The sequence below is a fragment of the Diplotaxodon limnothrissa genome, linkage group LG20 (genome assembly GCF_057381915.1).
Source record: "Diplotaxodon limnothrissa isolate DT_005_m linkage group LG20, D_limnothrissa_male_GT1.1, whole genome shotgun sequence".
Lineage (NCBI taxonomy): Eukaryota > Metazoa > Chordata > Actinopteri > Cichliformes > Cichlidae > Diplotaxodon > Diplotaxodon limnothrissa.
Window position 1 is genome coordinate 17,212,527 of NC_140615.1, and position 142,947 is coordinate 17,355,473.

Consider the following 142,947-nt stretch of genomic DNA (forward strand, 5'->3'; position numbering starts at 1 on the left):
AGCTGGAAACATTAAAGCCGGATAATGACTTTTTCGAACGGATAAAAACTATTGAACAAACAGCAATGTTGAGCCTGTTCCAAAATTTGAATGTACATGTGCGGGTCTTGTTGAATTATTAAACATACTTTCTTTAATTTTTCGAGCCACAAAAACAACAACCTTTAATTTTCTTCTGCTTGAGTATTGACCTAGGCACAGGTGTCGAACTCCAGGCCTCGAGGGCCGGTGTCCTGCAGGTTTTAGATGTGTCCTTGATCCAACACAGCTGATTTAAATGGATAAATTACCTCCTCAACATGTCTTGAAGTTCTCCAGAGGCCTGGTAATGAACTGATCACTTGATTCAGGTGTGTTGACCCAGGGTGAGATCTAAAACCTGCAGGACACCGGCCCTCGAGGCCTGGAGTTTGACACCCCTGACCTAGGGTATCTCTACTTATCATTGCTGAGTCAGTTGTCTGTGCTACTTTTTTCAAGGAGCAGTGGATTACTGGTAAGGGTGACTTTATGTGTTTAGTTACTTAAGTGGAAGTACTGTGGAAAGTTTTACCTTACATACATAGGTCTGACGGTACAGCTTCTGAGGTAACTGTTTACAAAATGTTATATTCTATCCACAAGTTCTTTGCAATTTTACATTGATAAACATTATCCTTAACATATTTGACCCTCATAAAGTACCATGGCCATCACACTGTCATTTAGAATTGTTTAAATAACTCGTGTCTTAAGTCCTTCCATCAAACAGAAAATAAAAAAAAGTTGCATGGTTCACTTTTATATCACAAAATGTTAGAAATATAAGTTGTTCACAACAACCTAAAAGTTTGGGAGTTTAAAATGCAAACCAATGGAAGCAGAAGTAGAAGACTATAATGTCACAGAGCCCACGGTGTCTATTATTGTGTAGACATTTATAAATAAGAGCTTAATAAAGATGCTTAATTTCTTAAGAAATATGCAGGTGAAGTGGTCTTTATCAAAAGTAGAAGTTACATCTGTGGCTAAACCACTGTACCCAAAAACTTTAAAAATCTACTGTGTGTGATGCTGTGTAAGTAAAGCTTGCCCTTCACACCCGCGTGTAACAAACCATCTGTTGGGGGTTGTGAATTTGACACCTCAGCATTGTGAAAGTGGGGAAACATGCTTCTGGCTGAGCATAAGTTTTCTGCTTACAACTTAGAATCTCAGTTCTAAATGAAATTCAGATGTTTTTTTTAAGTATGGCTAATGTATTATTTGACTTCTAAGGCACACACACACACACACACACACACACACACACACACACACACACACACACACACACACACACACACACACACACACACACACACACAAGAACAACAACAGCACAGAGAAGAAGAGGGGGTAATTTTACTATGCATCATAGAAACGCAATCATTCATCTTCCAACTGTATCTTTCTGTTCTGGCTTTAGAATCATAGGTTGTTTACTGAGCCGTACTTTGGGAGTCATACTGTTGTGATACTGGGGAGAAAAGGGTTTGATAGACTAAACCCTTACACACAAAACTTCAAAAACCTAAAGAGTGTGTGAGACTGCTAGCTGTGTTGTTCAGCAATAAACCTGTCTACAAATTTTGTTAGTAAAGAGTGACTTGTACTTCTGTCCCATTAAGCAACGGTTTAACAAATTTCACTGCAAACTATAAAACGAATCTGGATTTAAATAGAACATAGTAGTGATGGAATAAGTGCAGGAAACACTAGTATAAGGTGTCTATGGAACAAATCTCCTTCAGCGTTCAAAATGACCAAAGTGAGGACTACAAGCGTTTCTCTCAGTTGGTTGTGTTTAGGGAAAACGCAGCTAAATACACTGAGACTGCTCCACATTGTTAGTGAGTTAACTCTGGATATCTGTCGGTTTTGTCAAACTTTGAGTGAACAAAAGCAGAAAAACAGTAAAAGATGCAGACGGTGAAAGTCTGGTTTATTTCATGAACACAATGAAACATTTTACAGTCCACAGAGCAAAGTAGCATACATGATAAATAGATACACATAACACAGACAGTGAGAAGTAAAACTCATCGTCTTACCACATGTTATATTCTGTAAACTTAAGAGAAATTAGAGTTTAGTGTTTTAAAGTCATCTATTAAAAAACATGAGTCAAGATTGCTGAACGATACTTTAACGATGCTTCATATCACAGTCTTTATGATGATAAAACATGTTCTCTCATTAGTAGATGTCTGCGCTGTCACTTGTCATGAAAATGTCCAGAGCCAGGGTTCAAGCTTCCTCTTCAATTACCATTGATCATTAATAGGGTCACAAAAGATTTGTCACATTATCCCCATAAACAACACGCTTTTATAGAAATCATTGTGACACAAATATTTAGATTCTTGTTTCACAATGTGCACGAACTCAAAATCTTTAGAGTTTCATATTTATAAAGTATCGCAAATAATACATTTATACCATTGTATGAGCTACACTTCTTGCAAAAAAAACTGATTGGAAATGCGTTTCAAAAAAGCCCCTGTCGTGACCTTCCTTCTGTGAGGGCGCACACACACACACACACACACACACACACACACACACACACACACACACACACACACACACACACACACACACACACACACAGAGAGAGAGAGAGAGAGAGAGAGCTGTATTGTTGCTTTTCTCTATTGTATAAGCAACGCCAGTAGGTCAGAAACGCTCTGTGCGGGTAGCAAAGTCGGCTCAACGCACATCCAGGCAACCGTGTGAAAGAAGGTGTCGCTGCAGCTAGGCTCTCAGGATAGTCAGGCTTTTGTTTATATTTGCATTCTGGTGCGTTAAAACTAGCAGCCTCTGTGTCCCGCTTGGATCATCATTCCGAAAATTCAGATATTTAAATAAAATGGTGAATTGGCTAGTGATGAGGAGCCACTTAGATCCGTAAAATGAGGTTTGATTAAATTAAACTCTTATGAACAGCGATGAATTCTACCTCTCTGCTGATGTGTTCCAAACAAACGATGTTTTCTTCATGTCCAAACTGAGTGCTAACTACCTCACACCACTGTGTCTGGGATCGGAAAAAATAAAAAGTTAAAACGCTATACCTTGCGGCAGTTGTGAAGTGCTGAGGAAAATACTGTGTGTCTGATGGGGTGTTTTTATATAGGTGGATTTGGTTTCAGTTGGCCTCTGAGATGCAGATATAAAGAGCAGGTTGTAATGAAAAAGGTGGAAAAACTATGGAGGTTCGGTTAGTCAGTAGGAGGTGTAATTGCCAGATAAAGGAACTGTTTGTAATGAAAAAGATGGAAACTATGGAACTACCGTTGGGACGTGCGTGCTGGGATGCTCTTGTTAAGGAGGCTGCTTTTATTGTTTTATGACTTGTTTTGCTGACTGTTGGGCGGAGGCCCTACCTGTAAGCCCCTCTGTCTAATCATCAAGTCTTACTGTTGCAGTGTGTGGCTATGTGTGAATGTGTGGTTTTAGAAGTATCACAAGAAAAGTTTATTTCTAAATGAATACATGTTGTTTGTGGTGCTCTATTTAAAACCATTAGCCTCTGTGTCTTTCAGAGCGCTAAAGAATGTGAAATGCTCCTTAAGCAGTTAAATTAAATGCTGTGTGGGAATACTCGGTTTTTAGAAGTATCACACGCAAAGTTTATTTCTAAAAGAATACATGTTGTTTGTGGCACTCTGTTTAAAAACTATTAGCCTCTGTGACTTTTCGGAGCGCTAAAGAAAAGTAAAATGCTCCTAACTAGTTAAATTAAAAGTAAAATGCTCCTAAACTGGTTAAATTAAATCATCTATGTCTAAATAACAGAGCTCTGAGACCTATACAATCCTTAAAAAGAGTTTAATTTAAACACATAATGGTTTCATTAAATAAAATGCTATTAAACACATGTGAACTCATATGAGCCCTGAACTCACATGCACGTGCTAAGCCAGTACATGCGTACATGCACTCACATGGACGTGCTGGGGGAAAGGGGAGGGGTGAGGGGTGGGGGGCAAAAAAAGTGCCATTATATTACTACTCACAGAGATGAGTCCACTGTCAGAGGCCATAAGAAGATCATTTGTAACCTTCACTAAAGCTGTTTCTGTGCTGTGCTGAGCTCTGAAACCTGACGGAAACTCTTCAAATAAGCTATTCCTCTGCAGATGATCTGTTAGCTGTTTGACAACTACTCTTTCAAGGATTTCTGATATGAAAGGAAGGTTGGAGATTGGCCTATAATTAGCTAAGACTGCTGGGTCTAGAGATGGCTTTTTAAGTAAAGGTTTAACTACAGCCACCTTGAAGGCCTGTGGTACATAGCCGATTATTAGAGATAGGTTGATCATATTTAAGATTGAAGCATTAATTAATGGCAGAGGAAATAACATCACCCTGTTGAGCTCTAATTGTAGTCATTAAGGATTCAAGGATTGAATGAAGCTTTTAAGTTAAAGCAATTGCTAGAATCTGCCCATGGTTTTCTTTATCTGACCATGTAGATAAGTTCTGTTTTTCTTTCTTAACGAAGACCAAAAAAACCCACCAAAAACAGCCAATCTGTAAACTCCTTGACATCACACTTAGATTATCCTTCCATGTTCAAAGTGCCCAGCCTGAAGGCACCACAACTTTGTTTGTTCCAGAAGTATCAAGTATCGGGTGTCTGACTAAAGACTTCTTTTTTCCTTTCACTGAGGTCTTCATCTGTTTTACCTCCTTCACAATATAATATGTACTTTTTTTGTACAACATACAAATGCATATAAGTTCTTAGCCTCATCTTCCATTGAATTTTCTATCTTGATTACTTAGAGACGAATGTTTGAAGGAGAGAAAAAAATTTAAATCACAGCTCTGTAAGTGTGTTATTAACCCAAAACATGGTTAACCATTGTTAATGAGGAACAGAAATAGAGATGAAACTAAAAGACAAGTGTGAGATTTGATTCCTGAGTGACATTTTTTCATAATAATACTTTTTCCCAAAGTTTGACATTTTTTCAGCACTCACTGTGTATTAGACCAGGGGTGGGCAATCTCAGTCCACGAGGGCCGGTGTCCCTGCAGGTTTTAGGCTACGTTCACACTGCAGGCGAAAGCGCATCAAATCCGATTTTTTTGACCCTATGCGACCCATATCCGATCATGGTATGACAGTGTGAATGGCACAAATCCGATATTTTCAAATCCGATCTGGGTCACTTTCGTATGTGGTACTGAATCCGATACATATCCGATGTTTTAGAAAGCGACTGCTGTTTGAATGGTCAAGTCGCATTAAATCCGTCTTTTACATCACTGACACAAGACAGACGCCAATTATCAGCGCCGGAGAAGACATCGCGAACACTTCCTGGCCATCCCGTGTAGATGTCAGTGAAACTGTTGGGAAGACAACGTTGGAGAAACGTGAACATTTTATTTGTACTGTATAATCTGCAGATTCTGACAGAAATCTGCAACTATCCTTTGAAGCACCGCTCCTCTAAAACAGCAATAAGGATCATCATTAGGTTATCTACATTATTATGTAAATAACTTAAAGCAAAAATTGGGAAATGTAAAGTTCGAAGTCTTTATATTAACGGCCATCAGTCAAACAATATTGTTTGCTCTGTGTCTAAACAGAGCGCGTTGTGTGTGACGTCTTCTTTTGCGCATGCGGGCCGCTTTGAGCGTTCACACTAGAGCGCGTTTGCTGTCGCATTTTATTTGTAGTGTGAATGAGCAGACACAAAAAATCGGATTTGATCAAAAAATCGGAATTGAGCATCAAGACCTGCAGTGTGGACGTAGCCTTAGATCTCACCTTGGGTCAACACACCTGAATCACATGATTAGTTCGTTACCAGGCCTCTGGAGAACTTCAGGACATGTTGTGGAGCTAATTTAGCCATTTAAATAATCTGTGTTGGTTCGAGGACACATCTAAAACCTGCAGGGACACCGGCCCTCGTGGACTGAGATTGCCCACCCCTGTACACTGGATGGTCTCAGTCATGATGCTATTTTAGTGCTATTACAGATATATTATCAAGTGCATCATTGGATGCTACAGAGTTAGAACCATGTGTAGGTCACATCGAAGTGTGCATGTGGAGGGAGAACTGAAGAACAGCTTCATCAGAATCAAAATCAGAAATGGTTTTATTGCCAAATGTTAAGCAGATTTACAACATTAGGAAATTGCTGCGGTACTTTGCGTGAGACATACTATAAGACAAACACTTAAATAAAAATTAAAAGTACTAAACAGATTGAATGCAAGTGATGATCAGTGCAAAGAAAATTGAACAGGTGCAGAGAACACAATACAGGAGTAATGCAGGCGTATGAAAGTTTGTCAGAAAAAACTGACAAAGGAAAACTGAAATAACCTCAGTGTACTGAACAGTCAGCAGGGTACAAAATGTCTGATGTGAAGTGTGTATTAAATAATAAAAATTTCCGAGCCATGAGAGGAATAAGGCACGCATTTGCAGCAGTCTGTGACTGAAGTCAGTTACAAAGCAGATACAAACAGACGTTCTCCACACTTTCTGTACAAAACTCCAACTCCTTCTCCACTGCCACTCCTCTCGTAGTCCGTAATCAGGTTCCAGATGAAATTTACACACAAAAAGCTCCAGTTAACAGGATAGACACAACACTCACAGATACACAGGTTCAGATTTGCAGGTTTGACTGATGCTGGTCGCTCAACGATCCAGCAAAGACTAGTGCAGATCAGCGACCAGTGTGGAGATGAGAGCAGGTGTGTGGGCCAGCAGCGGGAGCCTGTAATGAGCATCGCTGCGGCGAAAGAGAGAGAGCGAGAGGGGGAGAGGAAGGAGGGAGAGAGCGAAAAACAAAAACAACTATGTTGCCTAATAGAGAGTCGACCAGCGAGGCACAGGGACCATGACAAGGCCCAAATAATGATCCGAGCTCTTACATCCAAAATGAGGTAGTGAAAGCATGTGGCAGAAGAGTTTTGAAAACAGTTGTCAAGGAGACTGAGGATGCTACTTATTGTGCAGCCATCTGGAGGAGTCCAGAAGTGAATCGAGCAGTAAAGAGCAGCCATGCAAGTGAGCCGTGGTATGTATAGTTTTCTTCGCTGGCAGGTGACCAGCTCAAGTTTAGAAGCGAGTCTTGTGAGGAAGAAATCAAAGACATTACTTCAGCCAACAATCACAGGAAATTCAACACTACACTATAATAATCTGGAAAGGCGTGGAAGCATTAGCCGATCTTAAATACTGCAAGACTGGTGAAGTGAATTGAAAGCACGAGGGTGAAGCCCAGCCCACTACTCCATGTGAGATGAAAAGAGAAAGAGAAAGAAACGAGTAAAAAAGATTTCAGGCCATCAGGGTCCATCGGGGCATATAGTTAATATCAAGGACTATCTTTGCAGCTATTACATTTATTTATGTCTTATCAGCTAAAAAAGTTTAAAAAAAACTTTACTAAAGGATCCACAGAATAGAGAACAAATCCAGTATAGATATAGGTAGAATATAGTTACATGCAAAGGCAGAATGCATAAATTATGATAAAAGGAACAAATACAAATACATCAAATGTTGCTGAGCTTTGGAACAATTACTGTCTTGCAGTCTTTCACACAGTGTTGTGAATCGTGGTCTGAAACCCGCCATAGAAATTGTCCTCCCTCAGATCAAATCCAGCAGAGAGAAGTACACCTTTTAAACTCCTTAATTATAGGTACACCTTTTAAATGACTCGATAATGCAAATATCTAATCAGCCAATCATATTGCAGCAGTGCATTTAGACATGTAGATGTCTAAATGCTCTTGAAAAAAACAAGAGTAAACAAGTAATCCGTGACTTGTTATGACATTAAAACAAGATTATTTTTTAACTGCATTATCATTACAGTAAAGGGTCATATATAAATCCACATAACAAAAAAAAATCTGCCGACATATTGGGTTTTTAAATCACAAAATAATGGTATTGGTACTGGTTTTAAAAATCAGTTTGTCTCTAGTCTTAATAAACATGTGTACCAAACTGACATAGACTAAAACTAAACTGTATTTTTATTTTATTGGTGGTCATATTTCTAAGTACACCATATCCTTTCAGTTTTTCTTTCTTTTTTAGAGTCTAGTTTTTATTTGAGTATTATATGAGAATTATAACCCTTCTACAGATTTTACAATAAACAGCAGATTCTAAGTATTTACACTGTAATTATGACAGATATCCATTGTTTATACACAAGTTTCCCACCCCCTTACTTCCTGTAAAAACAGCCCAAGGCTCAGTGATATTACATAAATATAAAAAATACACCTGTAAAACTAAAACGTTCACTTATTTTTAAGGCAGAGCAAAATGCATTAGTCTACTTGATGCCTCCCATCATGTGGATCCAGAAGTTGGCCTGCACAGTCCAGCCCAGCTTCTCACACTCAGAGATTTGTTGGAGAAAGTGCTCCCTGGCATCTGCCTCATTCTGCTCCTCCTGGAGTGCCACCCGCAAGTAGCGCATATCCTCTGCAGCGCTCAGCTCTGGGATGCCCGTGAGCAGCATGAGGGAGAAAAGAGTCACCAACAGACGAGAGTGGGAGCGCAGGGAGAGGTATGCTTCTGTGCAGGTGTCCTAATGTGGGTGTTGGAGGCAAGAAAAGATAGAATAACAAAGAAAAGCAAAGATAAAACAATAAGGACAGCTGAAGTTTAGATTTTTTCTATAATTCTAAAAGTGGTATCGAAAATAAGAATCAGGCTTCTTTTAATTAGTGTGTGTGTGTACTTCTGGAATAAACTCAATTGGCATAAATCAAAAGTCTTAATAATGGCAGGTCAGCAAGGAGAAAAGCCTCTGCTTTTAAATCAGAACACTGCAGCCTGCCTGCAGTTTCATAAAGACTGCATGGACAAGCCAGAAGTCAGAATTATATTTTTGGACTGAGATGAGATCAAAACAGAGCTTCTTGGGTTCAATGAAAAGCATTTTGTTAAGAGAGAAGAACACACATATTTTGTTGGAGTTGGGCCACGACTGCATGCTTTCATCATTGAACAAAATTGAATGAAGTTTGAATTATACTAGGAAATTAGAATTTCTTGGTCTTGTCTTGGTATTAGGACACCTCCGGTTCTGGTTGCCGCCCAGCTCACTATGCACCTGACCCCTACGGCGCCTCCTGCGGTTGGTGGGCCTGCAGGAAGATGGGCCCATGGCCCTCTTTCGGAGTGAGCCCGGCCGGGCCCCATGGACTAAGGCCCGACCAGGCACTCCCCCTCGGGCAGCCTCCCTGGGCATGGCTCCAGGCCGGTCCCGGTAACCCTATCCCGGGCAGGGTGAATTGTTCCCTTGATGGTCTTCTCATAGAGGTCTTCTGAATCGCTCTTTGTCTGGTCCCTCACCCAGGACCAATTTGCCTAAATGCCCCCAGACAACATAGCCCTTGGGATCCCTGGGATACACAAACTCCTCCACCACGGTAAGGTAGCAATTCGGGGAGGGGGGCCCGCATGGCCGGCAATAAGACGGACTCGTTCCTAGGTGGTGATGGGCTCCGCCAGGGCTGCTCTTTGTCACAGATTCTGTTTGTAATTTTTATGCATAGGATTTCTAGGTGGTCACCTCACCTTTCACCTAGGTGGTGTCAGAATCTCATCTCTGCTTTTTGCGGATGATGTGGTTCTGTGGGATTCATCAGGTGATGGCCTCCAGCTCGCTTTGGAATGGTTCATAAACTAAGTGTGAAGATGTCATGGTCCTGGGCCATGTTGGCCCAGTATTCTTAGTTTTCTTGTATGTTTGGATTTTGTTCCCTATTTAGGCCATGTTTCCTGAGTTGCCCTGTTGTGTTGTTCCCTAAGTGTTTTCCCTTCGTGGCTTTTACCCCCTGTGTGCCCCTCTGTGTATCTGTGAGCCCTCGTCTCTCCTTATGTTTTATTCCATGTTTCCCCTGCCCGTTATGTCTAAGTTCTCCCCGTGCTCTCTCTCTCCCCCCTGTGTGCCCTCTGTGTATTTATGAGCCCTCGTCTCCCTTTGTGGTTGTTCCATGTTTCCCCTGCCCGTTATGTCTGTGTTTTCCCCGTGCTCTCTCTCCTCCTGTCTGAACCTCTGTACTTCCTGTTTGACTCTGCCCGTCTCCCGTCAGTGTTATGTTCACCCCGCCCTGTCTCGTTATGGTTATCTGTGTCAGCTGTGTTCCCCGTGTGGTCCCACTTTCCTCGTTAACCCTCTGTGTATTTCTGTCTGCATCTCCCTCTGTTCGGCGTCGCGTTCTCCCTCATGCTGCGTGGATTTCCCTGTGTCTCTCTCCGAGTATTAGTTTATTGTTCCCAGTTTAAGTTTTGTATTTTCCTGTCATCTTGTCAGCAATAAAGCTGCCTTTTGATTTCATCCCTTGAGTCCGTGAGTTTTGCGATTGGGTCCTCATCCTGCCTGCCACGCAGCGAGCCATGACAGAAGAACGCGACCACGACATGGACCCAGCAGCTCACAACCCCTCTGCCGAGCTCCGTGAGGACCTGATTTACACGGTGGAATACCACTGTCAGGAGTGGGGAGCGCTGCCAAGAGGAGGATACCGGGCCCTCCGCCTACAGAGGATGGTGTCCGGACTCCCCTGGTTATTCGGCGTGCTACACCCCCACATCCGGGACTTCCTCGTGTCCACCGTAGGCATCTGCCCGGAACTGCCTCTCCGGTGGGAAGAGTCGGAGGACGTTCAGCCCGGTCCGCTGGAGGATTCGCGGCCCGGCTCAGCTCCTCCCCCTTCCCGGAGAAAACGGCGTTCACGCCGCCGACACCCACCGCCACAGCCAGACCCCGAGACTTCTGAGTTGCCAGCTGTGGTGAGTGGAAGGGACAAACAGGAGTTTCCTGACTGTGGGACTGTTTATTCCGGGGCTGTGTTTTTTCACTTAGCTGCCCAGCCAGAAGCGCTAGCTCCGTCTCCTGTATCCTCGCTAGCACAGTCGTTAACTCCACCACAAGCTCCGTTTTCACCCCTACCACCACTTCAGTCTCCTTCGGTTCAGTCTGCCACTCAGCTACCTCCTCAGTTAACCTTAGCTCAGTTTTCCCCAGCGCAGCCTCCCTTAGCACAGTTTCTAGTATCACCTGGTCAGCAGCCGTCTGTAGCACACTTCCCAGTGTCACCTGGTCAGCAGCCGTCTGTAGCTCAGTTTCCTGTGTCACCTGCTCAGCAGCCGTCTGTAGCACAGTTTCCAGTGTCACCTGCTCAGCAGCCACCTGTAGCCCAGTCATCCACTCAATCACCAGTACCACTTTCCCCCCAACTGTCACTGCTACCTCTAGCTCAGTCTCCTGTGCACTCACCTCTGGTTCATTCTCCCGTGAAGTCATCAACTCCACTCCCACCACCTCCGTTACAACAGACACCAGTTCAGTCCCCTGTGCCAGTGCAGACGCCCTCAGTTCAGTCTCCCGTGCAGTTATCTATTTCACCCGCGTGTCCGGTAGCTCAGCTCCCCGCGTCTCCGGTAGCTCAGCTCCCCGCGTCTCCGGTAGCCCAGTCCCCAATAGCAGTACGGTCTGCTCGTCAGCTTAACATTCAGCCAGGGGACCCAAATCTCTCTGGCTCTGCATCAGCTCCTGCTGGGAGCTCGGATGAGCTCATCCAGGACTCCGCGGCTCCCGCGCCGCCATCTACCTCGTCAGCTGGGGGGCCCGAGGAGCCCGTCCGGCTTCCCGTCTCCGCTGGAGGGTCCGAGGGGCCCGTTCAGCCACCCGTCTCCGCTGGAGGGTCCGAGGGGCCCGTTCAGCCACCCGTCTCCGCTGGAGGGTCCGAGGGGCCCGTTCAGCCTCCTGTCCCCGCTGGAGGGTCCGAGGGGCCCGTTCAGCAACCTTCCTCGTCAGCTGGGGGTTCAGGAGAACCACACCAGCCTCATGCCACGTCTGCTGGGGGGCCCGAGCCGCCCATCCAGCACCATGCCACATCAGCTGGAGGGCCCGAGGAGCCCATCCAGCCACCTTCTGCTTCTGCTACGCCTGGTCCAGCTTCTGCTTCTGCTACGCCTGGTCCAGCTCCGGCCTCCGCCTCTGCCTCGCCCGGTCCAGCTCCATTCGAGTCTTCATCCACGCCTGGTCCAGCCTCCGCCTCTGCCACGCCTGCTGCAGCTCCGGCCTGTGCTTCGCCTGCTGCAGCCTCCTCTTCGCCTGGTCCGGCTCCGGCTTCAGCCTCATCTTCGCCTGGCCCAGCCTCAGAGTCTTCGTCCTCGTCTGGTCCAGCTTCATCCGAGACTTCATCCTCGTCTGGTCCAGCCTCCACCTCGCCTGCTGCAGCTCCAGCCTGTGCTTCGCCTGCTGCAGCTCCAGCCTGTGCTTCGCCTGCTGCAGCTCCATCTCCGCCTGGTCCGGCCCCCGCATCGCCTCCGCCTGGTCCGGCCCCCACATCACCCACACCCGGTCCGGCCTCTGCATCGCTTTCAACGTCGCCCGGTCCAGCTTCGGCCTGTGCTTCGCCCAGTCCGGCCTCAGCCTCAGCTCCTGCTTCGCCGTCGTCTGGTCCTGCGCCCACCGGGCCATGGCCAGCACGCCTAACATTGGAGAGCCGCCGCTGCCTTCCGCACGGCCGGCCCCCTGAACTGCTCCGTCGTCTCCTTCGCCGCCGCCGCTGCCTTCCGCGTGGCCGGCCTCCTGAACTGCTCCGTCGTCTCCTTCGCCGCCGCCGCTGCCTTCCGCGCGGCCGGCTTCCGGACCAGCTCTGTCACCTGTGCCACCTGCCTGGTCGGCCCCCCGACCGTGTGACCCGTGAACTTTTGTGCCGGTGGGCTCTGGGTCGGCCCCCTGAACTTTATTTGAACTATGGTCTTGTGCTCCTGTGTTTTCTGTTGTTCGTTTTTATTTCCTGTTCTGGTCCCTCCGTCCTGGTCCCCCGCCTCCCGCCCTGGGTGGGTTGTTTTCTGTTTTTGTCTTGGTTCTCGGGTTTTGGCTGTCGGGAGCCAGCCCTTGTGGGGGGGGGGGGGGGGGTACTGTCATGGTCCTGGGCCATGTTGGCCCAGTATTCTTAGTTTTCTTGTATGTTTGGATTTTGTTCCCTATTTAGGCCATGTTTCCTGAGTTGCCCTGTTGTGTTGTTCCCTAAGTGTTTTCCCTTCGTGGCTTTTACCCCCTGTGTGCCCCTCTGTGTATCTGTGAGCCCTCGTCTCTCCTTATGTTTTATTTCATGTTTCCCCTGCCCGTTATGTCTAAGTTCTCCCCGTGCTCTCTCTCCCCCCTGTGTGCCCTCTGTGTATTTATGAGCCCTCGTCTCCCTTTGTGGTTGTTCCATGTTTCCCCTGCCCGTTATGTCTGTGTTTCCCCGTGCTCTCTCTCCTCCTGTCTGAACCTCTGTACTTCCTGTTTGACTCTGCCCGTCTCCCGTCAGTGTTATGTTCACCCCGCCCTGTCTCGTTATGGTTATCTGTGTCAGCTGTGTTCCCCGTGTGGTCCCACTTTCCTCGTTAACCCTCTGTGTATTTCTGTCTGCGTCTCCCTCTGTTCGGCGTCGCGTTCTCCCTCATGCTGCGTGAAGAGTCGGAGGACGTTCAGCCCGGTCTGCTGGAGGATTCGCGGCCCGGCTCAGCTCCTCCCCCTTCCCGGAGAAAACGGCGTTCACGCCGCCGACACCCACCGCCACAGCCAGACCCCGAGACTTCTGAGTTGCCAGCTGTGGTGAGTGGAAGGGACAAACAGGAGTTTCCTGACTGTGGGACTGTTTATTCCGGGGCTGTGTTTTTTCACTTAGCTGCCCAGCCAGAAGCGCTAGCTCCGTCTCCTGTATCCTCGCTAGCACAGTCGTTAACTCCACCACAAGCTCCGAGTATTAGTTTATTGTTCCCAGTTTAAGTTTTGTATTTTCCTGTCATCTTGTCAGCAATAAAGCTGCCTTTTGAGTTCATCCCTTGAGTCCGTGAGTTTTGCGATTGGGTCCTCATCCTGCGAGCCATGACAGAAGAGGTGGGAATGAGAATCAGCACCTCCAAATCTGAGGCCATGGTCCTAGCCGGAAAAGAGTGGAGTGCCCACTTCGGGTCGGGGATTAGTTCTTGCTCCAAGTAGAAGAGTGTAAGTATCTTCGGGTGTCGTTCACGAGTGACGGCAGAAGGGAGCGGGCGATCGACAGACAGATATATCACTGCTGCTGCAGTGATGCGGATGCTGCACTGGTCTGTTGTGTTGAAGATAGAGCTGAGTGTAAAAGCGAAGCTGTCAATTTACCGGTCGATCTACGTCCCTACCCTCACCTATGGCCACGAGCTGTGGGTAGTGACCGAAAGAACGAGATTGCGGATACAAGCGGCAGAAATGGGCTTCCTCCGAAGGGTGGCTGGCCTCTCTCTGAGAGACAGGGTGAGTACTTCAGCCATCCGGGAGGGGCTCAGAGTAGAGCCGCTGCTCCTCCACATCGAAAGGAGCCAGTTGAGGTGGTTTGGGCATCTGACAAGGATGCCTCCTGGGCGCCTCCTGGGTGAGGTGTTCAGGGCATGTCCCACCAGGAGGAGGGCAGACCGAGGACCCTGGGAACGCCTTGGTGATCCCTTGGACAAGCTGGAGAAGGTGGCTGGGGAGAGGGAGGTCTGGGCTTCTCTGCTTGGGCTGTTGCCCCGTGACTCGGCCCCGGAAGCAGAAGATGGATGGATGGATGGATGGATGGATGGAGAATTTCTCTGAACTTTCCCTTCTACGCTTACCTTGGACAGCTGTTTATTGACAAAAGAATTAAGAGAACTAACGTCTTGATCCTGACTGCCACAGCGAATTACTAAGGTAAAAGGTTGAACTCCACCGAGAAGCTAACTATTTATGGGACCTGTTAAAACGTTTTCATGCAAAGCTGGACAAATAATAAAGCCCTCTTACCCTAAAACGCTGAAAGTAGAGGCTGTTGCGACCATCGACCCTGCCCATGACATACAGGAAGTCAGGTGTGAGGACGAAAGGTGCTCGCTCCCTTTTCACGCCAAGAAAGTGCTTCCTGTTACCCAGGATGTGTCCGAAGTCAATGTGAAACAAGTTCCCTGAGAGGCAAGATTACTTCAGTTTTTTCTAATTATCAGTTAATTTGTTCATTTATGAATTCATTTTATCATGCAGCTTGTTTCAGAGGACAAAAAGCATCTGTCATTTCATAAGAGGATAATAACAAATCAGTAAATAACATGTGATAACAGTAGCCAATAAGGTGTTTTCAGTGATTTGTGCTGCTTACCGTCTTCTCTGATCATGATGTTGTCATTGTGTCGATCGCCTATACCCAGTACATATGTGGCCACACAGTAACCAGCACAGGAATTCACAAATCTCTCCACGTTCTTGAAGTGCTGCAGTCAAATAAAATCACAACAGTTTCACATTTTAGTTATTTTTTTTTCCTATTACTGAGGGAAACAACAGAAAGGACCTGCGATTGCTTTTGATTTACTCACAATTTCCTGTAGTGGACATTTGGACTTGAGCCACTCAAACAGAGCATTATTTTTGAAGGCTCCAGTTGCTCCTCCTTGGCTCCTCTGGACCGCAGCGATCGTTGTTGCATTCCTCACAATCTCAATCATACCTGATGACAAGGACATTTTCATTTTGTGCTTCATCTTTAAACATGTGTTTTAAACTTCAAACACAGAAACCTAATTCCAGGGGGTAAAAAAACCCTCTCACAAAACACTGTTACAAAAACATGACACTGTGCAGGTGCAGTGGTTGCATGTTGATCCTCTGCCATGTGGGTGGGTGCTTTTTTCCCTCCCACAGTCCAATAAGCAGGCATGTTACATAATTTATTATAGTAAACTGGTCATAGGTTAAATTGGTAAATTGATAAAATACTATACAGAAAACCCCATAACAACATGTATAAATAAAAATTTGGGGCGATAGCTGTGGTTGTGAAAAGTCTTATAAAAATGTCCTAGGGCCTGCCTTTTGTAAACACTTTACTGATGAATTTATGGGCTCAGTCACTTATTTTAGGTCAAATATAATAAAAGAACGAGTCCAATTTGAACATTTTGGACATTCTAAGGTTTAGATTGTTCTCTGTTCGGTTTACAGATCAGAGATGGATCCACTCCCCTCTCATTTTAAATGGAGAAAAGGTGGAATCTGTCTCCACCTTCAGGTTTCTGGCACCCACATCTCTGCTGATCTCACCTAGACCAACAGCACCAACACCCTGGTAAAGAAGGCTCAGCGGTGACTGCACTTCCTCCGTGTCCTAAAGAAGAATAACCTGGTTGAGAAGCTGCTGCTCACCTTCTACCGCTCCACAGTGGAGAGCGTGCTCTCCTGCTGCCTGGGTGTTTGTTATGCAGGGGACGCTATTGAGAACAGGAAGGCTGTGCAGAGGGTAATTAACACCGCCCAAAAAATCATTACCTGCCTTCTGCCATCCAGGAGACCATCTCCAGATCCTCCCGTCTTAGGAAAACTAGGGGCATCACAGGTGACCCCTTGCACCCCGCCCACCACTAGTTTAACCCGCTGGCCTCAGGTCAATCAGGTCCCACACCTCCAGACTCACCTACAACTGTCCAATCTGTAATTTTCTCTTTTTTTGTAAATATTTCTCTATATGTCTCCCGTTTGCTATTTATTTCAACCTCCTACTGTCGCCAAAGTGCTTGCTCATAGGGGTTAATATGATTGTTGGGTTTTTCTCTGCATGTATTATTGTAGGGTCTACCTTACAATATAAAGCGCCTTGAGGCACCCATTGTTGTGATTTGGTGCTGTATAAATAAAATTGAATTGAATTTGACTATTTATATACACAGTGACAATAAAGGGGTATTCTGTTCTCTTCTGGTTATTTTTATGACCGTTTTTTTACTGCTTACATTTTTAAACAAATGTCTGTACTTTGTGTTATTGAAATGTTGCATGAAAATTCTGGGTAGTTTTGCTCAGGATAAACAGGTTACCTTGTATTAATGTCGTGAATTGATAGCAAAGTACTGTGTTGGACTGAAACAGTGGCTGTGGTGGTCAGCTGCTGTGGAGCTTGGGTTAGATCAAGTGTAGTAGACATTCGTTTACAAATGAACTGACGGTGCTTAGATTCAGTCACTGAATTCAGTCTTTATACAGTGTAAAATCTAATTAGTTCTAAATAGTTCTCAGTTGCCTTAAGTAAAGCTTACGTAAGATGTGGGCAACGTATTCATTATGAGTAACCTCAGAGCTGTGATCTGCATGTCCGCTGATCACAGCTTGTCCACTAAGAAAATCTACTGGAGCTGACATTATGGGCTGTCAGTATTTTCCCCACGCTGAGCCACTACAACAGATCAGCCCCCATTTATTTATTTTCTCTTTCACTGCTTGTGTCCTAAATAACAGATTGAGATGATGATGAAGAAGTAGAATTTAGATTTGAATAACATTTTTATCTTCATGTACTAATATTACTTTTGTATTACAATAATATAGCAGATACATTTCAGAGCCTGTACTCTTTCACTTTTACTTGAGTAAAGGCGTTAAATCAGTAATTCAGCTTTTACTGGAGTGTTTTTAACACCAATATCTGTACTTCTACTTAAGTACAGAATGTGTGTACTTTTGCTGACTCTGTAAACAAGCTATTAATTGATTAGTAAATTATATTAAGTATAACTTCAACAACCACTACTAAAAAGAGCCATCCAGTACCAACTGTGGACACTATTAAAGCACACTAATGCTGATACCTATGTTGTGTCCAGTGGAGATGCAGCCATATGGAACAAGATTGAGGTCCAGGGATTTCTCCTTCCAGATGGAGTCCATCAGCACCAGTGCCTAAACAGAAATATGCAAACATTCATGTGTCTTTTCAACCTGATGTAAAACTACGATAGACTTGAGGTTTTTTTTAGCAAAAAAGTAAAGTTGTGTATTTTGGGCATACCAAACCTGTTAAGTATATAACCTAGGAGCAACACAAAAAATGAAAAACTGAACTGGTCCAAGAATTGAGCCCTGAGGGACAAATAAAGGAGCAGCGCAGAAAAAGATACGTAGTTATTTATATGAATTTTAAATATAAGGGCTGGTCAGATAAGTATGAAGTACCGTATGATGGAAGTATGAAGTACTGTATATTCACCTTTTCCCAAGCATGTAGGAAATATTCACACACAAAAAAATCAGTATTCATATTTGAGGAAGAGAATTCAAGTAATCAAAGTAACAAAAGATCTGTCTGACCTGAATGACCAGCATGTCCTGTCTGAGGTCATCCCCCTCTTTGAAGATTATTCCAACAGGTGTGGCGGAGGTAGGCGATGGCATGGGAGAGAACTCCAGCCACAGAGGCTTCTTCTTTGAGGCCATTACTTTGCATTTATCGAGCTACATCACAAAGAAGTAAAGCAGACCGTTTTGTTTGTGTGGGATATTTTTCTTCACCACAGCCTTTTTGATTTAATCAACAACAACAACAAAAGATTACATATAGCTACTTTACTGTGGTGTACTTATTGTAATCAGGAAAAACAGAATAAGTAACAAATTTATGTTGAAGAAAAGTTCAAGTAAGTAATTATACTTGAATTATATGAAGCAGACAGAAAATGTGATGCAAAAAACAAAAACAGGCCAAGGAGGAATTCACAGTGGTCTACTATAATAATTGTACTGTAGAAATTGATAACATTTCCTCAACTATGTACAAAACTACAAGCCTGACCAAGTAATTGCACATCTATCTGTCTCCAGTTCTTAACCTGAAACATCATCACAAAGAGGTTGCCCTTTTGATGAAAAGGTCAACCTCTTGCATTGTTTATAAATCCTGCATATAGTAAACTTAGAATATAAGACTAAACCACACACAAAATGCTCAAATGCAATATATAAAAATATACCCAACATTTTTTTATTCACCACACTTTCACATAACCCTAAAGCTCAATGTACAAATAGAGACAGAAAGCCAGCAAAGCTTACCAGGATCCTTCCACATTTAATGCGAGGGTCAAAGGGCAGCAAGAATTCATTTGGCAGGTTACTGTCTCTAAGAAGTCCCTGAAGCCGGAAGGGAGCTACAGCAAGATCAACAGATATAATTTAGTGAAGTGGTTTAACAGTGAAACAACAGCTGCTTTTGGGGATTAGAGTCCTTGGTTTCTGAAAAGTTGCTATAAAAACATCTAATGCATTTCAAGGATGTCTTTCCTAGCCTAGGTAGGGATAGAGCTTCTGTTATTCATCAGCTGATGAACACCAGGTGTGCAGCACTACTTCATCTACATACAGGAACCCAGCCATACGTAGCCATACACAGATGGGATTTCTTCATGTATATTAAAATGGAACTCAACACGAGGCCAGCTGGAAGAAGCTTTTCCAAAGTACATTCAAAGTTACATGCAAAGCTTTGCTAACCTTCTACAGCTGGTAGATAAATAATAATGTAGTAACTTGGAAACAATAACATGCAAGAACATAAAAAAAATAACCATAATTAACAAGAAGCACTCAGAGAGTGCCTCGGCCAAGGTAGCTCACTCTCTGGGCTGTGTTTAGTGTGAAGGGATTTACTTTTAATGAATTTCATTTTATTTGTTTTTTGGGTTTTTTTGTTTTTTTAAATGTACCTACATGACATTGGCAGAGCCAGAGAGGAGTTGTATTGTGTTTACAGACAGAATGATGTGGGTGCACCTAAACGCTACCACAAACATAAATTCCTTAGCAGAGGTAAAAATCGAGGGAAGTTTAATAGGTCATCTTAAAAATGGCCTTTCCAAAACGAAATGCTTTTGTCACGCACCATGCAAGAACATAAGAACAAGGAAAGTATTTCAGCTTGCATTCAGATGCAGAGGCTCAAGGACTTTTACTGAGAAGCCAGTGGAGCTTACATTTAAAACCTGAATTATGAGAGTATTATATAACAGAACATAAAGGAAAGTATAATAGGTCCATTTTAAATTTCTATCTTAAAAAATGAATTCTCCAAAGAAACGCTTTGTTGTGTTCCAAAGTAATTCGGATTCAAGGATGAGTGGCTGTTTTTTGATTAAAAAACAACAAACAAACAAACAAACAAACAAACACAAAACAGGTAAATCTGCATCCTTGCTGCCTTTAATTAATCTGAATATTTTTTATGACTCTTTATATGAACTCTATTTTAAGCTCTTTAAAATGCATTTTCACTCTTTTAGGAATTGATCAAGTTTTGTTAATGTTAAAATGTGTTAGGTGAGAGATGGCATGACAAAAATGGCCTGCAGGGTGAAGTTCCTAGATGAAAAGGAACATACAGGCTCATTCAGTTTTGCCAGAAAACATCTTGATGATCCCCAAAACATGTTATGTACCTGTTTTGCTGCCTCGGGACCTGAAAGACTTGCTGTGGTAAATGAAAGTATGAATTCTGCTGTAAACATTCTGAAACAAAAACAAGCTGAAGTGCACTTGGCTCTGCAGCAGGAAAATAGGTCCACCCAGTAGGTCCACCTCTGAATGGCTTAAGAGAAACAAAATGAATACTTTGGAGTGGCCTAGTCAAAGTCCTGACCTGAATCTGATAGAGATGCTGCACCATGATAAAACATTCAGTAAAAAACAGTGAAATAAAATTAAATTATATACTTTTAGCTTTTTAAAAATAAAATTTTGATATATTAATTAAGAAAAAATGATGCTCCCTACTTGTAGAATCAAGGTTGGTCTTGTCAGGGTACAGGTTTTTAATGATGACAGCGACCTCCTGCAGGGCCTCCACCGCCTGGACCTGCTGGGTGAAGCTGTCGAGCATGGCCTGACCACAGCCCAGCAGGTAGGCCTCCAGAATCACAGCCATGCGCTGTCGGTAATACGGGCACCCTGCTACCTCACTGCGAACGTACCAGAAGAAGAAGTGTCCGATTCTTTTGCTCTGCAGTGAAAGATGTGAGTGAGTCAGACAGCGTGAAACAGATCTGGTCGCAGTCGACATCTTACTGGTGTAAAAACATTCATTAATGTTCCAGCAGACTGAAACCTTTATTAAACTCACCTGAAAAAAGAAAAACTTTTAAATGAAAGGTATTATTTTTATTCACACAAAAACCTGATCTTTTGATGACTATTGTGAATGAAAATACAAAAATAGATAAATAAAAAGAAAGAAAGAAAATCAGATCTATGATTAAGCTTGTCACAAACTTTTTATAAGCTGTGAGCCAATCATAATTGGGAGCTACTTTAGTGCTTTTGTATAGTATAAGTATAAAATCGGATTTGAGCACAAAACATCAGGATTCTTGTGCAGATTCTAGAGAGTCAAACACTGTTTGTTATTGTGGACCGGCACACAAACATAGAACCTAACGGGGCTATATATTATCTAAGTGGTACCATAATGCTTCAATTCTCAACAGGCTCAATTCTGCAGTTTGAATAAAGTTCCCCCAAGGAAACATTTCCTTGATTTTCACTGATACGCAGAGACAACCAAAAAGGTGAGATGATGGTGTTGGACAGCAGTGTGGAATTTCCAGAGTTAAAGTCTGCAAAGTCATTTTTGCAGATGCTGACTAAGAAAAAACTTCAGAGCACTGTTTCTGAAACATTGAAATTAACACAAATACATCCCCGTGACATCAGCATAGAATAAGAGGTCATCTGACAGGATCCAACACCATTGATTGATCTGGCCCAGAGAGGTCGATGACGCGAGTTTCTCTTTAAAAAAGGTGCGCCCGACACCTCTCTCTCTCCTTAAATGACTGTAGCACAATTTCTTCCTGTTGCCTGTTGCTCTTCTATAATGACCATTATTTTTGCTGTGAATACCGCCTCGTACTCTGGAGTGCATTCCCACAGAGCTTGAATTGATTTTTCTGGCATCACTTAGCATTGAAAAAATGACATGCTGATGTGTACAGAATAGAGCTGATTCCATTCTGATTCACAAGGTCCTGACTCAATTCAACTTTGACTCAGTCAGAAATATTTAAATTATGATCATTTATCTTGGATATTTACTGTTCAAAGAACCCTTTAAACTTTGTAAATTAAATATATTAATTTCCAAATTAACAACAGATCCTAAAGCAGTTACAATATTGCAACTTTTATTCAACTTTCACAGTATTTCACCTCCATTTTGCACGCCTTGCATATGGCTTTGCTTTTGTCCACTCTTCGCTGTCTTCACAGTTCTTGAATCCAAATACAGCTGCCGAACATCTGTCTTAAGGCTTGTGGCACCAGGTCACTTAACTCTTGCATGGCTTTCTCTTGTCAACCTCTTGCAAGTCTCATACACAGCAAAATACATTTCTATTTGAAAAATGTAATTTAAGGATTTAAGGAATCAATATCAGATTATTTAAAATTCATTTGAATTGGGAAGTTGATTTTGATCCCTAGTACAAAAATATCTAGTAAGAAGGTGTGTGTGTGTGTGTGTGTGTGTGTGTGTAAGAGAGTACATTTTTTAGCCTTAGCTCATTCTTGGTATTTTTTCTATAGTCTTTGTTACTGTTACTATGACAACATGTGGCTGTAACTTGGAACCAGGGATGTGATGCTGCGATTGCTACAGTGCCGTCTATGAATTGTATTTGTTAGCCCACCCACCCATTCTCACCACCAGCCACCACTGCAAGTGATTATTTAGTTTCTTTAAGTAGGTTTTGTTTTGTCTCTCTTCATTAGAAAAAGACAAAAAATAATAATTTTGTCTGGCAAAAATATTCTGCTGACAACCTTGTACATGCCAGTACTCTGCAGTCACAGTGGATGCTTCATGACTTACCCGCAGAGCTCTTTGGATGAGGTACCGAGCGAGGAAACTGTCATGGTAAGGTTCCACTTTTAGGATCTGTAAGAGTTAAAGGTGAAGGAAAAGGTCATTGTCACACTTTAATAGTCATTTTAAGTGATTTTACAAATATCCTTAAATAGTGGGATGGGGGGGATGGTTAAAATGCTTAAATGTGTTCACATTCTACTGGATATATTTACATGACTTAAACAAAAGGTGAATGTTAGGCCTTATGAAAAAGAACAGAACAGAAATGTGGAAAGCATCTTGGAGTAAGGATCAAAGGGAAAATAAAACATGAAGCAAAATGAAAGCTGTCAGAGAAGAGATAAGTGGGTGATGTCTAATGTAACCAGTAAAATCTGATAAATGTCATTGCATTGGTGATGCATTCCACACAGACTCTAAGAGAACATTTTGAAACAAGTCTGTGGCTTCAGGGAAAACATTTGCCAGTTTAGATTAGCAGTAATCATGATTTTTTTATGTATTGTAATTGTAATAAAAAAAGCAACACATACAGTCCTGATGTTCAATAGAATGGGGAGTGGAATAAAGACAGATTCACTTTGCAAACTAAACAGGTAGTTAATAGTAGTTTAATTATTTCAGATGACGTTTTGCGCGTCACGCAATATGAATGAATCTGTTTATCAATTTTCATATAAACACATACCTGCACAAGCTGAAGCAAATACTTCAACACATCATCATTCGACAGACTCTCCAGTCTCTTCACTGCCAGTCTCCTGATAAACTCGTCTGCAAAATCCATGCTTAGTAGCTCCAATGCCACTGTTACATCCAGTTCCTCAGGTTGCCAGTATCCCAGTAGCCAGTGAACATCTTCAACCGAATTGCGGTTCATCCAGTCAACATTACGCAAGTACTGGGGTAGACTGGAGGCATAACGGACACTTTCCTCCCGAAACCTTCTGAGGCATGGCTTTTTGGTGTTGATGGCTGTAGTTGGGGATTTGAGAGTTACACTGTCAGCCAGTGAGTTTGCTGGCAAAGAATAGCTTTTGATAGGCAAGGGTGGGGGGACATGAGATTCGTGATTCTCACGTTCTCTGGAGTTGGAACATTCAGAGTTGGTAACAGTATTTGGGACAACCACAGGAAAGCTGTAGCGGTCTAAAAGGAAGCTGATAGCCATGGAGTCAGCTATGTCTGGGTTAGTAGCAGTTGACAGCTTGTCTGCTTGGTAGGTGATGGCCTCATCATCCAGGCCAGGGTGTGACCACATGTGCAGTGTGTAGGGCCCCTGGCTCAGAACAGACCTGCAGGGATAGGTGGTGTCCCGTGTTGAAACCGTGTAAATAATAGTTAGTTTTACAGTACTGCAAGAAATGTCTCGACGTTCTCTCAAATGAAGAATATAAGAGCACAAACTGAGATGTCAGATGGAGTAATAATAAATACACATATGTAATAAATAAAACATAAATTAATAAATGAATAATAAATAGAGACCTCAAAACCAATGTTGACACTAAGGTTGGCAACACATGCATACACACAAGTATATGCATCTGTTACCCAAATGTTATCAACATTTTGTAGTTGTAAATAAAACCACGCACATGGACACACATGGATTTGTAGCAGTTGCAAAAGACTGGGTCCCTACTTCCAAACAACCTACTTCATGAACTGATTAGACTTGTAACTCTTGTCCAGATACTGTGAAAGGATGAAATTCGGCTAACTCAGAAATTTCACACCTGTTAAAATTCCATACTAACATCCTATTCAGCGCATTCAAATATTAAAGTTTCTTGTGTGCCTGAAATGTATCACGGCAAAACCTGTAATAGACACGCCGGTGCACCATGTCATTTGATGCTCTGCCTCTCAAAAGCAGGAAATGTACACGAATGCAGAAGTTGCAGTAAGCTTCAGTTACAGCAGAGGGTTTTATTTTATTTTAAGCCAACAAAAAATTCATTAATAAAAGCATTTACACAGACATTACTAACACATTTACACGTAATACATATAAGCCACATAGCTTAATCGGTTAATCATAGGTCACTAGCGACTTTATGGCTTTAAATATATTATCTCCCCCTGCTGGTACTGAAAAGCGTGAAATGGACACGGTCGACCGGCGTGCCTATTACATGCTTTGCCGTGATATCGTGGTGTAGTACACCAAATGGAAAATAAGCATGTGCAAGAACTATGGGCACTGAAATGGCATAAACATCCAACAATGCAACTTTTGTGTGTATTATCTTTGTAAAATGTTTGTCATTGTTATTCAGATTTGTGGTGTTACCATGGTATCATATTTTGGATATTATTGGTATACTTAATTAATAACTGGCTAACACTACAAACTAAGCATGACTTAACAGGAGAGCAGAGATTTTTAAATGACAGTTTTATAGCTAACTGCTTATGTATGTTTTTCCCTTATACTGTTAATAAAGATATTTTGGTTAAATAAAAACAAAAATCCGCACCTGTGATCTATGAGGAGTAGGTTGACAAAGTAGAGCACTTTTCCTCTCCCTTTCAGCAAGTCTATTGTTTTGTTGCTTGAAGGCGATGGCACTTTTGTTGCAGCAGACATGTCACTAGGACTTTCGTTAATAGTGAGACCCAGCTTAGCTCCACGTGGCAGATCCCTAAGAAGAACATCAAAGTCCAGCCACTCATTCCACAGCACTTCATCTGAAAGGGGCTTGGGAATGGAGGATACTGAAGAGAGGACCTTGTTACCATGGAGTATGGATGCTTCAACATAAACAGACTGAGGGCATTTGCTTGGAAGTTGTGGGATATCAAATCCAAGCAATTTGACTCTGAAATTTCTGTTGCAGTCCCACAAGGATATCATGAAGATGTCATCCAAATCCTTCCCTTTAAGGCTGAGATCATTGTGGGAACTGAACTGGCCGCTAAAACCATCAACAAGTGGCCAGTCCACAAATTTGACAGCCTCCGAGGGAAGCTGCGACACAGGGACAACAAAGAGGTGAAGCTCTTGGTTGGTTTTCAGGCACTGTCGCACCCAGAGGAAATCGTTCAGGGCGTAGTCTCCAGATAAAAACTCCTCCCTGCCTGCAACTTTCAACACGAGATTGTCAGGCCCATCGTATTTAATCCCTCGGTCATTCATCACCCTTTCAAAAACTTTAAGAAGTAGTTGTGGTGTTGTGCTGAGGTCAGCCTTTATGCTGAAGCTGATCCTGCTCATGTAGTGGAAAGTGACAGGAAAGTCTCTGTTCTGCCATTCTTGTAGTTCTTCTGGTAAGGCGGTATGCGTTATCCAAGGCTCTGTGGCATACAACTTGTCATCCCGTTTCTTCAGCTCTTGTTTCCTAGCAGATGCCAGTTTCCGACGGGTGAAGGTGAGCTCACCAAGTCTATCAGATGCTTCTTTCTCCAGGTCATGTCCGATCAGATAAGTCAGGCACTGCTGTTGTTTCTCGTTCTCCTCTGGATCAACTGCCACAGGCGGTTTTACTATTATGTGTGCTGATAGGCAATGAGGGTCATTACGTGACCATGGAATGTCTAATGTCCTGATAACCTGACAGTCATCGTAGGCTTCATACCAGTCGCCACCCCTGGCATAGAGCAGGCTGTATTTCTCGGGGTCCAATATTGCAAAAGGGTCTGGGTGGCAGTTTTGCTCCTGTGCCTGGAGGCATAGAGTCATATACATGAAAAAATAAATACATACAATTTTTGATAACTGTAGTCTGAATATAGTGTTGTGCAAATGTCTTGATCATTTCATTATATTTTGCTCCAAAGAACAAGAAGATGAGATAACACTTTATTGATCCCACGGCGGGGAAATTTGTGCGTTACCTCAAGCTGGGAGCTGAGTAACAAGCTGCCTACTGTGGCGGCATCTTGGAAAAAAAATGCTTCCTTATAATTGTTTTTTCGCCAGGGTTTCTGAAATTCTTGTAAAACCTTTCTTCGTTTTTAACAGTACTGTAAATGCTTAAGCATGAGGCACACTGACAGCTATACTGTAAATAGCTGATAGTGGGACTATGCAATACCATGTCATATGAGCATGCAATCTTAGTTTAGCATATTAGCTAACATTTGCCTTTTAGCTAAAAATACATAATATTTTAGAAGCCAGCTAAATCAGTTGATAGTTCCCATGTACGGTTTGACGATAAAGCAACGTAGAAACTTCTTTTAGCTGCTTCCTTTTTCACAGAGGGTGACTATGAGCTACAGATATTTCATTTGGCAGATTTTTATATTTAATGTATTTCCTGATTCAACCACAAAGGTAAATGGACTGTTTCTTATATAGCACTTGTCTACCTGCGTGCTTTAGACAACTTGCCTGATTCACTTATAAACTTTTTAAAATGTTTTTTTCCTCCATAAGAGCTTTCTATCTAACATTCACACAAATTCAGTGGGTGCACCAGAGTGCAACTTGGATCCAGTCTCCTTGCCCGAGGATATTTGGCATGGAGACTGAAGCAGCCGAGAATTCAGCCACCAACTTTAGTTGATGACCCACTCTGCAGCCACCCCAAACAAGGGATGGACTTAGTTATGGGCACATGTGTTATTGACTGTAATGAATTTGCTACATCCTTAATCATACTCTGCTTTATTGTTTATTGTACCCTCAGTGAGACCATAATGTTCTTCGTACTGTACTAGCAAACCAAAAGCTCAATGGGAAAATGTTTACTAAGGTGAACCTCACATTTATTGACTTCTCTAAGTTTGAATTTATTTTGCGAACAGACCAGTCTGCACCGCACCCACCCCAGAGCACCAACTTCCATTATAAAGAAACTAGTTTTTAGGAACTGCGCTATCAATTTCACTTTATAGACCCAGAACTACATCCAACACAGTCTATGAGAATAAAAGGAAAACATCCTTTGCACGAAAGACCACTCAGTGCAGGTTTACATACCTCCATACAGATGCGTAGCCTCAATTGGTAGACACTACACTGTGCAGGGAGGGTGACTGATATCGGCTCGCAGCCCAAGCTGATATCCTGATCCTCATCACCAGGCTTAAACTCACAAATAAACTTCAGGGTGTTCTCAAAGCAGCCTTGGGTAGACAGTCTTCTTACACTGTCTATAGAGTGTGGACGGGTTGGCCGATTCACAGCAGCATCCATTGGGACTTTAAAGAGAGCCAAGCTTTAACAAAACTCTGATTTAAAAAGAAAAACTCATACAAAGGCTGGTGCTGATTAGTTTGGGTCCTCTGGTGGAGCGCACGCAACTCTGCTTATCTGACAATGTAACAGTGTGTATTCCCTTTTTGTGACTGCTCGGAGACTTCCTCATTCTTTTGTGCTTCAGTTCTCAAACACCAGTGATGTTATTATTAATAGCAGAACATTTACTGACAATGTAACATAGGTAACTTCCTTATTCTTTTTTGTACTCCAGTAACAAATTATAATAGCTATTCTGACATTTTCACAACTAATTATGGACAACATGCTACAGTAAACACTCCTGGACTAATACTGTTTAAGAGGGAAATGTCAACTTCTGCAATTTAATCACAAATTAAACAGGTCAAGCTGGGCAGAATTACTGTTTTTTACAGTAATACACCAAACCTGTTTGGGTTGTTTGGCTTTCTGTTCTGTGTAGAATGTGTTGGTCTACTGGTTAAAATAGCTGAAAGGTGTCCGTCAGTATTTTTAAATGTTGTTTACTTTACTCTTACTCATATCATTTACTGAACTACACTCCATCAAACCATGCTATTGTTTTGTATGCAGCACAGAGCAAATTCAAAGCCTTTGTAGATACAAATCAGTAAAAAAAAATAAAAAATACAATTGGTAAGAGTTTCCTGAAAAGTGTTCGATAGTTGTTTGGTTATTATTGTTATTGTTGTGGAGGCTAATATTAAAAACTGAGAATAAGAATAGGATGAAGACATAGTACAGTATTTCTTTCAGGATAAATAATCACCGTAACAAAATGAAACTAAAAACAAGTTTCCAATAATTTATAGACACAGTTACCATTCAGCCACAAACATGACTCAAGAAGGGGGAGGGTGTAGAGGCTGGACTGGAACTGGGCCAAAGACTGCCAAGCAGCTGAAGTCATTTTCCCGCCAGGAGGAAGAAAAAGACCGGCTCAACAACTAGTGTGACGCGCATGGGTGTCATATGATTAACTTGAACCTTCAGTTCAGTACTTCCCTTTGGAGGGTTTGAACACTGCTTAATGAATCACTAAAAGTAGTTTCAAGGGAGAAAGAACATCTCAGAGAGGGGTTGATTTGGAGCTGAATAATGAACATTTAGTTATCATGTGTTATTGGACACTCCAACAAGAAGGAAAATGACTTTATTTTATTCTCAGTGCTTTATTACAGAAATGCTGTGACAATCAAATTAGTTTGCCCTTTTGGGGAATTTAGCACATCTAAAAGTACTTTCAGCTACTCCGTTATTTTCCAAGGGCCTGCACCAACAAATGTATCCCTATTTTGATTTCCACTCCATTCCCACCCCGACGCAATCTTGTCATGTATCTGGGGGTACACTAACTAACTTGTGTCGCTTTCTGATCTCAAACTGTGGTTCGTTTACATGCAAGGTAAACATGTTAACCTGCACACCATGAGACCGCAGCAAGTTTGGCCGACCTATTAGTGTAAAATCTGCTTACATATCGAGCCAGAATTATGCCAGAAGCTTGTTGATGGCTACCAAAAGGTGAGGTGCAACTTACTAAGAATCATCACAACTGTAAGCATGTATACAATCTGTTCAACATTATACTTATGTAACAAAATTACATGAAACATTTGCATACAATCAAATAACTTAAACAGTCAGTCATCTTTAAAAGCTAAACTTGCATGAATTGAGGTAAATGTACTAATTTAAGTAATTCCTTCTTTTGTCAGTGATCTCTGTAAAAAACCTATAAAATGTCAGCGTACAGATACGTTAATTTCACATGCTTGTCGTGCAGACACAAGACGACCATTGATCAACTGTTTTCAACCATTTTAATAATTTCCTTTTAAAGATGACACACATCTGTAACAAATGAATTCACAGTATCTTCACAATAGTGCTTTAACACAATCCAAACAGAAATCTAATCATATAATTACCTGCTAATTTTACGAAGCAGATTTTCTTCGTATGGGTATAGCTTATTTTTTAAGGGTTTTAAGAATGCAGGTTTTACTGATCTTGTTGTCTGACGTGACGCTTTGTTTGCCATCAGGTCTTCGTGTCATCATAATGCGTTTTGTAATTCCTGATTGCAGTGTGAAAATACTTCTTTGCAGTTTTATATACTAGGGAGTAGGTATGAGAACACCTTGCAGTGCTTTGATTAATCTGACTGCCAAATAAGTTACAGTTTTGACCTGCAGGAGATCCTAAATAGTTCAATAGACACTGTCACAACGCCTCTGTATGGAGGCTAAAGCTGGAAAATCATAACAGGAACATGGTGATGATAGAATAACGTGTAAATCAATTACACTTGCTCATTTGAGGATTAATATTTCACTTTAAAATATCAACAATCAGCAGTTAACAATTATGACTGAAAAATCTTCAACAACAACTGAACTGGCTAAAGGATTGATTAAAAACACACATTTGGATGTGACTGATTTACAATGTAGCAACAATTCATGTACGTAACAGCACATTTTATAAGCAAGACCACATTTTTAAAGGTTATCACCAACATTTTTTAAAATTAAGAAACAGCAATGTTGATGACATCCCTTTTTTAAACTTTAGCTGTCTGTTGTTGAGTTCCTTTGCATTCGTATGGTCTCAGTGTATTTTTGCCATAAAGACCCAACACTTCCTGAAAATAAGCTGACACAGTTCCCTAACTTGTCAAGACACATTTGAAATGGTACAACACATAAAAACTAGCCATGCTACAACACATGTAACCGCAGTGTAATAAAAAACTAATCTGCTGTTGTTGGTTAAACAGGGAGGATAGGTGGCAAAACGACCCTTCAAACAAACACAGTCAACATTTATGTTCCACATACACTCAAAAGATATTTAGAGACAAAATGCTGACTTTAAGTCATTTGATTACATGTAAGGTTTTGGAATGCAATCTTGAAAACTTTTCCAAAGTTTTACATGTAAACCTTGGAAAAATTAAAGCTCATTCTGGACAAACAGGAATGTAAAATGAATAGTTTGCTGTTTTAAAGTAATTTACAGTCCTTAACTTGATGAACGACAACATTTTTGTTATGTAACCAGGCAACTCTCTCCAGACCTTGTTCAGACTAAAATAAGGCTAATTATCAGTGCAGAAAAAAAAGCCTGCATCTTGCAAATCTGGCAAGACACGATCAATGCTGAAAGATTTACACAGGTTCCAGAGCAAAATATCAGATCTTTTTAAAAGAAAGGCCTTGCATAGTTCAGCCAAACAGTCATGGCTTTGTAGTGAATGAGTGTGGGCGTTGAACTGGCGGGCCTGCAGGCCACACCTTTTACCAGCTGAAAACATTTGTTGCATCATGAAACTATGACAGCGCAGCCTGCTTTGATATGTTTGATATCTTTTCTTTCTTCTATCAAGAATAAAATACAGGCTTGCAAGCTTTTCAAATCATAGGTACAGTCGCTTTCTTGCTGAACAGTGAAATGCTGTCCGATGACTTTGTGTGAATCTGCAGATGATTTCCTGTTCATACACAAGAGCTGTAGCTTAGCCTAAAATACATCTCTTAATTCTTTATCAACTTTGTACATTTGGGCATGACAAGAACACTTAATGAAGGGTCCATTCCCTTTCAGCTCTTTCTCTGCTGAAAGGGAATGGATAAAAGAGATAAAATAAAATAAAAGAGAAGGCTAGGTACTGTAATGAACAATTTCAACTCAAACAGAATGTGCTGTAATCAGGTTATTTCTGGCCTGCAAATCAAAACTCTATCTGAAGTTGCTTATATGCTTCAAAAAACGGAAAACACGGTACAAAAATGCTCCCACGTGACAGTTTGCGTGCAGACCTAAAGAAGAGTGTCTGCAACGGTGAGGCACTGATGCTTTGGTGTTGCCACCAGCCTGCTGACTGACCACACAAAGCGCAAAATATTTCTGAAAGCACTGCAGCTACTTTAAAAAGAGGATGTCCTTCAACTCCTGCAGCATTTGGCCACAGCTTTCATTTGTCATCTTTTGAACACAGTATAAACACACGTATAAGCGACACGACACAAAGCTACTTTAATATCAAAGGCTAACGCGATCACTGCAGGGACTTGTGCTCCACAACCTCACACACATCACAGGTGTTACGGGGAGTACGCTACCTGGTTCTCCGCTGCAGCCTCTCTTACCTTAGAGCAGGGGTGTGCAACATAAGGCCCGGGAGCCAGAGTTAGCCGGCAAATACTCCAATCCAACTCACTAAACAGCTTCGGAAAATGTCATAGAGGGCATCGACTTCAGACTTTTGTATTGTCATAGGTTTTACAAGTTTTCCTACACTGTTAAAAAAAACATCTTAAAAAAAACAGTAATATTCCAGCAGCTGGGGCGCCAAAATACTACCGTAAAATAACAGAAAATAACTTCCTCATAAAAATATGGTTATTTCCAGTAATGACAATACAGGTTGTTGCGCTAATTTTACATGGGATTCTGCCTTTTCCAAGTGCGTTTAGACATTAAATTAGGAACATTTTAACGTGATCAAACAATGAAATTACCTATAAACAAGGTCAATGAATGTGGCAATATGAATAATACGTAAATGTACAGAAATATAGAGTTAACAGTTGGTTTAAATAATAATGGATTGTATGCCCTGGGACAGAGGCAAGGCTGCCATATCGCACCATCGGCCCTCACCAGTAGGCAAAGAGTCTTGACCACGGACACAATACTGAGAGTGTCTGAGCCGGGGCTCGAACCGGCAACCTTCTGATCATAAGGCAAACTGCCAACTCTTGAGCCACGATTGCCCTAAATAGCAATGATAATAATACTTATGTGATGTAACACAAGCTTATAGGGATCATGTTATATACTTTTCCATAGCATTACATTTGAATTCAACAGTTCAATCTTTCAAATAACGGACAGATATTTGTGAATTCATGATACATTTGTGAATGTATTTTAACAATCTAAATATGCATATGTACAGACAGATACATTTAATAATCATGGCAATTATGTTTTATTACATTACAGTGATTTAATGTTAATTTACATTTGAAATGTGAAATCACAGTGTATTTACGTAACTTTAATGATATTCTAGAAGAACAGAACAAAACTGTAAAATGCAGTAAAATACTTTTATATTAGGATTTTTTCCTACAGTGCAGCCATACCCACGACCTTGTGGTTGTTAGTTCACATTCATTGGCCGATGCTTAGCGTCATGTTATTATATGTCCCAACATCCAATGGCATGTCACATTGTTTTCATGGCCACAGCCTCACCCCAGGTGCAGAGGCCTATTTCTGTTCAGGAATGTTGTGAATACTTTGAGATTTATATTATTTTTATGCAATGTTTTATATGTTTTTTTCAGTTTTTATTCCTATTAATTATATTTTCACTTGTTACCTCTGAATTATTGAATCAGACCTAGATGACATGAAATTTTCAGCAAAATTATAATTCAAATACTCCTATAATTATTGATTATTTTCATTAATTTTCAATCATTTTATATATTTTTTCATAGTATTACATTTGAATTTAACAGATCATTCTCTCACATAACAGACAAATATTTGTGAAATTATGATACATTTCTGAATGTATTTTTACAATCTAAATATGCATATGTACAAAAATATATATTTAAAAAACAAGTAAATTGTGTTTTACTATATTTACAGTGATGTTATGTTATTTTACCTTTGACATGTAAAATCACAGTCTACTTATGTAAACTTAATATTGTAGAAAGACAGTACAAAACTGTAAAATATACAGTAAGATACTTTGACATTACTATTTTTTGGAACAGTGTACTTAAAAACCTTCCTTCCTACTAAAGACCTTCCCCATGCCATCCACACTATGCCCAAGTAACTAAGTAACAGATTAACAATAACAGATAAAACACAAAAGTTCCTTTTATTTTTTCATCATCTACTGTCACTTTCTTTTCTTTTTTTCTTTTTTTCTTTTACAAAGATTCAATGGAGGAAAAAATAATCTTTTTTTAATTATTATGATTTAATTTTTAAAAAAAAAACTCCTGTTATTGCTATTACTACTAGAACTTTTCTGTAATTTTCTACACCCATTTTATCTTGCTGACAGATTTCTTTTATTTGCTGCAGCAGCATTTCTTATCATGTAGAAAAGACGCTTCTTTTTTATATTAATTGGGATTAAAGGTGTATTTAAACATCTTTACATTGACAGAAAGGGGAGCTTCTCTTGTTAGGCCCAATTAAGAACAAACTGGGCTGTAAAATGAATTGGACATCTCTGCTTTAGAGTCTTAAAAGTAAGATAAATAGCAGAAAGAAAGTTTAGTTTGTTCCTGGTGCTGTCCAGTTTGTCATCAGTAGTTCAGTTTAGCTGTGTCTCTTAAATCGGTTTATCCCGCCTGAGCTCCATTTCGACGCGCCACGTGTTCCAGTCTTATTCTCTCTGCAGCGCGCTCGTTAGCCCTTCTCTCTGTCCACGACCGCAACCTGCTGGTCAGCGCCTGCCTCATCTCCACACTCCACAGTCCATACACCAGCGGGTTAATGCACGGTGGCACCATGAGCATAACCAGCAGCGATATATGAAGCGCAGTCGCCGTGGCCGTGGGGGTGGTCTTCACTTTGCAGAGGCCGGGAGACTGAGAGGACTGTACCATCATCGCCACCGGTGCCCTAAACTCCCACAGCGCGTCCGACGCGACTTTGAGGAGCAACGGCAGCAGCTGCAGGAACAGCATCCCGCAGTAAAACAACACAGTGTTGCGCGCTGTGACGTTAATCGCGTTGAAAGGTATCACTGCGTTGCGCGCGACCTGGTACATTCTAAAGAAGGAAAACGCGTGTATCAGCAGACACAGCAGCAGGGTGAGGGAGCCCACGGTTTTGCGAAAAACTGCAGAGGCACGGGGGAACCCCAGGTGCTGTTCCACAACATCTGGCTCGCACAGAAGCCCCGTGGTGACCGTTTCATCATCCTCTCCTCTCCCGGTGTGCAGCAGCACAATTTCAGAGACGCCGATGAAAACCGAGTACAGCCAGATTCCCCCCAGGACACCCCGCAGGCGGATCTTAGTGAAAATTGGCAAGTACCGGATGGCATGACAGACGTATATGTATCGCTCCAACGCCATGCAAGTTATAGTAACGAGACTACAGAAGACAGAGACTCCACCCAAAAAGTACTGAACGTAACACCATCCGCTGAACGCCATCGTGCGGCGCTGGATTAGTGAGTGGACGACCGCCGGGCCAAAGGTCGCAGTCTGCACCAGGTCGCTGAAAATCAGGTTCTTGAGCAGGATAAAGCGCGGCTGCCAGGAAAACTCCTCCGACTGTCCGAGGCCGAACAGAGTAAGCGCGTTCACAAAACACGACAAGGCGGTCAGCAAGACAAAAAAGCAAATCAGCACTGAAACCGTCTGTCCTTCAGGTACTATAGACAGAAACAGGCAGTTGGCATTGTTCAGCTGTTCAGCCGCGTGTGGGGTAGTTTGGTTCTCCTGGCTGAAGCTGTCGCGCTCCTCAGTGAGGTTGTGCGCCTCCGTCTCCAGCACAGCTGTCATTTTAATCTGTGGAAGCATCAACAGCCTGATGTCTCCGTCCTCCCCCACAGCCTAATGCCATTCACAGGTCTGCATCCTTCAGCATTTTTCCACACCTGTACGATCTGACCTGGCAACACGCGCGCATACACACGCCCACAGTTCTCTGTGACCAGTTGTTGGACGTCACACTGAAGTTGAACAGCAAACAATTCACAGACCACGTAAAATCCACGCATCAGGATTCTCAGCATAGACTCTGGACTCGGTCTGCAGTCTCCATGGAGCACAGGTGCGCACACCAAGGATTCACATGAATGCGTCTGCAGTGGCTTTCTCTCGTGCTCGCTCTCATATGCCGGCAGTATGAAGCAGGGAAAGTTGTAAAAGTGGATCAGATAAAAAGGAAAGCTGGAGGGGGGTGGAGAGTGTAAAAGAGAGAAAAAGTTGCTGAGAAATAAAAGAATTCACCCACTAAAACACTATCACAGTGTTTGACGTGGTTGTAGCGATTGATTGATTAAACAATAAAAAGCCAATTATTTTAAAAAAAAAAGTAGTTTGCTTTTCTTTTGTTTAGTTGCACCTTTTGTATTGTGGTTTTCAGCTGTCACTATTGTTACCAATACAACACCCCGGTTCGCCTGTGAGAAGATTTACGACACCCAGGCGCTTCGGAACATGAGTGCATTTTACGCGAACTTGTTAAACTTATCAAAGTACGTCAACTTTCGAAATTAACTTTTGACATATGGGTACACACTGCACCCTAGTGCTCGAGACTGGTAACTGCAGCCCAGAGGCTAGTTTGACAAGCTATTTTTAAATATGAAAGCTTATTGAAATTTGCAGAATATTGTAAATTCACATATAGCTTTGTGTGATTGTGTAATTAATATGATATATAATTGTATTACTAAAATTAGGAAAGAAAAATAACTACAACAGGAGGCAATACATTACTATTTCAGGACAACCTACTATCTTATAAGATTAAAAAAGCATGCACATTATCAGTGTCAAGTACACTCATGTGGATTACATAAATACACACATCCTTCCAAGGGCACAAATCCCTTCACTAGATTTATTACATTGTTGACGGCCTTGTGTTTTTGTGTGTTTTGAATACATGTTCAATAGCTACTCCAAATCACTACAGTATGTACTCTGGGTATCTAGTTCTTTTTTTAATCTATTTTTCCTCTTCCTTGTTTTCCAATAAGTATATTGGAATTATATATTTATTTATTTTATGCTTATTTATTCTATCCTGTTATTCTATTTATATTATTAATTTAGGTTTTACCTAATATTTATTGATTTTATTCTTATTCATTTTTTATCTTCTTACTCTATTCATATTTATATTGTATCCCATTATTTATTTTAATTTTTATTCTGTATATACTCTTATTAGGTCATATCTCCAGTGTTTCCTCGTAGGGGGCGCTCTACACTGGGGCTGTGATTGACCGTGGCTGCTGGGGCTCTGTGGGTCCTCTCAGCCTGGCTGGGGGGGCTTCTTTGCCTCCATCCTGCTGTGTGCCCAGCCTGGAGGCTGCGGTCTGTGACCGGGTCCCGGTGCAGACGGCTCCCCGTGATAGTGTTTCCTCACCTGGCTCATGTGTGCCCAGCCCAATTTTACTCTTTAAGTGTGTGCGTGTGTGTGTGTGTGTGTGTGTGTGTGTGTGTGTGTGTGTGTGTGTGTGTGTGGAGGGGGGGGGGGGGGGTATGTATCCATGATCGTTTATGTTAATGAGAGTGTGGGGAGTGAGTTGGAGGGCGGGGTGGGGTGGGCTGCTTTTAACCATGTAAAGCACTTTGTGCTACATCTTTGTAAGAAAAGTGCTTTATAAATAAAGATTGATTGATTGATTGATTGATTGATTGATTGATTGATTGATTGATTGATTGATTGATTGATTGATTGATATGTACTGTATAGAGCAAGAATTAGTCTTATTTGTGTTTCTAAAACAATAAACAGGGTTCACTCCAGCTTTGCTTTGATTATTAAAAAACTTAGAGAGGTCAGAGGTTCACCAATCTGCAAAAAACTGTGCCCAGAGCTGTGACCTGTTTTAATACACTTCAAGCTGTTTCTGGATTGTGTTCACATATGGCTTTGTCTTTGCATGACACAGCTTCATTGACTTGCATTTGTAGATAGCGTACTGAACTGTGTTCACAGACATAGATTTCTGCAAGTGTTTCTGAGTCCATGCAAGGATTTGCATGACACAGTCATTCTTGTTTTTAATACAGTCCTACCTGAAGATCATGGGCTTGCAATATTGATTTAGACCTTGTCCCTGGTGCACAGAAACTGCTCCACATTCTGTGAATCATTTGATGATATTATGTACTGTAGGTGATGAGATGTTCAAAGTTTTCCCTTATGGGTGATCTTAAACTCTTGGTTTGGAGGATATGGTGGATGGTAGGGCGCCAAGTTTCAGTTTAAGGAGAGCTTCTGTTTGAGACCCATCAGGATTTCACAGAGCTGACTTGTACAAAAGGTGAACTCAAAAAAGCAGCAAAGAAGTGGCTCATCTGTGGATCAGGCTTGTTGTGGCACTACATGTGCATGCTCATTTGGAAAGAAGAGGTTGTCTGAGTAACAGGTGTGCTCTCTTTTACATATTCCTTGAGCAAAGCCTGAGCAGTTTTTGTGCTGTGGTTGTGCCAACTGCTGTGTTGTGCCATCAGGGAGTGCTTTAGGAGTAAATGTGCACCTTTGGTCTTTGTCACACCTGACAAAGTCTTTAATGTTGTGGCAGATCAGTATTCAGTATAAGGTGGTCTGGCTGCATTATTTAGCATCAGCTGGAGGCAGCTATGACATGATGTTGTTCTCTACAAGAAGGACAAAATCTCTTTTACCTTGTTGTCATTTTAAAAATTTCTCAAAGGTCTGGACAAAACCCCAGCAGCCACCGAGTGCTGTGATTGTAGCTTTATTGCTCTATCGTGAGCAAACCTTATGTGTAGCTGGAATCTGACACTCACACATCACAACTGTTTGCTGCATGTTTGCTTTGGAAGATTTTTACAGCAGAAAGGGATTTGTTTCTCCTCCTGGGATTGAAACAGCACGCAATTACACGATGGAGTCTCCCAGCAGATTTTTAGTTTAATAAGTCTGCATGAACTGTACAGCTAGTTTACTGAAACATTTAGTTGAGCTAAAGACTGGAGAGCAGTCTTTAGCTTGAGGAGGGAAAAGGAGCAGAAAGAAGGGTAGCAAAAGAAGGAGTGAAGGATCAAGATGGTGGAGGCTAAACGTGGACGAGTGATGGCATACCTCAAGCCTTATTTAGGGTGTGTTTGTCCAGAGGACTCAGCTGCTCCATGGAGAATGTCCAGGAATAGAAGGAGTTATAGAAGAAGAGATCATGGAAAGAGAAAGAAAAGAAGACAGAACGAGAAAAAGAGCTGAAAACAACACAGCTTTTTTGTTTCTCTTGGTCTGTTATCAAACCAAAGTCTTCAAACTGAGCCATGCTTTTTTTTTTCTCACCCAAGCAAGGGAAGTTTGCTTCTGGGAAGTCAGCCTCAGCTGGTGCTGTCAGTCAGGCACCAAACAGGCACTCTAATAACACTGGTGACATAAGCTGGAGAGCATGGAAGCTGAACTTGCACGATGGCCCTCTGGGGGAGACAAGGGGTGATGACTGAGAGGAGTGAGAAGAGCTTAAGATGGAAACAGGAGGTGGTGAGGATCATAACATGGAGAACAGTAGGAGGGTGATAAAGTGTTATCTACAGGAGAAGGATTAAGAAGAAAAGGTGCACAGTGTGATCAGCGCAGCTGGATTTTTTTCCCCTGACTGTATTCAGGCAGGTTTTTATCCAAGGCTATGTATGCAGCAGCTTGCACCTTTGACATGCACGTGCACAGCATTGTTTGAAGTGAATGGCAATTTTAGCATGCTAATATACTCAAAATCCTTTTTCTATGATTTTTAAATGCCATAATCAGTCAGACTGGAGAAATCTCCAGATAAACGCTGACTAGATCTTCATTTAACCTTTTTTTCATTATAAGTGTGAATGTCAACTTCCAGCAATAAATCACCAGTAATTAAATCATCCACAGTCAAGATCAGTTTCTGAACAAGATAAAAGATTATGTGCCAAATCATAGTAAGGGAGGGTGGAAATTAATAGCACAGAAAGTGTCAGGAACATACAGCTCATGAAGGTTGTTTGCCACTAATTTTATCTTTAGGTTTGATACTGACACATCAAACCTGTGTGTTTGAAGAAGTAAAAAAATGAGTCTTTGTTTTTTTTTTTTTTTTTATGTTGTGTAAACACATGATTGAGGCAGCCAGGATAATGCTGCCTCCACACCACAGTGGTGAAGCTGTGGCACACTTTTCATAAACCCGTCGCTGAATATCAGCCGCCCAGGTTCTCCTCGAGATTAGTGTCACTATCCCTACACTCAGCTGCATGTGGAATCATCTTTCTGCATGCAATGTAGCTGTAATTCAAATAAATCCATGGAACTGAACAAACTGTAGAGATGTAGAGCTTCATATTTGCTGTAAAAACTGTGAAATCGGAGATAAATGGACTCTTTTCTTTGTATTCCAATAGGTTTTCTATGCATTCAGCATATCTATTATAGCGTTACAGAGAACTGAGCTAGTCCGCGATTAAGGTTTCTAGAAGATATGACTCTTCTTCTTTAGACAAATGACTCTTCAGCTTTGGGACGGAGGCCACTGTGGAGGATGGATGCTTTTTGTTTTGTTTTTATATATGGAAAAGGGGAATATGCAAGTATACCTCCAAATAAAATAGGATACATTTTTAAATGACACAAGCAGCGGCTTCAACCTGTGTAACTTGTGTGTTGATGTGCTTATTTTTTTTTTTTTTTTAGATATATAAGAATGTCTCAGCGTTAGTTGTGTGTCCCACATCATTTCATACAAACACTTCCTTTGCCCAGCATGTAGTTTGTTGGATGCGGTCACCCTACGAGCAGACTCAAACTAGCATTAATTTGCTATTATCAATAGTCTGAATGAATCTTTTGAGGTAAGATGTTTAACTTGAAACAGTGAAGTATTACCTGCACATATATGCAAATAAAAAAAATCTTAACATAGGCTAATTCATTGCTGAAGTCTTAAATTGAGCATTTTCTTTGTTGCCTTTCAAGTGTTTTGAATCGTATTGATCATGACGAGTACCTGGAGTTTAAATTCATGAGAAAAGTGTTTAGTGATGGTAGATCAACAGCGCTGAAAGGCTAAAAGTAGACTTGAGTTTAATGAATTTACACATTGGTCATATTTTTAGACTCCTCAATTTTTCATTTTTTCATTTTTTTGGTGAACCTTTTAGAAATTATTATTACTTTGTATCAAATGAATAAATACTTTATCTCCAGATAAGAAATGTTGATCAGCAACTAGCGCTGCTCTTGTTTCCACACTAATCACATGGTTCTCTCCGTTCTTTCAGGCATAAATAGATTGCATGTGAAAAAAGTGACAGCGCCTTACTGCCCATTGGACTGACTCATCTGTTTCCAACAGCTGACTTAATTGTCTGAAGTGGAACGGAAACATGTGGATGTGCTTTTATATTGCACTGTATCTATCAGACAAGTAAGATGTTTGTCTGCCTGTGTGTTTGTGTGTAGACAGGTAGCCTAGTAAAGAACAAGGGAGCAGAGAAAAACTAAAAACACAAAAAGTAAGTACAAAACAAAAGCGATAAAAGTGTTCGTGTGATTATTCAGAAATAAAAGAAATGACCGTCATTCCCTCTTAGGCTGGAACTCCATGGAAGATCTTGCCTCACAGAGTTAGGATGATTAGGGGAAATGTGATCGATTAGCTCAAAAGTATACTGCAGAAACTTGTTTATGATCTGAAGACAGTACAAACCACAGTCACCAAAAACACCATTTGTAACACACTATGCTGTAATGGACTGAAATCTTGCAGCATCTGTTCAAGAAACCAAAGCTAGAGGCCCGTTTGAAGTTTCCCATTGAATATCTAAAGGATTCAGAGCAAGCTGGGAGAAAGTGCTGTGGTCAAATTAAACCAAAACTGAGCTCTTTGGTATCCACTTCAGTCCACTGAGGAGTCCTGAAAGTGACCCAAAGAACACCGTCCCCAGAGTCAAGCACAGAGGTGGAAACATGCTTTGGGGCTGTTTGGCACAAGATGGCTTTGACTACACTGAGGCAGGCAAAATACTGCAGAGGCAACAATTGAGTGGCTAAAGAAGAAACACATGAGTGGCCTAGCTAGTCCATCCATCCATCATCTTCATCCGCTTTATCCGAGGCCGGGTCACGGGGGCAGCAGCCTAAGCAGAGAGGCCCAGACCTCCCTCTCCCCAGCCACCTCCTCCAGCTTAGCCGGGGGAACACCAAGGCGTTCCCAGGCCAGCTGAGAGATATAATCTCTCCAGCGTGTCCTGGGTCTGCCCCGGGGCCTCCTCCCGGTGGGACATGCCCGGAACACCTCACCCAGGAGGCGCCCAGGAGGCATCCTTGTCAGATGCCCAAACCACCTCAGCTGGCTCCTTTTGATGTGGAGCAGCAGCGGCTCTACTCTGAGCCCCTCCCAGATGGCCGAACTTCTCACCCTATCTCTAAGGGAGAGGCCAGCCACCCTTCGGAGGAATCTCATTTCTGCCGCTTGTATCCACGATCTCATTCTTTCGGTCACTACCCACAGCTCGTGACCATAGGTGAGGGTAGGGACGTAGATCGACCGGTAAATTGAGAGCTTCGCTTTTACACTCAGCTCCCTCTTCACCACGACGGACCAGTGCAGCGTCTGCATTACTGCAGCTGCAGCCCCAATCCGTCTGTCGAACTCCGGCTCCCTTCTCCCATCACTCGCGAACAAGACCCCAAGATACTTGAACTCCTCCGCTTGGGGCAGGAACTCATCCCCGACCCGGAGTGGGCACTCCACCCTTTTCCGGCTGAGAACCATGGTCTCAGATTTGGAGGTGCTGATCCTCATTCCCGCTGCTTCACACTCGGCTGTGAACCGTTCCAGTGCGAGCTGGAGGCGCTCACCCGATGAAGCCAACAGAACCACATCATCCGCAAAAAGCAGAGATGAGATTCTGAGACCACCAAAGTGAAAGCCCTCCGCCACTTGGCTGCGCCTAGAAATCCTGTCCATAAAAATTATGAACAGAACCAGTGACAAAGGGCAGCCCTGGCGGAGCCCATCACCCACCGGGAATGAGTCCTACTTATTGCCGGCAATGCGAACCAAGCTCTTGCAACGGTTGTATAGGGATTGAATGGCCCGTAGCAATGGGCCAGACACCCCATACTCCCGCAACACCTCCCACAGGACACCCCGAGGGACACGGTCGAATGCCTTCTCCAAGTCCATAAAACACATGTAGATTGGTTGGGCAAACTCCCATGCACCCTCAAGTATCCTGGAGAGGATAAGGAGCTTGTCCAGTGTTCTGCGACCAGGACGAAAACCGCATTGTTCCTCCTGTATGTTCCTCAACTAGCGGACGAACTCTCCTTTCCAGCACCCTGGCATAGACTTTCCCAGGGAGGCTGAGGAGTGTGATCCCCTTGTAGTTGGAACACACCCTCCGGTCTCCCTTCTTAAAAATGGGGACCACCACCCCGGTCTGCCAGTCCAAGGGTACTGCCCCTGATCTCCACGCAACATTGTAGAGGCGTGTCAACCAGGACAGCCCTACAACATCCAGAGCCTTCAGGAACTCGGGACGGACCTCATCAACACCAGGGGCTCTGTCACCAAGGAGTTGTTTAACTGCCTCAGTGACCTCGCCCCCGGAAATTGGCGGGTCATTCCCATCATGCCCAGACTCTGCTTCCTCCTCGGAAGACGTGTCAGTGGGATTAAGGAGGTCCTCGAAGTATTCCTTCCACCGTCTGACAATTTTCTCAGTCAACGTCAGCCAGCACTATACACAATGCAGGTAAAGCACCGCTTTCCCCTCCTGAGACGCCTGACGGTTTGCCAGAATCTCTTTGAGGCAGTCCGAAAGTCTTTTTCCATGGCCTCTCCGAACTCCTCCCACACCGGGCTTCAGCCACTGCCTGAGCCACATTCCGCTTGGCCTGTCGATACCTGTCGGCTGCCTCCGGAGTCCCACAGGCTAACCAAGCCCGATAGGACTCCTTCTTCAGCCTGGTGGCTCCCTTCACCTCTGGTGTCCACCATTTGGTTCGGAGATTACCACCACGGCAGGCACCAACCACCTTGCGGCCGCAGCTCAAAGCAGCAGCTTCGGCAATGGAGACGCTGAACATGGTCCATTCGGACTCAATGTCCCCAGTCTCCCTCGGAATGCTGTTGAAGCTCTGCCGGAGGTGTGCGTTGAATCCAACTCACCACCAGGTGGTGATCAGTTGACAGCTCAGCCCCTCTGTTTACCCGAGTGTCCAGAACATATGGCCGCAGGTCTGGTGATACGATTGCAAAATCGATCATCGACCTGCGGCCTAGAGCGTACTGGTGCCACGTGCACTTATGGACACTCTTATGTTCGAACAAGGTGCTTGTTATGGCCAAACTGTGATTTGCACAGAAGTCCACTAACAAAACACCGCTCGGGTTCAGATCAAGGTTCAAGGTTCAAGGTTCTTTATTATTTGTCACATGCATAGTTATACAAGTATAACACACAGTGAAATGTAGCCTGACACGCTCCTCGACATGTGCAAAAATTGGGGGGGGGGGTGTACAGGAAGAACATTATATATATATATATATATATATATATATATATATATATATATATATATATATATATATATATATATATATATATATATATATATATATATACTGGGTGAATGTGCAGTAGTAGCAGCAAGCAGGTGAATTCTGTACATTAATATGAATAGATATCTGACTATTTTTACAGGATAGACAATATAAACATATTTAAAATTAAAGGAATTGAAATGTACATTGTGCCTTGGTTTAGTGTCTGGAAGAGAGTCCTGTCTCAGTCAATTATAGATGATGTGAGCGGGCGGGTGTGTGTGTTTAGGGCACGGATGGCTTGGGGATAGAAGCTCCTCTTGAGTCTCTCTGTCCTTGCCCGGAAGATGCGGATGGCTTGGGGATAGAAGCTCCTCTTGAGTCTCTCTGTCCTTGCCCGGAAGATGCGGAACCTTCTACCAGATTGCAGAAGTTGGAACAGTTTGTTGCCAGGATGGGACGGGTCCTTCAGTATCTGTGCTGCTCTAGTCTGGCATCTCCTGGTGTAGGTGTCCTGAAGCGGGGGGAGAGCAATCCTGCAGCAGCGTTCTGCTGTATGGATCACTCTCTGGAGAGCTTTTTGGTCCTTCACACAGCTGTTCCCGAACCATGATGTCATGTTCTGTGTGAGGATGCTCTCCACAGCGCCTGTATAGAAAATCCTGAGGATCTTTGGAGAGACCCTGAACTTCCTCAGTTGTCGTAGGTGGTACAGGCGCTGCCTAGCCTTTTTGGTCTGGACCTGAATGTGGGCAGCCCATGTCAGGTCTGAGGAGATGTGGACACCAAGATACTTGAAGGACTGCACCCTCTCCACTGGAGCTCCATTGATGATAATGGGCTTGTAGTCTCTGTGCTGACCCCTTCTGAAGTCCACCACCAGCTCCTTGGTCTTGCTGACGTTCAGCTGGAGGTGGTTGTCCTGGCACCACGATGCCAGATTCTTCACTTCATCCATGTAGGCCGCCTCATCGTTGTTGGAGATGGCACCCAACACCACTGTGTCGTCAGCAAACTTCACAATGGTGTTGGAGCCATGGGTGGCCACACAGTCTGAAGTGTAGAGGGAGTAGAGCAGTGGCGAGAGGACACATCCCTGAGGTGCTCCTGTGTTGATGGTGATGCTGTTGGAGAAGCACCTGCCCACCCTCACCACCTGAGTTCTGCCAGTGAGGAAGTCCAACACCCATGCACACAGACGGCTGTTAAGTCCCAGATCCCTCAGCTTTGTGAACAGTCTGCAGGGCACTATTGTGTTAAACGCTGAACTGTAATCAACAAACAGCATTCGCACATAGTTACCCTGTTTCTTGTCCACGTGGCTGAGAGTGGTGTGTAGGATGTGGGCGATGGCATCCTCTGTGGATCTGTTGGATCTGTAGGCGAACTGCAGCGGATCTGTGGTGTCTGGGATGGAGGAGGAGATGATGTTCTTCAGCAGCCTCTCAAACACCTTCATTACTACCGAGGTCAGTGCAACTGGCCGGTAATCGTTCAGGGATGAGGGTTTGCTGTTCTTGGGCACAGGGATGATGGTGGATCTTTTGAAGCATGTGGGGACCACAGACTTCGCCAGGGACTCGTTGAAGATGTAAGTGAACACACCTGCTAGCTGGTCAGCACAGCAGCGCAGCAGACGGCCGGTGATGCTGTCTGGCCCCGCCGCTTTCCTTGTGTTCACTCTCCTCAGTGCCGCTCGGACGTCATGCTCCGCGATGCTGGTCACCGGTCTCTCGCTGATGACGTCACTGTCCTCGGTAGTCAGGCGGTAGATAGCATTAGCCGCCTGGCTAACCTCGAAACGGGCGTAGAACCGATTCAGCTCGTTGGTGAATGCAGAGTCGGCGTTGATCGGCGCAGTGTCCCTGGCTTTGTAGTCCGTAATGGTGCGTAGTCCGTGCCACATACTCCGTGTGTCGCCCTGGTGGAAGTGGGACTCCACACGTTCCCGGTACCTGCGTTTGGCATCTCTCACCGCGCGCCGCACGCCGTATGAGGCCGCTTTGTAGGCGCTCATATCGCCAGTGGCGAGACCCGCGTTGTAGGAGGCGGTCCTGGCGTTTACTGCAGTGCGGATCGATCTGTCCATCCACGGTTTCTGGTTTGGGAATGTGGTGACTCTCGCAGTGGGGATAATCTCCTCCGCTAGCATATTGACGAAGCATACTGCTACTTCCGTAAACTCGTTGATGTCGACTGCGCATGCTCTGAACATGTCCCAGTCTACGACGTTGAGTGCGTCCTGTAGCGTAGCTTCTGATTGGGCAGTCCACCGTTTTACTTCCTTCGTGGCCACGTCTTCCCTCCGTATGCTTTGTTTATACTGGGGAATGAGGAAGATGGCATTGTGGTCAGACTTCCCAAAAGCCGGGTGTGAGACAGCTTTGTAGCCCTGCTTGTATGGCGTGTAGCAGTGATCCAAAATCCGATCCCCTCTCGTTGGACACGAGACATGCTGGTAAAAGTTTGGCATGACTTGTCTGAGGTTCGCTTTGTTAAAGTCTCCTGCTACAATGAGGGCTGCGCTCGGGTCCTTGTTTTGAAGCGAGCTCAGCACATCATGTAATTCGGACAAAGCCATACCTGTGTCCGCTTGGGGTGGGATGTAGATCAGAGAGGCCGTTCCTCCCAATCACGCCCCTCCAGGTCTTGCTGTCGTTACCCACGTGAGCATTGAAGTCTCCCCCCCCCCCCCCCCCCCCCCCCCACTCTAAGAAGGCTGGGTACTCTGAACTGCCACTCGGCGCATAAGCGTAGATGACAGTCAGGACCCTAAGGCGCGGGGAACAAACCCTCTCATTCACCGGGAAAAACCCCAACGTACCGGCAGCAAGCCGAGGGGATATTAGAATACCCACCCCAGCCCGCCGCTGGGGATCGGATATCGGAGAAAAATAAAAAATGTAATCCGATCCATTAAATATCACGAAAGCACCTCACAAAACTTGCAACACGCCGTAACTCACCTCAGAACGTTAGCACGTCGGAGCAGTATGCATCACGTGATAGAGCGGCTGTGGCATGCGGGACCTGTCGGTGGTCTGGATAGCATTTGGAGCTTCGCTAGCAACCCGGCATTTCATCTCCGACAAAGTTATCCCGAGAGAAGTAAAGCAAGTGTGTAAGTCCATCTCTGAATGTTTGTAAAGCATTCCTGCGTTAAGCTTAACAAGCGACTGCCTCTCCTGCTGCTACTTCAATCATGAAACTGCTTAACGATCAGCTGATCGGCTTTTCTGTCGCGAGTCCGTGTCTCTAGTTTGCTTTTGGCCCACTTTGCACCAGAAAGAGGAAACCAGCGGCTGAACAACAGCAGCACGTTTAAGCTTGATCAGCTATTGTTAGAATGTATTTAATATTACTTTCTACTCCAGGATCTTTTTCTACGTAGCTGATGCTGGTAACTGTGCAGGGGCAGATCTAGCAAAGTTAACCAGGGGGGCCGATAGGACATTAACAGGGAAAAGGGGGCACAAAGACATACTTTTCTTTCTTATTCTCATTTAAATGTCTAGCTTTTAATAAATAATTATCTGACACCCAAAGTTTTAATTTGATGTAAAATGAATAGAAGTCAATTACTGTATATAGTAACTATTAAGTCTAATATATATACCCTAGTAAGCTATAGTACTTTTTCCTTTGGGAAGGTACCATCTGTGCAGTCTGCAATTTTGTTGAAGAAAGATGTTGAATCTATTTAATATTTCTTGAAAAATAATTGATTTCTGTGCATTTTTTTTCACACTGCATCAAATTAAGGTTGATTACGTCGATTAAGCATCATGAGGTGGAGCGTGAGGGGTGGTTCCCTATTTTTTATTTATTTATTTTTGTTGTTCCTGGGAGTTGGAACCCTATTAGTTAGGTTGCTTAATATTTATGCTAAGTACTCTTTAAAATACCAGAATAGGGAGGATGGTGTAGGTTTAAGTTTATTAGATTGATCAGTATTGCTGAACTATGAAATATTTTTTTTGCATACAGGTATAACAGAATAGCTTTAGTGTAGTTGTTGTTTTAAACTTGAGTATGAACTTATACAAAATGCAGCAAGATATTAAAAAACACTATATCGGATTCATATCGGTATCGGCAGATATCCAAATTTATGATATCGGTATCGGTATCGGACATAAAAAAGTGGTATCGTGCCATCTCTAATTGATATATGCATTTTATTTATTTATTTATTTTTTTTCTGCTCATTCTGTTGGTTTTTGTTTTTTGCCCTTCTCCCCCGTCCCTTTTCTCAGCTGTTTCTCTTTCCCTCTTTCTTTCTCCCCTTCTTTCCCCAGTCAAGTCTGTCCCGTATTCAGTAAGTGAAAATAAAATAAACAATAAAAGGTGAATCAAATGGACCATTACGGCAAGGCTGGGATGGTCAATTTGGTAAAGTAAATCCGTTGGGCATCTTTCTTTGCCTTTAGACAACAATTCTGATGGCAAAAGAGCCAAACGGGACAGGCAAAAAAAAAAAGGAAAAAAAGAAAAAAGAAAAAGAAAAAAAAAAATATTTAACTATTAATCACAGTTTTGCTAAATAAAAGGATCTGGCTTGCATCAGTCACATGATCACATTTCACCAATGATCGCCCTTGACGGCAGAACGCGCTGGTTACGAGCCGGGAACGAGCTCACAAAGAGCACGCGCATTTTTAGCGGTCCTGAGCTGTAGGAGAAACACAAGTTAACTCAGAGACACAGACTGATGCGACACAACCAGTAAGTAGGTGTACTATGGGCAGAAATCTGTGCCATCAGAAACTGAATTTGAATAAGTTCAATTTGAATTTGAATGGCTCAGATTGAATCTGAAGAAAAGAGAAAAAAAGAAAAAAAAAAAAAAAGAATACCCACCCCAGCCCGCCGCCTCTCACCAGGGGCAACTCCAGACTGAGACAGAGTCCAGCCCCTCTCCAGGAGACTGGTCCCAGAGCCCAAGCCATGCGTAGAGGTGAGCCCGACTATATCTAGCCGGTACCTCTCAACCTCACGCACTAACTCAGGCTCCTTCCCCACCAGAGAGGTGACATTCCATATCCCTATTGCCAGTCTTGGCAGCCAGGGATCAGTCCGCCAGGGCCTCCGCTCCTGGCCGCCACCCGGCACACAATGCACCCGACCCCTATGGCGCCTCCTGTGGGTGGTGGGCCTGCGGGAGGATGGGCCCATGTCTCCTCTTCGGGCTGTGCCCGGCCGGGCCCCATGGACTAAGACCCAGCCACCAGACGCTCCCTCCCAGGTCCTGGCTCCAGGGCGGGGCCCCAGTCACCCTATCCCGGGCAGGGTAAACTGTTCCCTCGATGTTCTCTTCATAAGGGTCTTCTGAATCGCTCTTTGTCTGGTCCCTCACCCAGCACCAATTTGCCATGGGAGACCCTACCAGGGGGCTAAAGCCCCCAGACAACATAGCCCCTGGGATCCCTGGAACACACAAACCGCTCCACCACGATAAGGTAGCGATTCACGGAGAGGGCCTAGTTAGTTAATAGAGCTGAAGCTTCAAGTTATCAAGTAGCAGCCAAGAAACCAAAAGGTGAGTTTAGAGAGTTTCTGTAAAAACAGAGTGAGTCATAAACCCTCCTGAGATGTGTGCAGACCTGGTGACCAAGTACAAGAAACATCTGACAGCTGTGCTTGCCAAAAAAGGCATTCTCCACTCATACTAAAATACAGGGTGGGCCATTTATATGGATACACCGTAATAACATGGGAATGGTTGGTGATATTAAAGTCCAGTTTGTGGCACATTAGTATATGTGAGGGGGCAAACTCCTCAAGATGCGTGGTGACCATGGTGGCGATTTAGAAGTCGGCCATCTTGGATACAACTTTTGTTTTTTCAATAGGAAGAGGGCCATGTGACACATCAAACTTATTGGTAATGTCACAAGAAAAACAAAGGTGTGCTTGGTTTCAACGTAACTTTATTCTTTCATAAGTTATTTACACGTTTCTCTGTGTTCACAGCCATTGACATGTCGAAGAGGTTAACACGTGAGGAGCGGATCAAAATCGTGTTGATATCTGGTGAATGCAGTAACCGGGTCATTGCAGCAGATTTCAATGACAATCCAACACAATGGGCAGCACATTGAACACATTTTATAAGTGGTCAGAAACTTGTAGATAACTCATGAAATAGGCCCTCTTCCTATTGAAAAAACAAAAGTTGTATCCAAGATGGCCGACTTCTAAATCGCCACCATGGTCACCGCCCATCTTGAGGAGTTTGCCCCCTCACATATACTAATGTGCCACAAACAGGACTTTAATATCACCAACCATTCCCATGTTATTACGGTGTATCCATATAAATGGCCCACCCTGTACTTATTTCACTCATTGACAAGCAAATCAATTTATGACTTATGTCAACGCTTCAGTGTGTTTTTTTGGCAGATATTCTGCCTCTCAACTACCATAAATACTTGAAACTATTCATTTCTTACAAGCGAGCAAACTTAAAAGAATTGTTTCCTTCACTGTGTGTAGATGTACTGTCAAGTAGCCTCTGTTGCTAATTTCTGGTTATTAGTGTCAGTGGGATTCTGAATGAGTTTCTGTGGAAATTTCACTTTGACTTTGGCTCGATCAAGCCTTTTACTGACATGGTAATTAGAGGTTTGCTTTTCTGTTGAGGTAATGAGAAACCACTAGCTAAAATTGTTAAGACGGGGAACAGTTGTGTGAGGTGACAGGTCTTTCTGCACAGCTCTTATGTTTCAGATGTCATAGGTGCAAGGGCAAGTCAGCAGCCCTGAGGACAGGGAGGAGGGCAGATAGATGGGTTAACGGACACTGCGGAAGGGGCAGAGAATCTATGCATGCAGGGAGGTGTTAATCCGTGAGTGCATGTATGTGTGTGTGATGTGCGCGAGCGTGCACGCGCTCTGGTCCATGTGAAATCAAGTGTCGTTCTGCACTGAGATGCCCAGTTGATCCTCTGCCAAAATAACCTTCAGCTGCCTGATGCCTGCACAGTGTTTTCTTTTTTTTCAATAAATGTCAGTGAGCTTGTCTGTTATCTAAATATGGGGGATTGGACACTGTGCCACACAAGGGGATGTCCATCAGGAGATTGTAAGGGCGCACAAACTAAAACCAAATTTGATTGGCCGGCTCTTGTCCGAGGAGGGGGTCTCTGGCCCAATCCTGATCATTTTTAGTAAAATGCTGGTGGGATGAGAGGGTACTTATGGAGTAGAGTAAAGTCACAGAGTTACCTGAACTGCATAGAAAGGAGACCTTCTTTCCCAGCTGTCTGTTGTTTGTACTGGTGTGTGTTGTTCTCCACAGTCCGCCACCATGGTAAGAAACCAAAAACGGAGGAGGGGGTAAAGGACGAGAAGGAGGATTTAGGTTTATGATGCATCCTGAGGATTTGATTTGGTTTTCAAGGGATGAGAAGAAAAGGCAGATGACGCAGGATGGAGATAAATACCTGAAGCAAACTGGCTGTGCTCATCCAGCAAGTCCTCATCCGCATCATAACTGGATTTTATAAATCATCCTGGAATTCCTTAAATATTTGGAAATGTCATGCGGGGCACACACCTGATAGACAACACACACACAAATCTAGTTTGTCTGACTAGTAACTTGTTGCTGTGAACTGCTGTAACTCCTCGTTGCTGTTTGCTTACAGGCTCACACTGCTTTTGTGTTCCATCACTTTGTAACTAAACCCGCTACGATTGATATTTAGATTGGAGGGAGTGGTACTAAAGATAGATGTACACAGCTGAGTAAAGTGAGAAGACAAGCTGCCTTTTCTTAGTGTCCTAATTTAGGAAATTCACCTTGAGAAAATCCCTGTCAAATCCTCTCCCAAGTCTCACCTTAAAAATAGCTTTAAAGGAAAGGGGGTGGGTTTCCTTCCATATGTCGCAACATTATCAACATTTTGTCAAGGAAAACAGGAAAAATTAGTTTTAGTTTTATTTTCTTATCTTTGCTATGCTAAGCTCTGCAAGATTCTGTTTACTAAACTGCTTAGGATCACAATTATGTTAAAATATTAATTGAAATCTAAAAAAATCCACATTTACAAAACTTTAAAAAAGCCAAATCTGGCTCAAATTATTCCTCTTAGAAATGCTGTATAATCCACACCAGTGTTATGATCTCTTTAGAGTAAAATTCTGAATACAAATTGAGAAATTTAAAGGTGGATGGTTTAACAAAGTCTGAGTGTGCATAAAAACTAAACTATTTTCTTCCTCTTGGGAAATGTTGGTCAGATGCTTTTAAATTTGTTCAGCTTTGTTTTTATTCACTGTTTTGTTTCCACTTGGCATTTGGTTAGTTTTGATAATAGCTTGGTTCATGATTTTAAAATACATCCATTCACAGTATTAACACTGTAGAATAGTTACACTGTAGTGAGCATCACTGTGAGCTATAACTGTCTTGTTTTCACACGTCACATGGATTTGAAAGATGTTAAAATGTTTTTTTGCCCAACAAATGTACAAATAAACAAGCAAACAACAAAAAAGAAAAAATGAAAAAAAATATTATTAATTGGACGATAATGGTAGTGCAGTGGTAAGACCAGAATTATTCAGTTGCCCACATATCTCCTAAAACAGCAGGCAACAGCTTGTTGTGTTAGTAAATGCCTACAATCATTGCCGGTCGCTAACTGATGCCTAAAATTTTCAAGTTTAACTTTGCATTCTCCAGAAATGGGGAAATAGGAAGTCATTTTTCTTGCTTTTAATAAGCCATTTGCAGTTACAACTACTGACTGCCCCGAAAACTGAAAAAAAGTTATTAATCTGCTCTGTGAATGCAGCTGAAGGCCAATTATCCAATTACCGCAAATTGTACTCCAGCTAATTGTTTAACTATATGCAGTTCTCTTTGATTTCCCAACTCTGGACATCATTCTGCTCTTTATTTTGTTATTATGTATTACTAAATGCCATTGAATTTCTTGGAAGGACTGATTTCCATTCATTTCAATGAGCAGCGCGATGAGCAGAGATACAGACTAACTGTGATTCAGTGTTCAGTCAAATAAAAATGAAAACTTAAAGTAGCAAAATGCTTAAAGACCAAAACTTGATGATGCCTTTAAAAGTCATCATACAGCTCTAGTCTTATGTTCTAAATAATATTACAGAACATTAATCTATAGAACATGAACTGTAGCAAATGACATGGGAGAGAGGGGGGAGGGTTAAATACACTTCAGAAGGGAGAAGTAGTTTATTTCTTAAGAAACCTTTTGTGATGCTAATGTGTTGGTCCTAGACATGTGAACAAAAGAGAACACTATATAGCTTTTCACCACTGTGATGTTATTACAGGACATAATGGCGGTCTCCCACTGTGACAAGTGAAGGGAAAAAGCTCATTTATCCCCTTCCCAATAGCCACTCCTTACAGCTTGTTCTAGTTATGATTTGATATCACTTATAGCATCCACTTGCCTGACTACAGATGCATTTCCACCTTTTTTTCATTTTTCTTTTTAAAGCCCACTGATGCCCAAAGTGACGCCCGGTCCTTCCTGACTGAGGAGATGATTGCAGGTCTGTATTTTTTTTTCTACATGAAGAAATGAGTGATAACCTTAAGTTGAGTTCCAGCAGTGATTTTCAAGTAGACTTTTTACAGTCTGTATTGTGGATGAAAATTAATGATTTCAGCTTTGCTTAGGCAGTAAAGCAACCAAAAAAAAAGCCTAAATTTGAACTTTTCCTTCTCTAACCCAGAGTTCAAGGCTGCCTTCGACATGTTTGACACAGATGGAGGCGGTGACATCAGCACCAAAGAGTTGGGCACTGTAATGAGGATGTTGGGCCAGAACCCATCAAGGGAGGAGCTGGATGCCATCATAGAGGAGGTCGATGAGGATGGTGAGATCATGGTTGGATGAAAATGTCTAAAAGTCTATGTCCAGCTGTTGTCACGAGATTCCTTGTGATGAGTGAACTGAGCATTATGTGCATCCCTTCATCAAAAATTTAAGACCAGTTGGTGAACTGGAGATAATCACTTGATAAGTAAACAAGACATTTCAAACTGATTCCTACCCGGTAAATGTAAAACAGTAATCTTCCCATATTCATCTTTTCTGTCTTCAGGCAGCGGTACCATCGACTTCGAGGAGTTCTTGGTCATGATGGTCCAACAGTTAAAGGAGGACCAGGCAGGAAAGAGCGAAGAAGAGCTTTCAGAATGCTTCCGTATTTTTGACAAGTACGACACTAAACGTCATCACAAAACTTAATACAGTTAATAAAGTTTTCAAACATTTATGTGAAAAGCAATTTAGAATTGATAAAATAACTAGTGTGTCAAATAACTAGAGAGACAGATGAGAATTATGAGCACCTGTTGCTCACTTTTGTGTTCAAAGATTTAGTCTTTCTCATGGGATTTGTATCAACTTACACATCTTTATATTTGAAAATAACAAGTTATTGCAGTAATGAAATACCTTATGTCATACTTTAGATATCAGAGCCTTTAATGTTGTGACTGACTATAGTCCCATAGCCTGTTTACCTGACTTTTTAGCCCTTAAACAACATTTACATTAAAATAAAAACTCAAAAGTATTGTCAGACGTAAAAAAGCTCAAAGACATAATTGTTTGAACACAGATACAAGAATAAGAGAAAAGGACAGACTTTAGCTTTTGCGTCGATGTAAATTGGCAGGAAGAAAGGAGATTGAGTTTGAACTTGATATAAATATATATATATATATATTTAAATCTACAGGAATGGAGATGGTTTTGTTGATCGTGAGGAATTTGGGGAAATTCTTCATATGACTGGAGAACCAGTGACAGAGGAAGATATCGATGAGATGTTTGGGGAATCTGACACAAACAAAGATGGAAAGATTGATTTTGATGGTAAGATTAAGCCTCTATTTACAGGTACAATCAGTCAGTATTACAGTTATATAAAAGAAAAAAGAGTATTGTTCTCATAAAAATACATTGATTAATGTGTAATTATATTTTCCAACAAACTGAGCTCATAAAAGAGTTTATTCGCTAAGAGTCCGAGTCCAACAATGACTCGGACCACTTCAAACAAAGTTTGACTAACGCCAACTAACAGCATCAAAAACAGCAGCGCAGCAACAGTTCAGGATATCGCCAACAAAAGTGAGCCAGGACAAAAGTGAGCTTCACTGACTCCCCGACTTGTATCAGACTCCCGTCAGATCAAATAGATGTGGACACATTTTGGCAGCTGAGGTAAACAGCAGGCTGACAGACTACTCACACTACAAATAACGGCAGCCAGAGTTGTTTGTCCTACAGTGGATACTGTAACTGAGTAGTTGGCTCTTGGCTCTTTCAAAGGAAGAGTACCCAGCCACTGGTACAGATATGTAGACGACACCTGGGTCAAAATCAAGACACAAGAAGTGGAATCCTTCACTGCGCACATTAACGCTGTGGATAAAAACATCAAGTTCACCAGGGAAGACACAAAGGACAACTGTTTGCCTTTCCCGGACTGCGCTGTGCACATCGAAGAGAATGGCAACCTCAACATCGAAGTTTACCGGAAGCCCACACACACGGACCAGTACCTCCTCTTTGACTCCCATCACCCTTTGGAACACAAACTTGGAGTAATTAGGACCCTACACCACCGGGCAGAACATGTTCCCTCTAAGCCTGAAGGAAAAAAGAAGGAACACACACATGTAAAGGAAGCACTCAAAAGGTGCGGCTATCCTAAATGGGCATTCTTAAAGTCAGCAAAGAGGCACAGAAAAGAAGATCAGACACCAGCGAGGGAGGATAAGAAGGACAGACGCAACAACATTGTCATCCCCTATGTAGCCGGTGTATCAGAAAAACTCAGGAGAGTTTTCTCCAAGCATGACATCGCGGTGCATTTCAGACCCAGCAACACGCTCAGACAAAAACTGGTTCACCCGAAAGACAAAACGCCAAAACACAGACTTAACAATGTGGTGTATGCTGTACAGTGCAGCGAGGAATGCCCAGACCTCTACATTGGAGAGACCAAACAGCCACTTCACAAGCGCATGGCACAACACAGAAGAGCCACCTCCACAGGACAAGACTCAGCAGTCCATCTGCATCTTAGGATAAAGGACACTCTTTCGAGGATGCCAATGTTCACATTTTGGACAGAGAGGACAGATGGTTTGAAAGAGGAGTGAAAGAAGCCATCTATGTCCACTGTGAGCGACCATCTTTGAACAGAAGCGGGGGTTTACGACACCAACTCTCTGCCATCTATAATCCAGTTTTGAGATCCCTTCCCAGACGCCTTAACGCCCACTCACATCCTGGGCCATCTGACCTCAGGAATTCGCATGATAAGGTGGGGCCAGGTTTCACAATGAACTCACCTGAAACTCTGGCTGATTGGGACCCACGCCCAGTTTCACACCTTGGCTCAGGCAATTAGAGGATCATCAGGGGGTCCTTTTGTCCCTCTGTGGGGGGATACTCCCACTAGGTTTATATCTGGGACTCTCCACCATTTGACCTTAGAACTGAAGAAGCTTCTCGGATGAGAGGTGAAACGTCTTCAAGCAACTTAAAGAAGTCCAGACGCTTTTCTTTGCAAGCTCCTTTGACTAAAGAGAGGATACAATACAGTACAATACCTGTCGTCCCAGTATTACGTTGCAGTTTGAACACTCAAGAGAATCCTTGTAACATAATATTAGAAACATCAGGTTCCACATAGTTCAAGTATGGTTCCCACACCTTAAAGAATTGATCTGTTTTTGAGTGCAGTACACATGTAAGATATTCCAGTTGCACTAGATCCAACACTACTCTTTGCCAACCTTTAATAGTTGGTACTTTTTCATAAATCCATTGGAGTAGTATATTCTTCCGTGCCGCATAGGTGAGAACACAGTACAATCTCCTATTATTCTTGGATATTAATTGCCGGCTGGGGAGGCCCAGTATGAGAGACAGAGGGTCCATCTCCAATTCACAACTGAAAATCTTCTCCATTTCAGATAACACATTGACACTAACACTTTTAATAAAGCATGAGGACGTGTTCGGCACCTAGACTCAACGAGGGTGAGGGTGACACAGCTATCACTGTGTCAGCACTGCCATCAAAACAGCTATGCCTCTGAGTTCAAGCCTTAACAAAACCACTAAGTTTTAGCTAAATTCATCACCCACACAGTAGTCATGAACAAGGGCTTGCAACCTCTACAATCAAAATTGCTTAGAAAACAAAAAAAAATCTAAATCTGCACCAGTCTGCATTAGATTATGATTGCTGTTTGGCAATTTAACGGCATTTCCTTGTGCGTTTTTAATAATGCTGTCTTTTTAAAAAATATAATAAGAAGAAATGTATTTATTTCAGTTTGGGAGATTTTTTTTGTTACAGCAATTGATACAATTATAAAAATAACAACAAGAAGAATTTAATATGCAATACATTTATAAATATAAAATAATACATTATCTGGGAGACGGCCTTCTTATATCTGTGATGCAGACCTGAATCAGGTTAGCAAGTTAGAGAAGGTGCTCTGCTAGCTGTCCAATAACTGGTGCAGAGGGTGGACCTCATGATGGATGACAGTTTGCTCCGTGATCTCTCCACCACAGCTTCAAATGTGTCCAGCTTGCAGCAAATGTTATCATGTTTATTATTAATATTGTTAAGAATATTAAAAATATGAATGAACCAGTTTCAGTTGTAATTCTGGCTCAATTGCAGTTTGACATGAAGCACACGAGTAAACCAGCAGCACTGGAGGTGGAGCAAAAAAAAAAAAATGTACATATTGTTACATTTAGATTTAGATCTATCACTGAGGGGGTCTCAAGACATGCTTGTTATGTGTATACATCCATGCTAACCATGGCTAGTTAATAAAATAAGATGATAAAGCAACAGAATCAGAATACTTCATTAATGCCAGAGGAAATGATGTAATGTAACAGGTGACAGATGAAGGCTACGACGCACATGTTAATGAATAAAATATGAAACTTTTTCTTAATTCAGTGTATTAGCTACATGCTTTTATATATATATATATATATATATATATATATATATATATATATATGAGAAAAATGAAATTGCATAAATAAATTAGCATACCTAGCATAGAAACACACTCTGACCCCCGATAGTAATCGGGGGTCAGAGTGCAGGGTCAACCAAACATTTAAAATTCTAATTCATTCTTGTCTTATACCTTGCTGTGTCATCGAGATCCTTATTTGTATCATTTTAATTTTAAACATTTCGTTTAAAATATATATTTTAAATATTGGGGTGGCTGTAGCTCAGGAGGTAGACCATCTACTAATCAGAAGATTGGTGGTTTGATCCCTGGCTGCTCCAGTCTGCATGCCAAATGTCCTTGGACAAGATACTAACCCCAGCTTGCTCTCCAACACATCTATTAGAGTGAGAATGTGTGTGAACGTTAGGTAGAACGTACATAAGCATAGAAAGAAATGTTCTTATACAAATGGGGGAATGAGGCATGCTGTATGTTGTGTAAAGGGCTTTGAGTGCTCTCAGAGAGTAGAAAAGCACCTTATAAGGATCAGTCCCTTTACGTATGGATAGGGTTTCTAGCTCCCCAGACAATAAATATAAAAATCTCATTTCTCATGTACAGGGTTTATCTACACTGTGTGATGGGTTTGACAGGCCGGCCGATTGACTCATTTGGCCTCTGATTCTGTCTCTAGAATTTCTGAAGATGATGGAGAACGTCCAGTAAAGACACCAGCTCTACATTCCTTGGTGATCCGTCCTCAGCGAGAAACTGAAGCACGTGTGTGATGGAAATCTGCTCAGAGCAAGCTCTAAATTCTAGGAGCCCGTCCACAAATATGTATAGGATAACTTTCTGAGATTTCAAAATGGATTCAAGACAAACACTGCAACCCACCACGTTTCCCCTTCTCACATGAAACCTGGGAACTTGTTGAGGATGTCTATAAATATCCATCCAAACCTTTTAAGACGAAGGCTCTCTTCCCCGGGTGCCTCCTTATGCCCACTACCCAGCTGTCCCCTTTGGCAGCTGCTGTTGCTCCAGAAATGCTACACCGCCACGCTGGCCCCGCCCTCCACTATCGCACGTCGCATATCTTCTCAACCCTAATCTTTACTTTCTAAATAAACCAACTTCTTCTCCCACTTTTTGGTCATCCTTGTAAATAATTCTGCTGTGCATGTCCAACATGTCTTATATTGTTCGATTTTTGTCTCTTGTGGCCTTTCTGGGACTTTCACATTACCTTTATCTGAATGGCCACATGATTCTCAGACACATGAACCTAGTTAGAGAGATCATTCAGATGACACACCATGCACTCTACAGCCTCCCTAGATTTGACTAAATCTTACTTCTCCAGTCCCAGATTCAAACTAGCCCCCATGCAAACTATAGTTGTATAGATGGTAACTAATATGCTCCTTGTCTTTTTAAACAAAAAAGAAGTCTCATATTTGACAAAATATCTGTTTCAAATAAACCTCTTCCGATTTAGTCTTCTCCTAAGCATGTAGCCTGTTCATGAAGTAGTCTTCCAGCACAGAAGTCAATAACCCTCAGATTATAGCCCCAAGCATGAGATGCAAACCCAAGAATCAAAGGCTTGAGCTGGACATTCACAGAGCGGATGAGTTAAATCTCCCCCTGCAACGTGCAGCTCTCCCTCTGGAGTATATAGTCTGCAAGCCCCCACCACCACCACCTCTCAAAAGCACCTCCCACCTCCTTCTCTTCAGGTCTGCTCCTCTTCTCAGTATCCTGTCCTCCCTTCTAGTCTCTTACCTTGGGTCCCTCCCTTGGGAACTGCACACCATATAAGGAGCAGCTGGTTGTGTTTAGAAAGTTAAGTAGCAGCATGGTCTGAAATCTGCCGGCTATTCAGGGCACCTCTAAGGAGAGGTTAGAGGTCTGGTCTCACAGCATTTTCCTCTTGGTTTAGAGTTTCCCATCCAGATTGAATCTCCATCACCACAAAACCCAAAGCTTACTCACTAATCTTTGGCTCCCCCTTGTTGTTTTCTGTTTTGTATTTACAAGGCAAAATAGAAATCAACAGTACACTGACATGCATGCACTGATGTGAGCCAAATTTGTGTTTGTATTTTATTATTTCGAAGGGAGGGTGGGCATCTTGTTTTAGGATCTCACTACTGAGAGTTGCAACGGGGCCTTTTCTAAGAAGTATGATGCTTTTTGATTTATTTTATAGAAAAATTCTGTATTTTCAGTTTTCTTTCTCTCTGGTTTTCCAGAGTGAATTCTCTTAAAGTAAGCTGGGTTCCTTCTCATATCCAACATCTGAGGACAATCTCAGTGTGATGCTTTCATGCATTTCCCCCACAAACTTTGAAAATGTATCCTTTACTTCTTTAGCATACTTATAACCACAACTTCAATAAAGTGGAGCGTTCACCTCGAAAGTGTGATTGGCTTGCCCTGGCCCCAGAACCCTAAAAGTTCAGGATACTAAATCTGGAGGCCTGTGAGAGGCAGGGGGCGGGACCTCCTTGTCCCGTTTAAAGTGTCTCTGAACCATCACTTGATGTCTAGTCTCTCTGTTGGGGTGCACACGGATTGACCACTCCTTTGGGCTTTTCTTTTATCCTTGGATATTTGGGGGGGAAAAGCTAATCCACAAACATGGTAAGACCAATCAGTTGTGCAAATGACCAGTTCAGCTATCGGCTGATTTCATTAGAGAGTGAGCAATAAAGGAATAAAGGCATGTGAATGTGTAAAAATCATTAGCTGAGTTTCTGAGAAGCATATTTCTTTCTGTTGGTGTTGTTCAGATATGTATATGTTGCTTTCCCCTAAAATAGTTGTTTTTTCTTTTTAGTAATTCAGCATTTTTTTCCACTTAGTTTTTTTTTTTGTTCTCTGCTGGTTTTGAGTTAAATTGATATGAAATATGCTCAAACTCATATTTTAGCCAGTTATCTGTTGTAAATAGACTACTTTAAATCCTTGTGGGAAGTTAACAATGGGTGTTGATGGGCAGGATGGGTGTCAGCTGGGAAGGTGCTGATTCTGCTTAGGCAACAAATTCCTCGGGATTGGATGTCTGCAGGCCTTATACAGCGAAGCTAATGTGTTGAGCCTGAAATAGCCGGACTAATTTTCATCAAGCTCAAGAATCCTTTCGAGATGCACCCATCGTGTGACTTGTGATAGCATGTTTCAGTATCATTATTACAACCATTAATCACTCTGTAAATATTACAGTCACAAGTTTAAAATATCAATCCTGAATCTCTGAACTGTACCATCTCCACTGTGCGTAAAAATACTTTTACGCACAGTGGAGATGATCCGTGTAGTTTAGGGGTGGGGGGTGGGGGGGTGGGGGGGTAGGTTGTTTAAAACGAATAGAAAATATGATAAAGAATTATTTTGCCACCGTGCTTGGCTAAGACAAGCAAGTTTAACTGGAACAATCAACTAAGCCTAAATGAAACATGTAATGAGTGAAGTGATGCACTGGACACTGCTTTCTTCCAGACTGACGCGCAACAAGAGGCCCGCTCCTACCTGAGCGAGGACATGTTGGCTGGTGAGTACAGTACTAGTTGCTTAGCCTAAATAACGCCATTACAGTAAGCTATGAAATGAAACACGCGTGATACATGTTTTGAATTATACCACCCTTAAATGCAATCACACAATAAGCCAATCAGTTCTACTTCAGATCATTTTTTTTCTACCAGCAAGAGCTCGTACAGCCTAAAGAGAATGCAGATCCACGGCGTGAAGCCAGATGGAGCAAACTGGTATGAAAGAAAAACCAAGAATAGCACAATGAGAATTATTCACAAAGAAGCGGACCTCGCAGTTTTTCAGTCGTTAAAAGCAAACTGGGGTGCTATTTTAAAGGATAATGGTGTACTATCGCAACGATTAATGCTCGGTGAAAAAGAACAATAAAGCAGAAAAGTACCAAACTGAGAAATGAGACCAGCTTGGAACAAACACACGCCTTCATTCAATTCTCGTTTCTCCAGAGTTCAAGGCCGCCTTTGACTTGTTCGACACCGATGGTGGCGGTGATATCAGCACCAAGGAGTTGGGTACCGTGATGAGGATGCTGGGCCAGAACCCGACAAGAGAGGAGCTGGATGAGATCATCGAGGAGGTCGATGAGGACGGTGAGAAACGGGAAATGTAGTTTATGCCTGATGGCGACACAGCAGAACAGCTGTGTGTCTTAAGTGTTTTTACACACAGGGACACTTTATGGTAATTCAGTAATTAGAGGTGGTGGTATTTCTAAACACCCCGTCAACATGACATTTTTACTGCACTAACAAATTCTGGGTTGTTCCATTGAACTCCCGGTGTTTCCATGCGTAAAACGGTCAACAAAGTTATCACGACAATGGGTTGATCTGATGCGTATCAATCACGTGGCTCCACTAAACCCTCAGGTAGCGGCACCATCGACTTCGAGGAGTTCTTGGTCATGATGGTGAGACTGATAAAGGAGGACCAGGCCGGAAAGAGCGAGGAAGAGTTGGCAGACTGCTTCCGTGTGTTTGACAAGTAAGCTCGCGCTCACACTGTTTACACTAATCGTTTGTGTGCGCGCGCGCGCGCGTGTGTTTTGTTTTGGGTTTTTTTTTTTTGTTGCTACATCACCTTTACTCGATCTTTACATTCACGTACATTTTGTTGTTGTCGCGTGCGCAGGAACGGCGACGGTTACATCGACAGAGAAGAGTTTGCCCTTATCATCCGCAGCACCGGCGAGGCCATCTCAGAGGAGGAGGTCGATGAGCTGCTGAAGGAAGGAGACAAGAACAGCGACGGCATGCTGGACTTTGACGGTATGTGTCAAATGAAAATGATGAAGCTGTCAGCTCACTTATTATTGAACCTTGAGGAGTCTCTATGAAGGAGGTAGAGAGTGCATGAGGGGGGAAATCCTGTTTATTAAGAGGCTGCAGCTTTGCTAGAGTACCAATAAGCTGTATCAGTCTTGTTCTATGGCATATCAGGTTTTACAGTCAGACTTTAGGGACCATATTGTTGCCTGCTAGGCTGTGTTGTACAGTTCCTACACTCCTGTAATCATCTTAAAATCAAATCACACCCCGGCTTCCTGCTTGAGCTGAACTACTACCTGTTCCTTTACAGTTTATTCAAGTAAATAAAGAAATGGATGTATAATGTAATGCTGTCCAATTTCTCTTTTCTTTATCAGAATTCCTCAAGATGATGGAGAATGTGCAGTAGAACAAGAAAGACTCATGGACATTCCTCCACCCTTCTGTGAACCCCCATTCTGACCCACTCCCTCCTTCTCCCTCTTGTCCACCTGGTTCACTGCCTTTCTTCTCCATCCTTATAGAAGTCCTCAACAGACAGCTAGAGCACCCAGTGGGGGGTCGCTGGCTGGGCAACATCTTTTCCCTGGCTCGCTTGTAAATGCAGACATCCCCTAGATGCCATGCTGACACCCAGCCCTGTAACAGGACAGCAAGGCTGCAACAGGGGTTTTTTTTCACTGCACACAGCTTTTGCAGTATGCATGGCATGTCGTGTCATCAGTGACCCCCTCCCCCTCTCTGCTGGTAAAGCTCTGATCTAGATGTATTCTAGATAGACGGGCAGCTTGTTACCTGCTGCTTAGACCAATTAATTCAATCACTTCACTGTATAAAGAAGTAATTTGCTTGAAATAAATGAACTAACACATGCTCACTTGTAGTTGGTCTGTCATATTTATGGTCTGTGTAATAATTTTGTTTTGAGGAATATTAATAAAATCTGTTTCTTTTCCTCTTTTTGTCCGTTTTGTTCCAACCACAGCCAGTTTTGCTTTTAAAATAACCAAAAGCCTCGACTGAGGTCAGAATGATTTGGACATTACGGACAGTCGGAAAACCTCAGTTCATCACGCATGTGGGCACAGATGAGGTCGGCATCATGTCTAGTATTCCTGGCTGTGCTGATAAAGTTTAATTGCGGGTTGCAAACTGTCTGCTTTGACAAATATTTACGACACTTTTCTATAAAAAAAAAAAATCTGGAACACTCCTATTTTTGAATACCAGCAACTTGCTCCTGAAAACTTGGGACTGGAACACATTTCCCTCTGTGTTTGGGAGACGATGATACCAGCTGGTGTAGTTTCCATCCATCTTCATCCGCTTTATCCGAGGCCGGGTCGCGGGGGCAGCAGCCTAAGTGTAGTTTTACAAGGCAAATTGGCTTCTTTTTTTGGGTTTGTTTTTCACTCGTGCTTGACATAGGATTTCAGCTGCTCAGCAGTTTGTGGCTTAATTTACTGTATTGTGTTTTTTGTTTCATTACCACAGCGTGTCCAGAAGGGGGATATGAAGAGCAACCCTTCTCGTGTAATTTCATTTACACAACCTAAATCTATCTAAAACCTTTTCTTTAGATACTTCACATACATTTGAGGATTCAATCTGTGGGTTTAAGTTACATACTTATTTCTTTACTTATTCAAAATAAAATTATGCTTAAATTCTTGTGCAGATCCACTCTTCACGTATCAGATTGGTAACACAGCACAATGCTGTGCTTTAAAACAAAGTGTTATGTTTTCTGGTTCTGGTGCTTAAAAAAAAAAGAAAGTTGTTTGTGCACAAGAGATGAGGACCTGGTTATTTTAAAACTATTGGCAAGTTGCTTTATTTTACATAACCAAAAAGTCTGAAATCAAGCATATACACTGAAATTCGTTGTTATTGTTATACGGTCTATAAACACACACACGACGCAAACATGCAGTCTGAAGACTGAATGAACTCACGAGCAAACGAACAGTAAATTAAAAGAAACAAAGGTCATGGGAGGAATAACAACCAGTCCCGTTGTGAGTTTAAGAGCCATAATTTGCTTCATCAAAAGCTTTCCGAGCTCTCTTCAGCTCCTCGTTCATGGTCAGCAGATCTTTGACTCTAGCAAACTTCCTGGGATCTTTGCGAATGAGGAAAACGATGTCCTCCACCTGGACGCGACCCTGGCGCCCGATAGACATGGCCTTGTGGGTCATTTCCGTGATAAACTCGATCACCAGATCCTCCAGAATATCCACAGACTCCGTGTAAGGGTTCTGGTCATCTCCAAATCCGTACATCATGCACCGGAGCTCCTTGGAGAAGAGTCTCTTTCTCTTGCCGTAGCCGACATCCACCCCGCCGGAGCCGTCCTCCAACTCTTCGTCGAAGCCTGGCTCGTCCTCCTCCTCCGCCATTTGCTGAAAAACACCCGCAAGCGTTATTCAAACCTCAACATTAGCTGCTCATTGTTAAATACGCGTTAGCATTAACCTTACCTTGTGCTTGTTCACGACTGTCTCACAACAACAGCTTGTTAAGTGCGCCGACTTCCGCTTTTGTTTCCTTGACTGAGGAAGTGGTGGTTTGGAGAGGAAACAGACAGGGCTAGAAATCACAGATACTCCCCCCTTGTGGCCAGTGTTTAAATTTACTCGTGTTATTCGTCAGTATAGCCAACACAGGTGCTGACGGTGAGTTTCCTTTAAAGCACGATCTGTTTGATTGCATCGGAAGCCCAAACTTAATTTCATATCGCCGGGTGTATGCGGGAATCACCGACACGTAGCTTGCTTAGAATGTAAAAAGCTATATTCACGTGTGTTTAAGCTAAGCCAATTTCATTTGGTATTATTTTAGCTAAACCTTAGATCTAGACAAACTATGCACAATGGGCGATGGCAAGTTGGTGGTGTGAGTGGAAACAGGAGCATTGTTCAAGTGGCTGATCGAAGAACAACACCTCACAGCATTCGTGGAAAGAAATGGATCTCGGTGCTTGAACAGAGGGCTCAGATTCTAAGTAAACACTGAGAGCCTGACCGCGGGGGCTCAGCACGTGCTCATTGCCGTGAGTAAGTGACACGTCCCCGTGGATCTTGCTGTGGACTCCTGCCCTGCCAAGTGATGTTCAAAGCTTATCTCAGTCAACCGGATTGAGTATTATAGCTAATTACTGGCCTGATAATGTTAACAAGTCAATATAGATGCTAAATGACAGGCTAATGTTAGCTAATGAACTATAAGGCAAGTTAACGAAGAAGCCAGTTTGACTTATAAAACGTAGCAGCTATCCAGTGAGCCTTCCTCTCTCAGTCACTGTTGGAGCACTGTTGCTGGTGAGTTCGTTTGCTGGGGTTGTCTGATGTTCCTGTTGGTTAACGGACAGTTTTAAAGATTCGCATAACATTGTTACCAGCTGCTTATCCGCTAGCACAACCAGTTAAGAGAATGCTAGTAGCTGATAACGTTTAATTTGAGCTAAAATGAATGTTGCCGTTATGCTAACATTGTATCAAATAGGTTTCGCTTAAATTCTGTCTGAGCGCCTGTTCCACTAACTAGCATTAATATGCACAAACGCAGCCCTGCTCTTACCTTGCTTTTCTTCTCTGCGGTGTTTCTGCTGTAAAAAGGTCTGGTATGGCTGTTCGGGGAGGATGTGGGTTCAGGTCGGAGATGGCCCCTCTGCAGTAGCTGTGTGTTGTGGACAGCTGGTCCTGGCAGTCCCGTATGGCGTGCCCAGTCCAGTTCCTGTGCAGGGGGCTGCGCACTGTTGGATTAGTTCTTCTCTACTATGTCTTCTCTATAGGCATCACATTCTATAACAAATGGCTAATGAAGGTGAGTAAAGAAGCTCATACAGCCTTGTCAGTTTCTTATAACATGCTTGGTTGTGTTAAAGGTGATTAATGAAAATGAGCACCTGAGGACGCTCTGCTTTGCTTGTCTGGGGATCTCCTGGATCCTGAGAAAGAGACTTACACTGACTAGTCCATCCTAGATGACCCCAACTGTTTCTCTCCCTTTCTTAGGGCTTCCACTACCCCCTCTTCATGACTTTAGTTCACCTCACCATCATCTTCTGTCTGTCAGCTCTGACACGACAGGCTGTGCAGTGGTGGACAGGGAAACCTCGCGTTACTCTCAGGTGGAAAGAGTACCTCAGAAAAGTAGCACCCACGGGTGAGTTTTATCTTGAGTCTGGAGACTGGTGATTTAGACGGGGGACAGTCGCCTCTTATCGGGTTCACCGATTGACTAAGCTCTGTGGAATGCTTCGTCTAAAGTCCACGTGGAGAGAATAAATACGACAACCCCGACGAGAATGATGAAAATATCTAAAAGCAAGTGCATTAAATGAACCGTTCCAAACCAGTTTTGCCTCGTTTAAACTAAAATTCTGCACAAACTTAAGTTGTAATAAGATTAGTTTAAAAGAGTCAGAAGGAAAAAGTGAATCAAAGACTAAGAGAAGCAAAAATCCAGAGAAATTAAATCAAAAGTAATTAATATTTTGTTCTGTTTTACTGTATACACTAAAATGACATCAAGGTGATTTTAATATGTGAATAAAGGGCAGTGGGATTGATTATATACATACATGTTGTTGTTGTTGTTGTTGTTGTTGTTGTTGTTGTTGTTGTTGTTTTTTTTTTTTGTTTTTTTTTAGTGAGTATTTGTGCTCTAAATGCACTGAAATGAGTGGTTTTAAAATGAACCTGTCATCCTGTACTCTTAAGTTCTGTCCTTCTTACCTGCAGCCATCGCAACAGCGCTGGATATTGGACTTTCCAATTGGAGCTTCCTCTTCATCACCATTAGCCTGTAAGTTTGTGAATTGGACGTTTTTATTATCAGTTCATATGTGTCAGTATTTTATCTTAACCAGTCATTGTATTGTTCTTTACATATTCTACGACTTTTATTTTGTGTCATTCAAGGTATACCATGACCAAGTCCTCAGCAGTGCTTTTTATCCTGTTTTTCTCTCTGGTCTTTAAACTGGAGGAGCCGGTGAGTGTACCGATCACATGACACTGACAGCAGTGCTAACAGTGCAGTTTTGTCTTCACTTTAATGTCACCCAGACACAACTGGAGAATTAAGCATGCTTCTTATACAGGCAAAATGATGCAAGAGGCAATTCTTTTAGTCTGTTTCCTCGATTGTGGCGCAATGCACAAAGCAGACATCCAGCAATGTTCACAAAGTGCACTGTGGCTGTAGCAGAACATAAGAACTTTCTAATCTGAAAAAAGTCCTGCACCTGCACAAATTTATAACCGGTTCGGTTATAAATTTGCCAATTTTTCTTAATGGTGTCATAGCTTAAAGATTTAATTCTGTCCACCTTTAGCACCAAATCACAACAGTCAGTCACAGCGCTTTGAGGCGTTTGAGCTCTAACTGTGGTATTGTATCACTTCCTGTTACAGAGCACAGTGGTGTTTTTGTGCAGCTTGATGGGGGTTTCATCACATGAGCAGTAATGAGCAATCATTACCTCCCGTCTACTCTCTCCTCTAGCTTGTGCTTTGTTCTGTTCTTCTTTTACCTGTTATCCTCTACTTTCTTCTTCTGTTTCCTGTGCAATTTTAACTTGAAACTGCTGCGTGTCGTTGTCTTTTCTCCCTTTTAATCCAGAACCCGTTTCTGATCCTGGTGGTCCTGTTGATCTCCTGCGGTCTCTTTATGTTTACCTTTGAGTCGACCCAGTTTAATCTGGAAGGCTTTATTCTGGTGCTCCTAGCATCCTTCATAGGGGGGATTCGATGGACCCTCACTCAGGTCCTCACGCAGAAAGCAGAGCTGGGTAAGTGTTCAGCCACTGTGGAGTGACAGCTTCCAAAGAGGTTAAAAAGCCTATAACCTGGATCTACACCAATTAATTTTGGGCTGTGGCTTTCATCAGATATACAGTAAAACAGGATACACACGCCATTTCAAAGAGGATTGGTGTGAAATACAAAAAAAAAAAAGAAAACAACTATCATAGAGACCTAAAATATCTTGTTATGTGGTTTCAACCTAGCCGTTATCCTTGAATGGTCTACAACAAGTTAACAAGATCCACCAGTGATGACTCTAATGCAGGTTTTGACACAACATTAACAGCAGGTGAAGTGGGGTTGTTGCTTCCCACTGTCTTTTTTCTGAGTTTATACAGCAACATCTATCCATAAGTATTTACAAAGTAAACACATTGAAGCCCAACATCAGTAACTTTAACTATATGCCAGGCTTGTAAAGCACTGATTTAAAACTCTGCTATGATTTGAGGTTTCCCAGCTGGGACACAGTTCCCTGCATTTTTCATCTTTTTCATGTCGCACTGTTTTAGGCCTTCAAAACCCAATAGATGCCATGTACCACCTCCAACCTCTCATGTTCCTTGGGCTCTTTCCTCTCTTCCTGTTTAATGAAGGTGAGTATAGACATAAGTTCATTGTCTTTCATGTTTTGTCGCTGCATTAAATTAAGCTCTGTAGCCCCTAATTTTATTTTTTTTAAACTTTTTATTTTGTACTTTTTCCAAATTTATAGTACATGCAAACAAAAATATGAAAAAAGAAACAAACTAAAAGGAATAAAGGACACCTAATCTGAGGGGGAAAAAAACCAAAAACAAGGAGGAGAGGTCCCTGCCTTATGGGGCTGAGTGAGTCTTATAGGCTATCCATTTTGTCCACTGTTTTCGGTGTTTGTCATATTTCATTCTCAAGGTGTAGATCATTTTCTCCATTTTATATATATGTCCTCGATTACATCAGTCCATTCTTCCAATTTTAAAGGGTCACTTTTCAGCCAGTTTTTTGTTATTACCTTTTTGCTTGACGACAACATAATTTTAAACAAGTAACGGTCCTCCTTATTTTTTCCCATATTCCAAAATACTCGTGCCTTACACGGCACGTCATACCCCAGCACTTTCTTCATTGTTACTGCAATGCTTTCCCAGTAAGGTTTGATATCTTTACACTTCCAAAACACATGAGAATGATTGGCGTCCCAGTCTCCACATAATCTCCAGCATCGTTGGGGTGTTTTCAGCTGCTTGCTTTTGATATAAGGAGTAATAAAGAACCTAATCACATTTTTCCAGCCATATTCTCTCCATCGTCTAGAGCTGGTGGAATTATGCTGTGTGAGACATACGCCAGTCATCCTCTGACAACTCAAGATGTAATTCAGATTCCTACTTTTGTTTGATATATAATGTTTCATTCCTATTCAAATTTTGCAGACCATTATATAATTTCGATAAAATTCTTGATGGAGGATTTTTATATGCACCTGTTATTATTTCTATTATATGGCTTCTTTCTCTCAAGAGCTTCTTCCTAATTTGTAAAAATGTCTTCATTGAAAATACCTAAATAAATCTGATTTATCCAGTCCAAACTGTCTCTGTAGATTCTCAAAGGATTTTAATGTTTTCCCGTCTATTAATGTGCACATTGCTGTAATTCCTTTATTGACCCATCTTAAAAATGTACTATCCCATTGTCCACTTTGGAATTTTTGAGAATATGCAGGCCAAATCAGCAATTTACAGTCTTCTATAATTCTATATTTCTTCACTATAATCCACCAGAGTTTAATAGTGAATTCAGTAATGAGATTTGTGTTCGTAGACTGGATAGTTTCTCCTCCCAATCTTGCTTGTGGATGACATGATGAGCAATAATTTATCTCCATATGCTTCCATTTTGAGGTGTAATCCGGTGAACACCAGTAAACAATATTCCTTGAAATTCGGGAGGGCAAGTCCTCCTTTTTCTTTTCTTAATTGGAGTATTTTAAATCTTATTCTTGGCTTTGTCCCTTTCCAAATAAATCTACTAACTAATTTATCCCATCTACCAAATTGTGCATCAGGTATATGGACTGGCAATGAAGTGAATAGATACAGTAGTCGAGGAAGCTCATTCATTTTTATTACCTCTATTCTTGAGCTAAGGTCCATGACAAGTGGAGCCCATTTAATCAAATCTTTTTGGATTGTATTACTAATCTTTACATAATTTGCCTCGTATAGTGTACTTATTTTGCTAGTTAGATAGACACTTAAATATTTGATCTTATTTGAGTCCCATTTTAATTTATATTCGTTTTGAATTGAATCTTTGGGGAAATAATTCAGACAAAGTACTTGAGTCTTTCCCTGTGTCCGGCAGCCTCGCCTCTGTCGGTGCGCCCCAGGGCAGCTGTGGCTACAATGTAGCTTGCTATCGCCAGTGTGTGAATGGGTGAATGACTGAATGTAGTGTAAAGCGCTTTGGGGTCCTTAATGACTAGAAAAGCGCTATACAAATGCAGGCCATTTACGATATTTAGTTTATACCCTGAATTTTTGCCAAAATATTTTAATGCTTTAATCAATCGAGGAAAGGTCGTGTCAGGATCCTGTAGGTATATAATTATATCATCAGCAAAGAGACCTATTCGTTGTTCAATTTTAGAAACTAAAACCCCTTTTTAAGTCTGCACTTTGCCGTATATACTGAGCCTGTCAGGGACCAAGCAGTAAAGCATAAAGGACACAGGTGGTTTTAATTCAAAAAAGGGGTTTTATTGACCCAAAAATATGAAAATATATTTAACAAAGCCAAAACTTAAACAGGCAGACCAATAAAAGAGGTCAACTCAATAGACTAAACTCAAGATAATAATTACCAAAACCTCAAACAAACATATGATAAACTGACCTGCTGAAATGACACATGGGGGAACTTAAATACTGGTTTTGCTAAACCAAATGACACACACAGGGAAAACAAAATGGCTGCCATATAAGCAACTAATACAAAACAATTAAACAAACATGAAACACCCCCCAGGCAATCAAGCATGTGGTGCAATCCAATTAGGCTGTCAGTGGTACTTCAGGTCTCCCAGCCCTTTGTCACACCTTTTGCCAGACAGGAGGAGACACCAACCCCCAGGTAACTCGAACAAAGAAAGATGTATTAATATAACATAAAACAGAACTTTGACCTTAAGGTTAATGTGTGCACGCCATATAAACATGGGAAGGTGTGATGGAAAAATACATACATTTAATAAAGAAACAGTATTGAACAATAAGTAGAATATTTTAAAGTAGCGACTGTAAATTAAACTAAGGTGAATCAACTAGTGGTGAGGTGTGGAGCTTACCATGTGTGGCATGCCATCACAGAGCCAAAGGCTCGATATACAGAGCAAAAAGGGCTGGATTCAGCAACCCTGCCTGGTTCCTCTGAAGAGCTCAAAACTGTCTGTCAGGTCCCCTCTAGCCAATGGCCTGTGGTACAAGGATTGTATACACTCGATGAAGATACTGTTAAAGCCCATTCTTTTCAAAACAGCAAAAAGAAATATCCAAGAGACTCTATCAAAGGCCTTTTCAGCATCTAAGCTCACTAAGGCTGTTGGAATTTTCTCTTTATTAACTTCGTTAATTATATGCAAAGTGCGTCGTATATTATCTAGTGTCTGTCGCTCCTTAATCCTGTCTGGTCTTCATCCACCAGATCTGGGAGAAACGGCTCTAAGCGTCTTGTGATTATGGATGTAAATAATTTATAATCCACATTTAAGATAGAGATTGGGTGATAAGAGTCACAGTTTTTCCTGTTTTTACCTTCTTTTGGTAAGACTGATATAATGGCCTCTTTCCAAGAGGGTGGAATTTTAGCGTGTTTTAATGTCCAGTTAAAAGAATCTATCAAAATAGGAGCCAAGTCCTCTTTAAAAGTCTTATACCACTCATTGGGATACCCATCACTCCCTGGACTTTTATTAGATTTCAATCTCCTTATTGCCTTATCCAGTTCTTCCTTAGTGATTGGTTTAGTTAAAAATTCATTTTGAGTTGTCCCAATAGAAGGAAGGTCTAACTGAGCCAAGTACTCTTCAATTTCTTGTCCGTTTTTCTGGTCGGGTTGATTATACGATGTTTTATAGTATTTTTGAAAGGCTTTTTTTTTTTTTTTTTAATCTGTGTTGGTTCATATAGTAGTTCCTTGGTGTTTGGATCTCTAATCTTATTAACTGCATTACTTATTTGTATTGATTTTAACCGTTTAGCCAGTATTTTGGTTGCTTTGGAACCAGATTCATAAAATGTTTGTTTTGTGAATCTCAGTTTCTTTTCTATTTCCTCCATAGACAGATCGCTTAGTTGTTTTCTTACATCTTTAATGCTTTCAGCCAAGTCGGCACTCAAATCTGTGTGCTGTGTTTTTTCCTAAATCCCTTAATCGTTGTTCTAATTTGAATTGTGTGAGCTTTTGTAGCCCCTAATTATGGCATTTCAAGTCTTTTGAAAACCTTTACAGACCCCACTGTGCAGCGTGATGGTCATAAGAAACTGATTATGTGTCAACACGGTGCCTATTCTGACACCCACACCTCATTTACATGTAAATAGGCAATAGCTCACATGTGTAATAGATTAGCAGTAGTTTCTCAGGGGTTCAGCTCAGCTGCAGAAAGTGGAGGATTATCAAAGCCCTGTAGCAGGTGCTTGATTAATGGGCACCCACAGTGTTTCTTTTCCTTCTGCTACTGGACTCTGTGGCAGGCCCAAGAACCAAAGTGTGAAAAGTTGTGAAATTTAAAACACAGCCCTGATTGGTTTCAGCACAATACAACGGCCCGTGTGTTGAAATTGCAAATATGCTCTAGCACCCTACGAGCTCTTCTCATTTCTCTGCTTTGGGCTCCCTTGTAACGTCTCTCCTCTGTACTCCCACCTGTACATCAGTTGCAGTGCAGAGTCTTGAAGTCCGTCTCAATTCCTAAAACGTATGACATAATAAACAAAGGCAGAGATCCATGCGTCACATTGTGCCACACCGTGAATGTAATTAAAAGCAAAAAACTGGTCCAGTAATGTAGCCACAGTTCTTTTCACCGATACTGCTTTAAAGGCTGCAAGAATCTCGCATTTTGTTAAACTCCTGTTGCCTCGTCTTCTCTCTCCTCGCGGTTCATCCTGGCCTGGCAGATCAGAGATGACATGGGAGTGAGACGATGGGGCACAGGAACAAGAACAAACAAGTGTGTGGGACGAGTATGCATTTGTGGACGTTGGAGTGGAAGGGGATTGTTTGAGGTGTGGTCCAGCTGCCTTCACTTCAGATAAATGATATCCCAAATTCTTTATAATTTATGAAATGGAATTTACGAGAAGTGGTCTCACTGTTCTTAAGGGCAGCCTTACTGAGGGGACTCACATGAGCACATCAGTCCAGATGTAGCTCAGTGACAGAGGGCCTCTGCTTTTGTGCCACAGTCAAGCACGTAACATTTGTTGCGAGATCGATCAACTTTAGACCAGACAACAAAAACGACGGAGGCTCCGGAAAAGTGCAATCAAACGATGAGTTTTATTATCACAGGAGAACAACCAACCGTCAGCATACGGATTGTTTTGCTCTGACAAGAATACATTGGGTTCTGGTTTTATAGGATAAAATATCACATCTACGTCAATACAGTTCAAAAATACATGGTGACAGACGGGCAAAAGTTCAACCCGTGCAGACAAGGGTACATCACGTACACTTCTAATAACCATACACCGACATATCACTTCTCTTTTCTACATTACTTGCCTTTTAGGGTAATAACTTCAGGTCTTAGCATCTCTGAGAGCTAATAATGGACCCTCATCATTAATCACTAAGTAGAGTACTTTGCAGCCAGTCTCAAACTGAAGCAGAAGACGCTTAGGCCTTTGCTCAAACCTGCTACTAGATTAATATGTGTATTGTAAGCATGCATGCAATTAACCTGCTATGTTCTCATCTCCCCTCAGCATGTATCATCTGGACACTCTCACCAGTGAAGCTTAAAACCTTCTAGAATGGAACATCAACTCTAACCAAGCACATTTATGCATTGTGTATAAAATGAACTCAACCTATAAAAATAGAAAGGTCAATGTGATGACAGACATATTCAATGCAATATAAACCCTGTAGGAAATATTACTGATACATGATACTGTGAAACATGTTATTAATACATTCTTCATAAGGCAAATTATATGGTAGCAATAAAAGAATCTCTGAATCCCAACACATTGCACACCAGAGCTGTAATCTACAAATAAAACACTGCTGATTCAAGCAGAAGTGGCAGTGTGGTTCACCACACACCTCTCATTAGAAGAACAAAAAGGAACTCCTTTATAAAATCTCTACAAGATATTGGACTTTCAAAAGACATGAGTGGGCAAGCCCTATAAGCAGTCCGTGGAAAACTATTGTAACTGCGTAATTGCCGATCTACCTGGAGTGCTGCCACTCCTAAAAAATCTGTCCTGATTCTTTCCTCTGTGCCTGCAGGGCTGAGCCTCAGCACCTCAGAGAAGTTATTCCGGGTGACGGAGCTCTCGCCTCTCCTGTATTCCCTCTTCACATTAAGCATTGGCGGCTTGCTGGCCTTTGGTTTGGGCTTCTCTGAGTTCCTGCTGGTCTCCCGAACCTCCAGCCTCACCTTATCCATATCAGGGATCTTTAAGGTAATTACTTACTTTCTGTGTTGTCAACATCTTTTTTTTCACCTCCAGCTGGTGGATGGCTGCCACTAGAAGTGCCTTGAGGTGACTGCTGTTGTGAATTGGTGCTATATCAATAGAATTGAATTAGATTGGTGAAGCCAAAGAAATCTGTCCGCAATACCAGAGCCATAGCTGAGTTTAATATGGGAGGTTGCGGTTCTTTTGGTGCTTACTCTGAGCTACTAAAGCAGTTATGTGTAATCTTTGTGGATGTTCTGACAGATCAGAGGGTTCACTAGGGCTTTGGATGTAAGCATATAACATCTTTATTATGAAAATCAACTTTATTGACTAAGTATGTCTACACATACATTGTTTTGTTTTTTGATCTCAGTGTACTTACATGTAAATATGTTCTAAAAATGTTATGTAATAAATAAGGGATTGTTACTGTGTTACATGTGGACTTGGGTTTTTTCAGAGCTGTCTAATGAAGTCTTCTCTGTTCCTTGTGTTGATTTCCTGCAGGAAGTATGCACTCTGCTTTTAGCCGCTTTTCTGATGGGAGACAAAATGAGTATGCTCAACTGGCTGGGATTCGCTGTGTGTCTGTGTGGTATTTCATTACACGTGGGACTCAAGACATATTATTCTAAAAGTAAGTTTTATTTATGTTTTCACCATATTTACTGCTCTACATCCTAAAAACATAAAAATACTCAAAGCATTTTTTTTTTAATGGCATATAATATATTTTTATTTTCTACACAAAAACCATTGGTAAGCTCCCTTTTAGTAAAATCCAGGAATTTTGAATATGTAAATTTTTTTGTTTTAAGTTACGTTTGAGAATGTGCCCTTGTTCACCGAACAGTCTGTTCTCTGATTTCTAGTTTACATATCACATTTTCTACATGTAATGTCACAGTTTTCTTCAGAATCTTTAAAAAGGAAAGAAAGGAAAGGAGGAAGGAGACTTTGCAGGGTGGTGACCATGCTGATGGTGTAAATTTTCTATCTTCCATCAGATAAGGGTCCTTCTTTAAGGCAGCTCAAGAGTAAGAGCCCAGAACTTGAGCTGCCGTTACTGCAGCGAAATGGGAATGAAAGTAAGGACTCGGCTACTGATGAATGTGATGATGAAGAAGAGATCACTCTACACTGACAGGACTTGGACACGGTCTCCATGCTGCACATTCCTTCCCTACTCTTTTGTTAGATGGTTTGAACAGTGATGTCAGAGAAGTGTTTCCAGGTGTGGGACTCTTGTTTTTTTTTTTTTTGTTTTTTTTTGTCCCCACCACGAGTCACAGTCTGGCTCAGGGCCTCCTTATGGACTCTATATTTACATAGTACTTTAAACGTGGCACAGCTGATAACATTTTACCTTCAAAATGTAGCAGATGCATGCATACATTAACAAAGAATATGTGGAGAGCAAAGGAGTAAACTCCAGCTTTAACAGGATACTTTGGCACCTCGACTCTGGTGGATCAGTTCTGTCAGCTCTGCAGTATTAACATATCGTTTCATATATTTGACAAATTATTATGAATAACTTATTTCATGGACAAATGCTGACGAGGCAGAGTGCAAACTTTAATATTATAAGTTAGTGATGGTAAAAATGGATTACTGCGCTTCCTTTGATTCCTATTTCTTTGGTTGGCTTTGTAATTAGATTTAGATAATATAATAGATGACAGATGGATCATGAAAGACTGCAGAGCTTCAGTGAATTAAATCCTGAGGTTACTTTTTAGTTTAGTCAGTTAACTGCCATCAAAATTTCATTTTTAAAATTTTTTGTTTTGTGGTTTTTGGGGCTTGGGATTTTTTTCCCCCAATCCCAAACTCAGAGATAATCAGATTCATTTTGCATTGACTGAATCAGCTGTTTAATGGATGACGGCCTCTGTATGTCAGAAATTTCAATAATCATAAAGTACTAAACATTACAAAGACACAAGTCAGCTTTTACAGAGCTCAGATTGATGTCAGGACTTTTGCCTAAAATTCTAACTTTGCTAATGAAGTTAAAATATTCATTGATTGCATATTTAATTTGTAGAGTTGAAGAGTGTTTATTGAATTGGACAATAATTGTCTACAGCCTTTTTGAGTCATAATTTGAGATGTCATGAATAGTGAAACTGATCTTTAATGTGCCTTATAAGCAGATGGAAGGAACAATTTTAATAACTGATGATGACTTTGTTAGAGTTTAAAGCCATTTCTAAATGTTTGTTTTTTTTGTCATGATTTTCTTTAAATGCAGTGTTGTTTGAGTGTTATTTCAGAAAATAAACAAAAAATTTGTTTTCGTTACTTTTGATATTCCAGAGGTTTCTGTTAACGATCATGGAGCTGTTTGCTCATCCCAGATTTACGTTGTTGTAGGATTAATCCAAACCAGAGGCATAAAGGCGTGCTGTGTGTGGTCACAGAAAAACTGAGTCATTCATTAGATGATGTGACCTGTGCACCACCTTAATCTCAACTTCATGGAGCCTGACCCCAGACTATGCAAGGTTACAGAGGCGAGACATGGAAATACCCTAAATCCAAGGAGATGGGACAAAATTAGTGAATTGGTGCTATTTCAGAGGCAGTTAGTGCACAATCACAAACTCTATGTCAGTACTTACTATGGACCTAATTGTACACTCACAAGTTACGAGTCCATGCTCATTGCAGTGCATCTGAATCTACACTTCACTGGTTCTGGAGTGTTGGTCGAATCTAAAAGTTAAAAAAAAACACTAAAATCTAATATTTTTTCCTCTGTACTGTGTGTGTGTGTGTGTGTGTGTGTGTGTGTGTGTGTTGCACTGCGCTGTACTGAAACGACACAAGTAAACTCTTTGACTTCCAACCTGGGAGCTGGATACCGGACTAGACTCAAGAATAAAGTCGTGTTCCAACACATCTGTTGGAAATTATTAATGCACTAATTATTCATGCACTAAGGGATGGGAATATAAAGTGTACTCGCCGTTGATTAAGCACACTGTGTGTTTAACTTTGCAATATGGCAGTCAAAGTAGAGCACATGGTATTATATAGCAGAACTGTATGCGGCTCAAGCGGGGTAATATTTCACTGTACGTTACATAGGATAGCTCAAACCTATGGTTGTAGAAGTGTCTCCCACTGTGTGGAGGATTTTATAGCATTCTTCTGAGTGCCACGCCCATGCCGGAGCAGCAGGAGGGCCTTGCTTCTCAGATTTCACCCTGAAACGTTCAGATACGACCTGTTGAGAGGAAGCAGGCTTCAAAGTGGAGCAGAAACCTGCGCATGTTGACATCCCGCCTCTGGAATGCAGTGCGGAATAAACTGGACTCACCGAACCGCCAGGTAAGAGCTCACCTGGCCGCTCTGAGAGCGACCGTGTTAGAAAACGGCCAAGTGCGTTTGTGACGGTGTTCTTTTTATTCATTCCGAGGTGTTAGATAAATGACCTACTGTAGCCTGTACCTACGATGCAGTGCATTGTTTCAAGCTGCTGAGAAAAAAAAAATCCCAAACACCTTGACCTGCGAGACACCTACCACACAAAAAGCAAACTTGTGCTACTTTTGTGGTGCTTGACACCAGTTAACGTGTTGCACTGTGCGAGTTATGTGTACTTTAAAAACAAGTATCGGTATTTAATTATCAGTCATTTAAACATGAATTACCTTTATTTTAGATATATCTACGCAGTTATTGGCGTGCTATATTGCGTCAAAACAGCTTCCTCCAGCAGCTAATTTCTTAACAACTTTAAAGAATTCACTTATTTAACATTATTGTAAAACGTGTGTACATTAAAATAGTTGTCAGTATTTAATTCGACGTAAATTAAATATATATTAAGCGTTTATTTTAATTATATTCAACAAGCTACAGTTTTATATCCGGTGGTTATTAGCGTGTTCTACTAAGTGCGTCAAAAGCATGTTTCATCATTTAAATTGCTGACTTGTTGTTTCCAGGTGTATTTACCTCATAGCTCTTACCAGCCGTCTTAAAACCTTCTACCTAAGGTGAACCATGACACTGAAATTTGATATCCAGGGTCAAGTGTTGCCACCTGGGTACCTAACAGTTAGCCGGAGTTCAAGCTATTTCGTGATGGTGTCATTTTTTTCCTGGTGAGGTCACTCCAAGGGCAATAAAGGCATCCAGAAATGAGTGACTGTATACCCTGTATAAATCCAGTCTTTTAGATTGAATATTTCCTTTTATGTCTTTAACACCAGTGCAATGATTTCTTGTCTTATTATTAAGTAAAAATAATTTGTAGAATAAGCCTGTGGCTTTGGATTCATTCAAGAAAAATGAGTTCAAAGCAAAACTAAAGGACTTCCACAGGAACTGCATAACATTACTACTCCTTTGCTCTCTGTCTGACAGGCACATCAATAAGTGCACAATGTGCCACTCAAGCACTGACTTTGCAACATTCAGGCAAGCAGGCACATGTGAAACATGAGAAAACTATACAAAAACCCCCAATGTAGTTCCATCACATACTTCACACGATGACATCAGATAGGCATGTTGGAAATGTCTTTTAACCCTCATCGTACTGTCAGGGGCCCGTGCAGACCCCAGAGGTAATTTTTTTGTCATATATCAAATGTATTTTCTTTCTTTGTCAGTCAATTAGTTCTTAGTAAAGTGGCATGGACATAGTCATGCCACACATTAAAAGCAGAGCTCATACCGCTGCATGACAATCCCCAATCTGAGTGGCAACTAAATTAACTTTAGTTATCTCTAGTCATTTCTGCTTCCTGCACAATCATAGTAATTTGGTTCTTTGCACCGCCTGCAGAAAGTCAGGCCGCGCAGACAGGACTGCCCTTTATCACTGATTCATTTCATAATATTTATGCACAGATTTTCTAGGCACAGCCAAGGTAAGGGGGGGCGTGAGGGTTCAGTGGTCTCAGGATATCATCTCGGTTTTCTACGGCTTGGTGCACTGCTACTGGTACACTGGTCTTTATAGTTCAATCTATGTCCCAACCATCACCTGTGGTTGCGAGCTCTGGATAGTGACGGAAAAATGAAATAAAAGCAGAAATGGGTTCCCTCTGAATCATGTCCATGCTCTCCCTCAGAGGCAGGATGGGAGCTGAGTCATTAGGGAGGCACTTAGAGTGCAGCCGCCATGCCTCCACATCCAAAGAAGGCCGTTGACGTGAGTTCAGGGATCCTCACCACCTCGGACTTTTCTAGAAGGCAGACCCAGGACATGGTAGAGATTGTTTCTCTGGGTTGGCTGGTTGTGTGTTTATCTGAAGCCTGATTGGTTTCATCATATAAATACAACAGAAATAATGTTTATTTAAAATGATTGAAAACTAAGTGATTCCACACTCAAAAGATCATAAATAAGCTTTTAAGTAACATGAATTACATTTTGGATAAAAGATGCAAGTTGTTTTAAAGAAAAGTACAGATTCTTGTTTTATATAAAATATGCATATTCATTTTTAATTAATTTGAATTAATAATTCTTTTAGATGACAATAACTATATAACTAATCCATGCATATTAAATATGTCGGTAGGATGAGGGTTAAACTCTCTTCTAATGGTTGCCTGTTGTGCTTGAGACAAGCAAGAAAGTTCAGGCAGGAATCCATTAAAATAAGTCCAAAATGCTAACAATGAGTGTTCAGCGCTGTGAAGAAGTATTTGCCACCAGCTTTCCATCCCATACATCAGATGTAAAACTAACATAACATTTCATAAAAGGTACATCACACCAGCAGTCAAACATGGTGGTGGTAGTTTGATGATCTGGGGTTTAAAGTATGAAAAATGCAACAACAACAAAAAGGAATCAGGGGGTGGGCAAATACTTTTTCACAGTACTGTATGTCAAATTATTGTTAATATAAATTATTACAGTGAAATCAGTATCTTTGGGTCTCTGTATGTGTGTTGATATTTCTCCTTATCTCTACTTGTGTTTCCATGTCACACTTCACCAGTTAGCCGTGGATAAGCCGAGCTGGTCTGTGAACTCCAGCTGTGTTAACTGTGTCTTTGTTCAGCCTGTGTTTGTTGAACAGTGTTCTTATTCACAAAGAACAAATGACATTCCTTTCGTCCTTGTTTTCTAAAGATCATCTTCCTACAGTTTTACAGGGTTTTTCAAAATTACAAATTCTAGTAAGATTTTTGGGGAACAAAAAAAGCAGACGCTGAAATTCCTAAACTCTTTGCAGTTTGATCCTGAGCAATATTCTTAAACCTTCCCTTTACATATAAAAGACTCCTTGAGAGGGCTTTTTAGAGCAAATCATGCATGTGACATGCTGCTGGTTGCCTAGCTGGTTGTAAATGTTCTCTCAGTTTTAGTTTAGTTGTTTTGTTTTCTGTTGCCACCCCACCACATTTTTTAAATGTGCTGCTGGCACCAAATTGAAATGAGGACAGATTTCTTAAAAATCAAAAAAACTGAAAAGTACCAATTTAAAATTTTTAATCAAAACTAATTTGGCTATTTTTGATTAAAGGCTTTAAATTTTTTAAATTCTTTGTGATTTACATGGTGTCTGAACTTTTCTTTTTTTTTATGGAAGTGGGATTTTAAAAAATTAGTTTGGTCTTTTAGCTTTGAGCAATAAATTATTGTTCTTAGAAGATTCCAAGACTCCAAATAATGTTCCTTCTTTGGAGTGTAAAAAACACAACATTTGATATATATAAAATAAGTTCAGTCCTGGGATCTAGAATTAGTTGAAGGTGTTTAATGGATGTTGTGTAAAGTGTTAATGGGTCTCAGACAGAAGCATGGTAGGTTTACGGCCTCTTCAAGGGCTGTACATTTGTTAATATTATAGCCTGGTGTATCATTAGCTGTGTTGAGGTCTGTAATTGGACAAAATCAGGCACATCTGTAGTCTGAGTCAGACATAAAAATTTCCATGGGAAAACTACCTGTTTTTTAATAGCTTTTTTTCCCCATTATGTTGATATGAAAGGTATTCCAAAGTAGAAATATATATTTCAAATGAGCTATACAAATGTAGAATACGATTTATGACTGGTTCATTTGTTTGATTTATAAATTCTAATCTGATCCACAAATCTTATATTGTGAAATAGAAAATTAAAAAACAAAATCTGAAAAGCTGAAATAATTGAACTCAAAAACACACCATCATGAAAAATTCATTGTTTGTTTGTTTGTTTTTTTACATGTTCAGAAGGTCGAGCAGGTCATCTAATAATCAGGAGTTTGGTGGTTTGGTCCCTGGCTGTTCCAGACTGCATACAGACTGTCCCTTGGGCAAGATACTGAGCAAGCTGCTGTCTGATGTGTTTATCGGTGTATGAATGTGTGTGACTGTGGGAATGAAGGAAGTTGCATACAGTGCTTTGAGTGCTCAAAGAGCATAGAAGAGCTCTATATAAGAACAGTCCATTTATCATAGATTATCTAGTGCTGTGTGAATTCCTCTTACCTGTTCTTAGCTGAAGCAGAAACTGTGTGTGGTCTTCTGCTGCTGTAGAACATCTGCTTCAAGGTTCGATATGTACATTTAGGGATGCTCTTCTGCATGCCCTGGTTGTAAAAATCGACTTTATGAGTTACTGTTGCCTTTTTTACCCAAAGAACTGCTGCTCACTGGTTATTTTCTCTTTTCAAACCATTCTCTGTAAACCCAACAACTGTGCCATGGTTAAAGTCACTTAAATCACCTTTCTTTATCATTCTGATGCCTGGTTTGCTGCCAGCTTATTGGGCAGGTTAGATATTTCCGTCAAAAGTCAGTCGAACATGTGTACCTAATGACGTGTGTGTGTTTGTGTGTGTTTGTGTGTGTGTGTGTGTGTGTGTATGTAAAAATAAGAGCATACATAAATGAAATAATACTGACAGCGTTATTTTTTATATTTCTAGACTGCACTCATGTCTCCTCACCTCCTTGCTACATCATTGTCATCTTCCTGGCTAATGCCATTTTTCCTGCTCAGTATCCTGCTGCTGTCTGCTGCTGTCCATGGCCAAGGTATACACATATATCTAATAATCATTTGACTCTTACCAAACAAGCTAATAGTGAAGTCGCATTGATGTCTTGATGGTCTGCTGTGTAGCTTTTGCACATAAATGTCTTGTACCCACAAACTTTGGCATAATGTATCTACTTTGTGTTCTGTAGCATTTACCCACATTTATACAAACAGTTATTCCGACGTTCTATGCATTTGATGTCTGTGCTTTTGAGGCTTTCTGTGTGTCACTGTCATTGTGTATCCACACAGTGACAAGAAAAATCAGGTTGGCACGGATGGCAGAACCTTTTTTAATTGGTACTGTCAGCATACAAGTTATCGGGTCAATGATTTTATTTGAATTCAAGCATCAAAACATATTTGCTATGAAGAGAATGATAGCGAGGTCTTTTTCTCTGGAAAAGCAGTCACTCCCAAAACCAAATGAACTGAACTAATGTAACCATATTAGTCATAATCATCCAAAGACTGTGTTTCTCTATAGCACAGTTTTTATTATGCTGAATGTATGTATTTAGTTTGATAATGAACAACTCACCATGTCACAATGAACATATAAGGACAAACCAATTACTTTGAGGTATTTTTGAGACTTTGCTAGTTTCCATATTTACTTCATCGTTACTTAATACTACATCCCATAAAAGAAACAATCTGCAAGTCTCAAGGAACTTATTATATTTTGAGTGTTGAACTAGGGCTGCTCGATTATGGCAAAAATGATAATCACGATTATTTTCACTGAAATTGAGATCTCGATTATTTGACGATATTTATTTAACCCTTTAAGACCTACTATAGAACCAAGTCCGCCAGAGCTTATATTATTTTTTTACATGTTGTAGTGCCATTTGTGGGAGCATTTCAAGTTGCTATACAACTGTTATAGCCCATATTTTAATAATATGTATGCATTAAGTCCATAGTAACTACATTAATTGCAAAAAAAGTGCAATAAACTACAAAAAAATTGAAAATCGTTTTTGTTTTTTTTACATATATTTCTACTTGGAGAAATTTAAGAGGTTTATCCCTCAAAACTTTAAATACAAAAAAGTTGCAAAAAATAGTTTACAACAACAGGAAATTTAGTTTGAGTGTCTTCATAGTTTTCTTTTGGAGATACACCAATTTTTATATACTGCAGGAAAAACCAAAAAAACAATCCTATGATGCAAAAACAGCAGGTGCATCAAAATAAACTATTTCCAGCAGTGCAATTTGAGTTCTAAGCATCCCAGAAACTATTCAGAAAAGTCAAACATGACCAGTATAGGCTTTTAAGGCCTACAAGTTAAAAAAAAAACGTCATTTTCCGCGAAAATGACGTCACTTCCGGTTTCGGCCAGGAAATGGCGAACATGCGATAGTTCGCGCTGACGTCTGTTTCACTGTGGGAAGTGTTACGAACAGCTGATCGGATCGGCAAAGCGTGTTTCTGGAATATTACGGTTTTGTTCCTGCAAGCGCTTTTTATGCAATTTTTGCAAAGCTATATGTGGAAGGAACCCGTGACCGAGGACAAGCTGATGGCATAAGATGTAAGTACAACAACTCCGGTTTCATATGCAAAACAAATTATTGCGCTAGCTTACACGGTTCAGGTTCTACAGGGATTTAAAAATAGTTACACAAAACGGAGCGTGCTGCTTTGACCGGCTTTAAAGGGTTAACAATGACTTTAAAAAATAATATAAAATAGTGTGCAACACCACTGAAGTTTTTTTTTTTACCTCTCTTTTCAACCAACGGCAGTCACTCTCCTCTCCAAATAACTTCTGCTTAGCTTTCCGAGCTTTCCGAGCTTCCCTCGGGTCCTCTTAATCAGCGGTCTCCAACCTTTTTTGCGCCAGGACCGGTTTATAAGGTGTCGCGGATAAATGAGGGAGGGGCTAATAATCGGCTCAGTCATTTTTAATGATCGTTGAAAGCCCAGATCGTAATCGTGATTAAAATTCGATTAATTGAGCAGCCCTATGTTGAACTGGAAATAGTAGGCAAATCCAGCTGTTCTTAGCCCATAAATCGTAGAGCACAATACAGATACTGTATTTGGCTGCATAACTGCCTGTCTGTCTGGAAAAGTTGTTGTTCTTAGTGGATCTGTTAGACCGTGACCCTGACAAGACAGGGTCAGTCCCGTCAGTCCCTATGTGATTCCCTGCCAGACACACATGTAGATGAAGACCCCCCAGTGGCCCCTGGGCCCAGTACACAGTCGCAGACAGAGGCCTTTACATGGATGCTTGCTAGTCAGGAAAGGATCTGTTGAGTGCTGAGGGTCATGTGTTCACACAAGTTATAAAGTTCTGTAATTCATGCTGTTCATGTCTTCTTTACTTCCGTTTTGCATCCCCTCCCCTCCTTCCCCATCTTCCTCTCCATCTATAACCCCACTGCATAGTAAATACAAAACCCTGTCACAGTGTAACTTTGTGACGTTCCTCTGACACGACCTTTGAACCTGCAGTCTTCAACTGGCGTCCTGTTCCTGTTTCTATGCTAGATGGGAGGACAGGGCATGCTTTGATGGATGCATGATGGAAACATGAAAGACACTGCTTGTTGGGGAAAACTCTGCTGGAAATTATGTAGATAAAGTCAGAACAAGAGATGAATTTGATGTGTTGAGAAGGAAGTGAGAGAATGGGAAGAATGAAGAAAGTTTCACTGCTTGTGTCTTTGATCTTTGAAAAGTCTGCAAATGTCATGTCAACTTTTTCCCTTGACCCAAGTCTTTAACCAGAAAAATGCGCTAAACATTTTAAAGCCAGATATTTTTTATTCTTCTTTTTGTCTCTGTCAAGGTCGTCTTAAGCTGACAGTCCTGTCTGAAGACAGACTGCAGATGAAGTGGAAGGAGGCTGATGGGCCTGTTCAGGGTTACAAGGTCAGAGTGAGACCGATTTCAGGTGAGAGTTCTTCAGCTGTGAAGAAAGTCCTCTGACAGCAGAGTTAGGAGCTCCTCCAATTTGATATACCTACAAAGTCTATCTAAAAGCCTTGGAATGAAATTGAAAGTATGAATCAGGTCTTAGGCTGAAATCACATGTTGTCCTCAGAGTAGGAAAAATAAGAAAAACAACAACCTTGGTAGCGTTCACAGGTGGTACCCACTGGTCATCAAGGTTTGGGAGGATTAAGAATATCACTTGATAGGATTTTCTAAAAGAAGAGAACAAACACCAAAATAGCATTTTTAAGACCAATACCAATATTTGGTGATTTAACAATATATTATGAGAATTTTTTTTTTCATCCACACAAAGCGTAAACAGATTTCCCTAACTCATGTAAGTACTCACTAAGATAACAGTACAGTTACAAATACGGTTCTTTTACTCTTACAACTCGTGGACTGTTCATTTACATTTTGGTTGTGTTGGCAACGCGTGTTGCCAACAGGAAGTTGCAGAGTATCCTCTGGTAGACAAACGGTACAACATCAAAACTCGTAACATGGCTGAATGGTGTTTCTTCTGTCCTTTCTTTGATTTTTATTTATCAGCCACTGCAAATGCTGATTCATCATATTGGCCGATATGTTGGTTGGGCTCTACGGTCAATGAACAGGCACTGCCACTTGATTGATTTAATAAGAGATTTGTCCTGTATTATTGTGCAGAGGTATTTTAGTATAATGATGCACATCTGGTGTGTGAAGTTTTTGCTTCTCTGATAAATGTTCCAACACCGTTTTGCACATCAAGTAAGGTTGTGTTTGGGAAGCAACAGGAACACACTCAATCCTGAAAATGCTATGTAACATTTTCCTATGGTTTCCAGCAGTACACTCGCTCCCAAGTGTCTCAAATGTATAATAATTATACGTTTTTAATGACATAATAAACATCATGAAGTTTATTCATAAGCTTTTATTATACCACACATTTTTATTTTTTATTTAACCTTTATTTAACCAGGAATGTCCCGTTGAGATCAAAGACCTCTTTTTCAAGGGAGTCCTGGCCAAGAGGCAGCACATTTCAAGACAAATACATACGAACAAACAAAGTTAAAATTACACAAAACAATTACACATTATTGAGGCAGCCTGTAGGCCTTTGAGTTTAGTTTTAAAAACATTTAAAGACAACAATTCAGTTAGTTTCCAGTCTTTCTGTAACATGTTCCATGAAAAAGGCGCAGAGTGGACAAAGGCTTTCTTACCCAGCTCTGTGCGGACAAGGGGAACAGACAACAGCAGCTGATCATTTGAGCGCAAGGAGTAAGAACCACTATTTGTCCTTGTGACCAAAGTACAAATATAAGGAGGCAGTAATCCAAGCATAGCTTTGTAAATAAAAGTGTACCAATGCCCCTGTCTTCTAATGGCCAAAGAAGGCCATTTTACTCTTAAGTACAAATCACAGTGATGGGTCAGGTATTTACAATTGGTAATAAACCTCAAGGAAGCATGATACATCGTGTCCAACATTAGAAGACATGAAGAAGAAGCGTTCATATACAGAATGTCACCATAATCTAACACAGATAAAAAGGTTGCAGTGACAAGACGTTTTTTTACTGCAAAAGAAAAGCACTGTTTATTACGGAAGAAAAAACGAAGTTTAAGTCTCAGTTTCTTTACTAGTCTCTCTATATGTGGTTTAAAGGTGAAGGAGTCATCAATCCAGACACCAAGGTATTTATATTCATGAACTATCTCTATGACATTTCCTTCAAGGGTGGACACCACTGGAATAGGCTCCGGGACCTTCTTTGACTTGGAAAACAACATTAGCTTAGTCTTGTCAGCATTGAGAACTAATTTTAGCTGAATAAGTGAATGCTGGAAAGCAACAAAGGCTTTCTGTAAAGTTTCAATGGCCTGAGCAAGAGATGATCCATAACAGTAAATAACTGTGTCGTCAGCATAAAAATGCAAATTTGTGTCTGAGACATTTTGACCCAAGTCATTGATATATAAAAGGAACAGAAGGGGACCCAAAACTGAGCCCTGTGGCACCCCCTTGTGGACAGCAACAAATTTAGAACAAAGACCTTCAAGTTTAATGCACTGGGTTCTATTTTTCAGATAATTTGAGAACCACGCTAATGCATGTTCTGACAATCCAAGGCTGAGCAGTCTGTTTTTTAGGACTGCATGATCAACAGTGTCAAAAGCTTTTGAGAGGTCAATAAAGAGTGACGCACAGTACAATTTCTTATCAAGTGCCACAATAATATCATTTATCACTTTCATAGTGGCAGTGTTAGTACTGTGTTTTTTCCTGAAGCCTGACTGAAATTTGGAGACAATATCATTAGAGTACAAAAACTCTTTCAACTGGTCACAAACTAGAGATTCCAGGATTTTGGATAAAACACACAAATTTGATATTGGCCTATAATTAGTCAACACCGATGGATCACCTCCTTTCAATAAAGGCAAAACGAAAGCTGATTTCCAAACCGCTGGAATTTCTTTGGTTTTAATTGAAAAATTAAATAGAATTGAGAGTGGTTCTGCAATAAAATCAGCTGCCAACTTCAAAAAATAAGGTTCCATCAAGTCTGGACCAGGAGGTTTTCTGTGATCCAAAGCCTTTAAAGCTTTATGCACGTCTAGTTTGAAACTGCTTAAAAATGGGTTGGTAAAGTATTCTTTTGCCATCCAGACTGCCAGCTCTCTTGCTTTGCAGGTCATAATTTGGATAAAAATACAGCCCATTCTCCTCCCCTCTATCTCCACATCTGTGATTTTTCCTAAGCATTGTTTTCTCTTTGTCGGCATTTTAGCTCCCATTCCACACAGCGCAGCTAAGTCTAGGCAGGTCTAAGAGAGAGACAGAGATGAACTTAAAAGAAGAAGTTAATGCAGCACTTTTGTAGTGTGTTTAAAGTTGTAGGATGCCAGTAAGAGAATGAAAAGGTGGTGCTGAAAGGATTAAAGAAGTAAGGCTGTCCAATTCTGGCAAAGTCATTACAAAGAAGTGCCCAGACTTTCAACAGGTATCTGGAATTTGAAGGATCAGATGAAAATGCACCGTAGAAAGTGTGTAAAAGTTATTTTTTAGATCAGATGAAGAAAAAGTAGGAACTGTTGGCTGTTCAAAAGACCCTTGTTAAGATTTAGTCCTGGTCTTTTTTGGTTTTTGTTCCAGAAAAATATGGCAGTGGTATGAAGTTTTGTTCACTGATTTATTGCTTACTTAATAACTTCAGCAATAAAAAATATACTGCCTAGTTTTGCATGATCCACTAAAATATATTATATAAAATATAATATAGAAGTAAAAATGTTGACCTCGTATGTCAGAATTATACATAAGAAGTCAAAGTTTTGACTTACGAAGGCAAACAAAGGAGTGATGTCAAAATTGCAGAGCTGGTAAGTTTTTGAGCTCACATGTTTCTAAAATTTGAAATCAGTAATTTGTATATGAACTTTCTAAGTTGATACATCACAATTTTAATTCATTAATGACTATTTATCTCCAGAAACATGCTTCACAAATAGTTGCCGTTTCTATTATGTTTCCTGTTGAATTCAAGCATAATTCAAGTTATGCAAACTCTGTCTTCAATGTCACACAGTGATGTGTTTTTATATAATTCGCTTTACATATATAGAAAGATTAGTCACCCCAAATGCTTGTTTTTTCCAGAGGTGCCACAGCCAGAGCTCATGTTGACTACCACCCGGGGCCGGGCAACAGTGGCAGGTCTGGACTCCAGTCAGGAATATTACCTCCAGGTCCTTGTGCTCAATGGGACGACAGAGAAACTTCTTGCAAAGAGACGATTCACAAGTAAGAAAGACAGCAGGGTTGATCGGAGAAATGGAGACAATTTAAAATCGTCTGTCTGTTGTGAGACTATATATTTAGCATTTAGTAAGTTTATATATTAGTTTTATATATAAACTAAGTTTCCTACTTACAGTGTAAGTAAGAAGCTTTTTGTATGTTGAGCAGAGATAGTAGTAGGAGATAATAAATATATTTGAGTTGTTGAGAGTAATCAAGAGGTTCATGTAGATTGTAATGTTTAAATGAGTGACAGCTGTCATCTTATATAATATTCTGAAGATCATTTTTTTACACATGCAAGCCCATAACCTCACGCTCACAGTGGCTGAGTACTAATATTACCAGTTGGATTACATGCTTGGATTGAGTGTTTCTCCAGGATTGTAAATCTGCCTTCTGACACAAACTTACTGGTAACGTTACAGTCGATGATGGCTTTCTGGGCCAGAGAGCCTCACACAGTCACCCACACTGCGTGACTGTGTTTAAGCAGGAGCAGCTTGCAGGGAGGAGAGCAGATTTAATTTAATTTAATTCCTAATGACAGAAATAGTAGGATTCATTTTAATGAAGGGTCACTTGTGTTTGGAGGCTTAGACTCGGTCATTGTAGCCCGTTGGGTTGTTTTCCTCCCCAGTTTGTGAGTCCCTTTCACAGTCGACATATTGTAAAGGTGTAAATGATTCTCTCATGTGATTGTGTTATATTTTCATGTAGCCTCTGGCTGCTTGCAAAGGATGAAAGAAGTATTAGATTACTGTGTCGAGGTAAGCGTGTCCAGGCAGGCCAGAAAATGCCTCAACTTGGAAATTCGGAACGCCGGCTGCCATGTTGGAATGATGGCAGTCTGGGAATTCTTTCCTGATGTGTCTTCATCTTATTTTTACTCCCTCAGGGTCCCTTACTTATTTAATACTGTTACTGTGTCAAGGCAATTCTTACTTTTCATCCTCATTTGCAGCTCTTAATAACCCATTTTGTATTCACAATATAACATAGAAAACATAATAAATGTTTAACTGAGAATTTTTGTCCCTTAATTCCAGACAAAGATATGCTAAAAAGACTTTTGGAGATCTTACAGTTTTTTCTCCTTTTGTGTTTGCATATGAATTAAAGCAACTTTTAGCACAGTGAATAACCGGAGACAGAAGTGACTACATTGGGCTCATAAAGGTTCTTTGACCTTTAACCATGAGTCTAGTCTAGAGTAGTTTGAGTTGTAGTCACATGTGTAATCCATTGTACCACTAACTGCATATATATATATATATATATATATATATATATATATATATATATATATATATATATATATATATATATAATGTATGTATGTATATATATAAAAAAAAAAAAACACCCAGCACGCCCATGCGGGCGGTTTTATCCTTCAAGCTCGGGTCCTCTACCAGAGGCCTGGGAGCTTGAGGGTCCTGCGCAGTATCTTAGCTGTTCCCAGGACTGCGCTCTTCTGGACAGAGATCTCCGATGTTGTTCCCGGGATCTGCTGGAGCCACTCGCCTAGCTTGGGAGTCACCGCACCTAGTGCTCCGATTACCACGGGGACCACCGTTACCTTCACCCTCCACATCCTCTCGAGCTCTTCTCTGAGCCCTTGGTATTTCTCCAGCTTCTCGTGTTCCTTCTTCCTGATATTGCTGTCATTTGGAACTGCTACATCGATCACTACGGCCGTCTTCTTCTGTTTGTCTACCACCACTATGTCCGGTTGGTTAGCCACCACCATTTTGTCCGTCTGTATCTGGAAGTCCCACAGGATCTTAGCTCGGTCATTCTCCACCACCCTTGGGGGCATCTCCCATTTTGACCTCGGGACTTCCAGGTTATACTCGGCACAGATGTTCCTGTACACTATGCCGGCCACTTGGTTATGGCGTTCCATGTATGCCTTGCCTGCTAGCATCTTGCACCCTGCTGTTATGTGCTGGATTGTCTCTGGGGCATCTTTACACAGCCTGCACCTGGGGTCTTGCCTGGTGTGATAGATCCCAGCCTCTATGGATCTTGTGCTCAGAGCTTGTTCTTGTGCTGCCATGATTAGTGCCTCTGTGCTGTCTTTCAGTCCAGCTTTGTCCAGCCACTGGTAGGATTTCTGGATATCAGCCACCTCCTCTATCTGCCGGTGGTACATACCGTGCAAGGGCCTGTCCTTCCATGATGGTTCCTCGTCTCCCTCCTCTTTCTTGGGTTTCTGTTGCCTGAGGTATTCACTGAGCACTCGGTCAGTTGGGGCCATCTTCCCAATGTATTCTTGGATGTTCCTTGTCTCATCCTGGACTGTGGTGCTGACACTCACCAGTCCCCGGCCCCCTTCCTTCCGCTTAGCGTACAGCCTCAGGGTGCTGGACTTGGGGTGAAACCCTCCATGCATGGTAAGGAGCTTTCTTGTCTTTATGTCAGTGGCTTCTATCTCCTCCTTTGGCCAGCCTATTACCCCAGCAGGGTACCTGATCACGGGCAGGGCGTACGTGTTGATGGCCCGGATCTTGTTCTTACCATTCAGCTGACTCCTCAGGACTTGCCTGTATATATATATATATAACATATATATATATATATATATATATATATATATATATATATATACATATATATGTAACATATATATATACATATATATACATATATATATATACACAGATGATCAACATTTCTCTCTTCTAGTGCAGACTCTGCGGGAGGAGGAGATGATCCGCAGTGGCACCAGAGAGCACAGGAAGAAGTTGTTGCCAGGTGGGTCAGGATCAGGAGAACTGGAAGATGCAACAGAGGCTCTGCTGGATGTACCAACAGTTCTGTATCCAGAACCTACGACTACCACTCCTGCCTCTGCCAGTACTACAGGTAGTTTATGGTGGTAGATAGCATTAAATATGAAAGACAATATTATTGTTGACAATTTTAGACTCTCATGTTTTCCCTTGATGCTAACCTTTTAAGCAGCAACATATTATAAAATGGGTTGCTATGGTCACAAGGGATAGTAGTGACCACTATATCACAGCCACTAGTTTATTGAATATTGTGCTTGCTCCAGTGTAATCCTTTATTAGTTTCCTAAATAATGGCGATGTTAAGCAACTTAGGTTCCATGGATATTTATCTAGCTCTGTGCACCATATACAGAGAGGGCGCCAACTATGAAAAGAGGCCCCTGCTCCAAAACTGACACCTTGAGCATTGACTGAGATTTGTAGCTTCCCATATGGACAACTCAAATGCCCTCTAGAAAAAGGTTTTACTGTCAAAAACTTTGAAAAAATCTCGAAAATCCCAAATAAATTCTACCTTGTGCACTCAGTAATTAAAGTAATGAATTCATTCATTAGTTAATTCATTTAATTGATTAATTATTATTTTAGTAATTGAGGATGGAAAGAAAAATTAACCCCAAATTGACATTCATGCCCATGATGAGTGTATATAAGCTTGTGACCATAACTCTATATTAAAAAAATAGTGAGTCCTGTACGTTTTTTGGGGGGTTAAGGTGTTTTCTGACAGCTCTTAGTGACAAAGCCACACAAAACAAAAACATAGAGCACACAACATGTTCTTGCCACGATTGGTTAGTTTGAGACATGTTATTATTCATCTGAATAATAGATCTCTGAATACTACGTGCTTTGCTGATGATATTAGTGTTTTGGGTAAAAGTTACCACAAAACAACACAAAGCAGAATAAGGACACAGCCAGTGGCGTGATCAGATAGGACACATATATTTTGTCTCTTTCATGGATAATGCTTACAAAGCTGACTTGAGCTAGCAACAAGCTCACATAATCTGAGCCATAGTCATACATGTTTTCTTTTGCACTACATTGGCTGCTGGCAACTATTCACTCCCACACAGTTTCATAAACAAGTCAAAATACTTACTGGGGAAAACTGTGGACTTTTTTCTGACTTTATCAAATGTTTATCATGAAATGAAAATGTTTATTTGTTAACAGCTAAAGAAGGTTTTCTCTCACTTTCCCTTTGATGCTTATGAGCTCAGACTAATCTAAAGTCATCAGATTTCTTGTCATGCACAGCCTCATCTGGTCCCCTAAACAATTTTGGCTTATCTTACTGTAACCCCACCCAAGTGGTTACTATTACCTCTCTTCTCCAGAGCCTCCAGTTACAGATACCCCCTCTGAACTCCCAGATAAGACCTCTGAGAAAAGTGGCAAAGAGAAGAGGAAGAAGAAGAAAGAGCGGGATCGTTCCAAGATGGAGAACAAGGAGGAGCAGGGAACAACACAGGGTGAACCAGCTCAGGAGAAACCCCGAAAGAGCCCATTTCCCACCCAGCCAGGTACCAATAAACAGTGCCCTCCAGTGTTACATAAACCTGACAGAATCTCCAATCACAATAGCAGTGATCACTCATTTTAAACTAAAGTAATGTCTGGCCTCCACCAGCTTCCTTCTCTTGTAACTTAACAGTAAGTGTTTGAAATGTGATGACAGTGTTTACAGGGGGGAGGGACAGCTAAGCGATAATGACAGACCATTCTGTTTGGCTACAGGGCATTTGTTTCGCCTCTCTCCTTTATAATCGAAGGAAAGAAACAGACGTTCACATGCATGAAAGCTCACTCCTGCATCTGTGCACCATGTCGACACATGTACACAATAGTTAGACGCCTTCACGTTAAAAACAGTTTTGGTGCCATCTGTTTCCTCATTTAAAGTACGTGTGTTCTTTACATCCTTTGCTTCTTGTGTTATTTATTAAGGTATGTCTTCAAGAAAACCATTTGAATGTGCGAGTGATGCAGCTGCAGACATCGTGTTGTTGGTGGACGGCTCCTGGAGCATCGGACGCATTAACTTCAGACGCGTCCGAGACTTCTTGGAGGGCCTAGTGACACCTTTCCACATTGGACCGAATCACATTCAGATTGGTGAGAAACAGAGCGTGGAGTATGGTGGTGAAAACATTTCTCATCACTAGCATTGTGAAAGTCATAGTAGATTTCAAATAGAAGTATTGCCACACTGTAGATGTCCTGACATCATCATTCACACTGTTGCAGGAGTATTGACATCACTCTGTTTCTCTTTTTGCTTTGCTCATTACATTTCTGGCCTTCTGGTTGTTATTGTAGGTTATTTTTATTGTTGTACTCACAGATTTACTACTGTCACTATTGCTCACATATAATTTACTACTACATAATTTTATAATTCATGTTTATACTTTGTAAAAAATATAAATTATACACAGTCAAATGTGTAATGTAATAAAAATTGTAATCTGTTGTCATCGGGACACATAACATTTTATATACTTTATGGTGTATTTTCCAGCTACTTTTGTTATTTGATTGGTTTTATTACTGATCCCTGATCCTGAAACTGTTCACAGTCTCAGGGAAACAAATACACACAAATGTTTGTATTCTTTAGCGTGGGCCTACAGCTTTCTCATTTAATCCAAAGCGCCTGTGTTCCTAAATGAATTAGATTTGGTATGTATACTTAACCAAACAGCTTGCAAAAGTTAACAAGTCAAAGAACGATTCATAGACTAGGTTCATAGTGTTTCCTTTAACATAGTTATTTTAAGCATATAAATAATGAATAGCTGTTACAGTGACTGCTATTGAGCCATCATGCAACGTTTATTGCTGCACTGCGCAGTCTTTATTAAAGTTTTATAGTTTTATGTTGAAATGTTACTGTAACCATCCAGGTATTGTTTACATTGTTTACAAATCAGCTATTAACCATTTTATAAAGGTTATTAGTCAGTATTTCATAGATTATTAATAGTAATAAACTATTAACTAACGGTGACTTGACTACGAATTAACTGTTTATTATTAATGGTCTATATAAAGTTTCCATCCTACATTTCTCAAAGTCCGTTTGCGATATTTTACATCTGACCGTCATGTGGGAAGAGGCTGACCAGGAGAACGGGGTTATATAATGTGCCCACATGGCAGCCAAGGCTCGCTGCTCCTCCCTGTTAGTGGTTAGTGTATGAGCTGCTATGTGTCATATTACTGGTTTATTTTCATCCTTTGTGAACATTTATGAATTCAATTTTTTGGTCCAGAAATCACCCAACTAATGTTACATGTGTTTATTTGTTTAGATAAAATAAGTTCTACCATGTTTCATACAAACGAAATATCCATCTTGTCATGCGCCGCGGCGCGCGTGCACAAAAGATCCAAATGCAGACTCAAGCGCTAGCAGAAAAGGACACTTTATTATAATAACAAAAGGCGACCCGGGAAAACCAAAGGAGCAAAACGAGGAACTAAAAAACCCGGGGAAACAATGATGCGAGGAAGCCGGAATCGGGTCCGTGGGAGGCTGCAACAGAAAGGGGAGAAGATTACTAGGGAGCTGGGAAGCGGAGGAAACACATCAAAACTGAGTTAGACCAGTTGGCTTACGATTAGAGCGGGACCGTGGGAGCTGGGGAGGGAAGTCCGTGAGAGGGAAATCCGTGGAGGTAGTGGATGGGCCAGATGATGCACCGGGTGATCCAATTGAGCAGGAGGACAGGCAGGTGGCAGACGCTGAATGCCGGATCGAAACCTAGACACAAGTAAGCAGATTTAACGCAGCTCCAACAAGATATTAATGCAACGCTTTCGCGGGAGTCTAGTTACCACAGAGAGGTGATTAACGGACTGGCGTGGAGCATCCGTCAGCGCCGGGTTAAGTAGCTCTTCAGGTAATCACCCCGATGGAGAGCAGGTGTGCCGGTGACGGCCCAGCCTGGGGGTGTGGCTACCCGCGCATCACACATTCCACACACAGGACCACGGACCATGACACATCTATCCATTCATCTTCTTCTTCACCTGTTAATAAAGTCAAGGTCACAGATATAATACAGATACTTTGTTTTAGTCATGTGAAGGGAACCCGCAAAGTAAGAATTCCATTGCTCTGCGTAACTATTTGTATTTTGCGGTGTACATGACAGTAAACATCTTGAATAAGTCCTGCTGTGATAGGGTGAGAGACTGGGGACACTGTGAACAGGCTGCTAGGCTATCACAGGGCTCAAACAGAGACAAGTCAAATCAATATTTGGCTTGTTCCCATTTGTGCATGAAGTTATTAAAATATCGACTTTTACTTACCATGCCAAGGTTTCATGTCATCATCCCCTGATGTGTGCAACACTTTATCATATTGTGCTGCCTTCATATAAGGTGCAACAACACTATTTACACCCATTATTTCCATAAAAAATGCTGTAAAACCAGCATCATAAACAACCTTTTGTTGTTTATGAGGTGACAACAAAAGGTAAGGACAATTAAAGCACAGACATATTGAAATGGATCACTCAGAGAAGAACTTGGCGGTCTTTTTGATTCTGTCTGTTATGAACTAACATAGATGATAAAATCATGTATAATTTAGAATCTTTGTTTTAGGACTGACACAGTACAGTGGAGACCCACGCACAGAATGGCACCTTAACAACTTCACCTCTAAAGAGCAGCTGTTGGAGGCAGTGAGGAACTTCAGATATAAGGGAGGAAACACATTTACAGGTACACACTCAGCTGATGCTGTTTGATACTGCATGTGTACCGTGCATTTGTCAGTGTCTAACCATGTCTCCAGGTCAGGCACTACTCCATGTCATGGAGGAGAACATGAGGTCCAGTGCGGGTGCAAGATCTGACACTCCGTTTTTTCTGGTGTTGTTGACTGATGGGAAATCTCAGGATGATGCCATTGCTGCAGCCACCCGGCTGAAAAATGCAGGCATTGAAATCATCGCTGTCGGTAAGATGGGCAAGTAGAGCAGGTCAAGTGATTTCCTTTTTTCAATTTAGCCTTTAGACTAAAACTACTTAGCCATTAGACTAGATTCAGAAGGGGTTCCACTACTTATTTTAACATGTTATGTCCTTAGCTGGTTAAACTAACGCACAACTTGGTGTTATTCAGGTGTAAAGAACGCTGATGAAGCGGAGTTGAGACAAGTGGCCTCAGAGCCAGTGGATCTGAATGTCTACAATGTTAATGACTTCCCTCTGCTCAGCAAGCTGGTGGCACGCCTGGTCCACATATTGTGCGGGAGGATAGAGGAGCGTGGCATCACAAAGCGTATGCCACCCATCTTTGTAGCTATCTATGTTTTTCTGCCTTAAACTGAGTTGTTTTTAATGGCATCAGATGTTTCCTGGAGATTTAATGCTCTGTGTTTCTGTGTGTTCAGGAATGGAGCCTGGTTCCACAGCAGATCCGACCCTCTCCTACCCCAGTCCTACTGATCTCCGGTTTTCAGAACTTGGTTCCAGAGAGGTGAAGCTTCACTGGACCAATCCTGTGAAGCCGGTCCAACAGTACAGAGTTGTGTACCACAGTGCTGAGAGTCAGAGTCCACAGGAGGTTAGCATCTTGCCTCTTTTCACATGCTGTAAATAAAAATGGGGTTAGGCACCACTCTACATCAAGTTTAGCATTTTTGCTATTGGTATCTTTGTGATTGTTTTAATATGGTTGTGATCATATCTGGATGAGAAGGTTGAGCTGAGGCATAAATGTTAATGCTGGTAGGGGCTAGCTAAATGTTGAACATAACAAAAGAGCAACCACCTGACTTTAAAAGTATCCTATTAACTCCTTATTAAAAAGCATTGTTTACTGTCTGATACATAAAACATTTCAGCCTCTGACTTATTTCCTGTTATGAATGTGAATGTGGTTTAAAGTTCTACATTACTTGACTGAGAGATGAATGTGAAAAAAGGCGGTTTTAACCTGTAACTGTTTGCTAGGCCTCTCCTGAGCTGTGGATGATATCGTGGTCTGTTCATTTTTGATATACAAGGTTTTTTTCCCCTGTTTTGAAGCCTGTCTCATGTTGCTATTTGGACTTCAGTTCTGGGGTTGGAGCATTCACTTTCACTTTCTAGCCACAGAGGCTGCTGCTTGGTTCACAGGCACTGTTGCCATATGGGTTTAAAGCACAAGGATGGTTATGTAAACAAATCTCAACTGTCAATGTGAAGATTTTACAATTTCCAGGTCCAGAAATGAACTTCACTGCTATTACAAAAATTCCTAGATGTATATATGTATATTCCTAGATGATTCATAAGGTATAAAAACCCCCAGAATGTGTAGAACATGTAACATGTGCTATGTCTGTCCAGCAACAATAAGATCCTTGTTTAGAGGAACAGCAAATACTATCCAGTGCTGCTACATATTCTTTGGGTTTAGTTGTCGGATCGATCATATGTATGTCACGTCTTATGTATGATATGTTTTCAGACTATTAGTCTAAGCAGTGCTTTGTTTCCAGGTGGTGTTACCTGGCTCAGAATCTGTTGTGCTGCTGGAAGGCCTCTCCTCTCAAACTCTGTACCACGTCTCTATCTTTCCCGTGTATGAGGACAACGTAGGCTTAGCGCTCAGAGGGACTGTCACAACATGTAAGACTAGCATCAGTGTTAAAGGTGCTAAAGATTGATAGGTATAGAAAGTTAGCACAAATGTAGAGTAATTCCAGCTCCATCCTTTATGAAATGTGGTAATTTTGTCATAGGTGCTACAGTATCAGTAAGTATGAAGTTGCTGTAGTCAGCAGAATTCCCTTAAATTATATTCTGCTGATAACAAGGAACAGTCAAATGTTATTTTCATTATATCACTTATATAGTGAGTTGGCAAAAACAGCTTTTAGTGTTATAAAAAGAATTCCCTAAAGCTATATAGATATTAATAATACTGGTACCCTGGGCAGTTTATATAGTAAGTTTCATCCAGATTGAATAACTCATCTAGGGAAAAAAACATACATATACTACAAGCATCATAGTGAGGTTATAATAGTACAGTTACACATGTGATTCATTATTTAAAGGAGTTAAAGTTAAAGCTACACCCATGGAAGTTTGGTTGCTGTCACTGTTACTTTACACACCATGTGTACTCAGCAAACAAAGTACTCAAAAGTGTGTATACTACAAAGACATGTCTGTTTTCCTCTTAGTGCCACTGGCCATGCCTGCCAACTTGAAAGTGACTCCTTCATCTTACAGCACATTGCAAGTGAGTTGGGGTGCTGCACCCGGCGCAACACAGTACTTGATCCTGTACTCAGCACTCAGCCACGGAGAGCCTGATGATGCCAAGGAGGTGATGACAGAATGTGTTGACTATATTTTGCTGCTGGTTAATGATACAGAAAAAAGTAATACCTTGTAATTGCAGCTTATTGTTCCTAAACATTCATCTTCAATAACTCACCGTCATTTTAGACTACTGACTGCTAGTGGCCTATTACCACATCACAACATCAGTGTTCAGCCTTACACTAATGTTGGCAGATACAGTCCCAGTACAAAGCACTGCGCTCAGTAATGAGATGGATGAATGATGTTGTTTCTGTATTTGCAGGAGAAATTTGGTGCAGAACAAACTGTGGTGGAGCTGGCAGGATTACTGCCAGCCACAGACTACTCTGTCACTCTTTATGCGCTTTATGAGGAGGAACCCAGCGACCCTGTCACTGCTGTTACCACCACATGTGAGACATTATCTAAACAGTCTAAGACCGGATTTTTCACTTTCACTTACACTGTGTCTTTATGATTTCCTATTTTAACGTTTCTCCTTCTCCACCGTTCTGCACTCTACCATTGTTTCCTCTGCTAAAATGGTCAAAGATCAGCCTTCTGTAATATAGACATTGGTAACTGTACCTTTCCAAAGTTACTTCAGTACACTTGAGTGCACTTTCAAAGTTCTTCTGCTTTCGTTTTTTACTTTGCAGTCCCCCTCCCAACACCACTGAGTGTTCAGTTCCCGATGGTCACCCACAGTATGATGAAGGTGAGCTGGGTGCCCGGGGCTGGGGATGTCCCCGGCCATAGAATCACCTACAGCACCAACCACGGCAGTGATGTCAAGCAGGTACCTTCCCAAACAAGCCAGTCTTAAAGGATAGGTAACTTAGCCTTGTAACTCTTCAGGAGACTACACAATTTCAATTTCATTAGCACCTAATAAAATGGCATGTTGTATCTGGGTTCAAGTTTTTTAACCAGTTTCTAAAAGCTCACTTTTACTACCATTGGTAACTCATCAGTAAAAGTGTGCTCTTCCTGCCATATGGAGTCTAACTAGTGATGCTCAGTGGAGTCATTTGTTTAACCTGGTTGTACTCTATGGTGTGGTTGTGCCTCAAGTAATGAAAGATGTTTCCATCTTTAGTGGGGACAGTTTTCTTGAATATTGTGCAAAGAATTGTGCTTTATTGGAGGTCTGACATCTTGTTGCCAAGTACTAAATTACCACTTGTAATTTACCACCGCCACAGTGTTGTGCTCCAAATAGGCTGATATGACAAGTGAGTCATGTTTGCAGTCATGCAGTTTCTCTCTGATAGTTAATGGTTTAGTAAAGTTAATAAAGTAAAGTGTAGCTTCTGTACTTTAGACTAATGTACAGAAGCTTCTGTACTCTGTCCCATTTACTGCATTAACAGTTCAAAATGTTTGATAAATGAAATGCTGCCTCAGCCATGTCAGTCATTGATATATATTAAATATCCTTCCAGGTGGAAGTGACAGGAGTGAACTCAGTGCTGGTGCAGAACCTTTCCTCTCTTTCCAGATACCTCATTTCTGTTCAGTCTCACTACGCACAAGGCCTGTCTGCAGCGCTCACCAGTAACGTCACCACACGTGAGACAAAATATTTGTTTTTGGCATGAAGGCATCACCTTAGGCTACATTTGTTAGATCAAACTGACTTCATGTTGTCTTTTTTATTAATAGTTTTTTGGGTATAAACTTGTTGATGCAATCTTTGCTATCTTTGCTCTTTTTCCATAGATTGAACTGAGGAAATGGGAATAAATGGTGTGTTTTTGTTGCAGGCTGCTAGTAAAAAAGTGCTTAAAGATTAAAAATCGGTTCTTTCCCAAGTGTTCTGTTATGTGCAGACACAGTATTGGTTCATCAATTGCGTTAGATGCTTTTAAATTCTTGAATGATTGGTAGGTCAGTGCTGAGTGGTTCCACAAACAAAACAAAACAAAGCATTCCTCAGAAAATGGTCAGGTACAAAAACTAGCCTAAAAAGGAGTGAAAAAACAGATAATGTCCAAAGAAATACTTCAGCATTTGGCTCAAGGCTTTTGCACAGTACTGTAAATGTTATTGATTAATAATGAGAAATGTCATAATGTAGCTGTCTCTCTCTTTTTTTAAATTTCCATACACATTATTCTTTTCTTCTAGTGAAGGTGCCTCCTCCTTCAGACCTTAGGGTAACTAATTTCTCAGACAGTGACATCATGGTGCGCTGGGAAGCTGCAGCTGATGATGTTGTTTCTTACCTCATTAAGTGGATCTCCCTAAGTGGAGGCGACCTGAGACAGGTGGGGAAAATTATTGGATTGCTGGAGTACATATTATGAATTAAAAAATACGATATAAACTGTTGTCCTGTGTGTCCCTGCTGTGTATTTCAGCTGCGTATGAGTGGTGACAGTGAAGGAGCAGTTCTTGGAGGGGTGGAGGATGATAAAGAGTATCAGATTTCACTGTCTGCACTCTATGGAGATGGAGCTCAGAGTGAAGCTGTGGCCATACGCTACAGCACCTGTGAGTCACACATTTTCTGATCCTGAGCATTTCTCAAACTCAGGAAGGGCGAGCCTGATGAAACCATTTACCTTAGTCACATTAGCAGCAGTGTTCAGCCTAAAAAATACACAAGTTAAAAGTCATGCATTTGAGTCATGCATCCATATTATTTGTTTATTTATTACATTATTTTTGAGACACTGTTAGTTGTTAGAAGCCAGTGTTTTAATGATAGGACATATGTGACAGTAATGAGACAACCTAAGATATCCAAGATTACCACAAAAACACAGAAAAAAAATCATAGAATCACAGAAAGCTTTGTTTTTCTCCTGTTAGTCTTTAGGCCCAGTTACCTTTTACTTTTCTGTGGTCAGCAGCCCTTCGTGTCATATTCTGTACAATATAGCATTACTACTACAATAACCTGTAAGTAAATGAACTTCATTGTGTAATTGATGGCAGTTCTCAAAGTACTAGTCACTTAAAGGTTAAATTTCACATCTAAATTCTCATCTTTGAGTAACTAGAACTCTGAGCTATGAAATAAATGTAGTGAGGTTAAAGTATCAAATCAAAGTATCAAATTCTCTGTTATACTTTACATTTATTGTCTAAAAAACACTTTGCTTTGCTGCCAAAATAATTTCCTCCTATAAAGGAACAAAGTGAGGGTTAAGTGTCGTTAGCTGTGGTACTTTATCTCTTCTATGATGTTGCTGCAGTGTCTGGTGGAGGCCCAACCAGCCTCACGGTTTCTGATGAGACTGCCGTCAGCATGGTGATCAGTTGGGTACCTCCCAATGCTCATGTCCTCCAGTATCGCGTGTCCTACACAGCATTGACTGGAGCTGATAGCCAGGATCACACTGTGAGTGGGTCGTAGTCATTACATCTTCACCTCTTCTGGGCTTCAGCCGGCTGTCATGTGTCAGAATTCCAGAAATTCCATAAGTCCCAAAACTTTAAATGAGTTCTGACTGTGTTGGGATGATAGTGTTGTTTGTTCTCTGCAGGTGCTGGTCCCTGGTGGAGAGAAGCAGGTGATGCTGGAGTCACTGCAGCCAGATACGCGCTACAGCATCTTGGTCACTGCTGAGTACCACAACAGAGAAGGAGGCAGCGGTTCAGCTCAGGGCAAAACTGGTGAGTCAAACAAGGGAAAGATGTCAAGACAGCTCAAGTGCAACTTCCAGTGAAGAGCGACAGGTTTACATGCAAAAAGTGCAAATGTCCCATTACTTTACCCTTACAGGAGGGATATGCATATGTTTTTGGGCAGTATTGTTTCTACAGCACTACACGTACAGTCATTTTGGTCCAGAGACGCAGATTCCTTTCTCTGCATAATGATGGGCTCTCTGAACAATGAGACAGCAGCCAGTACCAGTACAATACCAGTACTGCTCTTGATACTTGGTTGTAAGTTCAAAAATTACTGGGTGCACTGTGTCTACGTTTATTGTCCATGCTAGTGTGCAGATGACATTCTTTGGCTTTGTTTTTTTTTTGTTTTTTGCTTGTTTTCTTCCTTTTTTTCTGTCTCTCTAGCCACTTTGCGGGTAAGCAGTGCGAGTGTGGTCAGGTCAGACCACTCCAGTATCTGTGTGTCATGGAGACCAGTATCTGCCGTTGATGGATATCGTATTGTAATCCAGGATGTAAAAGGTATTCTGTAATCATGTCTACAGTGATGTGAAAAGGTGTTTGCCCCCTTCCTGATTTCCTAGTGTTTTGCATCATCAAACAAATTTTAATATTAGAAGAAAGATAAGACAAGTAAATACAAAATGCAGTTTTTAAATGATGATTTCATAGATTAGGAAAACCTCCCTGGTCCTGTGGAAAAAAAAAAAAGATTGCCCCTCTTGTTAAATCATGAATTAACTGTAACTAACTACATTTTTTGGAAAGCTGAGTTGAGTTTCACTAAACACACTCAGGCCTGATTAATTGCAGACTTGGGATGCAGACCGAATGATTTCCTGTGTCGTTCAGTGGTGCTTTTTGATATGGCATGGTGGTGGTAATGTATTATCTGGAGCTGTTTTTCTGCTTCAGGACCTAGAAGACTTGCTGCGGTAAATAGAACCATGAATTGCTGCTGTCTACCTGCTTTGGAGGGTTTTTTCCCTTAATTATTAACCCCTTCATTTAGCAACTGCATTTTGTGTTTACTTGTGTTATCTTTGTCTAATTTAAATGTTTTTCATCATCTGAAATATTTAAGTGTGACAAACATCCAAAAAATATGAAATTATTTTCATAATTTATATGAAAATAATTATATATATATAATATAAATATATTATATGTGAGTTATTAGTTGTAACAGAACATACAGTGATTGCTGGCAATTTACTCTGTCGTGCATGTGTGCATAGACAAGCAATCAAAGCAAGAAGTTGTGAGTAAGTCCAGCAGAAGCCACTGTTTCACTGATCTGGAACCTGAGACTCTGTATCGCATCAGTGTGCACTCTCTTCTCGGCTCAGCAGAGGGCCCGGCAGTCTCCATCCTCCATCCCACAGGTCTGACATGTTCTCAGAAACACAGATGATCATTGGCCAGCAAACACAAAAACTAATTTAATTCAGAGTTTATGTATGAACAGTAATATATTATTCTATATAAATAATTTCAATGCAATTTTATTACAGCTGCAGCTCCAGCCCGAATTGCCATCCATCCCCGGATGTACCCTATCCACAATGAAGGTAAATCTTTAGATCCACGTATACTTTATCTTCAACTTCTTCTGAGTAGCCTATGAAATATTTTGGGCTGAATTTAACACACGAGTTCAGCAGATTCCCCAGTCACAGTGTGTGTGTGTGTGTGTGTGTGTGTGTGTGTGTGTGTGTGTGTGTGTGTTTCTGTCTTTGCATGAATCAAACTCCAGCTGAAAGGCAATAGCCCACCAATAATATGTTCCAGTCCTGTGCAGCAATCAGTTTTCACCAACACTATCATTTACCTGTATGCGCACAAAAATCAGAGGGGTGCCGTCAAAGTTACCACCGGATTCACGGACCATGTGCACTAGACACTGTTATTGTTACTACTGCATGTTAGTGACTGAATCACTGTAAATAGACATGTGCACACCAGCTATTCACAGCTAGCGTGTTTCCATATTTTTAGATATAAATGCGGTATTGAGGTAGATTGTGGTGAAATTACAAAAACACAAAGAAAAAAATTGAATAATAATAATATTAGACAATAATAATAATAATAAACGTTTAACCTAGAATATGTTTAAAGGTGAAGAATGACAAACCAGAATAAAAGAAGGAAGGAGGGGCCCATTTGATAATCGGGCAGTTAAGTAAGTAAGTAAGTAAACTTTTATTTATATAGCACATTTCTAGATAAAAGATCACAAAGTGCTTTACAAGGTATAGGAACAGATTAAAAAGACAAAGTACAGTCAAAAGTTAACAAAATGCAATTTTAAAAAGATGTGTTTTTAGCTGTTTTTTAAAAGTAATCAGTGAATCAGCAGATCTTAAGTTCTGAGGAAGAGAATTCCACAGTCTGGCGGCCACAGTAGCAAAAGCTCGATCACCCCTAGTTTTCAGTCTCGTATACTGAATAACAAGTAGGCCCTGACCACAAGACCTCAGAGACCTACTAGGGGCATAGGGCTGTAAGAGTTCAATGATGTATGATGGTGCTTGTTCTTGAAGAGCCTTAAATGTCAGAACCAGAATCTTAAAGTGGACTCTGAATTCGACAGGGAGCCAGTGCAGCTGTATAAGCAACGGTGTTACATGAGAGTATTTCGATGTTTTTGTCAGAAGCCTTGCTGCAGCATTTTGGACAATCTGCAGACGCTCCAGGGAACTTTTGTTTAGACATGTGAACAGTGAATTGCAATAGTCCAGTCGTGATGAAATAAAAGCATGAATAACAATCTCCAGTTCAGTATGAGATATTATGGGGCTCAATTTAGAAATATTTCTTAAATGATAGAAGCAAGACCGAACCAGAGATTTGACGTGAATATCCAATGTAAGAGCAGGATCGAAGGTTATTCCTAGGTTCCTGATAGACGATTTCACAAACGTTGAAAGGGGACCAAGAGCATTCATTATGCTGGGTACATGTCTGTCTGGAGCACATACAAGGACTTCAGTTTTATTTTCATTTAGTTGGAGGAAGTTGTCAGCCATCTAACTTTTGATGGTTTCCAGACACACATTTAAAATCCGCAGCTTAGAAGCATCTTCAGGTTTAAAAGATATATATATAGTTGGATGTCGTCTGCGTAGCAGTGGTAACAAATATCCTCAAAAGGGCTCAAAATATGCTGGAGAGGAAGTAAATAAATTAAAAACAATAAGGGCCCCAGCACAGAACCTTGTGGCACACCAAAGGACAGGGACGTAGAAGATGACCTGTACTTAGAAACTGCCACAGAAGAGTATCGTTCACAGAGATACGAGGAGAACCACTCTAAGGCAGACCCAGATACACCGACCCAGTATTTCAGCCTATCAAGCAAAATATAATGGTCAACGGTGTCAAAGGCCGACGTGAGATCCAACATTAGGAGTACAGAACACTTACCTGCATCGTTTTGCATCAGAATGTCATTGGAAACTCTAAGAAGGGCTGTTTCAGTAGAATGAGCTCTACGAAAGCCAGACTGAAATTTGTCAAAGATATTATGTTTGTCTAAAACTGCTGTAAGCTGCTTAGCCACAATCTTCTCTAAAATCTTAGCAATTAATGGTATTTTTGAGATCGGTCTGTAGTTGCTAGTGAGAGATGGGTCCAGCATAGGCTTTTTTAACAGGGGGTGTATAACAGCAGTTTTAAAATAAGCAGGGACTTTGCCAGATCCCAAAGAGGTGTTAATTATAGTGAGCATACAGGGACCAATAGAGTAAAAGACATTTTTGAATAACGATGCGGGTAAAATGTCGAGTGAACAAGAGGATACTTTTGTTGCACTAACTATTTTTCCAGCTCGGATAGTGAAACAGGTAAAAATCTTTCTAAAACAACAGGCCGAACTGGCGTGGGAACTGACAGTGCAGATGCTGATGGGGACAATTTTTTACTTATATTGCTAATTTTTTCTAAAAAGAAAGCAAGAAATGTTTCGCAGTCTTCATTAGAAGAAATAATGGCAGCAGGTGGAGCAGGAGTAATGATATCAGTAATAGTGTCAAATAATACCTTAGGATTACCTCTGCTCTTTGCAACCAGATGAGAAAAATAAGCAGCCCTCGCATCTCTAATTGCATTGTTAAAAGAGGCTAAAAGATCCTTTAAGTAAAGGAGATGAACATTTAAATGAGTTCTCCTCCATAACCGCTCAGCTTTACGACAATCACGTTTTATAGAGCGGATGTTGTCATTTAGCCAAGGTAGGGACTTGGAAACAGGCACAGGTCTCATTTTAACCGGACAGATTTCATCTAAGATCGAAAGACAATGATCATTAAATAGATCTGTTGAGAAATCAACACCGTTTTGTGGGGATAGTGTTAAATTAAAAGCATCTGAGAACTTCTGTGCTGTGGAGGAATTTATAATGCGCGACATAACTGTCCGGTGAACAGGAGACATAGGCTCATGAAAAGACATGTTAAAAAGAATACAATAATGGTCAGAGATAAAAATCTCCTTAGAACAAATACAATCAATATTCAAACCCAAGGTAAAGACAAGGTCCAGTGTGTGACCTTTGTTATGTGTGGGGCCGGACACATGCTGGGTAAAATGAAAAGAATCCATAATTTTGATAAAACCTCTGGCAAACAGGTCGGACTCATCATCAACATGTATATTAAAATCCCCCACTAAAAGCAATTTGGACAACCTCATAGTAGAGGACAGGAAGTCGCTAAACTCCGCTAAAAACAAGCTGTTAGGGCCGGGTGGACGATACACCACAGCACAGTAAAAAGGATCCTTACTACCGATTTTAATGAGCTGCAATTCAAAAGAAAGAAAGTGTCCAACTTTCACTGAACGGCAGTTGAAACGGCTCTGAAATGCCACCGCGAGACCTCCTCCACGACCAGAACCCCGAGGCTGGCTGATGACAGAAAAGCCATTTGGGCACATTTCAATAAGAGACGAATAGTCCAAGCCCCGCTGCCAGGTCTCGGTCAGAAGCAGGAAGTCCAGATTATTAGAAGCAATAAAATCGTTAAGCACAAACGATTTATTAGTCAAAGATCGGGCATTAAAGAGCGCCATAGTCAGCGGGGTGAGAGCATCATTATTAGGAGAAGCTCGAGTTAAAGGACGTAAATACTCGAGGTTAGAGCCTTCACGTTCGTATATTCCACTCACCGAGGGGATGAAAAGCCAGTCAACAGGAGAGTCTGGATTGAACCCTTCTGAGGTAGCACGGTCTCGGAGAGCCAGGCCCTGTATATCCAAGCAGGGCCGTGGAGAACAAATTCCTCTCTATGGAGCTGTTTTGAGCGTAGGTAACAAAACCCGCACGACATCGCTTTCCAATCAGCCCCCGCCGCCAGAAAAGCCTAAGCTTCACCTGGATACCTGATCTCCTTCCTCTTCTTCTCCGTGAACTACGGGGAACGCTGAGAACGCTGGCCGAGGATCCAGCCACTGGCGGTAGATGAAAAGTGCCAAAGGAGTGCGGGGGAAAGTGCGGAGAATAGAAAGTGCCAAAGGAGGAGGAAGATGGAACATCTTGGGCCATCATTGAAGATCGGATTGATAACAGCGTCAAACGATCATAAACCAAGGCAGCCAGAACATCATTGATACAAATAAAAAACAGCAGAGTAGAGAAAAAAAACACGACGATAGAACGTGACAAACTGCACCCGGCAGCGGCGAAGCCAAACACAGGCGCCATCATACCGGAAGCAAGTTGTGGAATAAACAATAACTTCAAGATTAATATAAAAAGAAATTAAGTGAAAGTGTTGACCTCTGGTAAGAATGGGCATAGTTTTTTAATGACTGTGGTGCTGATATGCAAAGCTTTTTAATACGATGGAGATCACGTTTGTTTTTAAATTGTAAACAATAAGTTTTCTAAGAAATATTTCTAAGGAAGTTGGTGTGTGCACACACTGTGTCTGTGAAGGTTCTCAGTCATCCAGGTCATCGTAGTCAAAGGAGCTTGCAAAGAAAAGCGTCTGGACTTCTTTAAGTTACTTGAAGTATACGAAGTATACGATTCAATTCATTTGAATCGTATACTTCAAGTAACTTAAAGAAGTCCAGACGCTTTTCTTTGCAAGCTCCTTTGACTGTGTGCACACACTGTTTTTGAATAAAACCCGAGCATACAGCAGTACTTTTGCCTACTTTTACACTCTTGTGTTGCAGTGTGCCCTGAAGTCACCATCAGAAACAGCATTGTTAAAGGTGAGACACGCTGTCCTCCCTTTAAACTGAAACTTAAAAAAAACAAAACAAACAACAACAACTACGAAGGAAGCACCACACTGTGTTTCTGTTACGTTTGTGCTGGTTTAGGGTTCAACATGATGGAAGCCTTTGGTCTGACTCAGAGAGCTCACTCATCGGTGGAGGGAGTGGCAGCCGAGCCTTTTGTCTTCAACACGCTCCCCACCTACACTCTGTACAGAGACGTCCAACTGACACAGAGCACCAAGTGAGAATTTCTTTCAGTCCTCCACCTTTTCTTTGTCATTGTATTTTAATTTGAGTAAACACCAGTTCACTGACATAGACACTAATGCAATGCTTTTCAAAATTTTTGTAGCATGTCTCATAAGCCAACCCTAACATCACATGGTCCTTTTTTGTGCTGTGCTTGTGAGACTCAGGCATGGAAAGGAAAATTATGTAAGCTTTCACAGAAATGTGTTTAGTCAGTGATAGAAAAAAGTGAATCTTGCGGTCTGTCTTGCCATCCTTCCAGGTTTATCCACCCCGCAGGTTTCTCCCCAGAGCACACCATCAGCATTGCCTTCCGAATGCTGCAGGATACACCCAGGGAGCCTTTTGCTCTCTGGCAGCTCACAGACAATGACTTCCAGCCAAAGATGGGAGTGGTGATTGACCGTGAGTAACACTGCCTGCACCTTCCCGCCTCCTGCACTGGAAGCATGTCTTTGGACTTGTTGCAGTCCCTTAATTGTCTACATTGTTCTTTAACAAAAACAGAGAACAGAAGTGAACACATTTCTGTAAACTCACCTCCCTAAGCTCATTATTGTGGCTTTTACGGGAAATAACAAATGATGACCTTATTATCCTGTGTGTTTGTGTTTTTGCAGCAACCACCAAGCACCTGTTATACTTCAGTCTGGACTACAGAGGTGAAGTGCAGGAGCTGACCTTTGACCAGCCACAGGTCCACAGGCTGTTCTATGGCAGTTTCCACAAGGTGAATGTAAAACTAGGAAAATAGGCTACCCTACGCTGAGAAGCGCCCTATGGTCGCTGGCAGAGAGATAACCGTCCACTCTCACATTTGTTTTAATGATGGGCAGTTTAGGATCATCATTTAACTTAACCCCACTGCATTTCATTGAACTGTGAGAGGAAGACTCTCCCAAAGTGTGAGGTAGGGTTAGTGTTAGTAGATATGATGACTTAGACCTCAGACGCCTAAACGGCACATTTTCTTCCATTTGGCAGGTTCACCTTTCTGTTAGCCAGGTGAGTGTATCCTTGTCTGTGGACTGTCAGCACGTGGGTGAGAGGCCAGCCCGTCCTCTAGGCAACCTGCCCACCGATGGATTTGAGATGCTGGGAAAACTGGTGAAGACCCGAGGACCTAACAGTGGCTCAGCCCCGGTATTTAACATTCTTTGATATTAATTCTAGCTCAGCCTATTAATGCACTCTAAACATACCTTTAAAAACTGTGGATGATCACTTCCTCTGTCCTGTATTCAATGTCTGTTCTGTGCTCTTCATCACTTCCAGTTTCAGCTGCAGTCTTTTGAAATCGTCTGTAACACCACGTGGGCTTCAGAGGATACCTGCTGTGACCTGCCTGGAGTGGTCAGTGTGCTAATATTTACATTCACCTTTCTTCAACCCTTATTATTTCACAAAAAAATCATATAGCTGTCATGATTTTTTTTACCAAGTGGTGGTGCAACATTGAGAGAACCTTTCTAAGAGCAGTGTAAATTTGCTCACTTAATATCTTTATTATTGTGTCTGTGTAAGAGAGATGAGGAGAGCTGCCCTGCCCCTGCGTACACATGTACCTGTTCCTCTGACGTCCCTGGAGCTCCTGGTCCCCCTGGACCACCTGTATGTCACCTCAAACACACCCAGAGTACTTGTTGCATGATTCCTCACTGTTAAACACTCAGTTCTTTGTCTTCTTTCCCAGGGGAAGCCAGGCCCTCGTGGCGAAAAAGGTGAAAAAGGAGAACATGGCCAAAAGGTGAGCTGAAAGCTTTATTCAGACCTTTCAGATGCAGTCATGGCTTTATTTAGAAGTTTGTGTATAACAGTCAGGTTTTTCTCATTTTGCCTGAGAAGTTGAACAGCTTAAACCCTGCTGCTCCTGCCACAAGAGGAGACTTAGCAAACAGGCATTACTTTTTTTTTAACGATTAAATATTCCCTGAAGAAAATATGCAAAGAATCAGCTAAAAAAATACAAATGCAGCTGTTGAACAGCTGTTTCCATGTAGTTTCAGTCACAGTGTAGGTAGGGATCGCTCAGTAGGTAGAGTGTTTGCCCCATGATCTGAAGGTTGGAACGGCTACCCTGAGGTACCCCTGAGCAAGGTACCGTCCCCACACAATGCTCCCCGGGCGCTACATTGGTGGCTGCCCACTGCTTCACTGGGTGAAAGAGTTAAATGCAGAGGAGTAATTTCCCTACTGGGACTAACGCATACACAATACACAATAAATGAGTGTTACATCAATGCGCAACTGACAGTGGAAGGGAACTTAATCAGACTCATGAACATGAGAACATAACATAGATAATATCTCAGACTGTTTGTTGAAACCAGAACCATCTACCTGTAAGTCTCACTTTTCTTTGAATTAGTCTCTTATTTATTTATTTATTTTTTCAGGGAGAAGTAGGTCCTCCAGGAAATCCTGGACTTGAGGGAGGCCTTGGACCTGTGGGCAGCATCGGGCCACGAGGCATTACAATGCAGGGCAAAAAGGTAGATTTAACCCTCTGGGGTCCAGGGTATAATTGGCTGTGTTTGACTACTTTGGATTTTACCTTTATATTTCACCTTAGAAACGGTTTACTTTGCCTTGTTTTGTAACATTTCTTTTCAGCACAACCTAATGTGTCCGGCTACACAGTTTTTTGTCGTTTTTTTTTTTTTTTTTGCCTGCAAGGGAAGCACTGTCCTTACAAAGTCCAGTGTTTACTGTTTCTTCCTGCACTAAACATGACAACAGTACTCAGGAAAAAGTATGCTGAAAATTATTTATCATAACCCGAATTTTAGATGGGATATAAACACTATTTAAAAGCTGGTATATAGTTTGAAGTCTGCACTTCAAACCATGTCATTTGGACTCGCCCATCTGTCAATGGTCAATGTCAATGGTAACTTTATTGTCCCTGATGGGAAGTTGATTCGCAGTATGTCAAAACAAACAACAAACATACAACCAACACATCACGTACACTCATTAAAAAAATACTATAATATAATGTCGAACCCAGAGGGTTAAATGTGTACCAATACAGTAACTATGGTGAAAGCTTTGCCAAACAAATGTATGTGCATCCATGTGGATAGTTTATTGTGCAAAAACGTACTCGTATTAATTTCTTTAGGGTCCACCAGGAGCAAGGGGAGAGAAGGGAGATCCTGGGCGACCGGGAGTGCAGGTAAGTTTAAAGTGAAGTAATGGAGTCACCAGAACCTAACCATCTGCTTCTAACAGCTCTCTGTCTCAACCTACTCTGTCTCTCTAGGGGGTACCAGGACCACCAGGTCAAAAAGGGGAGGAGGGAATCGCAGGTGCCAAGGTGAGCTGCTTGATCTCAGTCAGCACAGAATGCATCAAGCTGAGCTCTGTTTCTGTCCTCATCTCTCTGCTACATCTCTCACAGGGCATCAGAGGTGTGGAAGGGAACATGGGCGCACCCGGCATCACTGGACCCAGGGTAAAGCGTAAATACATCTTCATCTGTTTGTATGCATTTTTGCCTTTGCTGCCAATTTTAAGTTTGGGCAGTGACACTGAGTTTGAGAAAGTGCATCTTATCATCAGGGAACAGTTTAGACTGTGAACGAACCTTTTCCATTTTAGACACTACACAAGCTGTCCTCTAGCACCACTCTCAGGACAAAGTATCTTTGTTCAAGGTTCAAGGTTCTTTATTTGTCACATGCATAGTTATACAGGTATAACACACAGTGAAATGTAACCTGACACGCTCCTCGACTTGTGCAAAAAAGGGGGGGGAGGAAGAACATCATATATAATATATACATTAGATGAATGTGCAGTAGTAGCATGTAAGCAGCAAGCAGGTGAATTCTGTATATTAAGTGAATTAAATAAGAATAGACAATATGAACATATTTAAAATTAAAGGGGGGTTCCCCGGAGGCATCTTCCTTGGGGGGCTCAACCCGGGGTAGCGGTCATGTCCGGGTGGGGGCTCTTTTGGCTCTCGGGTGACTGTTTCCTCGTGGCTGCGTGCAGCGGGGCTAGGGGAGGGTCTGTGCTGACGGACGTGGGTTACTGACCTGGTAGCCTGTCTGCCCCTGGGTGGGTCCGGGATGGGCGTGAGGTTCTGGGGGCGCTCCGTCTCTGGGCTGGGGCCCTGGCCGGGCCTCGGGGCCTTGGGTCCTGGTTTGTGTGTTGCCGGGGTTGTGGGCGGGTGGGTGCATGGGGGCCCATCCCTGGCGCAGGGTGCCGCCGGTGCGTCGAGCCGCCTGGGGGGCTCTTCAACTGGTGGGGGAGATTGTCACATCTTGCAGGAGCTTTCCTCTCCTCAGGAACTCTCTGCAGGAGGGGGAGATACAGGAGAGGTGGAGGAAGATCTCAGCCTGGGTGTTTATTGTCTTATGTAGTCTGGAAGATGAATGGATGGTGGGGTGAGTGCAGTTTTCTCTGTGGTGGGGTTGGGTGGACTGTCCCGGGCTCTGTGGGGCCGGGGGGCGCTGCTGCGCTGGGCCCCGGTCTGGATGGGCCTGGGCCCCCTTTCCCTGGCGGGTCGCGGAGTATGGGAGTGCCTACTGGGGTCAGCGGGGGAGCTGGCCCCAGGGAGGGGTCACCTGCCCCTCCCTTCCTTCCCTCCCCATCTCCAGCTGCCTCCCTCTTCCCGCTCCACCACAACCACCCACACATGCAGGGCCTTGGAGTAGGGGTATGTCACCAGGGTGCAGAGGAGGCTACCCCCCCCCCCCCCTGTCCCCTTCTGGCTGCCTCTGCCTCAATTTTATCCCACAACTTAGACATTCACATTACTCACACTCTCATTACACATACATATAGGATCTTGGGGGTGGGCACGATACACAGAGTCCAAATTACCATCAGGGTGTACACTTCACCCCTGGCGTCGTTGCCCACCTCTCAATTTTGAATACACGTAGACATTGAGGGCTAGCAGGAGGGACCATGTGCTTACCTGCTGCTCTCTGGCAGGTAGCTCCATGCCCTCCTGGGTTTTAATTGCACCTTAGAACACACATGCATCAACACTACAATGAGCGGGTGGAGGGAGGTTTGGAGTCTTCTCTCACCCCCGTTCTCTGCGGCCTGCTGGAGCGGGGGGGCTAGGAGGAGTTGGCCGTCCAGCTGCGGTCTGGAGTGTGGGGCCTCCCTGCTGCTGCGGAGTCGGGGCGGTCTGCCTCTCCCCACCGCAGGGAAAAGGGTAACACCACCTGGGTCTGGGTGCAGTTCCCCCCTCCAGGGGCAAGGGTACCTAGACCCGGTTCGTAGAGTACGCTTGGGGAGTGTGATCGTGTGTACAGCGTCTCTTTATGTCTGTCTCCATGTTGGTTGAGTGTGGAGTAAGTGCATATGAGAGCATGAGGGTGGGGATGGATGTTTGTATCTGTGTGTGCCTGTATGTCTGTGTCTATATGTCAGGTTGGGTATCAGACGCCACCTCTCTGGGGACATCTCAGGCCCTCCAAGGTTTGGAGGCCTATCTCCACCCACCACTTCCCCTGCCAGTGGCGGACTCCCTCAGGTGTCGGTGCGTTGGTGGTTCTTTGTGTCTGGGGGTGGGCGTCCGGGTACACACCGGCTCACTCCTTGGCGGCCGCTTATCGGGGCCTGGAGCCTGGGGCTCGCTCGGGCCACTTCGGAGGTGGGGTGCCCCCGGCCTCTCGGCCTGGGGCTCGGTCACTCAGGCACAGCTGGCTGCCGGCGGAGCTCACGGGCGCGTCACTGCAACCCCCCCTGGCTTCTGCTCCGCGGCTGCTGAGTGAGCCCTCATCTGGGACTCTCCTCAGCTCTTACTGGGACAGTGGCGCGGCTGCCCCTCTGTTGGTCTTCCTTGGTCTCTTGTGTTCTTGGGGCCTCTGGATGTCTGGAGTTTTGATCTCCTCCATACCTGCTTCATACCCTGGAGGACGGGGCTGTGGCTCCCCACACTCCCTAGCAGATCGTTACATGGAAACCTTTGGAATGCAAGCATGCTGATCCACACAGGTATGCACACAGGTGTACACACGGGTATTCACAGACGCGGACTACAGCTTTCTTGGCTGCTGCCTCAAAGCACATTGTACGCTGTCTATCTTGCGTGCTGCACAATATCGTTTATTATTTAGTATCTACTGATATCTACTGCTAGCTAGTTTATTGTGATGGTGCCGTTTTTTTTATTATGTTGCTCTTTGTTGTTTGCTTTCTCTTCTGTTTTTTTTCTCCATACAGGTGACCCAGGTGTTTTGTTTTTTTTGTTTGTTTTTCTTTCTTTCTTCTCCCCCTTCTCACCGTCTCTTCTCCCCTTTGGTTTTCTTTCTCTCCCTCTCTTTCTTTCATTCTCTCTCCCTGTCCTATCCCCCAGTCATGTCTGTCCCGTTTGTAGCAACTGAAAATAAAATAAATTCATAATTATAATAAAGGTCAATCAAATGGACCAATATGGCAAGGCCATGATGATCCACTTGGTAAAATAAATCCGCTTGGCATCTTTCTTGGCCTTAAGACAACAATTCTGATGGCTAAAGATCCAAACGGGACACAAAAAAAAAAAAAAAAAAAAATTAAAGGAATTTGAAATGTACATTGTGCCGGTGGGTTTGTTTAATCAAACTTTGAAATGAAATACGGTCACTGTAGTTCAACACAGAAAACAACATTCAGCTCAACTGCTGTTCATTTGGTTCTTTTATTTTTTATACAGTGAGGTTGAAGTTGTTACCAATTTAGCAATTCCTATTCAATTATTGGTATCACTTTAATTAAATTCCTTATCAATTCTCTTATTGATACTCATTGGATTCTCATTGGCTCCACTTTGAGAGTCACCACCATTGCTAAGCAACATATCAAAGACATTACATGCACGTTACGTTATATGTTGCAAATGATTTGCATGCTGTGTGGTCAAATGTTTGTGCATGTCGGAGGTATTTCCCCTCTCTGTTGTGATCAGTGTTTGGTCATTACTCAGAAAAAGTAGTTATTACACATATTACACAGTACACTTTTTTAAAAACTAATGTAGTATGTTATTTAATTACGCAAGTGAAAGTGGACTTGAGAAGTGGGATTGATAGACAAACAGACTAACAATTCCAAGGGGAACCACTGGGAAACTGTTCTTCACCTCCTTAGTGAGGTGTAATGAGCTGCTCTTTTATGTGTCCTGACCTTATCAAGTAAAGTCAATCATGTAGCTGCATTTGTGTATAATAAAACTGTTTGCTATCAGGACTTTGTGTCTGACTCACTGTAGGTTTATGCATCTAGCATATTCTATCTATCATGTTTAAACAGGGTTTCCAAGGAATGCCAGGATACCCAGGGCCTATAGGAGAAAGGGGCCCCCCAGGTCCTGTGGGACCTACGGTAAGACCTAGGAAATAAATATCACATAAAAGTCTGACCTGTCCTTACAGCTGGTTATTTATCTTTACACTCTACACTACAGGGCTTGCCAGGTAATAAAGGGGAAAGAGGAGAAAAGGTGTGTTATATCATCATTATCTTCTTTTTTTATATAGATCAGCTGTAATGGCATCTGATCTTCTTTTTAAATACCTTCTAAAATGTTTCAGTTTCTTTTCAATTGACTTTATCTGGACAAACAGTTTGTAACTCTGTTTTTTTACAGGGAGAACCTCAGTCCATGGCTATGATCTACCAACTGGTCACACAGGCCTGTGAACAACTAGTACATAGTAAGCACTCTAAAAGCAAGCATGTCAGAAATGCATACTGTCTGCAGTGCTGTTTGCCCTCCTCACTGTGAGGAAGAGTCCAATAAGAGTGCCAAAACATTTTTATTCTTTGCTTTTTCAGAGGAGGTGTTAAAACTCGACATGTTCATTAACGAGATCGGTCGTAAGCCAGTTCCAATTGAAGAGCCAGTAGGGCCTCCAGGGGAACCAGGAATACCAGGGCCCAAGGGCCCACCGGGTGAGAGGGGCTCACAGGGTCGTGTAGGCCCAAGGGGAACACCTGGCAGGCCTGGATATCCAGGAGAGCAAGGTAAGCTTAGTAGATAGTTTGTTGGAAGCAAAACATCACTTACAGTTTGATGTTTAACCAAAGTTATCACATTGATTTGTCTCTTCCCTCTCTGCAGGAAGGAAAGGTGTGCCTGGGGACAAAGGTGATGCAGGGTCCAATGTCCAGGGTCACCCAGGGGTCAAGGGATTAGCAGGTACCTCTGTATAAGTAACATAATAAAAGCACACACACATTCAAAGTTACCAAACTTGAAATGATGTCAATGGTCAATGGTAACTTTATTGTCCCCAGTGGGAAGTTGATTTGCAGTCTGTCCATACACAGAAAGACAAAAACAAACAAAGACAACACACACACAAAAAAATAAATAAATATATATTTTTTAAAAAGCCCAGAGAGAACAGCCCAAATTTTGTCATCAACAAAGCGCAATGTGTAATGGCAACAACCCTTATGTTTAGTATTATTATCCATGACAATAGCAACAGGTACAAAAGACACTCTGTCTCTTGGTCTTTACTCCAAGCACTTTATATTGACGACCTGAGGGAAGCAGCTGAAAATTATTAAAGAAAGGATGGTCTGAACACAACATGACAGAGGTTGTCTTCCACAGCACTTGCCTGTTATAAAAGTCCACAAGCTGGACCTGAGACTTCCCTGAAATCTGACCAGCCACTTTACCCAGATTACTAAGTCTGGTCTTATTGTTCAAACACACATTACCATACCAAGCAATGATACAGACCATTAAAACAGATTCAATAAAACCTTTATAAAAAAGGGTCATCATTCAGTTAAAACCTCTCAGTCTCCTTAAAAAGTACACTCGTTGTTGATCCTTTTTCACTGTAGCAGCAAGACATGACTCAAAGGACAGAGCCTTATAACGAACAACTCCCAAATACTTGTAACTGTCCACCAGTTCAATGGCTGCACCATTTACTACTGTCAGTGCAGAATGGGGGGAATGGTTCCTGAAGTCAATTACCATGTCCTTAGTTTTCAAAGTGTTGATCTTTAAGAATGACTGATCACACCAAGAAGCAAACTCATCCACAACAGGCCAATGGGAATCCTCTTCACCATGAAGAAGGCTTACAATGACTGTAAGCTGCATATTTAATGAAATGCCTGTTAGCCTGTGTACTGCGACAGTCATTAGTGTACAAAAATATAGTAGAGGAGAGAGACAACAACCCTGTGGTGAACCAGTTGAAGAATTCAGCTGTTTGGAAAAGCAGCCGTTGCTATATGTGCTAATAATGAATAATGATAAACTCCTTGTTTTTGACTGTCTCGTAGCATGAGTGTTTTGATAAGCACCTAAAATAAAATGTAGTATTACTGTTTTAAAATGTGTATCCACAGGACCTCCTGGTGAGTCTAAGCTGGGAATCCCAGGTCCCAAAGGAGAAAATGGTATGCTGGGGCCATCTGGGATCCCCGGAACACCAGGTCAGCCGGGCGAGATTGGACCACCGGGTGTTTGTGACAACAGCGGAGGCTGCCACATGCTTCCTCAGCAAACAGGTTAGCAGCTAGAGAAAGGCTACTAATCATGCAACCCTGTGAATGTAATGAGTATGAAGATCCAGGCCTGTTTTTTGTTTTGTGTTAACTAATGAAGTACATGTGTAAGTACATGCATGTTTGTCTGGTGTAAGAGGAGCGCTACAGTAGGCAGGATTTCTATTCTCACATTCTGGTGTGTGTTTTTTGTTGTTGTTGTTGTGGTGGTGGTGTTTCTTATATAGTAATATGATCATTTTGGCTGAGAGTGCTGAAGTCCCAATCTGCTGTCCACACCTTACGTTTATGAGGTGCAGCCAATCAGAAGACAGATGGTTTAAAGAATGGTTGACTTAAAAGGAGATGAACTAAACCAGCTTGTTTTAGTAGCTGCACGTGACTAAATCACTGTGGACTGTGTTCAGCTGTGAGCCATGCAAAGCTGCAAAGCACTTCTCATTTGACAGAATTACCCAATTCTGTCAAATGAGACTTTGACATCATTTTCACTTATTCGGCATCCTTTTCAAGTTTCTTTCTTCACACAGAAGACTCTTATGATGACTACCAGCCTTGAATGGAGAAAACATGCAGGAGGCAGTGGTAAGGTGACTGACATCTGTAGGAAATGACTGGTTAATTTGGAAGTGAGCAAAAGACTGGCACTGGAGCACAGAAGAACTTTGAAGAGGTTTGAAGAGGTTTGCTGCATTGAAAAAGAAAATAGTAAGGGAAGATTGTGTCTCTCTCTTCTCTTATTAAAATCTTCACTCATGTTTCAAATCAGCTAAGAAATTATTCACTTAAGAACAATTAGGGAGCTTTTTCGTACAAAACCTACCAGTTGATGGATAGCTTCATAAGAGATCTTTTCCCAGTGGAATCAGTAAAGTCTTGCCTTAAACAATGTATTCGCACTGAAATCTTTGTTGCCACGTTTCTGTATTCATGCACTGTATCAATGCCAAATAGTTTAGCTGCATATGTTATTTTCTGTGTATTTCATTTGCCATTCTAACCTTAACTGCCTCAAGAAGAATGAAATTGCATAATCCATGGTGGAAAAGCTTCTTTTTCTTCCATGGTATAAATGATGCTGTGAGAACATTTCTTTCCACGTGTATGATAATTGTTATATTGTTAATTATATTAACTGTATCTGGATATCCATGTTTATTTTAAACTGTATGAATTCTAATTGCTTATTTGTGTTTACATTTAATGATTTTCAAAGCTTTGGTGACAAGAATTTGTGTATAAAAGAAAGAGAAATACAGTGTCAGATAATATTTCTTTTGGTGTATCTTTTTTGTTGCTTTTTCTATGTTTTTTTTAATCTTGTTAATAAAATGTATAAAAATGTGTGTAATTAATCACAATGTGTTAGTGTGTAATCACCCTGAGACATGCATGCCTGTCTGCCAGCATCAAATCTAAAGCTGGTTCTGATTTGCAGATGCAGCCTGCGTAATTTGTCCAGATTATCCGAGCTCTGTTCACTACACATCCAGTCTTCACTTATCAAATCTGTAAGATTCAAGGCTGGTCCTTAAAAGCTCCCAACAACGCAAAACTGCAGTTTTGTGTTGTGTCACTGGAACAAAAAGTCATAATGTAATGAAATTCTGTTAGGAGGGTGGAAAAAAATAACATGATAGTGTTATAATTCTTCATTCAACCATCTTGAGGAGATCATTGTTTCCAGTGGCCTCTATTTTGCAGAGCACAGCCAACCTGTAAGTGACAAGCAAAATGTTGTCAAATTGCCTGCAGTAGTAGTCTCGGGCTGGGGGGGCTGCAGTAATCCTAGCGTATTTGTCAAAATAAAGGGAGATCATTTGGACCGAAGTGGGGAAATTCTTGTTCCCTTCAAATACTTTGCACAACACTGCAGAAAATAAACTCTCGGTTACTGGTTGTAACAGGGCGGCCCTTAGCGGCTGGAAACACAGTGAGATGGACCAAGGCAAGTGTAGTGGAACCAAAAAACGCATTTATTTGCTATACAGCTCTCCTTACAACAATTAATTTGTTAAGCTTCTTCACAGCACAAAAATCCATCCTCTAATGACAACTGGCAGCCTTAAATATGTTCAGCTGTCACAGACTTAACCGTTATTCCACTCTCAGGTAAATTCTTAAATCCCAACCTTCCATCACAGTATACAATATATCAATAAGAATAAATAAATACATTTTCACATTTACATATTAATAAATATTTCACACTTAATGTTACACCAAAACCCAACATTATAAAAACCCAAGCACAAAAAGATTCACCACACTCTCTTTACCAATGGTCTCTCCCGGAACCTTTAAATGGTGTCTGGACCCCCAGGGAAACATTTGCCCAAACACCTTGAAAAGGACACAGGCAAGAAAGGTGAGTAATCATTATCTTACACTTATTTGCACCACTTTTATCCCTAGATTTCACACACACATTTGCATTAGTTTTCCTTACTGGTAAACCTTAATCACAATCTCGATCACCATTCTTCTCTCCTGACAGACAACCACCACATTCCTTGATGAGGAGCAGCTGTGCAGGATCTGAAATAAGGCTACCAACTGATTTTAAAATTCCCAATAAATAGTCAATAAATATTTAAACTTCTTGTGTGCAAATCCATGCTTAAAGTGCAATGCTAAATAAAGTGCTTGATAAGGTGCTTTTAATAAAGTGAAAGGTGTGCTCTAAAGTGCTATACAGATAATATAATATAAATAAATGCAGTAAGGGAGTCCTCTTCCTTAAACTGGTCTTACGTTTAAATAGTGAAAGTGCTGAAATATATATATTTAGAAATGTTCCTTTTGACTTTGTCATGTTATTTGATCATTATTGTTATTGCATTCATGTACAAGCAGGATATTGAAGCTGTAGTTCGGTTTTATTGTGGAATATTCTGCTTGCCTTGAATATTTAAATATTCAGCAGACTCGGCAACAATGCAGAAGAGCTGAAGGCCACTATCAGAGCAATCTGGGCTCTCATCACACCTGAGCAGTGCCACAGACTGATTCCATGCCACGCCTTATTGCTGTAGTAATTCAGGCAACAGGAGCCCCAACTAAGGCTACGTTCACATTGCAGGCGAAAGCGCATCAAATCCGATTTTTTTGACGCTATGCGACCCATATCCGATCATGGTATGAAAGTGTGAACGGTACAAATCCGATATTTTCAAATCCGATCTGGGTCACTTTTGTATGTGGTACTGAATCCGATACATATCCAATGTTTCAGAAAGCGACTGCTGTTTGAACGGTCATGTCGCATTAAATCCGTCTTTTACGTCACTGACACAAGACAGACGCCAATTATCAGCGCCCGATAAGACATTGCGAAAGCTTCTTGGCCATCCGGTGAAACTGCTGGGAAGACAACGTTGGAGAAACGTTAACATTTTATTTGTACTGCATAATCTGCAGATTAAGACAGAAATCTGCAACTATCCTTTGAAGCACAGCTCCTCTCTAAAACAGCGATAAGGATAATTATTAGGTTATCTACATTATTATGTAAATAACAAAATAACTTAAAGCAAAAATTGGGAAACGTGAAGTCCGAAGTCTTTATATTAAGGGCCATCAGTCAAACAATATTGTTTGCTCTGGGTCTAAACAGAGCGCGTTGTGTGTGACATCTTCTTTTGCGCATGCGGGCCGCTTTGAGCGTTCACACTAGAGCGCGTTTGCTGTCGCATTTTTTTTTGTAGTGTGAACGAGCAGACAAAAAAATCAGATTTGATCAAAAAATCGGAATTGAGCATTAAGACCTGCAGTGTGAACGTAGCCTACGTATTGAGTGCTGTACATGCTCATACTTTTCGTGTTCATACTTTTCAGTTGGCCAAGAGTTCAAAAAATCCTTTCTTTGTATTGGTCTTACGTAATATTCTAATTTTCTGAGATACTGGATTTGGCGTTTTCATTAGTTGTCAGTTATAATCATCAAAATTTTAAAAAATAAACACTTGAAATATATCAGTGTGGAATGAATGTATTCATTTTACAACTTTCACTTTTTGAATGGAATTAGTGCAGGTGTGGAGATATTTCTAGATGTTCTGGAAGTGTAGTTTTTTCATTATTTGCTTTTGTGGTATAGTCCTATATTAGCTGTTAAATGGCATTTATTAATATGATTGGATTTGACTTTAAGGTTTGAATTATGGTATTTCAAAGCAGCAAAACATTGGATCCTGGTTAAGTTGTATTTGTTTGTCTGATTGTTGAATTGTTTCTGTATTATTTTGTGTATTTTTCTTATAAGATTCGCAAGGGAAATGGCAGGACCACTGGGTTGCTTCTCAGAAGAAGATAGTCATAATAATACTTGTTTTTGTTGTGGTATAAAACTGTATTGCCTGCTTACAGGGCCATCCTTTTTGTGAAGCAGATCGCTGATTCACATCAAGGTCCAGCGTGCTGCAACTTGTCATTTCAACTGCTACAGCAAATGAAGTCTTTTAAAAGTTAGTCGTTCTCCTGTACTTCAGAGAAGAAAACGAACACAGCAAGTACAAAAACCTTAACTTACCACTAGGTAAAGATCACCCTGAGTGGCTTTAACTTGCATTATTCAATATTACAATATTGACCAAATAAATATTATGTTTTATTGCAGCTTGAAAAACTAATGGCCTTGGCTACAAACCACTGCTGCTTTCTGGAAAGAAGAGCAAAAAAGGAGAAATCAGATGTGAAATATTAACCCCTGGCTGCAGACTTACAGCCTTTGTCAAGGAATCCCTTCAGAAGATGTGCTGATGTTATCAGTACTGTTGTGAAGGTAAGATTCAGATCCTGCATTTTTAAAGTTATGATTTATGTTTTTGGTGTAAAAAAAAAAAGTTTCTTATGTTTACCTGTTAGAAGACCATTTTAGTGTAAAACCAGAAATTAAATCATCAATTCTCCCATTTTCACATAAGCCATCTTTAATGTCCTCTTCTCTGCCACTGTCACCAGAGTATCCAGCTTTATGCCAGCCACCTTGTTGATTAGTTTTTCCAGCCTGGATGAGTCCATCTTTGCTGTGCTGCTCCCCCAGCACACCACAGCATAGAATAGTACTCCAGCAACTGCCAACTGGTAAAACATCCTCAGGAGCTTCCTGCAGATGTTGAAAGACCTCAGTCTCCAGAGGAAGTACAGTCTGCTTTTTTTGCATGACCAGTCCAGTTTGTTGTCCACCCACAGCCCGAGGTATTGTACTAGTTGACCACCTCCATCTCCTCTCCCTCTATCTGAACTGGCAGTGGACCTGGTATGGACCTCCTAAAGTCCACAACCAGTGGTCTTTGAGGTGTTGAGTTGCAGGTGGTTTGTGGGACTCCATGTAACAAAATTCCTCAGAAGCCTCCTGTACTCCTCTACCTGAGCACCCTGTGGTGCTCCTGTGCTGCTGACCACAATGTCAGCCCTGATGTCCTTCAGCCTAATGTACTGTGGTCTGTTGGTGAGATTGTTGGCGATCCAAGCAACCTGGCAGGGGTCCACCTGCATCCTGTTCAGCTTTTCCTGGAGCAGACGGGGCCCTCAAAGGCACTCAAAGTCAAGAAACAGGATCCTGACCGTGCCTTTTCCCTTGTCCAGGCGTGAGCGGGCTGTGCTGCTTTCATCTCCTCTTTCACTTTGCTCCAGAAGGCCTCCTCCTTCATGTTGAGGACAGCTTTGACTTCCTGTGTTACCCACGGTTTTATTAGGATAACACCGTACCACCTTAGCAAGGGCGACCGCATCCACACAAAAGTTGACATAATAAGTATGACAGTGTGTCGCCGCCTCTGTCCTCACCATGTGGGATCAGAAGCACATCCCAGTCTGTGGTGTCATAGCAGTCTCTCAGAGCATCCTCCTTTTCTGGGGTCCATCTCCTAATGGAGCAGGTTGTGACAGGCTGCCTTTGGATGAGGAGTCCAAAGGCAATCTATCTATTGTATTGACATCATACCCTGCAGAATTAGAGACGAAGCAGCCGGGCTATGTAAAAAGCGTAAGGGGGCGTGTTCGCGGTCATGTCCAGAGACGCTCCACCACGAGTTACTACTGAGCAGACTCTGGCTCCAAAAGTGGAACATGGCAGCGCCCACAAGCGGGATATTTTGGCTTCATTTTCCCCCAATGGGAGGAAGTGCTGTCGCATCATTCATCTTTTTATACAGTAATTGGTTAGGACCAATCAGCCAAACAGCAATCTTCTCCTTAAGGAATTTCAAAAATATACAAAACAATATATATAACTTCATAAGTCGACAAAATAAAATCCAGAAAAATCATGTCGCTTTTCAGATTCATGATTCTTTCGGTTGCGTCATGAAGATGTTTTTTTCAAGTTCAAGTTTATACATTTAACCTTAGGTTGAGGTCTTTCATGTTTCTTTAACAAAAAAAATCCGTATTCAGAAATCTCTCTTCTATATGATGGTATGTGTGTGGAAATGTGTATGCGTGTCTGTGTGTGTACAACGGATCACACAGCAAGCATTTGTTTGGCCTGCTAATATGGCGCCTCAAGCAAAAATCCTGGCCACGCCCCATCCCTTAAGATCCCGCTCCAAAGTCCTGTTAACCTACAGATCTACAAAGAAGACGCTGCACTTTTAACTCTGAGGGAGATGGAGAATGAGCCCATTTCCAAAAAAAGTGGAGTGTGTTCCTTTAAGTACTATATTGTCAAAAACTAAAGTGTACACACATACACACACATACCATCGAATGGAAGACAGATTTCTGAATGAGGATTTTGTTTTTGTTAAAGAGACATGAAAGTGTACATAAACAGTTGTATCTTGTTTACTGTATCACTGACAGATAATTAATTTCAAAGTAAAGTTAATGCTACATTATAGTGAGATATTTTGTAATGTGAAATACTGTAAGCAAATGAATAAACAACCTCATTCTTGCTAGACCTTTGACTCAGATGTACATAAAACATTGTTACTTTTATTATTATTGTTATCATTATTATTATTTCACTAAATATATTTTAAATGATACTTTGATATACATTCTACTGTAAGGTTGTAAATGTATTTTCTTCGCCCTAAAATATCTTTTGAAATGTATTTTGGTCTGAAACTAATAAAGATCACACTAAAGTGATGGTTCATCATAGAAAGGAAGGCCTTCTCTGAATGAGACAAACTCAGAATCTGTGTCTTTCTTTTCTGGTTTAGAGACTTCAGGAACTTATTTTTTTCCATATATGATGATGATCATGATGAATGAATGCAGTACTGTAAGTGAAAGGCACTCTTGAGTTAAGAACACAGTATGGTATGTATTCCTCCCTCAGCTCCTTCCTCTCAGCTTGGCACCTATTCAGACACTCTTTGCACAGGAAGCTTTCTTTGACTAGGTAAAAGCTCTCTGAAATACTGACTGGTTTCTCAGTGGGTATCTTCTCAGCAATATTCCTGTCCATCTTGATACTCTCCAGCTACAAGTGGCAGCCGGGGCTGAATCTGTTATCAGAATGGCCAATGTGGCAGAGCTCCTTAATATATCTTAAGTCTATATACTGCAGAAATATACTAACCCTAAAGCTATAAAAACTATTGTTGTATGTGAAAAAAAAAAAGAAGATCCTTCAATCACTTTACTCTCTGGCTTAATTAGATAAACTCCCCCCCCCCCCCCCTCTCTAGCGTATGTGTATTGTATGTTCTGGCTAATGCTTGTTTGTTTGTTTGTTTGTTTCTCGTACACAATTTCTGGAAGTACAAAACCTTTAATGCAATACTGTTTAATTTTACTTTGTATTGTATTTAAAGATTAAATAAAGATCTTTAAAAAAAAACTGCACGAGATTAACGTTGCGTTTTTTGACATTTAGGTTCACACTCCACACCAGTTGGTGGCGGTAATGCACCATTTTGCTGTTTGCTAACCACCTATAAATAATATAAGGAAGAAGGAGCACAAGCTCAACGTCGCCATGGCAAGCAGGAAAACTTCCCGGCCAAACCGAGACAGCGGGGACAAATACTCAGTACTATTACCCACCTACAACGAAAGAGAAAACCTGCCTTTAATAGTGTGGCTGCTTGTCAAGTATTTCGGGGAAAGGTGAGTTACTGGGAACTAGCAAAGGCTTTCCGCTTGTGCTAGCTAACGGTGGAAGTCAATGATGAGCTGTCACTAAAGTAGTGTCAGCTGCTCGGCTTCAATGGGTCAGTGTAAGATTTCAAGAATATAAGAGCTGTAAGGGTAATGTTAAGCTTACTTATTGCTGCCGTATTCTTATATTTCATTTGCCTTTTGTTTTTGTTTTTTTGTTTTTTTGCAGTGGGTTTAACTACGAGATAATTGTTATTGACGACGGAAGCCCAGATGGGACACTGGAGGTGGCAGAACAGCTTCAGAAAGTCTATGGGGAGGACAAGATCGTAAGTATTAAAGCCGTAAAGATAGATATGTTACTTTAAGAAGTACCAACAGTACATCACGAAAGTTAGATACATTTATGAAATAAGAGCGCATTTTATATGTCATAACGTTGTTTTGCTTGGGAACTATTTGCCATAGTATTTACTGTCCATGCCAAAGGATTTACTTAAACTATTTTGTGTTTCAGCTGCTACGACCAAGAGCAAAAAAATTAGGCCTAGGTAAGTATTAAACTATGTCAAAATGAGTGTGTAAGCTTTAGTACATTTTGTTATCTGCTCATAAGAATGTTTGTCTTGCTTTCAAAGGCACTGCCTACATTCACGGCATGAAGCATGCTTCTGGGAACTTCATCATCATAATGGATGCAGATCTTTCCCATCATGTGAGTGGAGCATGTTTCAGTCATACTGTCTGTGTTCGTCTTTTAATTGCTTGACGACAGTAAGTGGTAAAATTCTACATGTCTAACTTACAGTCTCAACATCAACTCTTAAGGTTATCTTTCTGATTAAGAGGTTAATCGTATATCAGCAGTTACTTCTTTTAGATCGGCTGACAATTCGTTACCATTCCCTAAAGCAGGGGTCTCAAACTCGCAGCCCGGGAGCCACTTGCGTCCAGAGATGGGCAGTAACGCGTTACTTGTAACGTGTTACTGGTACTTCTTACTTGTAACGGGTTACAGTAATCCGATTACTTTTTTCAAGTAACGAGTAAAGGGATTACTATTGCAAAAACGGTCATTAGATTACCGTTACTTTCCCGTAGGAACGCTTCATTACTGCGTTATTAAAACGGTGATTGTTTTGCAAGAATGTCTCATGACAGTGACGTAAGCGAGTGCGACGTTCGTGACAACAGCTGTGTGCAGATCAACAATGGATAACATCGAGTGTGGGAGAGAGTATGAGCATGCAGCGTTTAAAGCGTGGAAGTACTGACCTTACTTTAAGTTTGATTCCATAAAAAGTGACAAAAACATTAGTGTCCATTGTGCATGGGAAGAAAACTTCTTTTTACAGCGAAAAAAGCCCCTAAACTTCCAAGCAAGCACTGAATGCGCTACCATGTAATGGGAAACTCACAGTGGAGATTCTTCCACTGAACGCTGCGGCACACCTGCACCAAGGCAAACCTCCGCCTAACCTACTCCTGCTTTACAGGTGAAAATGGAGCAAAAGGACCGCCAGTCTTTGACTTTATTTATTTTCTGCTGTGTTTTACTTGCATCTATTTGAAAGAATGAGTGTTAACACACAAAAAAAATTATTTTATGTGCTGGAATGTGCAGAAAATAGGTTTAAATATTAAACAAAGTTCTTCCAATGTTGCATATAATTACATTTTTGCTTGATGCATAAAGTTAAAAGATTAAAACTAATAAAACAAGTTTTAAAAAGAGACTTTTCCATTTGATTACATTTTGTATGATGGATTATGTAGAAAAAGTTGAATTGGGCTGAAAGATCTATCGCTTTATCACCTATTCAGGTTCGTGTTTTTAAAAAGTAACTAAGTAATTAATTACTTTTGAAGATAAGTAATCAGTAAAGTAACGGGATTACCTTTTTGGGGGAAGTAATCAGTAGTTAGTTACTGAGTACTTTTTTCAAGTAACTTGACCAACACTGCTTGCGTCCCACGTCACCCCTATTTGCGGCCCCGTATATTGACGTGAAGAAATAGAATGCAGTTTGGCTCTTGAAGTTACTGTTTGTTGTTGAGTGTTAATATAATAAGTTTTTTAAAAAGCAAAAAACTATTGGGGCAATCGTGACTCCAGAGTTGGGAGTTCGCCTTGTAAGGTTGCCGGTTCGAGTCCCGGCTTGGACAGTCTTGGTTGTTGTGTCCTTGGGCAAGACACTTCACCCGTTGCCTACTGGTGGTGGTCAGAGGGCCCGGTGGCGCCAGTGTCCGGCAGCCTCGCCTCTGTCAGTGCGCCCCAGGGTGGCTGTGGCTACAATGTAGCTTACCATCACCAGTGTGTGAATGTGTGTGTGAATGGGTGGATGACTGGTTGTGTAAAGCGCTTTGGGGTCCTTAGGGACTAGTAAAGCGCTATACAAATACAGGCCATTTACCATTTAATATGCAGACAACAAGAGCGAGTATAAACATGTTCAGGGATTGATTGACTGTGTTAGTTCAGTGAGAGAGTTATTTGTAAAGAAAACAATTTTCACCAGCACTGAAGAACTAATGTGTGAACTTATGTCTGCTTATTTGGTAGGTCAATGAAGGGCTAAAAAAATGTGTATTCACATTTGCAGTTTTGTCTTGTTACACAATATTTGAAATTTAAAAAACAAACAAACGAAACACTACATTTTCAGAAATATTTGTGGGTGTTTTCAGGTTTGTTTGTTATTGTACTACTTGAACACTAAAGTGGCCCTCCAATGAAATGACCGTACCAGCAGTGGCCCACAGCTCATTTAAGTTTGAGACCTGCCCTGAAGCCTAAAACGTCAATTGTTCTTACCTACAAACCAGCAAGATACCAGGTTACTGGTATACATTCTGCCATTTCTAATGTGCCTAAAATGTTATGTACAACATGTTCTCTGTCTGCTATTTCTTGTCAGCAATAATCTTAATGTTTTTCTTTTCCATTTCAGCCCAAGTTTATCCCAGAGTTTATTCAGTAAGTGTCTCTGAATTCCCATTTCCTATATTTTTATTTCTGTAGAGCCAGACTTACCTGGCTGGATTTTAGGGACCAATGCCAGTGGTGATTTACAGGGAATAAAGAAAGAATCTACAGTTGTGAAACGGGGGGGGGGGGGGGAAAGCTGGGATATGGTGGACTGAAAATCAGTGGCGACAGAACTGCAAACACTGTGATGAAATATGAGGAAACTTGGATTTTTTTTTTTTTTTTTATTTTAAATTCTAATCATCATCAACATATGAGAAGTCAAGGTAGCGCTTGAGTGTCTACAGACACCAGTGAATCTGTGCATGGCTGCATGTTGTTGTTTTTTTTTGTTGTTTTTTTTAAGAATGCCAATGATTTTTAGGCTACATTTAAGGTGGTTACACCCAAATATTCACTTCTAAACTTCTCAGAATTGTACAAATTATGTTTTGGCACAACTCCAATAGGCACCAACAACACAAGCATGATGGAGAGGTTCAGCTGAATAACTGAAATCCATGTAGGTGTGATGTAGCAGTGAGCTGTGTGATGTAGCTGTGTGCTGCAGCAGCTACAGCATTTTGAATTTCATCACAAATTCTGCTTTAGAGTAATGTGCGCGCTGCCTTTATGTGAAGCCAATGCTCATCTACATTCTTTCTAATGGCCAGCAGGGGGCAGTTCTTTTGGATGCAAAAAGACTTGCTTTTGTACTGGGTCATAGGAAACCAAGCCTCACTGTCTGCATGTTGTGTATGAAAAGAGTAAAGTGTTGGTTCAGGTAACATATGTTGATACATACAGCACAGTCACAGAATAGCAAACAAGTGTTAATGTTAGACATAACCTGAGTAAATAAAAAAATTAATTGTTTGTTGATCTGACGGATGTAGAGAGAAAAACTTTGCACAGCACTGTTTGTCTGTCATAGCTCAGTATCAGCCAAATATTTCAGCTAACAAATACTAAATCAGCTCCAAGAGATTAATATTTGTTCAGTACCTCTGCCTCGGATGACAGTTTTTAGTGTCTTTCCTTTATTTCAAATACCTTTTTGTTTCTGTTATGTCAGGAAGCAGAAGGAAGGCAATTACGACCTGGTTTCTGGTACTCGATACCGAGGGAACGGAGGGGTTTACGGCTGGGACCTTCGCAGGAAACTCATCAGGTCACTACGGGTTAACACTTTGTAATCAGTTTCCACTCACCTAATAGGCAAGAGGCTGACGTTTTATATTTCTTCATTTTTTTTTTTTCTCCTCCCCTTCCTCCTCTTGTTCACAGTCGGGGGGCCAACTTTTTGGCTCAGGTGTTGTTGAGACCTGGTGCTTCAGATCTCACAGGCAGCTTCAGGTAATTGGTGTTACTGTTGTGATGCTGTGAATTAAGTGCTACTGACTCTTACATTAGAGCTGTATTTTCTTTCACTACTGCTGTGTTTATTTTTATTTTTTTTTGTTATTGTTTATTTATTTTATTTATTTTCCTCCACTGACTGACTTCAGACTATACAAGAAAAAGGTGCTGGAGAGTCTTGTTGAGCAGTGTGTGTCCAAAGGCTACGTCTTTCAGATGGAAATGATCGTCCGAGCCAGACAACTCAACTACACAATCGGAGAGGTGAGGTTCTCTCTCTCTCTCTCTCTCTCTTTTTCTCTCTCTCTCTCTCTCTCTCTCTCTCTCTCTCTCTCTCTCTCTCTCTCTCTCTCTCTCTCTCTCTCTCTCTCTCTCTCTCTCTCTCTCTCTCTCTCTCTCTCTCTCTCTCTCTCTCTCTCTCTCTCTCTCTCTCTCTCTCTCTCTTTTTTTATTTTTTTTTTTTTTTTATTTTTTTATTAATGTGTTTAATTTTCAGGTAGTTCAGTGTGAGAGAAATCATTTGTGTGTCATTCGTTCTCTTGTTTGTTTGTTTCTTTAAGTTGAGGATTAAAAATTGGGGATTAAAGAAAATGTGGGTTTTTTTTTGTTATTCATGTCTTTTGAGTGCTTTTTTCCTCTTGATTTTATGCTAATAGAAAAATGAAAGCCAAGAAAACGATTTGATTCTCATATTTAATCAGTCTGATTTGTGTGAGCAGGAAGCTGCTGACTTGTTTAAAGGAGTAATAAGTATCTCTTCTTTTTTTTTTTTTTTTTTAATGATTTACAGTTTTTGGCTTGCTATTGGGAGCTTTAAAACTGCATTCTGCTTCATTACTCACTTTTAGAAGTGCTGTAATAAATTTTAAAACCAGTTTTTAGGGCAATTTCACAGCTTTGTCTGTGTCCAGACCACATAGCTTCAAAACCAATATGCGTATATGGGTCATATACACACAGAAATAGACTTCATAGCATGTTTGAGACGTGTGTGTGTGTGTGTGTGTGTGTGTGTGTGTGTGTGTGTGTGTGTGTGTGTGTGTGTTTTTTTTTTTTTTTTTTTTTTTTTTTTTTTTTTTTTTTTAAATATAGGATAGAGGAGCAATTTAAAAAAATAAAATAAAATCTGCATTAAATATCCTATTAGAGCAGGTGTAGCTTAAAAGCCACTACTCTTGCTAGAAGGTATACAGTGACATTTATGGGTTAGTCAGATGACAGTCGCTCTTTTTCTCTGGCTCGATGACTGTGGTACTCATGCTGAAAACACTGTGTCCTCACTGATTTGTTTTACTTATAATATGCTTTAATTGTGATAGAAAGTCTCTTTATTTTATTTATTTATTTTTAGTCTGTGCTTTTGTTGTTATGTACTTTTGGCTATTTATTATTTCCCTAGGGATTTTCACAGTGGATAGAAGTGCATGAGTTCTACAGCAGAGGGGTATACTATGAAACAAGTTCAACACAGCCAGCTTTCATTGTGTTAAGTAGTGTGAAAAAAATCTAAAACTGCTTTCAGCATGCTCACATAAAACGAGGTGTTTGACACGTCATGTGACTCTTCTGCTTACAAAGATCCCTTTGAATAACATTATTAGACGATGATGATGATGATAAATTGGTCATTTAAAATCTATAAAAACATAAGAGTGAAATGCAGCACTGTTGCAGATAATTTATGCTGTAGAAGTTATTAATCTTGGGATTTAGTGCACAGAGCAGTAAAATAAACATTTTAATTTAAGGGAATTATTTTAATGATGAGCGCGCCTTCGGTGCTGCTGTTTACTTCTGTTTTCTAGTAGCTGCAATTCCAGGAGTGTAAAATAGTTAGCAGTAGATCAGAATCAAATATAAAAACATTTAACTCCAAATTAATACATGCATTAATTCATTCCCATAACATGCACATAGGAAATGTGTTCTATATCCATAATAACTACTCTCAGCTCCTCCAATGTCACAAAGAGTCACTGCAGCTTGTAGCTCCGCAATATGTGATTCTGCAGTTTTCTTTCCTAACACAACGAGAGAGGGATTTGAGTCTTTTGTTCAGCCTTTTTCCTGTTGAACAAGTGTGTTAACTGCTACACTGTGAAATCACCCAAGCAGAGGATCCATATTGCACTTAAAACATGACGTGAATAATAGAATCTGTGAAAATTTCCGGCAGTTTTAAACCGAAACCCTGAACACAACTCGCTCCCAAGCAGGTTGTGTGTTCAGCATAAGTTACCATGGTGATTTAGCCAGGTAAAAAGAGATCCACTTTCACCCACAGAAACCTCAGACTTTAAGCTCCAGATAGCTCGCTAAGAACTTGATTTTCCCTCTTATTACACCCCTCAAGAGTGCAGTAACTTGTACACTCCTTGAGGCTGACTTTGTGCCTCCTTCTGGTATCAAACCCATGATGTCCACACTATGGAGTCACTTCCTGTAGTTTAGGTAAAGTTAAATATTATCTCAGTGTTCATGTACCGTAAATCCCAGACTACAGAGCGCAAATGATTAAAAGCCGCATGCTCTAATTTTAGAAAGAGAATCAATTTTGTACTTGTACAGGCCGCACCGGTTTTTAAGCCGTATGCTTATTACACGTGAGGATTTTTAACATTTAATTTAATCTGTAAGGTAACATAAACATGGTAACATAAACGTTATGGTAACATACAAAAATACATACTGCAAGTGCTTTTTTTTTTTTTTTTTTTTTTTTTTTTTTCCTCGAACAGCGCCTGTAACGGTATACGTACGTATCAGTAACGCGCTAATTACGTTGCTTATGGGTTTTTTTTTATGGAACAGTGCACATACAACATTACAAAAATGTATACCGTATATATACTACTTATCAATTTTATTGGTCTACTGTTATCAGGCAAAATGTTTTTGGCCGCATGGAAAAAAAAAAATGCATTAGCCGCACGTCAGTATAAGCCGCAGTGTTCACAGTGTTGGGGGGGGGGGGAAGTAGCGGCTTATGACCCAAAAACTACGGTAATTTCTTTTCTGAAAGCTTCATTTTTATTTCAGTTAAGATTTTTTTTATTTTTTTTTTTTTAAATGCTTTTAGTTTTTGGTTCAGTTTTAGCCATCTATATTTACCATGTGCAGAGACAATTTGACACAGTTTCACATTTGTGAAGTTATTATTTTGTTATATTAAACATATAAAACAGGTCTAGGTCAAATGTATGTGTGTGTGTATGTGTGTGTGTGTGTATATATATATATATATATGTGTATGTATATATATGTGTGTATGTATGTGTGTGTATGTGTGTATATGTGTATATGTGTGTGTGTGTGTGTGTGTGTGTGTGTGTGTGTGTGTATAAATAAAAATCTTATACAGTTTTTATCTGTCTTGTATGAAAAGCATACAAGAGTGAAAACACATAAGATCCCTTGAAAAATTATATAATGAAACTTGTATGTTTTGTATACTTACTAAAAAACTATATGAAAGTAATGAGAAAGTGGCCACTTTCATGAGTAAATCATATGTTTTTACTATTTCTCTTCCATATGGGCACCTACAGACAGTTTTCTAGATATGAATAAAGTCTGCTTTTTAAGCTAAAGGAAGTGTTCAGAATAAATTAAACTAATGTTAACTCTTCTCTTAACTAGTGAATCCTCTGATTTTTTTTATTTTATTTATTTTTTTATTTTTTTTTTTTTCTTGTAAAACAAATCTGTTGTTCTTCCAACAGGTACCCATTTCCTTTGTGGACCGAGTTTATGGAGAGTCCAAACTAGGAGGGAATGAGATCGTATCGTACGCAAAGGGACTGCTCATGCTTTTTGCCACAACATGATCAGTTTGTAAAATCCACAGGCCTGTAGTCTTACTGTGTTTAATACAATTCTGATAGAACTGTAATGAGGAAGGGGGGAAAAAAACTCCACTTGCCTGTGGTCAGACAGCAAATACCAAGGGAGACGTCTCTCCCTGTTAGGTGTAAATATAAAAGAAGTCCCTGTCAGTAGACCTTCAAGAATACAAAAGAAACATAGTGCTTTACATTCCCATCATCCTCTTTAATCAGTTTCTGGCAAAGCGTCTCATCACTCTGCATTAACAAGCTGTCACATGACTTAAAGTGCACACTGAAGTGCTCCACCTATGCTTGATTGTATAGAATTAAACTGTTTTTTTTTATCACTGGCCTTGAGAGATTTTTTTTTCCTTTTGGGATGCAGGCAGCTTCTCTTACTGATGTTCTTTAAGGAGTTTAAAGCCTGAAATAAACATGATTGTTTATTAATATTTTGGACACAGAACCTCCGAGATTTTTTAGTAAATTGGGTTTTTCCTGATAATTGTTGTAGTAGTGACTCTATACGGCCCTTATGGAAGTTTAACTCTGTCATTCTCAACAAATAAATATTTTTCTTCCCATTTCTTCATTGCATATTAGGGGGGAAAAAAGTTCCATTTGTAGATTGTTTACTGGTTTTCAGATTGCTGTAAATGCATTTAATCACAACACCATTAACCTTTTGGATTCCACTGTTATCACGCGAGTCTACTGACAAGTCTGCGTGTATTAGCAGAATGCTACCATTTAAAGAACAAAATGAGCTTCAGTGTAAGAAAAAGTCAAGGACATAAGTTGTTTCATTATGGAGAATGTCGCCAGTGCCCCCTGCAGGGCCCCCACTGAATTGCGACCAATTCCTGAACAACGGAGTTAACGGGAGGTGGAGTAACTACATCCAAACTTTTGGACCACCCTACAGTAACTCCGACCGTGTTCTCTTCAGAGGGTTAGGCTGATGAGGAGTTGATCAGTGATGGTGTTTGGCCACTGAGTAACCTTTTCCCTTGTGTTATTTAAATTTCAAGTAAAGGAATAATTTTGTGTTTTATTATTTTGTGTTGGTTTCTTTGTTTTACAAACATAACACTCATCATCCATATTTCCGTATACAGTTGGTCCTGTTAAAGAGGGACTATTAAAAAAAACCAAAACCTTTACCAAGTCTCTTCGAAAGTGTAGGCTTTTTTTTTATTAGTTAAAAACTCGAGTTGGGTTTCACATGCATAAAATCAAGAACTGTGTACACTGATCACAGCTCTGTGAGTGGTTCAATACTGTTGATCGCACATGTGGCTTTATTTTGAATCCAATATATAAAGAGAAGTAATTCTGGACTTCACTGATGTTTGAACCCCAGCTCTAAAACTACTTATTTAAACTGAAAACAGAAGCCAGATGTTGTGTCTCACCAGAGGCTTACCCAGACATATGGTAAGTAATAAGGTAATATGGTAAGGTTCATTGCTGGCCTTGAAACAGGAGTTTGGGGCATTCAATTATATCTCATAGTTCTCCCCCACTACGCTTTTACATACTGCTCCTGAGACTTTAATGGTCAAGCCTCTACAGCTCTGATATGCTACATGGTATAAATGTGCTTTAACTGGAAGAACACATTATTATTATTGCGTCTGCCCCTTGAAAACTAGCTCATAATGAACAACCCATTCCACAGCCTCAGCCAGTCAGGAGACTGAACATCAACACTTGACATTAAATATCACATGCAAGGCTGGCAAGCAGCTGCTGTATTGCATTGCCCTCCACAGCAAACCTGAATACAATAGAGTGGCATGAGTGTGAGTGACAGCGATGATGGGGTGAAAAGGTAGGATGTGCAAAAATCCACCCGACCTGATGGAGAACTTTTGCCTCACTTTATCCATGTGAATGCAGTGACACTCTGGACGAGTGCTGATAACAGAACTATTCTTTGGAGCAGCCTTTCTCCTGGCACTGTACAGGAAAGTAGTCCCGGCCACTTCGGTAGGCTCGGGCAGCTATAGTACAGCGCCACCTAACGTTGCCTCAGTCGTTCATGGCACTCCAGCTGAGTGCTGAGGCACTGTGTTCATCCGTCCCTCCACAAGGGAGGGGATGGGGTGGGGGACGCCAGATGTAGCCAGAATGCGCGTGCGCACTACTCCGGTGGAAACCTACTCCGGTAGGACGCCCGCTATCGGTGAGTTCCCGCAAATACTGTGTTGGGTTGTTTACCCCACACAGTCAGACACCAACACCAAATGCCTGCCGCAGGGTCTGATAGACGACACGGGTTTTCCTTTGAACATACATTTGGTTAATTGGTTAAGTTGATTGACAGACCAATCAAGAGTTTCTAATGAGCCGGCCTCGCGAGGTTCTCACAATTTATGCTAATCAAGTCGATGTCACTTCCGCCCCTTTTATTTGCGCCATTTTGGATAGGGCAGTTTCTAGGCTGAATGTGTATTGTCTGTCAGAGAAGAGAATGGGCAAAGCGTTATCGGCTAACAGGCACTCGTAGGTAGAGTTAAATGCGATTTATTTGAACGAGTAGTTGTTCCTCAAAAACAAGGCATGTGCCCACCCTCACCACTCCAGGGAATGGAGCTTTTAATTGTCTAATGAAGCTGCAAGGCTTTTCGCTCCCGTTGGCCGACCGGAGGGAAGAGGATAGCCCTTGTCGGCGAGGGACAGTCGGGTTTGGAGGATAGACTCGCGTTCGGTCGACTCGTTCTTCTGGCGAAGCAAGCTGTCACCTTAAAGGATATTGGCGGAGATATCCGAGCAAGTGAAAGTGTCTCTACATCGCCTCAGCCATCCTGAGGTGACACATTTCACTGAGACGGGAGCGCTGGATGTGAACGCAGGTAAACTTGTCTGTCTTAGTGTTCGGCGTTACCCTGAGGGAGTGAGAGTTTGCTGTTAGCCGTAGCTACCTGCGCTGATGCGGTGGGTGGCGATGAACTACAGCTAAGGTAACTTGGCTGTCGATATTCTGTTACTCCCTGTAAGGGGCGCAAGCTCAAGTTGAATTACTTGTCCAGTAGGTTTGTTTATAGCAGCCAACAAAAACTAAATGCAGATAGGTGTTGTTTGTGGTTAAATAAGGGCACAGAAGGTGGAACTATTATTATTGTTATTATTTCAGCCAGTGTTGTTAGTGCGAGTTTGGCTAGCCTAGCATGCTAACTTAGCGCGGTGTGTCCCCATTCTTTGTCAGTGACAGCATCTCCCTGCCAAATCGATTTGGATTTTGCCAGATGTTTATCACTGACACCAGCGTGGACCCAGCGCACGATTTATTTGTCTCCGTCGCTCATGACGCCGGGCTTGCTGGTCTTTGATGCGAAGAAGGCTCCTGGTGTCGAAAGTGTAGCTGTATTACTGGACACAGAGTTGTCTTCAACCCGGTATAGGCTGTGCATTTTACTTGTCTACAGCCGTACCCGAGATCATGCGGGTTTGCATTTGAAGCCTCAGAGATGATTAAAGCGTGATCAGAGGTCAGCCAGGTGAGAAGAGGGTTGTGATGCACTAGTAACGCTGAGAGGATGGCTGTCACTTGACTGGGACAAGAGTCAGGTTATGATCAGGAAATATCAGCCTCATATACATCTGTAATAGCAAGTGCTGCAGGCAAGCATCAAGTTCAATGATACAACTGTGCATTGAAAGCTTGAAAGCATCTCAAACTTTTTCTGGTGTCAGAGTGGACATGGATGTCACCAGAAGCTTCTGCCCTCATCCCTACATTGAATGTAGAAGTGTAAACAGCAGTTGGGAGACAGGTTTTTGTGTCCTGGTGAAGGACTGAGTGAGGAATTCTGTGGTTGAAGGCTTGAAGGCCTCCTGTTTTCTTCTCTCTCTTTTTTTTTTACACCACCATGATTGGGTAGGGGGGCCTTTTTCTTCTCCCTGATCTGAGAAAAGCAGAGAGCTGCCTCCTATTGCCTTTCCTTCCTTTCCTCTTCCTTCTCTCCCTCCCTTCCCTCCTACTCAGCCTCTCCTGTTTCTTTCTCTTTTTTTTTGTTGCTCCTTTTCTTACCCCCTTCACTTCTATCCATTGCCCACTCTCTCACCCTCTTCCATTTTCTCTCTCCCCTTTCAGCCTCTTCCCCGCCTTTCCTCACCCTCCCCTCTGAGCCTGTCTGTCCAACCTCCCTGCCTCCCCATCCCTTCCCCCTCTCCACTTCCGTCGCTCACTCTGTCCTCTCTGCTTTCCTATCATCTCTCTCCTCACACTCCTTCTACCCTCACTCACTCCCCCACCCTGCCTCTCACTCTCCCTCCTCCTTCTCCCTGCTCCCTCACCCACCACCACCTCATCCTCTCACACTCGCCCTCCCCCTTCCCTGATTTCTCTCGCTCCTTCTGTCCCTCCCCTTCCTCCCTTTCTACCCCCACCCCCCACTCCCCTTCTCCCACTGCAGACATATTGTAGAGGCTGCTGCTGACTCAATAGGAGGCGCCATTCTGTGATGGTATTGCGAGGCAGGGAGGAGAAAAAAGGGGGCAGGCAGAATATAGGGAGGCTTACATAATGGAATTCCTCTCTAGCGCCATCTACAAGTAATGGGCGGAAGCAGGATAGAGACACACAGAGGGGAAGTGGGCAGGGGTGTGTGAGGTTTGCATTCCCTTTTGCTCAGTTCCCACTGTAAGACCAATGTGAGGCAAGTAGAACTGTGGGGCTGCTGGGCGGATTGACAGAAAGGTCTCCTCACTGGACCAACAGATGGTAGAATCCACAGCCCCACTCAACTTGCGTTTTCTAGAAGGGGAAATAAGCTGAGGTGTTCACAGGAATTGTTTGGGAGTGTACTGTTTATTGTCGCTGAGCTGCCTTCATGCTGTTGTACATCAGTGACCTTTGACCTCAGTAGTTTGGAGCTTTGATTTGAGTAGATGCATCAGACTGTTTGGTAAATACATTAACAACACTTGTGTCCTTTGGCTGCCTCACTTTATTGATAAGTGATATTGATAATAACAGCTGGGAGGATCTGTGTGCTTCTGTCTTTGCATTAGCAATGACACTTCTAACTCGTTGAGCTCTGGCTCGCCTTGTGTAAGTTGTATCCTGGCATCCATGTGCATTCTTGTGCAAATGAATGAGATAAAGCAGGAACCCTGTTATGAAAAATCCCACAACTCGATGTCATTAGCTCTGCAGGGTAACATTTACATTTTGTTATTCTGGGGTCTGAAAAGGTTTTCTGGAAACATGTTTGCATCACCCTATTAACCTCTGTGAGAGAATAAAAGCTTTGCTGCTAGCTATTTCTGACAGAACTTGGTGGCATGTGTCAACGTAGAGAAAGCCCAAGTGTGAGTTATGAAAAAAAAAAAAAAAATCATTACAGCCGAATTCCATTTACCTGCTCCAGTTGTGTGGTTCTTGTATTGTTTGCCCTGGCCTACTGGGGTATTTTAATAAAGCAGAGCTATTGCTCAGAGTATTGCTAACACCTCATGTGTTTTCTGCCCTGTCAAGATGAGTGTCCTCTGTGGAAACTGCCTTTGTAATTAAGACAGGGGTTAGTCTTAACTGAGTGACGAACATGCAGAAATTCCACAGGAAAAGTGAATCTTTTTAAGGACACAGGTTTAGTTGGGTCATTGAATTGTAGTGTCTTGCAGATGAGTCCATATAGTCACAATAAATCATATGAACATCTGCACAAAACTTTGCAGTCACAACTCGTTACCATGTCTCAGTAAAGTGATAATAAAGTCAAAATACAAAAAAAGACATTACTTTAACAGTTGAAAGCTGTGTTCTTCGTGTCTGAAAAGAAGTTTTGAACCCACAATCTTTTTTTAGGATTTATGAAAGGCAGGTTACATCACGTAAACTGTGCATTTCAGCTAACTGTTTATTCCCTGACCTTTGGCTTCAGTTACCAGACACCTGTCCAAAATCTGCCCTGCACCTGTTGATAGCATGGATGTGTTTGTGTTTTCTGTTCAGGCAGGCAGAATGTTCCAGCTCCCCGTCAATAACCTGGGCAGTCTGCGGAAAGCAAGGAAAAATGTCAAAAAGGTCCTCGGAGACATTGGCCTGGAGTTCTGTAGAGATCACCTAGAGGTGAGTGTGCAGGCTTTGGTGTTTTTTACAGTTACGCATGCAGCATCTATGTAGATAATTTCTTGAAGTATTAACTGGATTCTTAAAATAGTATTTGAAATATTATGATGGTAAGATTAGTTTACTCATTTTTTTTTTACATGTCATTTCATTTAGGAGAAAGATGATCCTCGTCATTAAAAAAACAGTGCAGTGGTCAGAAAAACATCTCAAACTCCACATGCCTCAGTCAGTATGTTAAAGTTCATAACACTACAACTAGGAAACGATTGAGAAAGCTATGAGAAAGTCTCTTCTCTCTAAAGCAAATGCCTCACAACAGCTGTCTAGCACGGTGGTGGAGGGTTGATGATTTTGGCTTTTTTGCAACAATAGGACGTGGGCATCTTTAAGTCCCTTAGTCAGCCTTCAACTCCTCAATATACACCAACGTATTCTAGAGTCAAATCTGAGGCCTTCTGTCCAACTGTTAAAGCTAGGCAAAAACTGTGTCTTGATTCCTAGCAGATCAGGAAATCTACAGCAGAATGACTTAAAAATAATAGAATCAAGGTTCTGCAATGGCCCACTCAAAGTCTCGAGCTTAACCCAGTTTGAAATGCAGCAGTGTGACTTTTAAGAGAGCTGTGCATAAATG

At 41.5% G+C, this 142,947-nt stretch overlaps 8 protein-coding genes across 12 annotated transcripts in view; 6 read left to right on the forward strand and 2 right to left on the reverse strand.

The window, feature by feature from the left end:
• Positions 1–8,358: 8,358 nt before the first annotated feature.
• LOC146610751 (phosphatidylinositol 4,5-bisphosphate 3-kinase catalytic subunit gamma isoform) lies at positions 8,359–27,857 on the reverse strand. Its single transcript, XM_085344200.1, has 12 exons — positions 27,642–27,857; positions 25,195–26,378; positions 23,400–24,006; positions 22,715–22,780; positions 20,623–20,848; positions 18,910–19,004; positions 18,169–18,312; positions 17,670–17,760; positions 15,408–15,538; positions 15,191–15,302; positions 14,842–14,999; positions 8,359–8,616 (listed from the first exon to the last, which is right to left on the reverse strand). Exons 1-12 carry the CDS (start codon positions 27,855–27,857, stop codon positions 8,359–8,361), a joined length of 3,288 nt encoding a protein of 1,095 aa, XP_085200326.1.
• A 10,980-nt stretch (positions 27,858–38,837) lies between these two features.
• Positions 38,838–59,355, forward strand: LOC146610752 (troponin C, skeletal muscle). Of its 5 annotated transcripts, none has more exons than XM_085344156.1 (6): positions 38,838–39,158; positions 53,687–53,741; positions 53,925–54,068; positions 54,297–54,411; positions 54,939–55,075; positions 58,907–59,355. In XM_085344156.1, the coding sequence occupies exons 1-6, from the start codon at positions 39,087–39,089 to the stop codon at positions 58,936–58,938; spliced, it is 555 nt and encodes a 184-aa protein (XP_085200282.1). In that variant the 5' UTR covers positions 38,838–39,086; the 3' UTR covers positions 58,939–59,355. The 5 variants fall into 5 exon arrangements, with proteins under 5 accessions (XP_085200282.1, XP_085200284.1, XP_085200285.1 ...); XM_085344158.1 differs by lacking the exon at positions 38,838–39,158 and adding an exon at positions 39,166–39,287; XM_085344159.1 differs by lacking the exon at positions 38,838–39,158 and adding an exon at positions 39,170–39,232.
• Positions 59,356–60,751: 1,396 nt separating this feature from the next.
• On the forward strand, positions 60,752–63,918 carry LOC146610753 (troponin C, skeletal muscle-like). Its single transcript, XM_085344161.1, has 6 exons — positions 60,752–60,861; positions 61,720–61,771; positions 62,220–62,363; positions 62,643–62,757; positions 62,905–63,041; positions 63,419–63,918. Exons 1-6 carry the CDS (start codon positions 60,859–60,861, stop codon positions 63,448–63,450), a joined length of 483 nt encoding a protein of 160 aa, XP_085200287.1. The 5' UTR covers positions 60,752–60,858; the 3' UTR covers positions 63,451–63,918.
• A 906-nt stretch (positions 63,919–64,824) lies between these two features.
• Positions 64,825–66,054, reverse strand: taf13 (TATA-box binding protein associated factor 13). Its single transcript, XM_085344163.1, has 2 exons — positions 65,522–66,054; positions 64,825–65,443 (listed from the first exon to the last, which is right to left on the reverse strand). The coding sequence occupies exon 2, from the start codon at positions 65,438–65,440 to the stop codon at positions 65,066–65,068; it is 375 nt and encodes a 124-aa protein (XP_085200289.1). The 5' UTR covers positions 65,441–65,443; positions 65,522–66,054; the 3' UTR covers positions 64,825–65,065.
• LOC146610755 (solute carrier family 35 member H1-like) lies at positions 65,261–77,704 on the forward strand. Its single transcript, XM_085344155.1, has 10 exons — positions 65,261–66,361; positions 66,659–66,866; positions 67,058–67,208; positions 67,787–67,850; positions 67,967–68,039; positions 68,670–68,838; positions 69,367–69,450; positions 75,365–75,540; positions 76,048–76,177; positions 76,548–77,704. The coding sequence occupies exons 2-10, from the start codon at positions 66,756–66,758 to the stop codon at positions 76,682–76,684; spliced, it is 1,095 nt and encodes a 364-aa protein (XP_085200281.1). The 5' UTR covers positions 65,261–66,361; positions 66,659–66,755; the 3' UTR covers positions 76,685–77,704.
• A 1,109-nt stretch (positions 77,705–78,813) lies between these two features.
• LOC146610756 (collagen alpha-1(XX) chain-like) lies at positions 78,814–121,150 on the forward strand. Its single transcript, XM_085344154.1, has 42 exons — positions 78,814–78,879; positions 83,432–83,540; positions 86,355–86,459; positions 90,159–90,302; positions 92,991–93,170; positions 94,447–94,632; positions 95,057–95,224; positions 97,730–97,849; positions 97,923–98,087; positions 98,253–98,411; positions 98,524–98,696; positions 99,616–99,745; positions 100,306–100,451; positions 100,713–100,842; positions 101,089–101,228; positions 101,875–102,001; positions 102,560–102,699; positions 102,793–102,925; positions 103,633–103,778; positions 103,924–104,053; positions 104,459–104,575; positions 105,292–105,438; positions 105,568–105,624; positions 110,237–110,275; positions 110,387–110,525; positions 110,796–110,938; positions 111,154–111,263; positions 111,518–111,676; positions 111,809–111,886; positions 112,058–112,144; positions 112,227–112,280; positions 112,930–113,025; positions 113,658–113,711; positions 113,799–113,852; positions 113,937–113,990; positions 117,794–117,865; positions 117,948–117,983; positions 118,131–118,197; positions 118,319–118,507; positions 118,605–118,682; positions 119,861–120,022; positions 120,550–121,150. Exons 1-42 carry the CDS (start codon positions 78,820–78,822, stop codon positions 120,576–120,578), a joined length of 4,812 nt encoding a protein of 1,603 aa, XP_085200280.1. The 5' UTR covers positions 78,814–78,819; the 3' UTR covers positions 120,579–121,150.
• A 6,786-nt stretch (positions 121,151–127,936) lies between these two features.
• On the forward strand, positions 127,937–136,576 carry dpm1 (dolichyl-phosphate mannosyltransferase subunit 1, catalytic). Its single transcript, XM_085344820.1, has 9 exons — positions 127,937–128,086; positions 128,307–128,406; positions 128,595–128,628; positions 128,716–128,792; positions 131,029–131,054; positions 132,121–132,216; positions 132,333–132,401; positions 132,554–132,668; positions 136,127–136,576. The coding sequence occupies exons 1-9, from the start codon at positions 127,956–127,958 to the stop codon at positions 136,229–136,231; spliced, it is 753 nt and encodes a 250-aa protein (XP_085200946.1). The 5' UTR covers positions 127,937–127,955; the 3' UTR covers positions 136,232–136,576.
• Positions 136,577–138,677: 2,101 nt separating this feature from the next.
• Positions 138,678–142,947, forward strand: part of adnpb (activity-dependent neuroprotector homeobox b) — an 8,467-nt gene continuing 4,197 nt past the window's right edge. The window contains exons 1-2 of the mRNA XM_085344209.1: positions 138,678–139,089; positions 142,194–142,310. Of these exons, the coding sequence (XP_085200335.1) occupies positions 142,203–142,310 (108 nt within the window). The 5' untranslated portion in view covers positions 138,678–139,089; positions 142,194–142,202. The remainder of the gene's footprint in view (positions 139,090–142,193; positions 142,311–142,947) is intronic.

Coding starts and splice junctions, on each gene's coding strand:
- LOC146610751 (XM_085344200.1), bottom strand. CDS start 27,857: ATGGATGCTGCTGTGAATCGGCCAACCCGTCCACACTCTATAGACAGT. Junction 24,007..25,194: donor CTACTCCTCATAGATCACAG/GTGCGGATTTTT, acceptor CTATCCCTGCAG/GTCTGTTCTGAGCCAGGGGC. Junction 15,000..15,190: donor CATCATGATCAGAGAAGACG/GTAAGCAGCACA, acceptor CTTGCCTCTCAG/GGAACTTGTTTCACATTGAC.
- LOC146610752 (XM_085344156.1), top strand. CDS start 39,087: ATGGCCCTCTGGGGGAGACAAGGGGTGATGACTGAGAGGAGTGAGAAG. Junction 54,412..54,938: donor TGCTTCCGTATTTTTGACAA/GTACGACACTAA, acceptor TTAAATCTACAG/GAATGGAGATGGTTTTGTTG. Junction 55,076..58,906: donor TGGAAAGATTGATTTTGATG/GTAAGATTAAGC, acceptor TTCTGTCTCTAG/AATTTCTGAAGATGATGGAG.
- LOC146610753 (XM_085344161.1), top strand. Junction 62,364..62,642: donor CGAGGAGGTCGATGAGGACG/GTGAGAAACGGG, acceptor CTAAACCCTCAG/GTAGCGGCACCATCGACTTC. Junction 63,042..63,418: donor CGGCATGCTGGACTTTGACG/GTATGTGTCAAA, acceptor TTTCTTTATCAG/AATTCCTCAAGATGATGGAG.
- taf13 (XM_085344163.1), bottom strand. CDS start 65,440: ATGGCGGAGGAGGAGGACGAGCCAGGCTTCGACGAAGAGTTGGAGGAC.
- LOC146610755 (XM_085344155.1), top strand. CDS start 66,756: ATGGCGTGCCCAGTCCAGTTCCTGTGCAGGGGGCTGCGCACTGTTGGA. Junction 68,040..68,669: donor TCTTTAAACTGGAGGAGCCG/GTGAGTGTACCG, acceptor CTTTTAATCCAG/AACCCGTTTCTGATCCTGGT. Junction 75,541..76,047: donor CCATATCAGGGATCTTTAAG/GTAATTACTTAC, acceptor GATTTCCTGCAG/GAAGTATGCACTCTGCTTTT.
- LOC146610756 (XM_085344154.1), top strand. CDS start 78,820: ATGTTGACATCCCGCCTCTGGAATGCAGTGCGGAATAAACTGGACTCA. Junction 102,926..103,632: donor GGCCATACGCTACAGCACCT/GTGAGTCACACA, acceptor ATGTTGCTGCAG/TGTCTGGTGGAGGCCCAACC. Junction 118,683..119,860: donor AGGGGTCAAGGGATTAGCAG/GTACCTCTGTAT, acceptor GTGTATCCACAG/GACCTCCTGGTGAGTCTAAG.
- dpm1 (XM_085344820.1), top strand. CDS start 127,956: ATGGCAAGCAGGAAAACTTCCCGGCCAAACCGAGACAGCGGGGACAAA. Junction 128,629..128,715: donor AGCAAAAAAATTAGGCCTAG/GTAAGTATTAAA, acceptor TTGCTTTCAAAG/GCACTGCCTACATTCACGGC. Junction 128,793..131,028: donor ATGCAGATCTTTCCCATCAT/GTGAGTGGAGCA, acceptor TTTCCATTTCAG/CCCAAGTTTATCCCAGAGTT.